This window comes from Ips typographus, linkage group LG15, assembly GCF_016097725.1.
Source record: "Ips typographus isolate SLU linkage group LG15, UJ_Ityp_2.0, whole genome shotgun sequence".
NCBI classification, from domain to species: domain Eukaryota; kingdom Metazoa; phylum Arthropoda; class Insecta; order Coleoptera; family Curculionidae; genus Ips; species Ips typographus.
In genome coordinates this window covers 8,137,689-8,281,867 of record NC_138436.1, presented here as the reverse complement: position 1 = coordinate 8,281,867, position 144,179 = coordinate 8,137,689, and the positions used below count along the sequence as shown (strand labels likewise).

Genomic DNA, 144,179 nt, shown 5'->3' with positions numbered 1-144,179 from the left:
AATTTTGATGTCTTGCAAAATTTTCGTAACTCTAACCGTTTCGGAGATATACGACTTTTTTAGTAGGTCACGTGACCGTTCTGATTCTGTTTTAAAATGAAAAAAAAAATTGACCGTAAAAAAAAAATTTTAATTTAATTTAAATTCACGTGACACAAAAACATGTCAATACCTTAAAGGCAGTCACGTGACATTAAAAAATTTCAGCCTAAACTTATAGAAACGGTCACGTGACAATTCAAATAATATTTTGACATTTAAAACGGTCACGTGATTTTCAGGATCCGTTTTGACGTTACTCGTCAGGGAGAAAAATGGTGTCAAAATTTGAACTGCCAGAAAGACAGTTTGAAAGGACAGTCCAAGATAAAATGTCCTGTAAAACCCACTTGGAGTAAGAAAATGACAGTTTTAAGCACATTTTTGAAATCCTCACTAAATTTCCTATCAAATGACATAAAAAACACTAAAAAATCAAGTACAGTCAGGGAGAAAAGTGGTGTCAAAGTTTGAACTGTCAGAAAGACAGTTTGAAAGGACAGTCAGATACAAAATCGCCTGTAAAACCTACCTGGAGTGAGGAAATGACTATTTTAAGCACATTTTTGGAATCCTCACTAAATTTGCTATCTAGTGACATAAAAAAATACCAGGAAATTGGGTACAGTCAGGGAGAAAAGTGATGTCAAAGTTTGAACTGTCAAAAAGACAGTTTGTAAAGACAGTCAGGAACAAAATCACTTGTAAAACCCACTTGGAGTGAGAAAATGACAGTTTTAGGCACATTTTTGGAATCCTCACTAAATTTCCTATCAAATGACATAAAAAACACTAAAAAAACAAGTACAGTCAGGGAGAAAAGTGGTGTCAAAGTTTAAATTGCCAGAAAAACAGCCAGAAAAGACAGTCAAGGACAAAATCGCTTGTAAAACCCACCTGGAGTGAGAAAATGACAGTTTTAAGCATATTTTTGGAATCCTCACTAAATTTCCTATCAAATGACATAAAAAACACTAGAAAATGAAGTACAGTCAGGGAGAAAAGTGGTGTCAAAGTTTAAATTGCCAGAAAAGACAGTCAAGGACAAAATCGCTTGTAAAACCCACTTGGAGTGAGAAAATGACAGTTTTAAGCACATTTTTGGAATCCTCACTAAATTTCCTATCAAATGACATAAAAAACACTAGAAAATGAAGTACAGTCAGGGAGAAAAGTGGTGTCAAAGTTTAAATTGCCAGAAAAACAGCCAGAAAAGACAGTCAAGGACAAAATCACTTGTAAAACCCACTTGGAGTGAGAAAATGACAGTTTTAGGCACATTTTTGGAATCCTCACTAAATTTCCTATCCAATGACATAAAAAACACTAAAAACTCAAGTACAGTCAGAGAGAAAACTGGTGTCAAAGTTTGAACTGTCAGAAAGACAGTTTGAAAAGACAGTCAAGGACAAAGCGCTTGTAAAACCCAGTTGGAGTGATAAAATGACTGTTTTAAGCACATTTTTGGAATCCTCACTAAATTTGCTATCTAGTGACATAAAAAAATACCAGGAAATTGGGTACAGTCAGGGAGAAAAGTGATGTCAAAGTTTGAACTGTCAAAAAGACAGTTTGTAAAGACAGTCAGGAACAAAATAGCTTGTAAAACCCACTTGGAGTGAGAAAATGACAGTTTTAAGCATATTTTTGGAATCCTCACTAAATTTCCTATCAAATGACATAAAAAAACACTAGAAAATTAAATACAGTCAGGGAGAAAAGTGGTGTCAAAGTTTAAATTGCCAGAAAAGACAGTCAAGGACAAAATCGCTTGTAAAACCCAGTTGGAGTGAGGAAGTGACTGTTTTAAGCACATTTTTGGAATCCTCACTAAATTTCCTATCAAATGACATAAAAAAACACTAAAAACTCAAGTACAGTCAGGGAGAAAAGTGGTGTCAAAATTTGAACTGTCAGAAAGACAGTTTGAAAAGACAGTCAGATACAAAATAGCTTGTAAAACCCACTTGGAGTGAGAAAATGACAGTTTTAAGCATATTTTTGGAATCCTCACTAAATTTCCTATCAAATGACATAAAAAAACACTAAAAAATTGAGTACAGTCAGGGAGAAAAGTGGTGTCAAAGTTTAAATTGCCAGAAAAGACAGTCAAGGACAAAATCGCTTGTAAAACCCAGTTGGAGTGAGGAAGTGACTGTTTTAAGCACATTTTTGGAATCCTCACTAAATTTCCTATCAAATGACATAAAAAAACACTAAAAAATTGAGTACAGTCAGGGAGAAAAGTGGTGTCAAAGTTTGAACTGTCAGAAAGACAGTTTAAAAGGACAGTCAGATACAAAATCGCTTGTAAAATCCACCTGGAGTGAGGAAACGACTGTTTTAAGCACATTTTTGAAATCCTCACTAAATTTCCTATCAAATGACATAAAAAAACACTAAAAACTCAAGTACAGTCAGGGAGAAAAGTGGTGTCAAAGTTTGAACTGTCAGAAAGACAGTTTGAAAAGACAGTCAGATACAAAATAGCTTGTAAAACCCACTTGGAGTGAGAAAATGACAGTTTTAAGCATATTTTTGGAATCCTCACTAAATTTCCTATCAAATGACATAAAAAAACACTAAAAAATTGAGTACAGTCAGGGAGAAAAGTGGTGTCAAAGTTTAAATTGCCAGAAAAGACAGTCAAGGACAAAATCGCTTGTAAAACCCACTTGGAGTGAGAAAATGACAGTTTTAAGCATATTTTTGGAATCCTCACTAAATTTCCTATCAAATGACATAAAAAAACACTAAAAAATTGAGTACAGTCAGGGAGAAAAGTGGTGTCAAAGTTTGAACTGTCAGAAAGACAGTTTAAAAGGACAGTCAGATACAAAATCGCTTGTAAAATCCACCTGGAGTGAGGAAACGACTGTTTTAAGCACATTTTTGAAATCCTCACTAAATTTCCTATCAAATGACATAAAAAAACACTAAAAACTCAAGTACAGTCAGGGAGAAAAGTGGTGTCAAAGTTTGAACTGTCAGAAAGACAGTTTGAAAAGACAGTCAGATACAAAATAGCTTGTAAAACCCACTTGGAGTGAGAAAATGACAGTTTTAAGCACATTTTTGGAATCCTCACTAAATTTCCTATCAAATGACATAAAAAAACACTAAAAAATTGAGTACAGTCAGGGAGAAAAGTGGTGTCAAAGTTTGAACTGTCAGAAAGACAGTTTGAAAAGACAGTCAGATACAAAATAGCTTGTAAAACCCACTTGGAGTGAGAAAATGACAGTTTTAAGCATATTTTTGGAATCCTCACTAAATTTCCTATCAAATGACATAAAAAAACACTAGAAAATTAAATACAGTCAGGGAGAAAAGTGGTGTCAAAGTTTAAATTGCCAGAAAAGACAGTCAAGGACAAAATCGCTTGTAAAACCCAGTTGGAGTGAGGAAGTGACTGTTTTAAGCACATTTTTGGAATCCTCACTAAATTTCCTATCAAATGACATAAAAAAACACTAAAAACTCAAGTACAGTCAGGGAGAAAAGTGGTGTCAAAATTTGAACTGTCAGAAAGACAGTTTGAAAAGACAGTCAGATACAAAATCGCTTGTAAAATCCACCTGGAGTGAGGAAACGACTGTTTTAAGCACATTTTTGAAATCCTCACTAAATTTCCTATCAAATGACATAAAAAAACACTAAAAACTCAAGTACAGTCAGGGAGAAAAGTGGTGTCAAAGTTTGAACTGTCAGAAAGACAGTTTGAAAAGACAGTCAGATACAAAATAGCTTGTAAAACCCACTTGGAGTGAGAAAATGACAGTTTTAAGCACATTTTTGGAATCCTCACTAAATTTGCTATCTAGTGACATAAAAAAATACCAGGAAATTGGGTACAGTCAGGGAGAAAAGTGGTGTCAAAGTTTGAACTGTCAGAAAGACAGTTTGAAAAGACAGTCAGATACAAAATAGCTTGTAAAACCCACTTGGAGTGAGAAAATGACAGTTTTAGGCACTTTTTTGGAATCCTCACTAAATTTCCTATCAAATGACATAAGAAACACTAAAAAAACAAGTACAGTCAGGGAGAAAAGTGGTGTCAAAGTTTAAATTGCCAGAAAAACAGCCAGAAAAGACAGTCAAGGACAAAATCGCTTGTAAAACTCACCTGGAGTGAGAAAATGACAGTTTTAGGCACATTTTTGGAATCCTCACTAAACTTCCTATCCAATGACATAAAAAACACTAAAAACTCAAGTACAGTCAGAGAGAAAAGTGGTGTCAAAGTTTGAACTGTCAGAAAGACAGTTTGAAAAGACAGTCAAGGACAAATCGCTTGTAAAACCCAGTTGGAGTGATAAAATGACTGTTTTAAGCACATTTTTGGAATCCTCACTAAATTTCCTATCAAATGACATAAAAAAACACTAAAAAATTTAGTACAGTCAGGGATAAAAATAGTGTTAAACTTTGAACTGTCAGAAAGACAGTCAAGGACAAAATCGCTTGTAAAACCCACTTGGAGTGGGAAAATGACAGTTTTAAGCACATTTTTGGAATCCTCACTAAATTTCCTATCCAATGACACTAAAAAACACTAAAAAGTCAAGTACAGTCAGGTAGAAAAGTGGTGTCAAAGTTTGAACTTGACTGCTTTGAAGTCACGTGACGGTTTTTACCTTAAAAGCAGTCACGTGACATTAGAAAAACTTCCGCTTAAACTGATGAAGAAATAACGGTCACGTGACAATTCGCAATTCCGTATTTTGACGTGAAAAACGCGTCACGTGACCCTTAAAAAAGGGTAAACAGCTCGGCGCCGGTCCCTTGAAAACCCCCAAAAAAAGGGTTAATCCTCCTAAGCAGGTGGTTAAGGGTTGACAGGTGACAGGGAAAGGGTGCAACGCACCCTTAAAGCGCATTTTTTTTGCGTTTTTTTTGCCAAATTTGTCGGTTAATTGGGCCGGTTTTCGAAAATCGTTTAGCGCACACAGGAAGCGGCACATGTGCCCTTTTTTGGGCGCGTCACGTGGCCCGAAACGTCATTTCGTCCTCGAAAAGCGTATGCGGATATGGTTTAAGGGCCCCCGGAAGCCCTTTAATTGCCCTCCGAGGACTACAAATTAACCACCGAAATCACAGTTTAGCCCTTAAAAATTTTTAAGCAGCTAAAAAGGGTAGTTTAAGGGAGTTACAGACCGAAACTCCAACGTGGAGGTTCAACGGAGCGTAGCTCCGTTATTTGAGGAGTTACGGCAAAAGTGTAAATAAGGAGAGTTGTAGGGAATTTTACGCTCTACAAGATTACTTCTTATCATTTTTGCCCTAAAGGGCCTTTTAAGGGAGTTACAGGCCGAAACCAGTCTGCGATGCACTCAAGTGCTTCAATCAATCCAAAATGGACGTTCGAAAGAGCGTAGCTCCGTTATTTAAGGAGTTACGGCAAAAGTGTAAATAAGTTAAGTTGTAGGGAATTTTACGCTCTACAAGATTACTTCTAAGAATTTTTTCGCTAAGAAGTCATTTAAGGGAGTTACAGGCCGAAAACTGTCTGCGATGCACTTAAATGCTTCAATATGAAATTTTAACACAGTCAGGGAGTTTTTCTCCCTGACTGTACCCGATTTCCTGGTGTTTTTTTATGTCACTAGATAGGAAATTTAGTGAGAATTCCAAAAATGTGCTTAAAACAATGATTTTCTCATTCCAAGTGGGTTTGACAAGCGATTTTGTCCTTGACTGTCTTTTCAAACAGTCTTTTTGGCTGTTCAAATTTTGACACAGTTTTTCTCCCTGACTGCACCAAATTTTAAAATGTTTTTTTATGTCACTAGATAGGAAATTTAGTGAGGATTCCAAAAATGTGCTTAAAACTGTCATTTTCTCACTCCAAGTGGGTTTTACAAGCTATTTTGTATCTGACTGTCTTTTCAAACTGTCTTTCTGACAGTTCAAACTTTGACACCACTTTTCTCCCTGACTGTGCTTGATATTTTAGTGTTTTTTTATGTCATTTGATAGGAAATTTAGTGAGGATTCCAAAAATGTGCTTAAAACAGTCATTTCCTCACTCCAAATGGGATTTACAAGCGATTTTGTCCTTGACTGTCCTTTCAAACTGTCTTTCTGACAGTTCAAACTTTGACACTACTTTTCTCCCTGACTGTACCCAATTTTAAAATGTTTTTTTACGTCATTAGATAGCAAATTTAGTGAGGATTCCAAAAATGTGCTTAAAACTGTAATTTTACAACTCCAAGTGGGTTTTACAGGCAATTTTGTACTTGACTGTCCTTTCAAACTGTCTTTTTGACAGTTCAAACTTTGACACTACTTTTCTCCCTGACTGTACCCAATTTTAAAATGTTTTTTTACGTCATTAGATAGCAAATTTAGTGAGGATTCCAAAAATGTGCTTAAAACTGTAATTTTCCCACTCCAAGTGGGTTTTATAAGCTATTTTGTCTCTGACTATCTTTTCAAACTGTCTTTTTAACAGTTCAAATTTTGACACAGTTTTTCTCCCTGACTGTACCAAATTTTAAAATGTTTTTTTACGTTATTGGATAGGAAATTTAGTGAGGATTCCAAAAATGTGCTTAAAACTGTAATTTTACAACTCCAAGTGGGTTTTACAGGCAATTTTGTCCTTGACTGTCCTTTCAAACTGTCTTTCTGGCAGTTTAAAGTTTAACACTATTTTTCTCCCTGACTGTACTCAATTTCCTGATGTTTTTTACGTCATTAGATAGGAAATTTAGTGAGGATTCCAAAAATGTGCTTAAAACTGTAATTTTACAACTCCAAGTGGGTTTTACAGGCAATTTTGTACTTGACTGTCCTTTCAAACTGTCTTTCTGGCAGTTTAAAGTTTAACACTATTTTTCTCCCTGACTGTACTCAATTTTTTTGTGTTTTTTTATGTCATTAGATAGGAAATTTAGTGAGGATTCCAAAAATGTGCTTAAAACTGTAATTTTCCCACTCCAAGTGGGTTTTATAAGCTATTTTGTCTCTGACTATCTTTTCAAACTGTCTTTTTAACAGTTCAAATTTTGACACAGTTTTTCTCCCTGACTGTACCAAATTTTAAAATGTTATTTTACGTTATTGGATAGGAAATTTAGTGAGGATTTCAAAAATGTACTTAAAATCGTAATTTTCTCACTCCAAGTGAATTTTACAAGCGATTTTGTCCTTGACTGTCCTTTCAAACAGTCTTTCTGACAGCTCAAACTTTGACACCACTTTTCGCCCTGACTGTACTTGATTTTTTAGTGTTTTTTTATGTCATTAGATAGGAAATTTAGTGAGGATTCCAAAAATGTGCTTAAAAACATGATTTGGTCACTCCAAGTGGGTTTTATAAGCGATTTTGTCCCTGACTGTCTTTTCAAACAGTCTTTCTGACACTTTAAACTTTGACACCACTTTTCTCCCTGACTGTACTCAATTTTTTAGTGTTTTTTTATGTCATTAGATAGGAAATTTAGTGAGGATTCCAAAAATGTGCTTAAAACTGTAATTTTCCCACTCCAAGTGGGTTTTACAAGCGATTTTGTCCCCGACTGTCTTTCTGACAAAGCAAGGATACTTTTGTAAGAAATTCCACGGTCTACAACACTGAATCCTCGAAAAGCGTACGCGCATATGCTTTAAGGGCCCCCGGAAGCCCTTTAATCCAAAACTACAAATTAACCCCCGAAATCACCAATTCAGCCCTTGTAAGGGCGAAAATTGTGCAAATTTTGGTCAAATTTTTGCATCTGCCCCTAATCAAACGGTTCCAGAAAGGTAACTAGATACCCCCGAGCATTAAACGAACCGAAGGGCGGTAAATCGTCTATTATTTGGTTTTTAAGGGCGAAAAAATGAAACGGGCGGAAATGGGCGGTAACCCAACAATTTCAGCCCGTTTGGGCACCAAAATTACCATCAATAAGTTTTATATCCCAAAAAAAAAAAATATAATATAACCCACTTGTCGCCCATTTTGAACCCTTTTCCACCCCGAAAAAGGGCTTAAAGTGGTCGTGTTTACACCGCAAAATCATTACCCGTAATACCCTTAAAAACGACCAACAAAGGGCATCGATCATATTTACAATGTAATTTGTCGTAAATCCTTTTGTTTGGGTAACAATAACCCTTTTCGGGATGGTTTACCCTTGTCAGCCCTTTGAGGGGGTCGACAGAGCCATCAGGTAGTGAAAGGGTGAATTAAAAATTCATTTTTCCAGTTACGGCCTTGATTTTTGCCTCTAGAGGGTAAATTAGGTGGGATTTTTTTAAAAAACTGCGTCTCTTTCAGTTTTGGAGATTTTCAGTCCAAACTACAAAGTGAAGCTTCAACGGAGCGTAGCTCCGTTATTGAAGGTGTTAGGGCAAAAGTGTACATAAGGAGATTTGTAGGGAATTTCATGGTCTACAAGATCGCTTCTTAGCATTTTTGCCCTAAAGGGCCTTAGAAGGGAGTTACAGGCCGAAAACTGTCTGCCATGCAGTCAAGTGCTTCTTAACTTTAAATTTTAACACCGTTTTTCTCCCTGACTGTACTCGATTTTTTAGTGTTTTTTTATGTCATTGGATAGGAAATTTGGTGAGGATTTCAAAAATGTGCTTAAAACTTTCATTTTCCCACTACAAGTGGGTTTTGCAAGCGATTTTGTCCCTGACTGTCCTTTCAAACTGTCTCTCTGGCAGTACAAATTTTGACGCCACTTTTTTCCCTGACTGTACTTGAGTTTTTAGTGTTTTTTTTATGTCATTAGATAGGAAATTTAGTGAGGATTCCAAAAATGTGCTTAAAACAGGAATTTTCTCACTCCAAGTGGGTTTTGCAAGCGATTTTGTCCCTGACTGTCTTTTCAAACTGTCTTTTTGGCAGTTGAAACTTTGACACCACTTTTCTCCCTGACTGTACCCAATTTTTTAGTGTTTTCTTATGTCATTAGATAGGAAATTTAGTGAGGATTCCAAAAATGTGCTTAAAACAGGAATTTTCTCACTCCAAGTGGGTTTTGCAAGCGATTTTGTCCCTGACTGTCTTTTCTAACTGTCTTTCTGGCAGTTTAAATTTTGACACCGTTTTTCTCCCTGACTGTACCCAATTTCCTGGTGTTTTTTTATGTCATTTGATAGGAAATTTAGTGAGGATTCCAAAAATGTGCTTAAAACAGGAATTTTCTCACTCCAAGTGGGTTTTGCAAGCGATTTTGTCCCTGACTGTCTTTTCAAACTGTCTTTCTGGCACTTTAAACTTTGACACCACTTTTATACCTGACTACTTGATTTTTTAGTGTTTTTTTATGTTATTGGATAGGAAATTTAGAGAGGATTTCAAAAATGTGCTTAAAACTGTCATTTTCCCACTCCAAGTGGGTTTTGCAAGCGATTTTGTCCCTGACTGTCTTTTAAAACTGTCTTTCTGACAGCTCAAACTTTGACACCACTTTTATACCTGACTGTACTTGATTTTTTAGTGTTTTTTTATGTTATTGGATAGGAAATTTAGTGAGGATTCCAAAAATGTGCTTAAAACTGTCATTTTCCCACTCCAAGTGGGTTTTGCAAGCGATTTTGTCCCTGACTGTCTTTTCAAACTGTCTTTCTGGCACTTTAAACTTTGACACCACTTTTTTCCCTGACTGTACTCGATTTTTTAGTGTTTTTTTATGTCATTAGATAGGAAATTTAGTGAGGATTCCAAAAATGTGCTTAAAACAGGAATTTTCTCACTCCAAGTGGGTTTTGCAAGCGATTTTGTCCCTGACTGTCTTTTCAAACTGTCTTTCTGTTAGTTCAAATTTTGACACCGCTTTTCTTCCTGACTGTACTCGATTTTTTAGTGTTTTTTCATGTCATTAGATAGGAAATTTAGTGAGGATTCCAAAAATGTGCTTAAAACTTTCATTTTCCCACTACAAGTGGGTTTTGCAAGCGATTTTGTCCCTGACTGTCTTTTCAAACTGTCTTTCTGGCACTTTAAACTTTGACACCACTTTTTTCCCTGACTGTACTTGATTTTTTAGTGTTTTTTCATGTCATTAGATAGGAAATTTAGTGAGGATTCCAAAAATGTGCTTAAAACTTTCATTTTCCCACTACAAGTGGGTTTTGCAAGCGATTTTGTCCCTGACTGTCTTTTCAAACTGTCTTTCTGGCAGTTCAAACTTTGACACCGCTTTTCTCCCTGACTGTACTCGATTTTTTAGTGTTTTTTTATGTCATTGGATAGGAAATTTAGTGAGGATTCCAAAAATGTGTTTAAAACTGTCATTTTCCCACTCCAAGTGGGTTTTGCAAGCGATTTTGTCCCTGACTGTCTTTTAAAACTGTCTTTCTGGCAGTTCAAACTTTGACACCGCTTTTCTCCCTGACTGTACTCGATTTTTTAGTGTTTTTTTATGTCATTGGATAGGAAATTTAGTGAGGATTCCAAAAATGTGCTTAAAACTTTCATTTTCCCACTACAAGTGGGTTTTGCAAGCGATTTTGTCCCTGACTGTCTTTTCAAACTGTCTTTCTGGCAGTTCAAACTTTGACACCGCTTTTCTCCCTGACTGTACTCGATTTTTTAGTGTTTTTTTATGTCATTGGATAGGAAATTTAGTGAGGATTCCAAAAATGTGTTTAAAACTGTCATTTTCCCACTCCAAGTGGGTTTTGCAAGCGATTTTGTCCCTGACTGTCTTTTAAAACTGTCTTTCTGACAGCTCAAACTTTGACACCACTTTTATACCTGACTGTACTTGATTTTTTAGTGTTTTTTTATGTTATTGGATAGGAAATTTAGTGAGGATTCCAAAAATGTGCTTAAAACTGTCATTTTCCCACTCCAAGTGGGTTTTGCAAGCGATTTTGTCCCTGACTGTCTTTTCAAACTGTCTTTCTGGCACTTTAAACTTTGACACCACTTTTCTCCCTGACTGTACCCAATTTTTTAGTGTTTTCTTATGTCATTAGATAGGAAATTTAGTGAGGATTCCAAAAATGTGCTTAAAACTGTCATTTTCCCACTCCAAGTGGGTTTTGCAAGCGATTTTGTCCCTGACTGTCTTTTCTAACTGTCTTTCTGGCAGTTTAAACTTTGACACCGCTTTTCTCCCTGACTGTACTCGATTTTTTAGTGTTTTTTTATGTCATTGGATAGGAAATTTAGTGAGGATTCCAAAAATGTGTTTAAAACTGTCATTTTCCCACTCCAAGTGGGTTTTGCAAGCGATTTTGTCCCTGACTGTCTTTTAAAACTGTCTTTCTGACAGCTCAAACTTTGACACCACTTTTCGCCCTGACTGTACTTGATTTTATAGTGTTTTCTTATGTCACTAGATAGGAAATTTAGTGAGGATTCCAAAAATGTGCTTAAAACTGTCATTTTCCCACTCCAAGTGGGTTTTACTAGCAATTTTGTCCCTGACTGTCTTTTCAATAATTTTGACAGTTCAAACTTTAACACCGCTTTTCTCCCTGACTGTACTTGAGTTTTTAGTGTTTTTTTATGTCATTGGATAGGAAATTTAGTGACGCTTCCAAAAATGTGCTTAAAACAGGAATTTTCCCACTCCAAGTGGGTTTTGCAAGCAATTTTGTACTTGACTGTACTTTCAAACTGTGTTTCTGACAGTTCAATTTTGACACTACTTTTCTACCTGACTGTACTAGATTTTTTAGCGTTTTTTTATGTCATTAGATAGGAAATTTAGTGAGGATTTCAAAAATGTGCTTAAAACTGTCACTTTCCCACTCCAAGTGGGTTTTACAAGCGATTTTGCCCCTGACTGTCATTTCAAACTGTCTTTTTGGCAGTTCAAACCGTGCAACCAATCAACCAATGTTTTCATATTTTTGGAAAGCCCGTTTTATTAGCTATCCATTGACGTATAAAAGTTTATACAAAGTGTCACCAGTAAGGGAGTTATTTACGTTTGAACGGTTTGGTGCACCAAAAAATGTGGTTCTTAACTTTGTTATTTGAGGTTAAAAGAGTGGGAATTGATGGTGCAACTTTGTCGCCCCCTAGCGACCAAACCAACCCATCAACCAACCAACATTTATACCTCAATGGAAAGCCCATTTCATTAGCTATCCATCGAGGTATAAAAGTTTGTACAAAGTGTCTTAAATAAGTGAGTAATTTAGGTTTGAACAGTTTGGTGCACTAAAAGTTGAGTCAAAAATGTATCTCAACTTTGACGCCCTCTAGCGGTCAAACCGTGCAACCAATCAACCAAAGTTTTCATATTTTTGGAAAGCCCGTTTTATTAGCTATCCATCGAGGTATAAAAGTTTATACAAAGTGTCTTAAATAAGTGAGTAATTTAGGTTTGAACAGTTTGGTGCACCAAAAGTTGAGTCAAAAATGTACTTCAACTTTGACGCCCTCTAGCGCCCAAACCGTGCAACCTATCAATGCAAATTATCATATTTTTGAAAAGCCCATTTCACTGGCTATCCATTGACGTATAAAAGTGTACACAAAATGTCATAAATAAGCGAGTTATTAAGGGTTGAAAGGGCGAAAAAATTAACCCTTAAAAAAGGGGTAAGTAAAGCCCTTAAGGGTGCGTAAACCAAACAAAAACCGATTTGTCGCGTTTATTAAATTACCATTTAGCGCAAACAAACCTAAATCGCATTGTGTGCCCTTTGGGCCCTTTAAAACCCCATCTGGGCAAAAACCAACCCTTTTGGTCGCGTGGCGCAGGTAAAAAAAGGGTTCCCCCCCCCTCCCAGCCCTTAAAGGGCACTAAAGACAAGTTTTCCCATTTTTTTATTAAGTTATTTGCAGGTTAACCGCTCGTTATCGTGTTTTTTAAGGGCGAGCCACGCGACCAGGTAGAAAATGGTTTTTTATGCCCGCCGGGCGGAAAAAGGGTTTTTTTTTTTCGACGGTTTAATTGCCACGCACCCGATAGATGCGGTAATTGAGGGCTTTGTGCGGTTTTGATAAGCGGACGCGTGCCTAAAACAACCCTTTTCCCATCCGGCACGCCCTTTGCACTTTGACAGCTCGTAACTCAATTGTTTTGACAGTTAACGCAAAACGGACGCCGGATTCGTGTTCTCCAGGCCGGAATTAGTTAAAATGGCCACCCTGACACTTGTAAATCCAATATGGCGACTGTCAGTATAGTAGGCCAAGTAAAACCAAATTTTTGGCCAAATTTCCGAGCACTTTTCCAAAAAATCATTCATAACTCGCTTATTTGAACCACCCTGTATAAAACCATCATAAAACAAAAGAAGGGTAATTAAACGGGCTATCACGTGACGTTGACCGGACCGAGCTAAGTTGTACCGTTCGGCCGCTAGAGGGCGTCAAAGTTGACGTCCACAAATGAGTCAAGAAAAGGACACGCCCTTTGTAATTTGACAGCTCGTAATTCGATTTTTTTGACAGTTATCGCAAAACGGACACCGGATTCGCGTTCTCCAGGCCGGAATTAGTTAAAATGGCCACCCTGACACTTGTAAATCCAATATGGCGACTGTCAGTTTAGTAGGCCAAGTAAAACCAAATTTTTAGCCAAATTTCCGTGCACTTTTCCAAAAAATCGTCCATAACTCGCTTATTTGAACCACCCTGTATAAAACCACTGAATAACAAAAGAAGGGGAATTAAACGGGCTATCACGTGACGTTGACCGGACCGAGCTAAGTTGTACCGTTCGACCGCTAGAGGGCGTCAAAGTTGACGTCCATAAATGAGTCAGGAAAGGGACACGCCCTTTGTACTTTGACAGCTCGTAATTCGATTGTTTTGACAGTTATCGCAAAATGGACACCGGATTCGTGTTCTCCAGGCCGGAATTAGTTAAAATGGCCACCCTGACACTTGTAAATCCAATATGGCGACGGTCAGTATAGTAGGCCAAGTAAAACCACATTTTTGGCCAAATTTCCGTGCATTTTTCCAAAAAATTGCTCATAACTCGCTTATTTGAACCACCCTGTATAAAACCACCGTATAACAAAAGAAAGCTAATAAACGGGGCTATCACGTGACGTTGACCGGACCGGGCTACCTTGTACCGTTCGGCCGCTAGAGGGCGTCAAAGTTGACGTCCATAAATAAGTCAGGAAAGTGACACGCCCTTTTGGACTTTGACAGCTCGTAATTCGATTGTTTTGACAGTTATCGCAAAATGGACGCCAAATTCGCGTTCTCCAGGCCGGAATTAGTTAAAATGGCCACCTTGACACTTGTAAATCCAATATGGCGACGGTCAGTATAGTAGGCCAAGTAAAACCACATTTTTGGCCAAATTTCCGTGCATTTTTCCAAAAAATTGCTCATAACTCGCTTATTTGAACCACCCTGTATAAAACCACCGTATAACAAAAGAAAGCTAATAAACGGGGCTATCACGTGACGTTGACCGGAACGGGCTAAGTTGTACCGTTCGGCCGCTAGAGGGCGTCAAAGTTGACGTCCATAAATGAGTCAGAAAAGGGACACGCCCTTTGTACTTTGACAGCTCGTAATTCGATTGTTTTGACAGTTATCGCAAAACGGACGCCGGATTCGTGTTCTCCAGGCCGGAATTAGTTAAAATGGCCACCTTGACACTTGTAAACCCAATATGGCGACTGTCAGTTTAGTAGGCCAAGTAAAACCAAATTTTTGGCCAAATTTCCGTGCATTTTTCCAAAAAATTGCTCATAACTCGCTTATTTGAACCACCCTGTATAAAACCACCGTATAACAAAAGAAAACTAATAAACAGGGCTATCACGTGACGTTGACCGGAACGGGCTACGTTGTACCGTTCGGCCGCTAGAGGGCGTCAAAGTTGACTGTCCATAAATGAGTCAGGAAAGTGACACGCCCTTTTGGACTTTGACAGCTCGTAATTCGATTGTTTTGACAGTTATCGCAAAACGGACACCGGATTCGCGTTCTCCAGGCCGGAATTAGTTAAATTGGCCACCTTGACACTTGTAAATCCAATATGGCGACTGTCAGTTTAGTAGGCCAAGTAAAACCACATTTTTGGCCAAATTTCCGTGCATTTTTCCAAAAAATTGCTCATAACTCGCTTATTTGAACCACCCTGTATAAAACCACCGTATAACAAAAGAAAGCTAATAAACGGGGCTATCACGTGACGTTGACCGGAACGGGCTAAGTTGTACCGTTTGGCCGCTAGAGGGCGTCAAAGTTGACGTCCATAAATGAGTCAGAAAAGTGACACGCCCTTTTCACTTTGACAGCTCGTAATTCGATTGTTTTGACAGTTATCGCAAAACGGACGCCGGATTCGCGTTCTCCAGGCCGGAATTAGTTAAAATGGCCACCTTGACACTTGTAAATCCAATATGGCGACTGTCAGTTTAGTAGGCCAAGTAAAACCACATTTTTGGCCAAATTTCCGTGCATTTTTCCAAAAAATTGCTCATAACTCGCTTATTTGAACCACCCTGTATAAAACCACCGTATAACAAAAGAAAGCTAATAAACGGGGCTATCACGTGACGTGGACCGGAACGGGCTACGTTGTACCGTTCGGCCGCTAGAGGGCGTCAAAGTTGACGTCCATAAATGAGTCAGAAAAGGGACACGCCCTTTGTACTTTGACAGCTCGTAATTCGATTGTTTTGACAGTTATCGCAAAACGGACGCCGGATTCGCGTTCTCCAGGCCGGAATTAGTTAAAATGGCCACCCTGACACTTGTAAATCCAATATGGCGACTGTCAGTTTAGTAGGCCAAGTAAAACCACATTTTTGGCCAAATTTCCGAGCACTTTTCCAAAAAATCATTCATAACTCGCTTATTTGAACCACCCTGTATAAAACCATCATAAAACAAAAGAAGGGTAATTAAACGGGCTATCACGTGACGTTGACCGGACCGGGCTAAGTTGTACCGTTCGACCGCTAGAGGGCGTCAAAGTTGACTGTCCATAAATGAGTCAGGAAAGTGACACGCCCTTTGTACTTTGACAGCTCGTAATTCGATTGTTTTGACAGTTATCGCAAAACGGACGCCGGATTCGCGTTCTCCAGGCCGGAATTAGTTAAATTGGACACCTTGACGTAAAAGCATATTTTTCAAAAAAATTTTTGAAACAGTTTTCAAAAAAAAATCAAAAAAGCTAAATATCCCAAAAACGGTTAGAGTTACGGAAATTTTACGAGAAAGCAAAAACAAAGAGCAGAAGAAGACACATTTTTTGAGTTTTTTCCGGTTGCTGAAATCCCAAAAAAAAACCGAGATACAGAATTTTGAAAATTGCAATGCAATTTTTCAAAAAAGTCAAATATCTCGGAAACGGTTAGAGTTACAGACATTTTTCAGGAGACCAAAAAGGTTTAGAATGCCTTGTTACACCTAAAAACAGTAAAAAAAACTGAGATTCAAAACTTAAAAAATTTTTGAAACAGTTTTCAAAAAAATATCAAAAAAGCTAATTATCTCAAAAACGGTTAGAGTTACGAACATTTTTCAAGAGACCAAAAATGTTTAGAATGTCTTTTTGCACTTAAAAGCAGCAAAAAATAACCGAGATATAAAAAATTTTGAAAATTTTTGAAATAATAAAAAAAAAAATTTAAAAAGTTAAAAATCTCAAAAACGGTTAGAGTTACGGAAATTTTACAAGAAAGCAAAAACAAAGAGAAGTCCAAGACAAATATTTTGAGTTTTTTCTGGTCGCTGTAATCGGAAAAATAACCGATATACAGAATTTTGAAAATTGCGATGCAATGAGTCAAAATTTCATGCACTTTTCCAAAAAATCGTTCATAACTCGCTTATTTGAACCACCCTGTATACAACCACCGTATAACAAAAGAAGGGTAATTAATGGGGCTATCACGTGACGTTGACCGGACCGGGCTAGGTTGTACCGTTCGGCCGCTAGGGGGCGTCAAACCAATTAGCGCAGTGGGTGGTGGCGCCGTTTCTGAGATATCGACAAAACGGTTAATTTCGGGCCGTTTTCGAAAAACCAAAGGGCTGAAAGGGACAAAAGGGCCGCGCAAAATATATTAAATAATTCCAGAAATATCTCTAATAAATGCTCTGTCACTAGTAAGTGATTAATGGGCCACAATCCATTGTCTATGGAAGGGTAGAAAAGCGCCCTTAAGGGGCCCATCCGAAGGACCAAAATGTACTTTCCACCCTCAACTGGCACGGCAAACTGTCACGCGTGACAGAGCTGTCACAATTGACAGCTGACAAGTAGCCTTTACAGTGTTGCCAGCTCGAAACTTTTTACAAACGTCTAAATTGGATTTAGCCAATGTTGACAGATCATAATCATAATCACGTGACTTTGACTTTGACAGGCGTCAAGGCAAGGCCTTTGCGGTGTTGCCAAATTTAAAAACTGCACAAAAGTCACGTGACGTGTATTTTTTTGCAATTTCAAAGTTTGCTAAACAGTCAGCAAATTTTGGTGCACTCGATCATTCATTTGTCAATAACTCCCTAATTTGTGACATTTTGTATAAACTTTTATACGTCAATGGATAGCTAATGAAAAGGGCTTTCCAACGATATGGCAACATTGGTCGATAAGTTGAACCGTTTGGCCGCTAGACGGCGTTAAAGTTAACCCAACTTTTTCTCGACATTTTTATGCATCTGTTCATTTAATCCTAAATAACTCACTTATTTGAGACACTTTGTATAAACTTTTATACGTCAATGGATAGCTAATGAAAAGGGCTTTCCAACGATATGGCAACATTGGTCTGTAGCTTTGACCATTTGACCGCTAGAGGGCGTTAAAGTTAACCCATTTTTTCCTCGACATTTTTATGCATCTGTTCATTTAATCCTAAATAACTCCCTTACTTGAGACACTTTGTATAGACTTTTATACGTCAATGGATAGCTAATGAAAAGGGCTTTCCAACGATATGGCAACATTGGTTTGTAGCTTTGACCGTTTGACCGCTAGAGGGCGTCAAAGTTGACCCAACAAAACAACTCTGTACAAACTGAAAATTGGGTGATAAATAACGAGAAACTTTCAAGTTGTCAACATCACGCCGCAACAATTGTACAGGGTGTGCACAAAAACACACTCTATATTGAGTCTTTTGTTATTTATTTTTTTTTTATCAACAATGGGGTAGTTTGTACGAGAGGGAGAGAGAGGGAAAAAGTGATGTACGATCATTTTTTTTGTCTCTCTCTTTGTCTGTTTTGGCTCTATTTCAAGGGGAGGGGGGAGAAAAAAGACAAAAACGTCCAAAAATCGCAAAATCAACCCTAAATTCAGTGGTGGCCACCCCTAAACAGAGGGTTGAAAGACTTTTCCAATAAAGATGTATTAAACGCACCCCTTTTTCGATTCCGAACTGGTCCAGGACCGTACTGGGTTAGAAAAAGTGATTTTTTGAGGTTAGGTTAGTCACTTTGTCAATAAGGGTATTTTTGGTATTTTTTTGGTCGCTGAAATCCAAAAAATAACCGAGATACAGAGTTTTAAAAATTTCCAAGCACTTTGTCAAAAAATGTCGCATATCTTCGGAACGGTTCGAGTTACGGAAAATTTGCAAGATAGCAAAATTAAAGAGCTTTTTAAAACAAGTATTTCGAGTTTTTTTTCTTCGCCCTAACCTAAAAAATAACCGAAATACGGAATTTTCAAAAATTGGTGGCAATTTTCGAAAAAGTCCAATATACCGGAAACGGTTAAAGTTAGAGAAATTTTACGAGAGACCGAAAATTTTTAAAATTCGTTTTTACCTCTGAAAGCAATAAAAAAACAACCAAAATGCAAAATTTTTATTTTTTTTTTTAAAAATTTTCAAAAAAATCAGAAAAGTTGAATATCTCAAGAACGGTTTGAGTTACGGAAATTTTAGTTGATAGCAAAAAGAAAGAGCGGTCAATCATAAATATTTTGAGATTTTTTTGGTTGCTGAAATCCCAAAAATAACCGAGATACAGAATTTTGAAAATTGCAAAGCAATTTTTCAAAAAAAATCGAATATCTCGGAAACGGTTAGAGTTACGGAAATTTTGCAAGAGACTAAAAATGTTTAGAATGCTTTTTTGCACCTAAAAATAATAAAAAAAGAACCAAAATAGAAAATTTTTTATGGAGTTTCAGAAGAAAATCAAAAAAACTAAATATCTCAAAAACGGTTAAAGTTACGGAAATTTTAGTTGATAGCAAAAAGAAAGAGCGGTCAATGATAAATATTTTGAGATTTTTTTGGTTGCTGAAATCCAAAAAATAACCGAGATACAGAATTTTGAAAATTGCAAAGCAATTTTCCAAAAAAAATCGAATATCTCGGAAACGGTTAGAGTTACGGAAATTTTGCAAGAGACTAAAAATGTTTAGAATGCTTTTTTGCAACTAAAAATAATAAAAAAGAACCAAAATAAAAAAAATTTTTAAAATTTTTAATGGAGTTTCAGAAGAAAATTAAAAAAGCTAAATATCTCAAAAACGGTTAAAGTTACGGAAATTTTGGAAGACAGCAAAAAGAAAGAGCGATCAAAGCTAAAAATTTTGAGTTTTTTTTGGTTGCTAAAATCCCAAAAATAACCGAGATACAGAATTTTGAAAATTGCAATGCAATTTTCCAAAAAAAATCGAATATCTCGGAAACGGTTAGAGTTACAGAAATTTTGCAAGAGACTAAAAATGTTTAAAATGCTTTTTTGCACCTAAAAATAATAAAAAAAGAACCAAAATAGAAAATGTTTTAAAATTTTTTATGGAGTTTCAGAGGAAAATAAAAAAAGCTAAATATCTCAAAAACGGTTAAAGTTACGGAAATTTTAGTTGATAGCAAATAGAAAGAGCGGTCAATGATAAATATTTTGAGGTTTTTTTGGTTGCTGAAATCCCAAAAATAACCGAGATACAGAATTTTGAAAATTGCAAAGCAATTTTCCAAAAAAAAATCGCATATCTCGGAAACGGTTAGAGTTACAGAAATTTTGCAAGAGACTAAAAATGTTTAGAATGCTTTTTTGCACCTGAAACCAATAAAAAACAACCAAAATTCAAATTTTTTTTTCGGGGCCTATTACGGCCCTGTAGGGCCCGGTAACGAAGGGCCGAAATTCCCTAAAATCACCCAAAAACGGTTAGAGGGTGAACCCGGAAGGGGAAATCGTCGTAGGTACAATCTGCCCTAATATTACGTCATAAGGGCCTTGAAAAGGGATGGACAACGTGGGAGTTTCAGGTTCGTCTCGTATTTCACTCGATTTTCAGATCAGTTTGAGAAAAATGCCCTTAAAAAGGCTTTTTAAAAGCCTTTTCAGTCATGTGACTGGTATGACAGAAAAGAGCACTGAAAAAGCTTTATTTTGAGTTTTTTGCGCATCCTGTAAGTCAAAAAATGGCGGAGTTATTCAATTTTGAAAATTCCAGTGTCAAAGTGGTTAGAAAAACAAGCAACCGGTTTTTATTAAATATCTCGTAAACGGTTAGAGATACGGAAATTTTGAAAGAGGGGAAAATTGTTCAGAATTAAACGTAGAATCTGGTTATGGAAGTTTAAATGGGCTCCAAGGCCCCTAAGGGGGGTCAGGGGCTGACAAACCAACACAACCCTGTAATTTGCCACACCCTGTATACATTTCACAAAAACTGGTCATGTGACTGGTATGACAGGAAAGAGCACTCAAAGAGCGTTATTTTGAGTGGTTTGCGCATCCTGTACGTCAAAAAATGGCGGAGTTATTCAATTTTGACAGTTTAAGTGTCAAAGTGGTCAAAATAACAAGCAACCGGTTTTTATTAAATATCTCGTAAACGGTTAGAGATACGGAAATTTTGAAAGAGAGCAAAATTGTTCAGAATTAAACGTAGAATCTGGTTATGGAAGTTTAAATGGGCTCCAAAGCCCCTAAGGGGGGTCAGGGGCCGATAAACCAACACAACCCTGTAAATTTCCACACCCTGTATACATTTCACAAAAACTGGTCATGTGACTGGTATGACAGGAAAGAGCACTGAAAAAGCTTTATTTTGAGTTTTTTGCGCATCCTGTAAGTCAAAAAATGGCGGAGTTATTCAATTTTGAAAATTCAGGGGTCCTTAATGGAAGTTTTGGTCAAAATAACAAGAAAGCGGTTTTTATTAAATATCTCGCAAACGGTTAGAGATACGGAAATTTTGAAAGAGAGCAAAATTGTTCAGAATTAAACGTAGAATCCGGATGTGGAAGTTTAAATGGGCTCCAAGGCTCCTAAGGGGGGTGAGGGGCTGACAAACCAACACAACCCTGTAATTTGCCACACCCTGTATACATTTCACAAAAACTGGTCAAGTGACTGGTATGACAGGAAAGAGCACTGAAAAAGCTTTATTTTGAGTGGTTTGCGCATCCTGTAGGTCAAAAAATGGCGGAGTTATTCAATTTTGAAAATTCCAGTGTCAAAGTGGTCAAAATAACAAGCAACCGGTTTTTATTAAATATCTCGCAAACGGTTAGAGATACGGAAATTTTGAAAGAGAGCAAAATTGTTCAGAATTAAACGTAGAATCTGGTTATGGAAGTTTAAAAGTGCTCCAGGGCCCCTAAAGGGGGTCAGGGGCGGACAAACCAACACAACCCTGTAAATTGCCACACCCTGTATACATTTCACAAAAACTGGTCATGTGACTGGTATGACAGGAAAGAGCACTCAAAGAGCTTGGTTTTGAGTGGTTTGCGCATCCTGTAAGTCAACAAATGGCGGAGTTATTCAATTTTGACAGTTTAAGTGTCAAAATGGTCAAAAAATCAAGCAAACGGTTTTTATTAAATATCTCGTAAACGGTTAGAGATACGGAAATTTTGAAAGGGAGCAAAATTGTTCAGAATTGTACGTAGAATCTGGTTATGGAAGTTTAAATGGGCTCCAGGGCCCCTAAGGGGGGTCAGGGGCTGACAAACCAACACAACCCTGTAATTTGCCACACCCTGTATACATTTCACAAAAACTGGTCATGTGACTGGTATGACAGGAAAGAGCACTCAAAGAGCGTTATTTTGAGTGGTTTGCGCATCCTGTAAGTCAAAAAATGGCGGAGTTATTCAATTTTGAAAATTCCAGTGTCCTTGATGAAAGTTTTGGTCAAAATAACAAGCAAGCGGTTGTCATTAAATATCTCGCAAACGGTTAGAGATACGGAAATTTTGAAAGAGAGCAAAATTGTTCAGAATTAAACGTAGAATCTGGTTATGGAAGTTTAAATGGGCTCCAAGGCCCCTAAGGGGGGTCAGGGGCCGATAAACCAACACAACCCTGTAAATTGCCACACCCTGTATACATTTCACAAAAACTGGTCATGTGACTGGTATGACAGGAAAGAGCACTGAAAAAGCGTTATTTTGAGTGGTTTGCGCATCCTGTACGTCAAAAAATGGCGGAGTTATTCAATTTTGACAGTTTAAGTGTCAAAATGGTCAAAATAACAAGCAACCGGTTTTTATTAAATATCTCGCAAACGGTTAGAGATACGGAAATTTTGAAAGAGAGCAAAATTGTTCAGAATTAAACGTAGAATCTGGTTATGGAAGTTTAAAAGTGCTCCAAAGCCCCTAAGGGGGGTCAGGGGCCGATAAACCAACACAACCCTGTAAATTGCCACACCCTGTATACATTTCACAAAAACTGGTCATGTGACTGGTATGACAGGAAAGAGCACTCAAAGAGCGTTATTTTGAGTGGTTTGCGCACCCGGTAAGTCAAAAAATGGCTGAGTTATTCAATTTTGAAAATTCCAGTGGTCCTTAATGGAAGTTTTGGTCAAAATAACAACCAACCGGTTGTCATTAAATATCTCGCAAACGGTTAGAGATACGGAAATTTTGAAAGAGAGCAAAATTGTTCAGAATTAAACGTAGAATCCGGATGTGGAAGTTTAAAGGAGCTCCAGGGCCGACAAAATCCATTTTTCACCGAAAAAGAAACTAATTTAAACTTTCCTTGAAAAAAATCGTAATAATCGAAAGTGAAATGCGATCTTTCCTGACCGCAACAATGCGGAAGCGAAAAAGGGCCTTTTGCTACCTAAAAATGGAAAAAAAACCTTTATTTGCACAAAAATCCTCCAGTCAGGTCGATCGGTACCATATGGGCGAGCGGAAAAAATACAAAATTCGATATCTTCTGTTAAGGAGCAACAAAGGGCCGAATTTCACGCGGAGCCCTTGAAAACCGCCCTTTGTTGGTCACCCGCTACTTGGAGTGGATGGGCGAAAGTGAAAAATGAGATTTCTGCTCCTAATTACCTCGATTCGACGAATTCGGGGCCCTTTTTTCGGCTTTCGCGACTTTCACTTTCGAACTGGCCCTTCGGTCCCTTTTTCTAGTTTTTCTCGCTTATTTGTACAATTATTTGATAATTTTTGCCCGAAAATCGACAGAGAATTCCAAAAGCTTTCGTTTGGTACCAGGCGCGTCCCTGTAGCTGTCAAAATAACCGCGCTACGAGCTGTCAAAGTTTGACGTTGACGCACAAATGTAATTTATAACTTTTTTGACTTTGACGCCCTCTAGCGGTCAAACGACTAAACCGATTAACTTAAGCGACCATATTTTCTGAAAGCTGACACTTTAAGCTACGTTTTTGCTTCAATGACATTTTGACGTCAACTGGCAAATAACCGAGTTATTTAAGGTCAAAGCCTAGAATGTCAAAATCAGTTTGACGTGTGAAAACTCTGTTGAGTTTGACGCCCTCTAGCGGTCAAACCACCAAAGTGATTAACTTAAGCGACCATATTTTCTGAAAGCTGACACTTTAAGCTACATTTTTGCTTCAATGACGTTTTGACGTCAACTGTCAAATAAGCGAGTTATTTAAGGTCAAAGCCTAGAATGTCAAAATCAGTTTGACGTGTGAAAACTCTGTTGAGTTTGACGCCCTCTAGCGGTCAAACGACCAAACCGATTAACTTAAGCGACAAATATTTTCTGAAAGCTGACACTTTAAGCTACATTTTTGCTTCAATGACGTTTTGATGTCAACTGTCAAATAAACGAGATATTTAAGGTCAAAGCCTGAAATGTCAAAATCAGTTTGACGTGTGAAAACTCTGTTGAGTTTGACGCCCTCTAGCGGTCAAACCACCAAAGTGATTAACTTAAGGGAACATATTTTCTGAAAGCTGACACTTTAAGCTACATTTTTGCTTCAATGACGTTTTGATGTCAACTGTCAAATAAACGAGATATTTAAGGTCAAAGCCTGAAATGTCAAAATCAGTTTGACGTGTGAAAACTCTGTTGAGTTTGACGCCCTCTAGCGGTCAAACCACCAAAGTGATTAACTTAAGCGACCATATTTTCTGAAAGCTGACACTTTAAGCTACATTTTTGCTTCAATGACGTTTTGACGTCAACTGTCAAATAACCGAGTTATTTAAGGTCAAAGCCTAGAATGTCAAAATCAGTTTGACGTGTGAAAACTCTGTTGAGTTTGACGCCCTCTAGCGGTCAAACGACCAAACCGATTAACTTAAGCGACCATATTTTCTGAAAGCTGACACTTTAAGCTACATTTTTGCTTCAATAACATTTTGACGTCAACTGTCAAATAACCGAGTTATTTAAGGTCAAAGCCTATAATGTCAAAATCAGTTTGTCAAGAAAGCTCTGTTGAGTTTGACGCCCTCTAGCGGTCAAACGACCAAACCGATTAACTTAAGCGAACATATTTTCTGAAAGCTGACACTTTAAGCTACATTTTTGCTTCAATGCCGTTTTGACGTCAACTGTCAAATAACCGAGTTATTCAAGGTCAAAGCCAACGATGTCAAAGTGGTTTGACATGAAAACTTTTTTGACCTTGCCGCCCTCTAGCGGCCAAACAGGGCAACCAATCAACCTCTAGAAGGTTCTAAAATGTTCGAAGAAGGTTCTAGACGAAAAACAGGGCCGTACTGGGTGAAATTTTCGTTTTTTTTTTTGAAATTTCTGCCAAATCTGTCAAAGTACGGTCCTGATGGCAATTTAAACGACAAAGTAGGTGTCGTCCGCCTAAATCACGCATAACACCAAATTGATTCATTTACCTGATGCACCTGGTAGAAAAAATGGGTTTTTTTTGTTAAAAATGGTGGCGAAATGGGCCAAAGCCCTTTAAGGGCAGATTACGTCACCAGAAAGGGCGCGATAATCAGAAAATCGTGATTTTTCGTCCGATTTCCGGATTTCAGCGATTATTTGCCAAATTTAGACGTCACTTTCGTCCCAAAATAGTGGGGCAGTTAGTCAGGGCAGTATTCAGCGAAAATTTAATAAAAAATACGGTCCTGGTATTTAGTCACTTTGACAGTTGATAACTCGCTTATTTGACACTTGACGTCAAAATGTCATAGAAAACAAAAGATAGAGCAGATTACAAGCTTTCCAAAAATATCCCCCCATGAGTTGGTTGATTATACCGTTTGGCCGCTAGAGGGCGGCAAAGTTTACCTAAGAAATTTAAAACATTCTTGGTGCACGCAGTCGTTCAAACCCAAATTACCCACTTATTTGAGACACTTTGTATACACTTTTATACGTCAATGGATAGCTAATGAAATGGGCTTTCCAACGATGTGACAACTTTGGTTGATAGGTGGAACGGTTTGGCCGCTAGAGGGCGTCAAAGTTGAGATACGTTTTTGACTCAACTTTTGGTGCACCAAACTGTTCAAACGTAAATAACTCCCTTCTTTGAGTCACTTTGTATAAACTTTTTTTTTACTGTGGATTGAGTACAGTCTAAGCTACCAGGTCACGCAAGAATCACCTCAATCGGACGTTTAGAATGTGAGTTATGACCCTTTTGCCGTTCGCGGACAGTAAGTTGTACGTTTTTGCTGTTTTTTTGAGTTTCCTGAGCTGCTACGTCCCTGGCTTAAGTCGGATGTTGTTTATTTTTTTACTGTGGTTTGAGTACAGTCTAAGCTACCATCTAACGCAAAAATCACCTCAATCGGACGTTTAGAATGTGAGTTATGGCGTTTTTGCCGGTCGCGGACAGTAAATTTCACGTTTTTGCTGTTTTCTTGGGTTTCCTGAGCTGCTACGTCCCTGGCTTAAGTCGGATGTTGTGGATTTTTTTACTGTGGTTTGAATACAGTCTAGGCTACCAGCTCACGCAAGAATTACTTCAATCGGACGTTTAGAATGTGAGTTATGGCGTTTTTGCCGTTCGCAAACACTAAATTTGACGTTTTTGCTGTTTTCTTGGGTTTCCTGAGCTGCTACGTCCCTGGCTTAAGTCGGATGTTGGTGATTTTTTTACTGTGGATTGAGTACAGTCTAAGCTACCAGGTCACGCAAGAATCACCTCAATCGGACGTTTAGAATGTGAGTTATGACCCTTTTGCCGGTCGCGGACAGTAAATTTCACGTTTTTGCTGTTTTCTTGGGTTTCCTGAGCTGCTACGTCCCTGGCTTAAGTCGGATGTGGTTGATTTTTTTACTGTGCATTGAGTACAGTCTAAGCTACCAGCTCACGCAAGAATCACCTCAATCGGACGTTTAGAATGTGAGTTATGACCCTTTTGCCGGTCGCGGACAGTAAATTTCACGTTTTTGCTGTTTTCTTGGGTTTCCTGAGCTGCTACGTCCCTGGCTTAAGTCGGATGTGGTTGATTTTTTTACTGTGCATTGAGTACAGTCTAAGCTACCAGCTCACGCAAGAATCACCTCAATCGGACGTTTAGAATGTGAGTTATGACCCTTTTGCCGTGCGCGGACAGTAAATTTCACGTTTTTGCTGTTTTCTTGGGTTTCCTGAGCTGCTACGTCCCTGGCTTAAGTCGGATTTTGTGGATTTTTTTACTGTGGTTTGAATACAGTCTAAGCTACCAGCTCACGCAAGAATCACCTCAATCGGACGTTTAGAATGTGAGTTATGACTCTTTTGCCGTTCGCGGACAGTAAATTTTACGTTTTTGTTGTTTTCTTGGGTTTCCTGAGCTGCTACGTCCCTGGCTTAAGTCGGATGTGGTTGATTTTTTTACTGTGGATTTAGTACAGTCTAAGCTACCAGCTCACGCAAGAATCACCTCAATCGGACGTTTAGAATGTGAGTTATGACCCTTTTGCCGGTCGCGGACAGTAAATTTCACGTTTTTGCTGTTTTCTTGGGTTTCCTGAGCTGCTACGTCCCTGGCTTAAGTCGGATGAGGTTGATTTTTTTACTGTGGATTGAGTACAGTCTAAGCTACCAGGTCACGCAAGAATCACCTCAATCGGACGTTTAGAATGTGAGTTATGGCGTTTTTGCCGGTCGCGGACAGTAAATTTCACGTTTTTGCTGTTTTCTTGGGTTTTCTGACCTGCTACGTCCCTGGCTTAAGTCGGATGTGGCTGATTTTTTTACTGTGGTTTGAGTACAGTCTAAGCTACCAGCTCACGCAAAAATCACCTCTATCGCACGTTTAGAATGTGACTTATGGGGTTTTTGCCGTTCCCGGACAGTAAATTCCCCATTTTTTTACCAAATTGTAGCTCAGAATGTCCTCTACAAACTGTCGAATGACAAGTTTGTCCGAAAAACGTCAACTAACCGAGTTACTGACAGTGAAATAGTGTTTTGACAATATTGACACTTGTCACTTTGACAGACTGTAACTCCGTTATTCTGGCACCTACAGGGCGGTTCAAAATAGCAATTTAAAGCCCCTTTAATCCTCTTTCCATCACTTTCTATAGGAATTTTACGAAAAATGTCAAATAACCGAGTTTTTGACGGTTGAAAAGTGATTAAACAGAATTATAAACTGATTAGTCTGAATACGACAGCTATCACTTTGACAGCTAGTAACTCGGTTATTTTGACAGTTAGCGAGTTGATTTTTTTACCAAATTGGAGCACAGAGTGTCGTCTACAAAATGTTAGATTACAAATTTGTGCGAAAAACGTCAACTAACCGAGTTATTGACAGTGAAATGGTGTTTTGACAATATTGACACTTGTCACTTTGACAGGCTGTTACTCCGTTATTCTGGCACCTACAGGGCGGTTCAAAAGAGCAGTTTAAAGCCCCTTTAATCCTCTTTCCATCACTTTCTATACGAATTTTACGAAAAATGTCAAATAACCGAGTTTTTGACGGTTGAAAAGTGATTAAACACAATTAAAAAAATTGTAAGATTTAATATGACAGCTAAAGTTGAGATATATTTTTTGCCTCAACTTTTGGTGCATCAAACCATTCAAACGCCAATAACTCCCTTATTAGTGACATTTTGTATAGACTTTTATACGTCAATGGATAGCCAATGAAATGAGCTTTCAATTGACGTATAAAAGTTTGTAGGTTAGTTGGACTGTTTGGCCGCTAGAGGGCGTCAAAGTTGAGATACGTTTTTGACTCAACTTTTGGTGCACCAAACTGTTCAAACGCCAATAACTCCCTTACTAGTGACAGTTTGTATAGACTTTTATACGTCAATGGATAGCTAATAAAAGGGGCTTTCCAAAAATATGACAACATTGCTTTGCAGCCTTAACCATTTGACCGCTAGAGGGCGTTAAAGTTGACGCATCTTTTTTTCGAAATTTCCGTGCACACTTCCATTCAATCCTAAATAACTCACTCAATTCCACAACTTTTTGGGGACTTTTATACCTCTATGGATAGCCAATAAAAAGGGCTTTCCAAAAATGTCCCCCCTCGAGTGAATTGGTTGGTGCGTTTGGCCGCCAGAGGGCGTCAAAGTCCAGAAATGTTTGAGTGACACTCGACTGTTCTGTGGGCCCTTAAGGGCCCAAATTTTTTCGTAAAAAATCTGGATTTTTCTGAAAATCATAGGGAATTAAGGAAATTCCTGGTGGAAGGTAAACATGCCCTTTAAGGGTGCCCTTTCTCCCAAAATCCGTTGAATTCAATGGCATAATTGTGTAACCCGAATACAAAAGTGTTTTTCAAGAATTTCTGTCGATAAATCGAAAATAATAAAAGGTTAGACTTGCAAATCTGTGCCCTTTCAGGTAAAACGTTCCCTTTTTGACCATCATCAGGTAAATTCGGTTGAAAACACGTGTGTTAGAGAGAGATGGGACTGTCCATCTGTCTCATTTCAATGTACGCATTTTGCGTGGGAATTTAAATTGTTTGGTTGTGTAACGCAATCCATTTCAAAAAGGGCGCCCGAAAAGTTGCATTTCCTGGAAGTTTTCGATAATTGATCGAGTAGCCCTTCGTGGGGCCAAAAAAAACCCAAATTTGGTACGGTTTTTGTTCCTCAAAATCAAATTATAGGTTAGATCGCTGACCATAAGCTTCTGAAGGGCCGAAAAAGCCCTTTTTCCTTGCTATTAATTAGGTGGGTTTTTGGGAAAAAATTGGGTACCGCACGGGCTTTCCATTGATGAGTAAAGTCAAACAAGTTTCAAAAGTAATCATTTTGACATTGCTAGGTTTGACCTTGAATAACTCGGTTATTTGACAGCTGACGGCAAAATGTCACTGAAGCAAAAAGATAGCCCAGAGTGTGGGCTTTCTGAAAATATCCCCCCACGAGTTGATTGGTTGCACCGTTTGGCCGCTAGAGGCCGTCAAAGTCACCATTGACAAAAGTGGACTTTTTTTGTCATGGATTGCTTTGACCTTAAATAACTCGCTTATTTGACAGCTGACGTCAAAATGTCATAGAAAACAAAAGATAGAGCAGATTACAAGCTTTCTAAAAATGTCCCTACACGAGTTGATTGGTTGCACCGTTTGGGCGGTAGAGGGCGGCAAAGTCAAACCAGTTTCACTTAAAAAGGGGTAAAAGTCAAAAAAGTTTTCAGATCATTTTGACATCGTTGGCTTTGACCTTGAATAACTCGGTTATTTGACGAGTGACGGCAAAATGTCATAGAAAACAAAAGATAGTGCAGACTCTGAGCTTTCCAAAAATGTCCCTACTTGGCTTGATTGGTTACACCGTTTGGACGCCAGAGGGCGGCAAAGTCAAAAAAGTTTTCAGATCATTTTGACATCGTTGGCTTTGACCTTGAATAACTCGGTTATTTGACAGCTGACGTCAAAATGTCATAGAAAACAAAAGATAGAGCAGACTACAAGCTTTCTAAAAATGTCCCTACACGAGTCGATTGGTTACACCGTTTGGCCGGTAGAGGGCGGCAAAGTCGAACAAGTTTGACTTAAAAAGGGGTAAAAGTCAAAAAAGTTTTCAGATCATTTTGACATCGTTTGATTTGATCTTGAATAACTCAGTTATTTGACAACTGACGTCAAAATGTCACTGAAGCAAAAAGATAGCCCAGAGTGTGGGCTTTCTGAAAATGTCCCCCCACGAGTTGATTGGTTGCACCGTTTGGCCGCTAGAGGCCGTCAAAGTCACCCCCTGACAAAACTGTCACTTTTTTGACACCGGTCGCTTTGACATAAATTTTTTTTTACATTTGACATTTCAACACTTTGTAGAATATTTTTTTACTTTCGGCATGTCAAACTTGACATTTCTGTCTTTGCGTCACTATTTTTTCGGATTTGTCACTTTTAAGTGCAACTTTTTACTTTTGACACTGCTCAGTGTCATTTTTTGACTTTTGACACTTTTTACTAAAATTTTTGACGTTTTACACTTTTCAGTGTTATTATTATCAACCTAACCAATCAAAATTGTCACTTTTTTGACACGGGTTGCTTTGACCTTAAATAACCCCGTTATTTGACGTTTGACGTCAAAATGTCACTGAAACAAAAAGATAGCCCAGAGTGTAAGCTTTCTGAAAATATCCCCCCACGAGTTGATTGGTTACACCGTTTGGCCGCTAGAGACCGTCAAAGTCACCCCCGTTACAAACTGGTCACTTTTGACACTCGTTGTTTTGACCTTGAATAACCCCGTTATTTGACAACTGACGTCAAAATGTCACTGAAGCAAAATGATAGCCCACAGTGTACCCTTTCTGAAAATGTCCCTACACGAGTTGATTGGTTACACCGTTTGGCCGCTAGAGGGCGTCAAAGTCCTGACAGCTTCAGTAACTTTTTGGACGAGTTTCAACGCAGGTAGTTAACAGTTTGAGGCTCAATACCTCCATCACTTGACGAGTTATGGCAAAACTGCTAAGAACTAAAGTTGTAGGGAATTTCATTCCCTACAAGACCTATTCCGATGACTTTTGCCCTAAAGGGCCGTTTAAGGGAGTTGCAGGCCAAAAACCCTTTTAAACGCATTTTTTTTACGTTTGACACTTTAAATAATACTTTTGACACCATGTGGAATAGTTTTTTTACTTACGGCATGTCAAACTTGACGTTTCCGTCTTTTCGGCGCTATTTTTCCGGATTTACCAGACTTTCTAGTGTTATTATTATCAACCTAACCAATCAAAATTGTCACTTTTTTGACAAGGGTTGCTTTGACCTTGAATAACTCTGTTATTTGACAACTGACGTCAAAATGTCACTGAAGCAAAAAGATAGTCCAGAGTGTAAGCTTTCTGAAAATGTGCCCTCATGAGTTAATTGGTTACACCGTTTGGCCGCTAGAGGCCGTCAAAGTCAACCCCTGACAAAACTGTCACTTTTTTGACACCGGTCGCTTTGACATTAATTTTTTTTTACATTTGACATTTCAACACTTTGTAGAATATTTTTTTACTTTTGGCATGTCAAACTTGACATTTCTGTCTTTGCGTCACTATTTTTTCGGATTTGTCACTTTTAAGTGCAACTTTTTACTTTTGACACTGGTCAGTGTCATTTTTGGACTTTTGACACTTTTTACTACAATTTTTGACGTTTTACACTTTTCAGTGTTATTAACATCAACCTAACCAATCAAAATTGTCACTTTTTTGACACGGGTTGCTTTGACCTTGAATAACCCCGTTATTTGACAACTGACGTCAAAATGTCACTGAAGCAAAAAGATAGCCCAGAGTGTGGGCTTTCTGAAAATATCCCCCCACGAGTTGATTGGTTACACCGTTTGGCCGCTAGAGACCGTCAAAGTCACCCCCGTTACAAACTGGTCACTTTTGACACTCGTTGTTTTGACCTTGAATAACCCCGTTATTTGACAACTGACGTCAAAATGTCACTGAAGCAAAATGATAGCCCACAGTGTACCCTTTCTGAAAATGTCCCTACACGAGTTGATTGGTTACACCGTTTGGCCGCTAGAGGGCGTCAAAGTCCTGACAGCTTCAGTAACTTTTTGGACGAGTTTCAACGCAGGTAGTTAACAGTTTGAGGCTCAATAACTCCATCACTTGAGGAGTTATCGCAAAAGTGCTAAGAACTAAAGTTGTAGGGAATTTCATTCCCTACAACACCTATTCCGATGACTTTTGCCCTAAAGGGCCGTTTAAGGGAGTTGCAGGCCAAAAACCCTTTTAAACGCATTTTTTTTACGTTTGACACTTTAAATAATACTTTTGACACCATGTGGAATTGTTTTTTTACGTTCGGCATGTCAAACTTGACATTTCCGTTTTTTCGGCGCTATTTTTCCGGATTTACCAGACTTTCCAGTGTTATTATTATCAACCTAACCAATCAAAATTGTCACTTTTTTGACAAGGGTTGCTTTGACCTTGAATAACTCCGTTATTTGACATTTGACGTCAAAATGTCACTGAAGCAAAAAGATAGTCCAGAGTATAAGCTTTCTGAAAATGTGCCCTCAGGAGTTGATTGGTTTCACCGTTTGGCCGCTAGAGGCCGTCAAAGTCACCCCCTGACAAAATTGTGTCATTTTTTTTTGACACGAGCTGCTTTGACCTTGAATAACTCCCGTATTTGACAACTGACGTCAAAATGTCACTGAAGCAAAAAGATAGAGCGGACTCTGAGCTTTCCAAAAATGTCCCTACTTGGGTTCATTGGTTACACCGTTTGGCCGGTAGAGGGCGGCAAAGTCAGAAAACATTTCGTGTCATACTACTTTGACATTGTGGGGTTTGACCTTGAATAACTCAGTTATTTGACAAGTGACGTCAAAATGTCATTGAAGCGAACAGATAGAGCAGACTCTAAGCTTTCCAAAAATATCCTTAAAAAAAACTATTTGAAACCTTCTAGGGCATTCTAAAACCATCTAGAACCTTCTCGAACATTTTAAAACGCTCTAGAACCTTCTAGAAGTTGCTGAAACAGTCTGGCACCTTCTGAGGCTTTCCAGAATCATCTAGAACCTCTGGAAACTGTCTGAAACCTTCTAGAGCATTCTAAATGTGTCCAAAACCTTCTAGAACCGTTGAAAACTGTTTAGAACCTTCTAGGGCATTCTAAAACCATCTAGAACCTTCTCGAACATTTTAAAACGCTCTAGAACCTTCTAGAAGTTGCTGAAACGGTCTGACACCTTCTAAAGCTTTTCAGAATCATCTAGAACCTTTGAAAACTGTCTGAAACCTTCTAGGCCATTCTAAAACCATCTAGAACCTTCTCGAACATTTTAAAACGTTCTAGGACATTCTAGAGCGTTTCAAAATGTTCGAGAAGGTTTTAGAATGCCCTAAAAGGTTTTAAACAGTTTTCAGATGTTCTAGATGATTCTAACAAGCCTTAGAAGGTGCCAAACTGTTTGACAAAAACTTTTTTGACTTTGCCGCCCTCTACCGGCCAAACGGTGTAACCAATCAATTTAAGTTGGGACATTTTTGGAAAGCTTACAGTCCGCTCTATCTTTTCGCTTCAATGACATTTTGACGTCACTTGTCAAATAACTGACTTATTCAAGGTCAAAGCTAACGATGTCAAAATGGTTTGACACGAAAACTTTTTTGACTTTGCCGCCCTCTACCGGCCAAACAAAGTAACCAATCAACTCATCGGGGGATATTTTTGGAAAGCTTACAGTCCGCTCTATCTTTTCGCTTCAATGACATTTTAACGTCACTTGTCAAATAACTGACTTATTCAAGGTCAAAGTCAACAATGTCAAAGTGGTTTGATCAGAAAACTTTTTTGACTTTGCCGCCCTCTAGCGCCCAAACTAGACCATTAACCCACCGACTTTTATACATCGATGGAAAGCCCGTTTAATTGGCCATCCATCGACGTATAAAAGTCTATACACAGTGGGGCAAATGAGTGAGTTATTCACGATTAAGTGAATTGGTGCACAGAAAATTACGAAAATTGTTGGAAAAAGGGCTGTTAATGGCGGCCATTTTGTTCACGCAACCCTTCCGCGCGCTAATTCGCGCCCTTCACGCTTCTGATTGGTCCCTTTCACCATTTTAATCAACCCTTTTTCCCAATTAATTCAATCCCTTGAATAAGACCTGTTTTGGGGTGACTAACCCTTTGGAAAGGGTGCTTTTCTACCTGCCATTGGCCCTTTTAACCCTTTCGCTTTCGGTGAAAGTGAATTTTAGACCTCCATTGGTCCCTTTTGTCGAGGGAAAAAAAACAGTATACGCACATACTATTTATAGCTCCATGGATCAATGTTTCAACTTGAAAACTGTCAAAATAACATCATAAAACTATAGTAGGCTTTAACCTTAAATAACTCGGTTATTTGACAGTTGACGTCAAAATGTCATTGAAGCAAAAATGTAGCTTAAAGTGTCAGCTTTCAGAAAATATGGTCGCTTAAGTTAATCGGTTTGGTCGTTTGACCGCTAGAGGGCGTTAAACTCAACAGAGTTTTCTTAACAAACTGATTTTGACATTGTTGGTTTTGACCTTAAATAACTCGGTTATTTGACAGTTGACGTCAAAATGTCATTGAAGCAAAAATGTAGCTTAAAGTGTCAGCTTTCAGAAAATATGGTCGCTTAAGTTAATCGGTTTGGTCGTTTGACCGCTAGAGGGCGTTAAACTCAACAGAGTTTTCACACGTCAAACTGATTTTGACATTATAGGCTTTGACTTTAAATAACTCGGTTATTTGACAGTTGACGTCAAAATGTCATTGAAGCAAAAATGTAGCTCAAAGTGTCAGCTTTCAGAAAATATGGTCGCTTAAGTTAATCGGTTTAGTCGTTTGGCCGCTAGAGGGCGTCAAAATCAACGCAGTTTTCACCTCAAACTAATTTTGACACTTTTCATTTTGGCCTTAAATAACTCGGTTATTTGACAGTTGACGTCAAAACGTCATTGAAGCAAAAATGTAGCTTAAAGTGTCAGCTTTCAGAAAATATGGCCGCTTAAGTTAATCGGTTTGGTCGTTTGGCCGCTAGAGGGCGTCAAACTCAACAGAGTTTTCTTAACAAACTGATTTTGACATTAATGGCTTTGACCTTGAATAACTCGGTTATTTGACAGTTGACGTCAAAATGTAATTGAAGCAAAAATGTAGCTCAAAGTGTCAGCTTTCAGAAAATATGGTCGCTTAAGTTAATCGGTTTGGTCGTTTGACCGTTAGAGGGCGTTAAACTCAACAGAGTTTTATTAACAAACTGATTTTGACATTGTTGGTTTTGACCTTAAATAACTCGGTTATTTGACAGTTGACGTCAAAATGTCATTGAAGCAAAAATGTAGCTTAAAGTGTCAGCTTTCAGAAAATATGGTCGCTTAAGTTAATCAGTTTGGTCGTTTGAGCGCTAGAGGGCGTTAAACTCCACAGAGTTTTCACACGTCAAACTGATTTTGACATTATAGGCTTTGACCTTGAATAACTCGCTTATTTGACAGTTGACGTCAAAAAGTCATTGAAGCAAAAATGTAGCTTAAAGTGTCAGCTTTCAGAAAATATGGTCACTTAAGTTAATCGGTTTGGTCGTTTGACCGCTAGAGGGCGTCAAACTCAACAGAGTTTTTACGTCAAACTGATTTTGACATTCTAGGCTTTAACCTTAAATAACTCGGTTATTTGACAGTTGACGTCAAAATGTCATTGATGCAAAAATGTAGCTCAAAGTGTCAGCTTTCAGAAAATATGGTCACTTAAGTTAATCGGTTTAGTCGTTTGGCCGCTAGAGGGCGTCAAAATCAACGCAGTTTTCACCTCAAACTAATTTTGACACTTTTCATTTTGGCCTTAAATAACTCGGTTATTTGACAGTTGACGTCAAAACGTCATTGAAGCAAAAATGTAGCTTAAAGTGTCAGCTTTCAGAAAATATGGCCGCTTAAGTTAATCGGTTTGGTCGTTTGGCCGCTAGAGGGCGTCAAACTCAACAGAGTTTTCTTAACAAACTGATTTTGACATTAATGGCTTTGACCTTGAATAACTCGGTTATTTGACAGTTGACGTCAAAATGTAATTGAAGCAAAAATGTAGCTCAAAGTGTCAGCTTTCAGAAAATATGGTCGCTTAAGTTAATCGGTTTGGTCGTTTGACCGCTAGAGGGCGTCAAACTCCACAGAGTTTTCACACGTCAAACTGATTTTGACATTCTAGGCTTTAACCTTAAATAACTCGGTTATTTGACAGTTGACGTCAAAATATCATTGAAGCAAAAATGTAGCTCAAAGTGTCAGCTTTCAGAAAATATGGTCGCTTAAGTTAATCGGTTTGGTCGTTTGACCGCTAGAGGGCGTTAAACTCCACAGAGTTTTCACACGTCAAACTGATTTTGACATTCTAGGCTTTAACCTTAAATAACTCGGTTATTTGACAGTTGACGTCAAAATATCATTGAAGCAAAAATGTAGCTCAAAGTGTCAGCTTTCAGAAAATATGGTCGCTTAAGTTAATCGGTTTGGTCGTTTGACCGCTAGAGGGCGTTAAACTCCACAGAGTTTTCACACGTCAAACTGATTTTGACATTCTAGGCTTTGACCTTAAATAACTCGGTTATTTGACAGGTGACGTCAAAATGTCATTGAAGTAAAAATGTAGCTTAAAGTGTCAGCTTTCAGAAAATATGGTCGTTTAAGTTAATCGGTTTGGTCGTTTGACCGCTAGAGGGCGTCAAACTCCACAGAGTTTTCACACGTCAAACTGATTTTGACATTCTAGGCTTTGACCTTAAATAACTCGGTTATTTGACAGGTGACGTCAAAATGTCATTGAAGTAAAAATGTAGCTTAAAGTGTCAGCTTTCAGAAAATATGGTCGTTTAAGTTAATCGGTTTGGTCGTTTGACCGCTAGAGGGCGTTAAACTCCATAGAGTTTTCTTAACAAACTGATTTTGACATTCTAGGCTTTAACCTTAAATAACTCGGTTATTTGACAGTTGACGTCAAAATGTCATTGAAGCAAAAATGTAGCTTAAAGTGTCAGCTTTCAGAAAATATGGTCGCTTAAGTTAATCGGTTTGGTCGTTTGACCGCTAGAGGGCGTCAAACTCCACAGAGTTTTCTTAACAAACTGATTTTGACATTGTTGGTTTTGACCTTAAATAACTCGGTTATTTGACAGTTGACGTCAAAATGTTATTAAAGCAAAAATGTAGCTCAAAGTGTCAGCTTTCAGAAAATATGGCCGCTTAAGTTAATCGGTTTGGTCGTTTTACCGCTAGAGGGCGTTAAACTCAACAGAGTTTTCTTAACAAACTGATTTTGACATTGTTGGTTTTGACCTTAAATAACTCGGTTATTTGACAGTTGACGTCAAAACATCATTGAAGCAAAAATTGTAGCTCAAAGTGTCAGCTTTCAGAAAATATGGCCGCTTAAGTTAATCGGTTTGGTCGTTTGACCGCTAGAGGGCGTCAAACTCAACAGAGTTTTTACGTCAAACTGATTTTGACATTCTAGGCTTTAACCTTAAATAACTCGGTTATTTGACAGTTGACGTCAAAATGTCATTGAAGCAAAAAGATAGAGCAGACTCTAGGCTTTCCAAAAATGTCCCTACAAAGGTTGATTGGTTACACCGTTTGGCCGGTAGAGGGCGGCAAAGCCAAAAAACATTTCGTGTCAAACTAGTTTGACATCGTTGGCTTTGACGTTGAATAACTCGCTTGTTTGACAAGTGACGTCAAAATGTCATTGAAGCGAAAAGATAGACCAGACTCTAAGCTTTCCGAAAATATCCCTTTTCTCGTATTTTCGGCCCTTTTTGCCTGCTTTATTCACACGTGCACCGAAGGGCATCCGACTTCCTTTTACGGCCCTTTTCTATGGGCAAAGGGCCGAAAAATGCATATGGGAATCCCTTTTTCGCATATTTGTGTATTTATTGCGTGGGAAGGGATTTTTGCGTCAGGTTAGATGCAGATGATTCAAAAAGGGCCCAAAGGGCCCTGTCGTGAGAAATTGACCCTTTTTACATTTTGAGGCCATTTAATGGCTTAGAAACGAATTTAAATTAAACCAGGACCGTACTCGGGCAAAAAAAAAAAATTACATAAATGACAGTTGACAGACAGGACAGAAATCCAAATTTGAAATTTTTTTTTTGAAAATTCATATCTTTTAAACTACCTGAAGTACGGTCCTGATTTTTCGATCGGAACAAGCCTCCAGGTCAGGACAGTACCCAGAAAAATTACGGTTCAAATCACTTAATATTCAGGGACGTACTTCAACAAATTTGCAACAAAACAATTTTTAAAATTTCTCCAATTTGACGGAGCGTAGCTCCGTTATTTAAGGAGCTACAGCAAAAGTGTAAAGAATAAAAGTTGTAGGGAATGTCATTCTCTACAGGATTGTATTCAAGTGTTTTGGCCCTTAAGGGCCTCCTTACGGAGTTACAAAGCCAAAAAGTGACTGGATGCACCAAACTGTTTTCTTTTCAAATAACTCCATTTTGATTGAGCGTAGCTCCGTTATTTAAGGAGCTACAAAAAATGTTAAAGAATGAAAGTTGTAGAGAATTTCATTCTCTACAGGATTGTATTAAGGTGTTTTTGCCCTTAAGGGCCTCCTTAAGAAGTTACAGGGCCAAAACTAAAAGTTGATATTTTGAACCTTTTCCGGCCCTTTCATCACTTTGCGTGCCCTTAAAGGGCCCAAAGGGTCGTCGTGAGAAATTCTGCATATATCGTCCATCAATATTTACACCTTGCTGGTACCAAAAAGGGTCATGGGAACCTGACCGAAATTTGACCGCATTTTGACAGTTTTGTTACGTGGTTTTACCGAAAATTCACCCTTTATTTGCCACGCCCATTGAGTGTGTTTACGCGGGATTATTGAAGGGACTTTAAAGGGCTACAATTGAGCAAAAAATTCGACTCGCCAACTGTCAAAATAACCGAGTTACGAGCTGTCAAACGAGACACTGACAAATTTCATCTGTCAGTGAATAACTCAGTTATTTGACATTTTTGCCACTGGAGCTGTAGAAAGTGATTTTTAGCCCATTTTGCGGGCTACAATTTGGTAAAAAAATCAACTCGATACCTGTCAAAATAACCGAGTTACGAGCTGTCAAAGTTTTGGTTTGACTGTAATTTCACTCTTGACATTTCCAGTCAAAATAAATGACTTATTTGACATTTTTGCTACTGGAGCTATAGAAAGTGATTTATAGGCCATTTTGCGAGCTACAATCTGTCAAAAAAATCAACTCGATACCTGTCAAAATAACTGAGTTAGGCGCTGTCAAAATGACAAAAATGGAAAACTCAACCTTCCGGTACAACTCGCTTGTTTTCATCCAATAACTCGGTTAATTGACATTTGACGTAAAAACACGTCACGTGACAGTTTGTAAAGGACACTGTGGGCTACAATCTGTCAAAAAAATCAACTCGATACCTGTCAAAATAACCGAGTTATTGACATTAGAAGAAGCAACTGTCAATTCCATACTTTCAACTCAAATGGTCCAGTTTGACAGCTCGCTTATTCTGTCAAATTTGACAGTTACGTCAGTCCAGTTTTTATCAAATTATAGTTTGTCAAATTGTCCAACCAGTAACTGTCAAAATAACCGACTTACAAACTTGTCAAAGTGACAACTGTCAAATCACTTTTTAACTGTCAATAACTCGGTTAATTGACATTTGACGTAAAAACACGTCACGTGACAGTTTGTAGATTACACTCTGAGCTACAATCTGTCAAAAAAATCAACTCGAAACCTGTCAAAATAACCGAGTTACAAGCTGTCAAAATGACTAGAATCCAAAACGTGACCTTTCAGTGCAACTCGCTTGTTTTCGTCCAATAACTCGGTTAGTTGACATTTGACGTAAAAACCTGTCACGTGACAGTTTGTAGATTACACTCTGAGCTACAATCTGCCAAAAAAATCAACTCGATATCTGTCAAAATAACCGAGTTACAAGCTGTCAAAGTGACTAGAGAGCAAATCGTGACTTTCCAGTGCAACTCGCTTGTTTTCATCCAATAACTTGGTTAATTGACATTTTTCGTACAAATCGTATAGAAAGTGATCGAAAGAGAATTTCGCGGGCTACAAACTGGTATATCGAACCACCCGGTAACTGTCAAACTAACAGAGTTACGAGCTGTCAAAGTTGGACATTGATAGGAAATGGTATTTTCCCAGCCAATCGACGTACGAATGAGTCACCGGAACAAATCAAAATGGCCGTTAATTAAACCGGCCCTTATCGTGGACGGATTTGAATAACAAAAACCGTCCAATTGGTTCGACTTTCCTGCACAAAAGCGATCAATTTGATCCAGACTCCCCTATTTCGATGGTAAAGTGACCATTACGTGCACATGGCTTTTTTCAGTTAAATATTCCGATTTTGCGACCCTTTTTCCACCCTTATGGGGCCCGCATATGCATTTTTATACGTGCAATGGTCAAAAAATGCCCTTCACCCTCTCAAATACCACCCTTACGACCAATGGGGTTGCATTAAGGGTTGGGCCCCATTAATCGATAGCCCTTGCTTGATTAATGACGTTTTTTTTGGGGTTTTTCTCAAAAAAATCCACTGCAACGTCCACTCTATTAATCGTTGGTCGCAAAACCAGGGAAATTGATGATTTTTCTAGGGATTTCCATGGTTTTTCGCCACTAATTTGACCCCCTTTCTGGGTAGGGGTCCGCAGGACCGTAACTCACATTCTAAACGTCCGATTGGGGTGATTTTTGCGTGAGCTGGTAGCTTAGACTGTATTAAAACCACAGTAAAAAAATCAACAACATCCGACTTAAGCCAGGGACGTAGCAGCTCAGGAAACCCAAGAAAACAGAAAAAACGTGAAATTTACTGTCCGCGAACGGCAAAAGAGTAATTTCTCACATTCTAAACGTCCAATTGGGGTGATTCTTGCGTGAGCTGGTAGCTTAGACTGTACTCAAACCACAGTAAAAAAATCAACCACATCCGACTTAAGCCAGGGACGTAGCAGCTCAAGAAACCCAAGAAAACTGCAAAACGTGAAATTTACTGTCCGCGACCGGCAAAAACGCCATAACTCACATTCTAAACGTCCGATTGAGGTGGTTCTTGCGTTAGATGGTAGCTTAGACTGTACTCAATCCACAGTAAAAAAATCAACCACATCCGACTTAAGCCAGGGACGTAGCAGCCCAAGAAACCTGAGAAAACAGCAAAAACGTGAAATCCACTGTCCTCGAACGGCAAAAGGGTCATAACTCATATTCTAAACGTCCGATTGGGGTGATTCTTGCGTGAGCTGGTAGCTTAGACTGTACTCAATCCACTGTAAAAAAATCAACAAAATCCGACTTAAGCCAGGGGCGTAGCAGCTCAAAAAACCTGAGAAAACAGCAAAAAGGTTAAATTTAATGTCCGCGAACGGCAAAAACGCTATAATTCACATTCTAAACGTCCGATTAGGGTGATTCTTGCGTGAGCTGGTAGCTTAGACTGTATTCAATCCACAGTAAAAAAATCAACAAAATCCTACTTAAGCCAGGGACGTAGCAGCCCAAGAAACCTGAGAAAACAGCAAAAACGTGAAATTTACTGTCCGCGACCGGCAAAAACGCCATAACTCACATTCTAAACGTCCGATTGAGGTGATTCTTGCGTTAGATGGTAGCTTAGACTGTACTCAAACCACAGTAAAAAAATCAACCACATCAGAGTTAAGCCAGGGACGTAGCAGCTCAGGAAACCCAAGAAAACTGCAAAAACGTGAAATTTACTGTCCGCGACCGGCAAAAGGGTCATAACTCACATTCTAAACGTCCGATTGAGGTGATTCTTGCGTGAGCTGGTAGCTTAGAATGTACTCAATCCACAGTAAAAAAATCCACAACATCCGACTTAAGCCAGGGACGTAGCAGCTCAGGAAACCCAAGAAAACAGAAAAAACGTGAAATTTACTGTCCGCGACCGGCAAAAGAGTCATAACTCACATTCTAAACGTCCAATTGGGGTGATTCTTGCGTGAGCTGGTAGCTTAGACTGTACTCAATCCACAGTAAAAAAATCCACAACATCCGACTTAAGCCAGGGACGTAGCAGCCCAAGAAACCCAAGAAAACAGCAAAAAGGTGAAATTTAATGTCCGCGAACGGCAAAAACGCTATAATTCACATTCTAAACGTCCGATTAGGGTGATTCTTGCGTGAGCTGGTAGCTTAGAATGTACTCAATCCACAGTAAAAAAATCAATAACATCCAACTTAAGCCAGGGACGTTGCAGCCCAAGAAACCTGAGAAAACAGCAAAAACGTGAAATTTACTGTCCGCAACCGGCAAAAAGGTTATAACTCACATTCTAAACGTCCGATTGAGGTGATTCTTGCGTTAGATGGTAGCTTAGACTGTACTCAATCCACAGTAAAAAAATCAACCACATCCGACTTAAGCCAGGGACGTAGCAGCTCAGGAAACCCAAGAAAACAGCAAAAACGTGAAATTTACTGTCCGCGAACAGCAAAAACGCCATAACTCACAGTCTAAACGTCCGATTGGGGTGATTCTTGCGTGAGCTGGTAGCTTAGACTGTACTCAATCCACTGTAAAAAAATCAACAAAATCCGACTTAAGCCAGGGGCGTAGCAGCTCAAAAAACCTGAGAAAACAGCAAAAAGGTGAAATTTAATGTCCGCGAACGGCAAAAATGCTATAATTCACATTCTAAACGTCCGATTGAGGTGATTCTTGCGTGAGCTGGTAGCATAGACTGTACTCAATCCACAGTAAAAAAATCCACAACATCCGACTTAAGCCAGGGACGTAGCAGCCCAAGAAACCCAAGAAAACAGCAAAAATGTGAAACTGACTGTCTGCGAACGGCAAAAGGGTCATAACTCACATTCTAAACGTCCGATTGGGGTGATTCTTGCGTGAGCTGGTAGCTTAGACTGTACTCAAACCACAGTAAAAAAATCAACCAAATCCGACTTAAGCCAGGGACGTAGCAGCTAAGAAAACAGCAAAAACGTGAAATTTACTGTCCGCAAACGGAAAAAACGCCATAACTCACATTCTAAACGTCCGATTGGGGTGATTCATGCGTGAGCTGGTAGCTTAGACTGTACTCAATCCACAGTAAAAAAATCAACAACATCCAACTTAAGCCAGGGACGTAGCAGCTCAAGAAACCCAAGAAAACTGCAAAAACGTCAAATTTACTGTCCGCGAACGGCAAAAGGGTCATAACTCACATTCTAAACGTCCGATTGAGGTGATTCTTGCGTGAGCTGGTAGCTTAGAATGTACTCAATCCACAGTAAAAAAATCAATAACATCCAACTTAAGCCAGGGACGTAGCAGCTCTAAACAGCACTAAACAGCAAAAACGTGAAATTTACTGTCCGCGAACGGCAAAAACGCTATAACTCACATTCTAAACGTCCGATTGGGGTGATTCTTGCGTGAGCTGGTAGCTTAGAATGTACTCAATCCACAGTAAAAAAATCAATAACATCCAACTTAAGCCAGGGACGTAGCAGCTCAGGAAACCCAAGAAAACAGTAAAAACGTGAAAATGACTGTCTGCGAACGGCAAAAGGGTCATAACTCACATTCTAAACGTCCGATTGGGGTGATTCTTGCGTGAGCTGGTAGCTTAGACTGTACTCAATCCTCAGAGAAAAAAAACAGCCCATTCGGATTTAGTTCAGGGGCGTAGCAGCATAAGAAACGAGAAAAAACAGCAAAAAAGCTGTCAAATCCGCCATTTTGAAGTTACGACATTGATTTTTTGGTTCAAATTAACCGTGACTTTGACAGCCGTTTCTGAGCTACAATTTGGTAAAAAAATCAACTCGCTAACTGTCAAAGTAACCGAGTTACTGGCTGTCAAAGTGATGGCTGTCATATTCAGAACTAATCAGTTTTTTAATTCTGGCTAATCACTTTTCAACTGTCAAAAATTCCGGTTATTTGACAGTTTTTGGAAAATTCCTATAGAAAGTGATGGAAAGAGGATTAAAGGGGCTTTAAATTGCTATTTTCAACCACCCTGTAGGTGGTAGAATAACGGAGTTACAGGCTGTCAAAGTGTCAAGCAACTAGTGTCAAAAAAGACGTTGGCATTTTATGGTGAAGGAACTTCAACGCCCTCTAGCGGCCAAACGGCATGACCAATCAACTCGTGGGGGGATATTTTTGGAAAGCCCGAAATCTGCTCTATCTTTTGTTTTCTATGACATTTTGACGTCACTTGTCAAATAAGGGAGTAATTTAGGCTCAAAGCAACAAGTGTCAAAAAATACGTTATTTTTGGGTGAAGAAACTTTAACGCCCTCTAGCGGCCAAACCATATAACCAATCAGCTCATGGGGGGATATTTTTGGAAAGCCCGAAATCTGCTCTATCTTTTCTTTTCTATGACATTTTGCCGTAACTTGTCAAATAAGGGAGTAATTCAGGGTCAAAGCCACGAAGGGCTTCAAAAAAAAGGTCCCTTTCTACCTGACCTGGGTCAATCCCTTCGAGCTTGAATCTTCACGTATGCAAACACGTGTTGCCCTTCCGGGCGGCCCTTTTCCCTATTCCACCATGACCTGCAAGAATATTCGATTTTCGAAGCCCTTTCTAAGGGTTTTGCAACCCTTCAGCCATAAAAATATCAAGAAACTACCGGTTTGTGCAATTTCGCCAATAAAAACCCTAAAAAGGGATTTTTAGCGAATATTCGCTCTAGTTGGGTGAAAAAGGGCCACTTTTTGGGCCCTTTGACGTTGTCCGACCTTTGTTTTGGTGCAAAAAAACCGTTTTTTTTTTTTCCGGTTTTTTTTCCAGGAAAACAACGGAAAATAGTGAAACTGACACTATTCAAGCCCTTAAAGGCCCTTTTCCCTAAATACAAGGGAAAACAGAAGATATTTCCGTAAATTCGGGTAATCCGATCGTTTTCGATGGTTGTAGGGGAGGGGGTGGCACGACATGTGTGCCGGAGGGTTGTTTTCTGGCAACAAACGCCAGGACCGGCTTTTATTACAATTGTCACTTGACCACCCTGTAACTCGGTTGCACTTCCACTTACAGGGTGATTCAATATATCAGCTTGTAGCCCTTGAAATTCTCTTTCAATCACCTTATCTAGCTTTTTCACCAAAAACGTCAACTAACCGAGTTATTGACAGTTAAAGGGTGACTTGACAAAAATGACACTTGTCACTTTGACAGCCTGTAACTCCGTTATTATACCACCTACGGGGTGGTTCAAAATAGCAATTTAAAGCCCCTTTAATCCTCTTTCCATCACTTTCTATAGGAATTTTCCAAAAACTGTCAAATAACCGGAGTTTTTGACAGTTGAAAAGTGATTAGCCAGAATTAAAAAATTGTTAGTCTGAATATGACAGCTATCACTTTGACAGCTAGTAACTCGGTTATTTTGACAGATAGCATGTTGATTTTTTTACCAAATTGTAGCCCAGAGTGTCCTCTACAAACTGTCAAATGACAAGTTTGTCCGAAAAACGTCAACTAACCGAGTTATTTACAGTGAAATGGTGTTTTGACGAAACTGACACTTGTCATTTTGACAGCCTGTAACTCCGTTATTATACCACCTACAGGGTGGTTCAAAATAGCAATTTAAAGCCCCTTTAATCCTCTTTCCATCACTTTCTATAGGAATTTTCCAAAAACTGTCAAATAACCGGAGTTTTTGACAGTTGAAAAGTGATTAAGCAGAATTAAAAACTGATTAGTCTGAATGTGACAGCCATCACTTTGACAGCCAGTAACTCGGTTATTTTGACAGTTGGCGAGTTGATTTTTTTACCAAATTGTAGCTCAGAAACGGCTGTCAAAGTCACGGTTAATTTGAACCAAAAAATCAATGTCGTAACTTCAAAATGGCGGATTTGACAGCTTTTTTGCTGTTTTTTCGGGTTTCTTATGCTGCTACGCCCCTGAACTAAATCCGAATGGGCTGTTTTTACTGGTGTTTGAGTACAGTCTAAGCTACCAGCTCACGCAAGAATCACCTCAATCGGACGTTTAGAATGTGAGTTATGGCGTTTTTGCCGTTTGCGGACATTAAATTTCACGTTTTTTCTGTTTTCTTCGGTTTCTTGAGCTGCTACGCCCCTGGCTTAAGTCGGATCTTGTTGATTTTTTTACTGTGGATTGAGTACAGTCTAAGCTACCAGCTCACGCAAGAATCACCCTAATCGGACGTTTAGAATGTGAATTATAGCATTTTTGCCGTTCGCGAACATTAAATTTCACCTTTTTGCTGTTTTCTCAGGTTTTTTGAGCTGCTACGCCCCTGGCTTAAGTCGGATGTTGTGGATTTTTTTACTGTGGATTGAGTACAGTCTAAGCTACCAGCTCACGTAAGAATCACCTCAATCGGACGTTTAGAATGTGAGTTATGACCCTTTTTCCGTTTGCGGTCAGTAAATTCCACGTTTTTGCAGTTTTCTTGCGTTTCCTGAGCTGCTACGTCCCTGGCTTAAGTCGGATTTTGTTGATTTTTTTACTGTGGATTGAGTACAGTCTAAGCTACCAGCTCACGCAAGAATCACCTCAATCGGATGTTTAGAATGTGAGTTATGACCCTTTTGCTGTTCGCGGACAGTAAATTTCACGTTTTTGCTGTTTTCTCAGGTTTCCTGAGCTGCTACGTCCCTGGCTTGAGTCGGATTTTGTTGATTTTTTTACTGTGGATTGAGTGCAGTCTAAGCTACCAGCTCACGCAAGAATCACCTCAATCGGACGTTTAGAATGTGAGTTATGACCCTTTTGCCATTCGCGGACAGTAAATTTGACGTTTTTGCTGTTTCCTCGGGTTTCCTGGGCTGCTACGTCCCTGGCTTAAGTCGGATTTTGTTGATTTTTTTACTGTGGATTGAGTACAGTCTAAGCTACCAGCTTACGCAAGAATCACCTCAATCGGACGTTTAGAATGTGAGTTATGACCCTTTTGCCGTTCGCGGACAGTAAATTTCACGTTTTTGCTGTTTCCTCGGGTTTCCTGGGCTGCTACGTCCCTGGCTTGAGTCGGATTTTGTTGATTTTTTTACTGTGGATTGAGTACAGTCTAAGCTACCAGCTCACGCAAGAATCACCTCAATCGGACGTTTAGAATGTGAGTTATAGCGTTTTTGCCGTTCGCGGACAGTGAATTTCACGTTTTTGCTGTTTTCTTGGATTTTATGAGCTGCTACGTCCCTGGCTTGAGTCGGATTTTGTTGATTTTTTTACTGTGGATTGAGTACAGTCTAAGCTACCAGCTCACGCAAGAATCACCTCAATCGGACGTTTAGAATGTGAGTTATGGCGATTTTGTCGGTCGCGGACAGTAAATTTCACGTTTTTGCTATTTTCTTGCGTTTCCTGAGCTGCTACGTCCCTGGCTTAAGTCGGATGTTGTTGATTTTTTTACTGGTGTTTGAGTACAGTCTAAGCTACCAGCTCACGCAAGAATCACCCCAATCGGACGTTTATAATGTGAGTTATGGCGTTTTTGCCGTTTGCGGACATTAAATTTCACGTTTTTTCTGTTTTCTTGGGTTTCTTGAGCTGCTACGTCCCTGGCTTAAGTCGGATGTTGTTGATTTTTTTACTGTGGATTGAGTACACTCTAAGCTACCAGCTCACGCAAGAATCACCTCAATCGGACGTTTAGAATGTGAATTATGGCGTTTTTGCCGTTCGCGGACAGTAAATTTGACGTTTTTGCTGTTTCCTCGGGTTTCCTGGGCTGCTACGTCCCTGGCTTAAGTCTGAAGCTGTTGATTTTTTTACTGTGGATTGAGTACAGTCTAAGCTACCAGCTCACGCAAGAATCACCTCAATCGGACGTTTAGAATGTGAGTTATGACCCTTTTTCCGTTTGCGGTCAGTAAATTTCACGTTTTTGCTGTTTTCTCAGGTTTCCTGAGCTGCTACGTCCCTGGCTTAAGTCGGATCTTGTTGATTTTTTTACTGTGGATTGAGTACAGTCTAAGCTACCAGCTCACGCAAGAATCACCTCAATCGGACGTTTAGAATGTGAGTTATGACCCTTTTTCCGTTTGCGGTCAGTAAATTCCACGTTTTTGCAGTTTTCTTGCGTTTCCTGAGCTGCTACGTCCCTGGCTTAAGTCGGATTTTGTTGATTTTTTTAATGTGGATTGAGTACAGTCTAAGCTACCAGCTCACGCAAGAATCACCTCAATCGGACGTTTAGAATGTGAGTTATGGCGTTTTTGCCGTTCGCGGACAGTAAATTTCACGTTTTTGCTGTTTTCTTGGGTTTCTTGAGCTGCTACGTCCCTGGCTTAAGTCTGATGTTGATGATTTTTTTACTGTGGATTGAGTACAGTCTAAGCTACCAGCTCACGCGATAATCACCTCAATCGGACGTTTAGAATGTGAGTTAAGGGGTTTTTTGCCGTTCGCGGACAGTAAATGCCTAATTTTTTTACCAAATTGTAGCTCAGAATGTCCTCTACAAACTGTCAAATGACAAGTTTGTCCGAAAAACGTCAACTAACCAAGTTATTGACAGTGAAATGGTGTTTTGACAAAAGTGACACATGTCACTTTGACAGCCCGTAACTCCGTTATTCTACCACCTACAGGGTGGTTCAAAATAGCATTTTAAAGCCCCTTTAATCCTCTTTCGATTACTTTCTATAGTAATTTTACGAAAAACGTTAAATAACCGAGTTTTTGACAGTTGAAAAGTGATTAACCAGAATAAAGAAATTGTTAGTCTGAATATGACAGCGATCACTTTGACAGCCAGTAACTCGGCTATTTTGACAGTTAGCGAGTTGATTTTTCTACCAAATTGTAGCTTAGAATATAAGCTTTCCATTGACATATAAAAGTTGATTTCTTTGTGTCACTGTTTAGCTACCAGAGGGCGCCAAACGAGGTCAAAATTGACATAAATAACAAGGTTTGTAGTTTTACAGCTTCATGGAGTGGTATTTCACAGTTTTACCCTACTTTACTCGCTTATTTGACAAGTTACGTCAAAATGTCATAGAAAACAAAAGATAGAGCAGATTTCAAGCTTTCCAAAAATACCCCCCCACGAGTTGATTGATCATACCGTTTGACCGCTAGAGGGCGTTAAAGTTGCTTCACCATAAAATGACATAATTTTTTACACTTGTTGCTTTGACCCTACTTTACTCGCTTATTTGACAAGTTACGTCAAAATGTCATAGAAAACAAAAGATAGAGCAGATTGCAAGCTTTCCAAAAATATCCCCCCACGAGTTGATTGATCATACCGTTTGGCCGCTAGAGGGCGTCAAAGTTCCTTCACCATAAAATGACATATTCACGTTGCTTTGACCCGAATTTACGGCACAACCCTTTTCATTTTCCACCCCTTTAACGCACGCCCCTAAAATGGCCGTTTACACCCTTTCCACCATCGGACCATTGAAACAACGAACCTGTACATGGAAAGGTAACGGGAAATTGACATAATCCCATACAGGGTGATCAATCTAGAATAGATAACCGATCTAGGGTCGTTTGGCGAGGGCACGTTCCCGTTATTTGGTGTTTTTTTTCGGTTTATTGGGCCACCTGTATCGTTTTATCGACGATTTGCAGGTGATTTTTACCTAAAATGCCCAAAAAAAGCGATTTTTCTGACCGAAATCGATTACAGTTTCCTGGGTGCGACAGCTGCGCCCCCTTAACGCGACCACGTGCTGTTTATAGCTCCATGGAGCCAAATTTGACAGTTTTGACGTTAGGGAATCTGTCGGTACACTCCTTGCATCACGTGACAGCTGTCACAACTGTCAAAATCCACTCACCAAGGCCGAGAAAGTATAAAATGTCTTCTCTACAAACTTTTTCTCTGTGAATGACAGTTGTCACTTTGACAGGCTGTAACTCCGTTATTTTGACAGTTGGCGTGTTGATTTTTTTGACAGATTGTAGCCCAGAGTGTCCTCTACAAATTGTCAGATGACAAGTTTGTTCAGAAAACGTCAACTAACCGAGTTATTGACAGTTAAAGGGTGACTTGATAAAATTGACAGTTGCCACTTTGCCAGGCTGTAACTCGCTATTCCAAAGGCATCCATGGAGCCAAATTTGACAGTTTTGACGTCAGGGAATCTGTCAGTACACTCATGACAACACGTGACAGCTGTCACAACTGTCAAAAAAGTATAAAATGTTAAATAGATGTGTTTCATTGAGGAACTCGCCTGTGTCACGCTGTCAAGTGTCATAACTGTCATTCAACGTGACAACTGTCAAATTAAACTGCGCAGAGTAAACGACTAACACTTGATTAGTTAGTTTGACGCATTTCGTGCGTCATTCTGATCAATATGGCGGCTGTTGGCAACAAAATGGAGGTAAAAAAAGAGTTTAAGAAATTTTTATGGTGATGGAACTTTGACGCCCTCTAGCGGCCAAACGGTATGACCAATCAACTCGTGGGGGGATATTTTTGGAAAGCTTGAAATCTGCTCTATCTTTTGTTTTCTATGACATTTTGCCGTCACTTGTCAAATAAGGGAGTAAATTAGGTTCAAAACAAAAATACAAAAAAAAAAAAAAAAAATTGTCAATTGTCAAAAATTATTCAAATATGGCGTCGATTTTTTTTTTTTTTAATGGGGCCGGCTGCAGCCCTTTTGGTCAAAAGGGCGAAAGGTCCGAGCAATAAATTATCGGCCCGAAAAGGGGCGAGTGGACACCCTTAAAGGGCTCCGAAGAAGGGTGGGATAATATGCAACCGTCTGGACGTTCCCCTGACGACCGGTGACGTCATCTTTGCAATTTTTACTATTAAATAAACCTAAAAAGCAGGGACGTACCCAGAAATATTCAGAAAAAATTGAAAATTTAGTTAAACGACTGTAATCAGGAAGAAATTGAGTGAAAACATGTTTAAGTAACTTGGAACAGAATTTTTGAAGTAATTTGGGTATTTGGGCTGCTACGGACCTGAAATTTTCACTAAAAGTAGTGAATTGAACCTAAAAACCAGGGACGTACCCAGAAATATTCAGAAAAAATTCAAAATTCAGTTAAACGACAGTAATCAGGAAGAAAATGAGTGAAAACATGCTTAACTAACTTGGAACACAATTTTTGTGGTAATTTGGGTATTTGGGCTGCTACGGACCTGGAATTTTCACTAAAAGTAGTGAATTTAACCTAAAAACCAGGGACGTACCCAAAAATATTCAGAAAAAATTCAAAATTTAGTAAAACGACAGTAATCAGGAAGAAAGTGAGTGAAAACATGTTTAACTAACTTGGAACAGAATTTTTGAGGTAATTTGGGTATTTGGGCAGTTACGGACCTGGAATTTTCACTAAAAGTAGTGAATTTAACCTAAAAACCAGGGACGTACCCAAAAATATTCAGAAAAAATTCAAAATTTAGTTAAACGACAGTAATCAGGAAGAAATTGAGTGAAAACATGCCTAACTAACTTGGAACACAATTTTTGAAGTAATTTGGGTATTTGGGCTGCTACGGACCTGAAATTTTCACTAAAACTAGTGAATTTAACCTAAAAATCAGGGACGTACCCAAAAATATTCAGAAAAAATTCAAAATTTATTAAAACGACTGTAAACAGGAAGAAAGTGAGTGAAAATATGTTTAACTAACTTGGAACACAATTTTTGAGATAATTTGGGTATTTGGGCTGTTACGGACCTGGAATTTTCACTAAAAGTAGTGAATTTAACCTAAAAACCAGGGACGTACCCAAAAATATTCAGAAAAAATTCAAAATTTAGTAAAACGACAGTAATCAGGAAGAAAGTGAGTGAAAACATGTTTAACTAACTTGGAACAGAATTTTTGAGGTAATTTGGGTATTTGGGCAGTTACGGACCTGGAATTTTCACTAAAAGTAGTGAATTTAACCTAAAAACCAGGGACGTACCCAAAAATATTCAGAAAAAATTCAAAATTTAGTTAAACGACTGTAAACAGGAAGAAATTGAGTGAAAACATGCTTAACTAACTTGGAACACAATTTTTGAGGTAATTTGGGTATTTGGGCTGTTACGGACCTGAAATTTTCACTGAAAGTAGTGAATTTAACCTAAAAACCAGGGACGTACCCAAAAATATTCAGAAAAAATTCAAAATTCAGTTAAACGACAGTAATCAGGAAGAAATTGAGTGAAAACATGCTTAACTAACTTGGAACAGAATTTTTTAGGTAATTTGGGTATTTGGGCTGATACGGACCTGGAATTTTCACTGAAACTAGTGAATTTAACCTAAAAACCAGGGACGTACCCAAAAATATTCAGAAAAAATTCAAAATTTAGTTAAACGACAGTAATCAGGAAGAAAGTGAGTGAAAACATGCTTAACTAACTTGGAACAGAATTTTTGAGGTAATTTGGGTATTTGGGCTGCTACGGACCTGAAATTTTCACTGAGACAAGTGAATTTAACCTAAAAACCAGGGACGTACCCAGAAATATTCAGAAAAAATTCAAAATTTAGTTAAACGACAGTAATCAGGAAGAAAATGAGTGAAAACATGCTTAACTAACTTGGAACACAATTTTTGTGGTAATTTGGGTATTTGGGCAGTTACGGACCTGAAATTTTCACTAAAAGTAGTGAATTTAACCTAAAAACCAGGGACGTACCCAAAAATATTCAGAAAAAATTCAAAATTTAGTAAAACGACAGTAATCAGGAAGAAAGTGAGTGAAAACATGTTTAACTAACTTGGAACAGAATTTTTGAGGTAATTTGGGTATTTGGGCAGTTACGGACCTGGAATTTTCACTAAAAGTAGTGAATTTAACCTAAAAACCAGGGACGTACCCAAAAATATTCAGAAAAAATTCAAAATTTAGTTAAACGACAGTAATCAGGAAGAAATTGAGTGAAAACATGCCTAACTAACTTGGAACACAATTTTTGAAGTAATTTGGGTATTTGGGCTGCTACGGACCTGAAATTTTCACTAAAACTAGTGAATTTAACCTAAAAATCAGGGACGTACCCAAAAATATTCAGAAAAAATTCAAAATTTATTAAAACGACTGTAAACAGGAAGAAAGTGAGTGAAAATATGTTTAACTAACTTGGAACACAATTTTTGAGATAATTTGGGTATTTGGGCTGTTACGGACCTGGAATTTTCACTAAAAGTAGTGAATTTAACCTAAAAACCAGGGACGTACCCAAAAATATTCAGAAAAAATTCAAAATTTAGTAAAACGACAGTAATCAGGAAGAAAGTGAGTGAAAACATGTTTAACTAACTTGGAACAGAATTTTTGAGGTAATTTGGGTATTTGGGCAGTTACGGACCTGGAATTTTCACTAAAAGTAGTGAATTTAACCTAAAAACCAGGGACGTACCCAAAAATATTCAGAAAAAATTCAAAATTTAGTTAAACGACTGTAAACAGGAAGAAATTGAGTGAAAACATGCTTAACTAACTTGGAACACAATTTTTGAGGTAATTTGGGTATTTGGGCTGTTACGGACCTGAAATTTTCACTGAAAGTAGTGAATTTAACCTAAAAACCAGGGACGTACCCAAAAATATTCAGAAAAAATTCAAAATTCAGTTAAACGACAGTAATCAGGAAGAAATTGAGTGAAAACATGCTTAACTAACTTGGAACAGAATTTTTTAGGTAATTTGGGTATTTGGGCTGATACGGACCTGGAATTTTCACTGAAACTAGTGAATTTAACCTAAAAACCAGGGACGTACCCAAAAATATTCAGAAAAAATTCAAAATTTAGTTAAACGACAGTAATCAGGAAGAAAGTGAGTGAAAACATGCTTAACTAACTTGGAACAGAATTTTTGAGGTAATTTGGGTATTTGGGCTGCTACGGACCTGAAATTTTCACTGAGACAAGTGAATTTAACCTAAAAACCAGGGACGTACCCAGAAATATTCAGAAAAAATTCAAAATTTAGTTAAACGACAGTAATCAGGAAGAAAATGAGTGAAAACATGCTTAACTAACTTGGAACACAATTTTTGTGGTAATTTGGGTATTTGGGCAGTTACGGACCTGAAATTTTCACTAAAACTAGTGAATTTAACCTAAAAACCAGGGACGTACCCAGAAATATTCAGAAAAAATTCAAAATTCAGTTAAACGACAGTAATCAGGAAGAAATTGAGTGAAAACACGTTTAAGTAACTTGGAACAGAATTTTTGAGGTAATTTGGGTATTTGGGCTGCTACGGACCTGGAATTTTTACTGAAAGTAGTGAATTTAACCTAAAAACCAGGGACGTACCCAAAAATATTCAGAAAAAATTCAAAATTTAGTTAAACTACAGTAATCAGGAAGAAAGTTACTGAAAACATGTTTAACTAACTTGGAACACAATTTTTGAGGTAATTTGGGTATTTGGGCTGTTACGGACCTGAAATTTTCACTGAAAGTAGTGAATTTAACCTAAAAACCAGGGACGTACCCAAAAATATTCAGAAAAAATTCAAAATTTAGTAAAACGACTGTAAACAGGAAGAAAGTGAGTGAAAACACGTTTAAGTAACTTGGAACAGAATTTTTGAGGTAATTTGGGTATTTGGGCTGCTACGGACCTGCAATTTTCACTCAGACAAGTGAATTGAACCTAAAAACCAGGGACGTACCCAGAAATATTCAGAAAAAATTCAAAATTTAGTAAAACGACAGTAATCAGGAAGAAAGTTACTGAAAACACGTTTAGTTCACTTGGAACACAATTTTTGAAGTAATTTGGGTATTTGGGCTGCTACGGACCTGAAATTTTCACTAAAACTAGTGAATTTAACCTAAAAACCAGGGACGTACCCAGAAATATTCAGAAAAAATTCAAAATTCAGTTAAACGACAGTAATCAGGAAGAAATTGAGTGAAAACACGTTTAACTAACTTGGAACACAATTTTTGAAGTAATTTGGGTATTTGGGCTGTTACGGACCTGGAATTTTCACTAAAAGTAGTGAATTTAACCTAAAAACCAGGGACGTACCCAAAAATATTCAGAAAAAATTCAAAATTTAGTTAAACGACAGTAATCAGGAAGAAAGTGAGTGAAAACACGTTTAACTAACTTGGAACAGAATTTTTGAGGTAATTTGGGTATTTGGGCTGCTACGGACCTGAAATTTTCACTGAAAGTAGTGAATTTAACCTAAAAACCAGGGACGTACCCAAAAATATTCAGAAAAAATTCAAAATTTAGTTAAACGACAGTAATCAGGAAGAAAGTTACTGAAAACATGTTTAACTAACTTGGAACACAATTTTTGAGGTAATTTGGGTATTTGGGCTGCTACGGACCTGAAATTTTCACTAAAACTAGTGAATTTAACCTAAAAACCAGGGACGTACCCAAAAATATTCAGAAAAAATTCAAAATTTAGTTAAACGACAGTAATCAGGAAGAAATTGAGTGAAAACATGCTTAACTAACTTGGAACAGAATTTTTGAGGTAATTTGGGTATTTGGGCTGATACGGACCTGAAATTTTCACTGAGACAAGTGAATTTAACCTAAAAACCAGGGACGTACCCAAAAATATTCAGAAAAAATTCAAAATTTAGTAAAACGACAGTAATCAGGAAGAAAGTTACTGAAAACACGTTTAGTTCACTTGGAACACAATTTTTGAAGTAATTTGGGTATTTGGGCTGATACGGACCTGGAATTTTCACTAAAACTAGTGAATTTAACCTAAAAACCAGGGACGTACCCAGAAATATTCAGAAAAAATTCAAAATTTAGTAAAACGACAGTAATCAGGAAGAAATTGAGTGAAAACACGTTTAAGTAACTTGGAACACAATTTTTGAAGTAATTTGGGTATTTCGGCTGATACGGACCTGCAATTTTCACTAAAACTAGTGAATTTAACCTAAAAACCAGGGACGTACCCAGAAATATTCAGAAAAAATTCAAAATTTAGTAAAACGACTGTAATCAGGAAGAAATTGAGTGAAAACATGTTTAACTAACTTGGAACACAATTTTTGAGGTAATTTGGGTATTTGGGCTGTTACGGACCTGGAATTTTCACTAAAAGTAGTGAATTTAACCTAAAAACCAGGGACGTACCCAAAAATATTCAGAAAAAATTCAAAATTTAGTAAAACGACAGTAATCAGGAAGAAATTGATTGAAAACATGTTTAACTAACTTGGAACACAATTTTTGAGGTAATTTGGGTATTTGGGCTGTTACGGACCTGGAATTTTCACTAAAACTAGTGAATTTAACCTAAAAACCAGGGACGTACCCAGAAATATTCAGAAAAAATTCAAAATTCAGTTAAACGACAGTAATCAGGAAGAAATTGAGTGAAAACACGTTTAACTAACTTGGAACACAATTTTTGAAGTAATTTGGGTATTTGGGCTGTTACGGACCTGGAATTTTCACTAAAAGTAGTGAATTTAACCTAAAAACCAGGGACGTACCCAAAAATATTCAGAAAAAATTCAAAATTTAGTTAAACGACAGTAATCAGGAAGAAAGTGAGTGAAAACACGTTTAACTAACTTGGAACAGAATTTTTGAGATAATTTGGGTATTTGGGCTGCTACGGACCTGAAATTTTCACTGAGACAAGTGAATTTAACCTAAAAACCAGGGACGTACCCAAAAATATTCAGAAAAAATTCAAAATTTAGTTAAACGACAGTAATCAGGAAGAAAGTGATTGAAAACACGTTTAAGTAACTTGGAACACAATTTTTGAAGTAATTTGGGTATTTGGGCTGTTACGGACCTGGAATTTTCACTAAAACTAGTGAATTTAACCTAAAAATCAGGGACGTACCCAAAAATATTCAGAAAAAATTCAAAATTTATTAAAACGACTGTAAACAGGAAGAAAGTGAGTGAAAATATGTTTAAGTAACTTGGAACAGAATTTTTGAAGTAATTTGGGTATTTGGGCTGCTACGGACCTGAAATTTTCACTGAAAGTAGTGAATTTAACCTAAAAACCAGGGACGTACCCAAAAATATTCAGAAAAAATTCAAAATTTAGTTAAAAGACAATAATCAGGAAGAAATTGAGTGAAAACACGTTTAACTAACTTGGAACATAATTTTTGAAGTAATTTGGGTATTTGGGCAGTTACGGACCTGAAATTTTCACTAAAAGTAGTGAATTGAACCTAAAAACCAGGGACGTACCCAAAAATATTCAGAAAAAATTCAAAATTTAGTTAAACGACAGTAAACAGGAAGAAAGTTACTGAAAACACGTTTAGTTCACTTGGAACACAATTTTTGAGGTAATTTGGGTATTTGGGCAGTTACGGACCTGAAATTTTCACTAAAACTAGTGAATTTAACCTAAAAACCAGGGACGTACCCAAAAATATTCAGAAAAAATTCAAAATTCAGTTAAACGACAGTAATCAGGAAGAAATTGAGTGAAAACATGCTTAACTAACTTGGAACACAATTTTTGAAATAATTTGGGTATTTGGGCTGCTACGGACCTGGAATTTTCACTAAAACTAGTGAATTTAACCTAAAAACCAGGGACGTACCCAAAAATATTCAGAAAAAATTCAAAATTTAGTTAAACGACAGTAATCAGGAAGAAAGTGATTGAAAACACGTTTAAGTAACTTGGAACACAATTTTTGAAGTAATTTGGGTATTTGGGCTGCTACGGACCTGGAATTTTCACTAAAACTAGTGAATTTAACCTAAAAACCAGGGACGTACCCAAAAATATTCAGAAAAAATTCAAAATTTAGTTAAACGACAGTAATCAGGAAGAAAGTGATTGAAAACACGTTTAAGTAACTTGGAACACAATTTTTGAAGTAATTTGGGTATTTGGGCTGTTACGGACCTGGAATTTTCACTAAAACTAGTGAATTTAACCTAAAAATCAGGGACGTACCCAAAAATATTCAGAAAAAATTCAAAATTTATTAAAACGACTGTAAACAGGAAGAAAGTGAGTGAAAATATGTTTAAGTAACTTGGAATAATAATAATACGTTTATTTAGCAAATTTGCTATAAGGAATACAGAGATAAGTAAATATGTAAATAAGCAAAAATGTAAAAAAGTACAGTGTAAAATCAATTAAAAGCTAAAACTAAACACTTAAATATCTAAAATTTAAATAAAGTCACGACCTAACAAATACAAAACTCAACAAAACCAGACAAACTGCCAAAAATCTATCATTAATTGCTGTAAAAATATCACAAATTTAGTCCACCTTCAAAAAGTTTCGCATTAATATTTTAAAAGTGTCAAGTTTTTTAGTATTTTTGATATGAGTCGGTAGTCCATTAAAATCGTGCAAACCCTTAAACAATACTGTATTCAACATTTGACTGCTATTGCACTTTTCGAGTAGTATGAAATCATTACAGTGTCTAGTTTGATAGTTATGTACATCACCAAAAAACTTGACCCTATCGCATATGTAGGATGGCAACAGTTTGTTTTTAATCTTAAACACAAATACGTAAACATTAAACAGAATCTTCTGCCTCACGGTCAACATATCCAGAACTCTAAGCATAGTCGCAATATGCGCGTACCTGTCATATTTTAAAATGGTTCTCATGGCTCTATTCTGAATTACTTGCAGTTGTTCAATTTTATAAGCCGGTAGACTATAAAGCAGTGTGGCACAGAACTGAAGGTGTGGCTCCGCTATACTATTATACAAAAGTTTTTTTGTGTAAAACGACAAGTGCTTGCCAACTCTCGCTATAAAATTTACTTTCCTGGAGAACTTCCTAGTTATATAATCAGCATGGGCATGGAAATTGAGTTCCGAGTCCAAAATGACTCCCAAATATTTTATTTGAACTTCATGTTTAATTCTTTGATTATCAATGTTAATATTAATGCTGTTCACATCGACACCACTGAGTCTGCCCCTCCTCCCAAAAAGACAAAATCCTGACTTTGATGCATTCAAGGAGAGTTTGTTGTTGCACAACCAGTCAAACAAGTTATTCAGATCTCTATTGACAATCTCCTGCATCCGGATTATGTCCCTTCCCACAAAGTAGATCATAGTGTCGTCAGCAAACAGTTCGACCTTACACATTTTCACTACCTTAACCATGTCATTTATGTATAGGAGGAAAAGCAGGGGACCAAGAACAGTTCCCTGCGGCACTCCGTGTTGCACCCGCAAAGATTCTGATACACAGTCTTTGTATTTAACTCTCTGTCGTCGATCGTGCAAGTACGACTGAAACCACCTCAAAACATTACCCCCAATGCCCATGCTGCTCAGACGCCTCAATAATATGCCCCTATCAACTGTCTCGAATGCCCTCTTAAGGTCCAAAAACACCGCCAACACAAAACCACCCTCATCCATCGACTTCACAAACTCACTACAAATACTGACAACAACAGACTCACACGAGTGGTGACTCCGAAAACCTGACTGATTCGCAATCAAAATATTATTTTCTGTACAATGCTTATGCAATTGTTCTTTTACAGCCAGTTCCAAAACCTTTTCGTAGACTTCAACGGTATTTATTGGTCTAAATTCGTTAAAAAGCTTTGTACCTTGCACTTTAGGGACAGGAATCACCATGGACTCCTTCCATGAATCCGGAAAGACACCACTCGCAAGAGACGCATTTACAACATCTAACAAACGGTTAGCAGCCACACCACAGACGTCACACAAAATCTTCTTAGATATGCCATTCACTCCTCCACCCACATCATTCATATCCTTCAATATTCGTTTCAAATCATTCATGGAAATTTTATCAAACTTGGAGAATGTAGACTTAAGTTCGTGAAAATAAGACAAGGTTTGATCCCCGACATTACACTCAGGAACACCACTGATTATATCTTCTATGCTTCTTATAAAGTACCTATTGAATTCCTCCGCTATAAGCGAGTCGTCGTTAGTTTTAGCAGATTCAAAGATTATTTCGTCCGGATCTGAAGAGTTCTTTTTCGGTAATAAAGTTTTTAATTGTTTCCACATTTCACGTGGGTTGTATTTATTGTCATCAATAATGTTCCTAAAATGTCCATCCTTTTCCGATCTAATTTGACTTACAATGAAATTACGCATTATCTTAAATTCCCGCCATGCATCTTCGTTATTCTCTCGAACCGCTCTAATGTACAATTCATCCCTCACTCGTATATTTTGTTTAATGTCAGGTGTTATCCACGCTTTGTTCAAATATTTATCCTTAAACACAAATTTTTGTTTTGGACACATAACATTCAAAACATCACAAATGCTATCTACAAAAATATTTGCCAACACATTTACGTCTCCACTATCATTTGTCCATTCAGCATCCAAAAGATAATTCCGCCATTGATCAGCATCATAACCCTTCATTGATCTACGATAAACAATTAAATCTTTGCATTCATTTGATGCCCGGTGTCCAAGCTGGACGGACAAGATACTATGATCACCGATTCTGGGTGTATGATGTACTGATACCGCTAGATTCTTATCATTTGTTACCACATAATCAATTAGCGTTTTACTTACGTTAGTAATGCGCGTCGGACTATCTACAACCTGTGAAAATCCATTTGAATATATATATGACAGAATTTTGTCTCCATAAAATGAAGGTTTTGATATATCAAAATTAAAATCCCCCACTATGACATTAATACCAGAAAACTCATTAACGCTATCAAGATATTCGTTAAAGAAATCGACAAACTGAGCATTGCAATTTTGGGGTGGATGATACAAAACGGTACAAGATATTTAATTCGCGATACAGAAAACTCTACTGACAGCAACCACACATAATTACCAACACACTCAACTGTACTGACTTTATATTTGATGTCCCTTCTGATTAGAGCCATGACTCCCCCCGTCCTCTTGTTATCAGATACACACTGCTCAATACCATAGCCATCCACCTTCAATTCTACCAACTCTACGTCATCCGTCACATGAGTCTCAGATAAAAATATCATCAATGGCCTAGAATCATTTATCAGTAACATTAAGTCATCTTTATTATTTAAATATCCCTGACAATTCAAATACAAAATGCTCGAATTTAGATCTATATTTTTATTTAATTGCTATTGCAAAAATTTATTTCTTCGAATTTTTTCTATTCGTTTATAAGTTTCGCAATTTGCATAGTCCCAAGCGGGATGATTAATATCAAGGTTCATTTTAAATTTATCATTTGAATCAATACAGTTTACACATTTACAATTATCTGAATCGTCCATGCATTGCTTTGTATCATGATCGCCAGAACACTTAGCGCACATTATTTTATTTTTACAATCCTTCTGAAGATGTCCATATTTATTGCAGTTATAGCAACGTACTATACCATAATCGTTAAAAACCCTACATCGACTCCAACCAATATTTATTATTTCTTTATTAATAAGCAAGTTATAAGAACTAGAGTCTACCTCGAAAATTATATTAAATCTTTTATTTAAAACGTTTGATTTCCGCAATATTTTTAACTTAAAGTCTTTAATGTTTTCTTGTAATTCGTTTTGTTTAATCACACTCATAATAAGGTCTTCCTCATACTCACTCTCATGCACTCCAACTACCTTAATCCTATGGTCATGCTTTTTCGGTTGATCAACCTCATAGTTCTCCCCAAGTTTCTTCTGTATTTCAGATCGGACAGTTGATATTTCCTTTTCATTACCACAACTGATTATAAGCCCACCATTTTTGGTCGGCCGCCCCATTGAAACACCAAGGCCAAGTTCAGCTGGTTTAATCTTCTCCTGGAGGTCTTTCTTGATTTGCTTAATGTCTTTTTGCGAACCCTTCTGTTTTACGACTAATACCTTAGTGTTATTTGGTGGATTTGAGGCAGCAGTTGCATAAGAGATGTTCGGTACCGTCTGGCTTTGAGAATCGTTTACCGTTGGCTGGCTCTTCAAGGAGGCAATTTCCATCTTCAACATTTTATTTTCTTCCAATAACTTGTCAACTTTTTCATTTAAATCATTTGTTGTCTTCACTAATATAGATAAGGTGTAATTTATTCCGTCAACCACACTCTGATCTTCAAGGTCTTCGATTCTACTTCTTTTTCTTGGTCTATTTGGACCATCAGACTTTCCATCGCCATGAGTATCGAAGCACTGTTTACATCTCCAAGATGCTCTCCTCAAGTGGAAGCCGCGAAAATCTACATTTTCGCATCTTCCATGAAAATCATTTTTGCATAGCATACACTGTACTGTGGTTTTTATATCATCCAAAAAGGCCTTACATTTAAAGCAACTATTATTGAATGATCCTCCAGGATCATCAATTCCATCCATTACTATGAACTCGTTGGTCACTTCAAGCAGCACAGTTTATTTATATTGTGTTATCAATGTTTACACAGAAGAAATCTATTTGAGATCTTATTGTTCAAATTGAATGTTTAATTTACCATGAGAGTAGTTATCGAAAACTCTTAGTTTAAACACAGATCGACCGATCAGACTCAGATTTACCACTGGCAAAAAAAATCACAATTTTCCAGCCAGTTTTACAGCGAAAAACTCGGAAAAAAAGCGGAGCCCAATTACACCGATCAAGTCACCACACCTTTTCACTTATTTCACCGAACGTTTATTTCGGAACAGAATTTTTGAAGTAATTTGGGTATTTGGGCTGCTACGGACCTGAAATTTTCACTGAAAGTAGTGAATTTAACCTAAAAACCAGGGACGTACCCAAAAATATTCAGAAAAAATTCAAAATTTAGTTAAAAGACAATAATCAGGAAGAAATTGAGTGAAAACACGTTTAACTAACTTGGAACATAATTTTTGAAGTAATTTGGGTATTTGGGCAGTTACGGACCTGAAATTTTCACTAAAAGTAGTGAATTGAACCTAAAAACCAGGGACGTACCCAAAAATATTCAGAAAAAATTCAAAATTTAGCAAAACGATGGTAACCAAGAAGAAATTGAGTGAAAATATGCTTAACTAACTTGGAACACAATTTTTGAGGTAATTTGGGTATTTGGGCTGATACGGACCTGGAATTTTCACTAAAACTAGTGAATTTAACCTAAAAACCAGGGACGTACCCAGAAATATTCAGAAAAAATTCAAAATTTAGCAAAACGATGGTAACCAAGAAGAAATTGAGTGAAAATATGCTTAACTAACTTGGAACACAATTTTTGAAGTAATTTGGGTATTTGGGCAGTTACGGACCTGAAATTTTCACTAAAAGTAGTGAATTGAACCTAAAAACCAGGGACGTACCCAAAAATATTCAGAAAAAATTCAAAATTTAGTAAAACGACAGTAAACAGGAAGAAAGTTACTGAAAACACGTTTAGTTCACTTGGAACACAATTTTTGAGGTAATTTGGGTATTTGGGCTGTTACGGACCTGAAATTTTCACTAAAAGTAGTGAATTTAACCTAAAAACCAGGGACGTACCCAAAAATATTCAGAAAAAATTCAAAATTTAGTAAAACGACAGTAAACAGGAAGAAAGTGAGTGAAAACACGTTTAACTAACTTGGAACAGAATTTTTGAGGTAATTTGGGTATTTGGGCTGCTACGGACCTGAAATTTTCACTAAAACTAGTGAATTTAACCTAAAAACCAGGGACGTACCCAAAAATATTCAGAAAAAATTCAAAATTTAGTTAAACGACAGTAAACAGGAAGAAATTGAGTGAAAACATGCTTAACTAACTTGGAACAGAATTTTTGAGGTAATTTGGGTATTTGGGCTGCTACGGACCTGAAATTTTCACTGAAACTAGTGAATTTAACCTAAAAACCAGGGACGTACCCAAAAACATTCAGAAAAAATTCAAAATTCAGTTAAACGACAGTAATCAGGAAGAAATTGAGTGAAAACATGCTTAACTAACTTGGAACAGAATTTTTGAGGTAATTTGGGTATTTGGGCTGTTACGGACCTGAAATTTTCACTAAAAGTAGTGAATTGAACCTAAAAACCAGGGACGTACCCAAAAATATTCAGAAAAAATTCAAAATTTAGCAAAACGATGGTAACCAAGAAGAAATTGAGTGAAAATATGCTTAACTAACTTGGAACACAATTTTTGAGGTAATTTGGGTATTTGGGCTGATACGGACCTGGAATTTTCACTAAAACTAGTGAATTTAACCTAAAAACCAGGGACGTACCCAGAAATATTCAGAAAAAATTCAAAATTTAGCAAAACGATGGTAACCAAGAAGAAATTGAGTGAAAATATGCTTAACTAACTTGGAACACAATTTTTGAAGTAATTTGGGTATTTGGGCAGTTACGGACCTGAAATTTTCACTAAAAGTAGTGAATTGAACCTAAAAACCAGGGACGTACCCAAAAATATTCAGAAAAAATTCAAAATTTAGTAAAACGACAGTAAACAGGAAGAAAGTTACTGAAAACACGTTTAGTTCACTTGGAACACAATTTTTGAGGTAATTTGGGTATTTGGGCTGTTACGGACCTGAAATTTTCACTAAAAGTAGTGAATTTAACCTAAAAACCAGGGACGTACCCAAAAATATTCAGAAAAAATTCAAAATTTAGTAAAACGACAGTAAACAGGAAGAAAGTGAGTGAAAACACGTTTAACTAACTTGGAACAGAATTTTTGAGGTAATTTGGGTATTTGGGCTGCTACGGACCTGAAATTTTCACTAAAACTAGTGAATTTAACCTAAAAACCAGGGACGTACCCAAAAATATTCAGAAAAAATTCAAAATTTAGTTAAACGACAGTAAACAGGAAGAAATTGAGTGAAAACATGCTTAACTAACTTGGAACAGAATTTTTGAGGTAATTTGGGTATTTGGGCTGCTACGGACCTGAAATTTTCACTGAAACTAGTGAATTTAACCTAAAAACCAGGGACGTACCCAAAAACATTCAGAAAAAATTCAAAATTCAGTTAAACGACAGTAATCAGGAAGAAATTGAGTGAAAACATGCTTAACTAACTTGGAACAGAATTTTTGAGGTAATTTGGGTATTTGGGCTGTTACGGACCTGAAATTTTCACTGAAACTAGTGAATTTAACCTAAAAACCAGGGACGTACCCAAAAATATTCAGAAAAAATTCAAAATTTAGTTAAACGACAGTAAACAGGAAGAAATTGAGTGAAAACATGCTTAACTAACTTGGAACAGAATTTTTGAGGTAATTTGGGTATTTGGGCTGCTACGGACCTGGAATTTTCACTAAAAGTAGTGAATTTAACCTAAAAACCAGGGACGTACCCAAAAATATTCAGAAAAAATTCAGAATTTAGTTAAACGACAGTAATCAGGAAGAAAGTGAGTGAAAACACGTTTAACTAACTTGAAACAGAATTTTTGAAGTAATTTGGGTATTTGGGCAGTTACGGACCTGAAATTTTCACTGAAACTAGTGAATTTAACCTAAAAACCAGGGACGTACCCAAAAATTTCATTTCATCTTCATTTCATTCAGAAAAAATTCAAAAACCAGCAAACCCAATTTCAGCCGCCAGATCAATGAAACCATCGCGTCCAACTGGAGTGGATACGCCTGGAACGGGAACCAATGAACCTGTACTCTTGTACTGTTGTACATAGACGGGATACGTGTGTTGGGTCGTGTTTGGCTTGCTTTAGGTGCGATAGGGTGTAAACCCTTTTCTTCAAAGGGCGTGACAGTTTGAAGGGAAACAAGACAACGCTTTAACGGCTTCCAACAATGAAACAAGGAATTTCCGAGCGTATAATACATCGGTAGGGTATAATGGACAAATAGGGAATAAAGGGCAAGATTACGACCGACTGTGCAACATTTATTCGCTTGACTTGAGGGCAAAAAGCCCTTTTTTGGGTAAAGGAACCGCTCTGGGGTATTCAAAGGATTATTTAGGGCTCGTTTTCGGTTTTTTTTTGGTCAATGGAACCCTTTCAAGGGAATTTTCCGGTCCGGCCCTTAAGGTGGCGGTTTCGCTGTTTTTGGTGGCCCATTTTCACTTTTTCAATTTTTTTTTGAAATTTTATGGTGAAGAAACTTTAACGCCCTCTAGCGACCAAATGGCGTAACCAATCAACTCATGGGGGGATATTTTTGGAAAGCTCGAAATCTGGTCTATCTTTTGTTTTCTCTGACATTTTGACGTTACTTGTCAAATAAGCGAGTAATTTACAGTCAAAAGAAGGAGTGTCAAAATTTTTGTCATTTTATGGTGAAGAAACTTTAACGCCCTCTAGCGGCCAAACGGTGTGACCAATCAACTCATGGGGGGATATTTTTGGAAAGCTTGAAATCTGCTCTATCTTTTGTTTTTTATGACATTTTGACGTCATTTGTCAAATAAGCGAGTAATTTACAATCAAAGGAAGGAGTGTCAAAGAATATGTCATTTTGTGGGAGAGGAACTTTGACGCCCTCTAGCGGCCAAACCGTATGACTAATCAACTCGTGTGGGGATATTTTTGGAAAGCTTGAAATCTGCTCTATCTTTTGTTTTCTATGCCATTTTGACGTAACTTGTCAGATAAGCGAGTAATTTACAATCAAAGGAAGGAGTGTCAAAAAATATGTCATTTTGTGGGAGAGGAACTTTGACGCCCTCTAGCGGCCAAACCGTATGACTAATCAACTCGTGTGGGGATATTTTTGGAAAGCTTGAAATCTGCTCTATCTTTTGTTTTTTATGACATTTTGACGTAACTTGTCAAATAAGCGAGTAATTTACAGTCAAAGGAAGAAGTGTCAAAAACTGTAATTTTTTAGTGAAGGAATTTTAACGCCCTCTAGCGGCCAAACGGTATAATCAATCAACTCATGGGGGGATACTTTTGGAAAGCCCGAAATCCGGTCTATCTTTTGTTTTCTATGACATTTTGACGTCACTTGTCAAATAATGTAGTAATTTAGAGTCAAAGCAACGAGTGTCAAAAACTGTCATTTTTTGGTTAAATAACTTTGACGCCCTCTAGCGGCCAAACGGTATAACCAATCAACTCATAGGGGGGTACTTTTGGAAAGCTTGAAATCTGCTCTATCTTTTGTTTTCTATGACATTTTGACGTCACTTGTCAAATAACGAAAGAAATTAGTGTCAAAGCAACGAGTGTCAACAAGTTTGTGATGAAGGAACTTTGACGCCCTCTAACGGCCAAACGGTATGATCAATCAACTCATGGGGGGGTACTTTTGGAAAGCTTGAAATCTGCTCTTTCATTTGTTTTCTATGACATTTTTACGTCAGTTGTCAAATAACAGAGTAATTTAGGGTCAAAGCAACGAGTGTCAAAAAACTGTCATTTTATGGTTAAGGAAATTTGACGCCCTCTAGCGGCCAAACGGTATAATCAATCAACTCATGGGGGGATATTTTTGGAAAGCTTGAAATCTGCTCTATCTTTTGTTTTCCATGTCATTTTGCCCTAACTTGTCAAATAAGTGAGTAAATTAGGGTAAAACCAACGAGTTAGTAGTGAAGGAACTTTAACGCCCTCTAGCGGCCAAACGACAAAATAATCCAACTAAATTTCACTTTTTTTGAAATCCCCATCGTCGAATTAGTCTAAAACGAGTTACGACTCAATTTTTTTTTTTTGGTGTGCCGGGGCCCCATTTTGCTAGCCATTTTCACTCTTTCACTCACAACTCGGAAACGCCTCCTCCGATTCGAGTGGGGTTTTCACCAAATTACTCGCACTGTCATTGGCTTTGTTATGGCGTAATTCCCAAAAAAAAATGTTCAAAACCAAACCGAAATTAAGACACTTTGTGGGAGAGTGTTTTGGAGTGAAACTTTTACATTAAGTTTTCATATTAGGATGCGAAAGCTTTCCGAACTTTGCCAGTAAAAAGGGCCCTTAATAAGGGCTCGGGGATGATCGAAATAAATAAATAATTTAGCGGGGAAAAACATTTTTTTTTTGTTTTAAGGGCTGGAAAAGCATTGAGGGTTGCCTGTAATTTGTGCACCCTTAAAGGGAGGGGCCCGAATGTCCGAAAGCCCTTCGAGACCATCGGCCATGCACAATTTTGCTTTATTCACACATTTTGGGGTTGTAACTCCACACTTTCACCCTTCCCACCCTTAAAGGGAGAAATCCAGGACAAAAAATACAAATTTCAACGAGTTTAGGGTGATGGAACTTTGACGCCCTCTAGCGGCCAAACGGCGTGACCAATCTACTCGTGGGGGGATATTTTTGGAAAGCTTGCAATCTGCTCTATCTTTTGTTTTCTATGACATTTTGACGTAACTTGTCAAATAAGAGAGTAATTTACGGTCAAAGCAACGAGTGTCAAAAAACTGTCATTTTTTTGGTTAAATAGTTTTGACGCCCTCTAGCGGCCAAACGGTATGACCAATCAACTCGTGGGGGGATATTTTTGGAAAGCTTGAAATCTGCTCTATCTTTTGTTTTCTATGACATTTTGACGTCACTTGTCAACTAAGGGAGTAAATTAGGGTCAAAGCAACGAGTGTCAAAAAAAATATGGGTGGGAATAATTTAAAGTCAAAACAAGTGTGACGTTTCAGATTAGACGTTTAGATTTTTTTCAACATTTTTAGATCTTCTGGAACATTTCTAAACGTTTTTCAACATTTTTAGACCTTCTGGAACATTTCTAAACGTTTTTCAACATTTTTAGAACTTCTGCAACATTTCTAAACATTTTTCAACATTTCTATGCCTTCTGAAACATTTTTACACGTTTTCCAACATTTTTAGATCTTCTGGAACATTTCTAAACGTTTTTCAAAATTTCTAAGCCTTCTGCAACATTTTTAGTCCTTCTGGAACATTTTTACACGTTTTCCAACATTTTTAGATCTTCTGGAACATTTCTAAACGTTTTTCAAAGTTTCTAAGCCTTCTGCAACATTTTTAGTCCTTCTGGAACATTTTTACACGTTTTCCAACATTTTTAGATCTTCTGGAACATTTCTAAACGTTTTTCAAAATTTCTAAGCCTTCTGCAACATTTTTAGACCTTCTGCAACATTTCTAGACATTTCACAAGACGTTTAGATTTTTTTCAACATTTTTAGACCTTCTGGAACATTTCTAAACGTTTTTGAAAATTTTTTTTTTTTGAACTTTTTGACATACCGTAGCTCGGTTATTTTGACAGTTACAGAGACGGGGTTTTCACCAGTCGATAGCCTGTCAAATTAGCTTTAAAACCATATGAAACAACCCTGAAAAAGTTTCAGGGAAACTGGGGAAAACAAGCAAAAACCTGTCAAAATACAAGAACAAAAAATGCATTTAAACCTGTCACTTTTTGACAGACCGTAACTCGGTCAGTTTGACAGTTAGAGGGACGGGGTTTTCACCGGTCGATAGCCTGTCAAATTAGCTTTAAAACCACATTAAACAACCCTAAGAAAGTTTCAGGGAAACTGGGGAAAACAAGCAAAAACCTGTCAAAATACAAGAACAAAAAATGCATTTCAACCTGTCACTTTTTGACATACCGTACCTCGGTTAGTTTGACAGTTAGAGGGACGGGGTTTTCACCAGTCGATAGCCTGTCAAATTAGCTTTAAAACCACATTAAACAACCCTAAGAAAGTTTCAGGGAAACTGGGGAAAACAAGGAAAAACCTGTCAAAATACAATAACAAAAAATGCATTTAAACCTGTCACTTTTTGACATACCGTAACTCGGTTATTTTGACAGTTACAGGGACGGGGTTTTCACTAGTGGATAACCCGTCAAATTAGCTTTAAAAACATATTAAACAACCCTGGAAAAGTTTCAGGGAAACTGGGGAAAACAAGGAAAAACCTGTCAAAATACAGGAACAAAAAATGCATTTAAACCTGTCACTTTTGACAGACCGTAACTTGGTTAGTTTGACAGTTAGAGGGACGGGGTTTTCACCAGTCGATAGCCTGTCAAATTAGCTTTAAAACCACATTAAACAACCCTAAAAAAGTTTCAGGGAAAATGGGGAAAATAAGCAAAAACCTGTCAAAATACAAGAAAAAAAAATCCATTTAAACCTGTCACTTTTTGACAGACCCTAACTCGGTTAGTTTGACAGTTAGAGGGACGGGGTTTTCACCAGTCGATAGCCTGTCAAATTAGCTTTAAAACCACATTAAACAACCCTGAAAAAGTTTCAGGGAAACTGGGGAAAACAAGCAAAAACCTGTCAAAATACAGGAACAAAAAATGCATTTAAATCTGTCACTTTTTGACAGACCCTAACTCGGTTAGTTTGACAGTTAGAGGGACGGGGTTTTCACCAGTCGATAGCCTGTCAAATTAGCTTTAAAACCATATCAAACAACCCTGAAAAAGTTTCAGGGAAACTAGGGAAAATAAGCAAAAACCTGTCAAAATACAAGAACAAAAAATGCATTTAAATCTGTCACTTTTTGACATACCGTAACTCGGTTAGTTTGACAGTTACAGAGACGGGGTTTTCACCAGTCGATAGTCTGTCAAATTAGCTTTAAAACCACATTAAACAACCCTAAAAAAGTTTCAGGGAAACTGACCCTTAACCGCACTATTTTGATTTTATAGTGAAGGAACTTTGACGCCCTCTAGCGGCCGAATGGCGTAACCAATCAACTCATGGGGGGATATTTTTGGAAAGCTTAAAATCTGCTCTATCTTTTGTTTTCTATGACATTTTGACGTAACTTGTCAAATAAGCGAGTAATTTACAGTCAAAGGAAGGAGTGTCAAAAAATATGTCATTTTATGGTGATGGAACTTTGACGACCTCTAGCGGCCAAACCGTATGACCAATTAACTCATGCGGGGATACTTTTGGAAAGCTTGAAATCTGCTCTATCTTTTGTTTTCCATGACATTTCACTGTCACTTGTCAAATAAGGGAGTAATTTAGAGTCAAAAGAACGAGTGTAAAAAACTGTAATTTTTTGGTAGTGAGTAACTTTAACGCCCTCTAGCGGCCAAACGGTATAACCAATCAACCAATGGGGGGATATTTTTGGAAAGCTTAGAATCTGCTCTATCTTTTGTTTTCTATGACATTTTACTGTCACTTGTCAAATAAGGGAGTAATTTAGAGTCAAAGCAACGAGTGTAAAAAACTGTAATTTTTTGGTAGTGAGTAACTTTGACGCCCTCTAGCGGCCAAACGGTATAAGCAATCAACCAATGGGGGGATATTTTTGGAAAGCTTACAATCTGCTCTATCTTTTGTTTTCTATGACATTTCACTGTCACTTGTCAAATAAGGGAGTAATTCAGGCGCAAACCTAAAACACAAAGTTTCGGGACGTTTCGAGGGGGCGCGGTCGAATCGCAGCTGCCCAAGAAAGGGCTCCAAGAAACCCTTCCATCCCCGGAGTGACAGAATCTAATAAATTCTCGATTTTAAGAGGAAAAAAGGGCCATGTGCAACCCGACCCATTAAAATCCAACAATGGGGTTAGATAATTCATTGCAAAACCCCAAGAAAACGATAATTTATTACTTTCCGAATACATTGTCCGGCTTCTGGGTTGCCCTTTGGCTACTTTCTGTCCCTTAACAAGTCCACACGTGATTGGCAACGTTGCCACGTCCTCGCGAGTCAATTTGGCAACGCTGGACAACTTGAAAATCAAGTAGCAGCAATCTTGTTAATGATGTTTGCCCTTTTCAGCCCTTTTTCACGGTTATTAATCATTTTGCTTGCATTTACCGGAATATCGCCCTTTTCAGCCCTTTTTTTCAATTATTCTGGCTTTTTTTTAATTTCCCTTGAAGCACGTGATCAATGATTCCAAGATGGCCGTCACCCTAAAATTAATTATTTATCCCTTCTTTCCACCCCCTTTTTTCCCCCAGTCCCTTTTCCGCCCTTATTTTTCCATAAAAGAAGGTTTTTCCCAATTTAAAAGGACAAAGTGGAGTGATTATACCGGAAAAAGTGAGTTGACAACTTTGACGCCCTCTAGCGGCCAAACCGTATAAGCAACCTGTCATTTTTTGTACGTCAATGGAAAGCCCACTCTTTTAGCTATCCATTGATGTATAAAAGTCTAGAAAAAAAGTTTTTAGGAAAGGAGTTATTTGAGGTTAAGTGAATTAGTACACTGAACTTATTTGACAAAAAAGTTGGTGGGGAGTAAGTTTGACGCCCTCTAGCGGTCAAACTTTCTAAGGAACCTGTCAAGTTTTATACGTCAATGGAAAGCCCACTCTTTTAGCTATCCATTGACGTATAAAACTCAAAAAAAAAGTTTCTAAGAAAAGAGTTATTTGAGGTTAAGTGAATGGGTACACTGAACTTATTTGAGAAAAAAGTTGGTAGGGAGTAACTTTGACGCCCCCTAGCGGCCAAACGGTATGGGCAACCTGTCAAGTTTTATACGTCAATGGAAAGCCCACTCTTTTAGCTATCCATTGAGGTATAAAAGTCTAAAAAAAAAGTTTCTAGGAAAAGAGTTATTTGAGGTTAAGTGAATTGGTACACTGAACTTGTTTGAGAAAAAAAGTTGGTGGGGAGTAACTTTGACGCCCCCTAGCGGCCAAACTGTATGGGCAACCTGTCAAGTTTTATACGTCAATGGAAAGCCCACTCTTTTAGCTATCCATTGAGGTATAAAAGTCTAAAAAAAAAGTTTCTAGGAAAGGAGTTATTTGAGGTTAAGTGAATGGGTACACTGAACTTATTTGAGAAAAAAGTTGGTAGGGAGTAACTTTGACGCCCCCTAGCGGCCAAACGGTATGGGCAACCTGTCAAGTTTTATACGTCAATGGAAAGCCCACTCTTTTAGCTATCCATTGAGGTATAAAAGTCTAAAAAAAAAGTTTCTAGGAAAGGAGTTATTTGAGGTTAAGTGAATTGGTACACTGAACTTATTTGAGAAAAAAGTTGGTAGGGAGTAACTTTGACGCCCCCTAGCGGCCAAACGGTATGGGCAACCTGTCAAGTTTTATACGTCAATGGAAAGCCCACTCTTTTAGCTATCCATTGAGGTATAAAACTCTACAAAAAAAGTTTGAAGGAAAGGAGTTATTTGAGGTTAAGAGAATTGGTACACTGAAAGTTATTTGAGAGAAAAGTTGGTAGGGAGTAACTTTAACGCCCCCTAGCGGTCAAACTGTATGAGCAACCTGTCAAGTTTTATATGTCAATGGAAAGCCCACTCTTTTAGCTATCCATTGAGGTATAAAAGTCTAAAAAAAAAGTTTCTAGGAAAAGAGTTATTTGAGGTTAAGTGAATTGGTACACTGAACTTATTTGAGAGAATAGTTGGTAGGGAGTAACTTTGACGCCCTCTAGCGGTCAAACTTTCTAAGGAACCTGTCATGTTTTATACGTCATTGGAAAGCCCACTCTTTTAGCTATCCATTGAGGTATAATACTCTAAAAAAAAGGTTTCTAAGAAAAGAGTTATTTGAGGTTAAGTGAATGGGTACACTGAACTTATTTGAGAAAAAAGTTGGTAGGGAGTAACTTTGACGCCCCCTAGCGGCCAAACGGTATGGGCAACCTGTCAAGTTTTATACGTCAATGGAAAGCCCACTCTTTTAGCTATCCATTGAGGTATAAAAGTCTAAAAAAAAAGTTTCTAGGAAAAGAGTTATTTGAGGTTAAGTGAATTGGTACACTGAACTTGTTTGAGAAAAAAGTTGGTAGGGAGTAACTTTGACGCCCCCTAGCGGCCAAACTGTATAAGCAACCTGTCAAGTTTTATACGTCAATGGAAAGCTTATTTCATTGGCTATTCATAGACGTAAAAAAGTGTATACACAGTGTTGCAAATAAACGAGTTATTTGAGGTTAAGTGGTGCCCCCTCTGAAATTTTTATGGTGAATGGTACTTTATGAAAAACAGAACACTGTAATTTGGTTACGCGTAATACTGTCGCTAGTCGACAGATGGCGACAACCACTTACCTGCAGTAAGTAGCAACTTTGAGCGATAGCGAACAGATGGCGCTACGCGCGGTAAACCCGAAAGTCGCATTCGCCAATTGTCAAGAAAATCTTACTGTTTGACATTCGTTGCTTTGACTCTAAATTACTCCCTTATTTGACAAGTTACGGCAAAATGTCATAGAAAACAAAAGATAGAGAAGATTTCAAGCTTTCCAAAGATATCCCCCCATGAGTTGATTGGTCATACCGTTTGGCCGCTAGAGGGCGTCAAATTTATTTAACCAAAAAAATGACAGTTTTTGACACTCGTTGCTTTGACTCTAAATTACTCCCTTATTTGACAAGTTACGTCAAAATGTCATAGAAAACAAAAGATAGAACAGATTTCAAGCTTTCCAAAAGTATCCCCGCATGAGTTGATTGGTCATACCGTTTGGCCGCTAGAGGGCGTCAAATTTATTTAACCAAAAAATGACAGTTTTTGACACTCGTTGCTTTGACTCTAAATTACTACCTTATTTGACAAGTGACGTCAAAATGTCATAGAAAACAAAAGATAGAGCGGATTTCGGGCTTTCCAAAAATTAAAGATTTTCTTGACAAGGCGCATTCGCAAATTGTCAAGAAAATAATACAAATTTACAAAAAAAAAAATTAAAAAAAAAATTTCTTCACAAGACGCAATCGCCAATTGTCAAGAAAATCATACAATTTTGTCAAAAAAAATTAAAAGATTTCAAAAAGAAACAACATTTCTTGACAAGGCGCAATCGACAATTGTCAAGAAAACCTTACAATTTTGCCAAAAAAAAAAATAAAAAAAAAATAAAAATTCTTGACAATGCGCAATAGCCAATTGTCAAGAAAATCATACAATTTTGCCAAAAAAATTAAAAGATTTCAAAAAGAAACAAAATTTCCTGACAAGGCGCATTCGCCAATTGTCAAGAAAATCATACAATTTTGAAAAAAAAAAAAATAATTCAGAAAGAAACCAAATTTATTCAATTGCCAGAAGCCTCTGGAGGCCATTTTGAGTTGCCAGATGCCTCTGGAGGCCATTTTGAGTTGCCAGAAGCCTCTGGAGGCCATTTTTAGTTGCCAGAAGCCTCTGAAGGCCATCTTGAGTTGCCAGAAGCCTCTAAGAGTCAACTAATACAGCTAAATACAGATATTTTTTAGGAAATCTAGGGCTACTATGCCCTGCCAACTATAAAACAGTCTAAGAAGAGTCCAGAGGCTTCTGGCAACTAAAAATGGCTGCCAGAGGCCTCTGGCGCATTAAAAATAGTCTTGACGAGCTTAAGAAGGTTTCCGAGGCTTTTGGCAACTAAAGATGGCCTGCAGAGGCCTCTGGCAGGTTTAAAACAGTCCTTAACTAATTCAGAGGCCTCTGGCAACTCAAGATGGCCTCCAGAGGCATCTGGCAGCCTTTAAACAGTCTCAGAAGAGTCCAGAGGCTTCTGGCAAAGTTAAAATGGCTTCTAGAGGCCTCTGGCAACTACACAGCCTGTCCGATTTACCTTTAGGAAGTGGGGTGTTTCCATCCATCCATTTTGTGGGTGAATCCATACGATTCGAGGAGGATTTACTCTAAAATAAACTAAATTTCCTATTTTTATTGTTGTTTTCTTTGAATTTGAGGTTATACTTCCGTAAATGACGCACCCGTTTGACGGATGACAGCCCGCGCTGACGTTACTGACAGATGACAAGTGATTAGAGTGTTGCCGTCTCTTTCTAGCTTGGACAACATTTTTTAGTGAGGTTAGGTGGTTGTTTTAAGGGTAATCAAGCTTAAATGGGTCATTTTAGGGTGTTCCAGGGCTGAAATTCACGGTGAAACCCTGAAAAATGTTTACCAGACGCTGTTGCATACCGTAAGTACCCGTTTTCCTGTCAAATTACACTTTTTTTGGCCAAGCTTGATAACCCATCGACTGTGGCTGTTTGGAAGGCATTTTCCTGTCCCCAAACCACTGAAATTGCCCCTTTTCCGGCTGTTTTACAGTGATTTAAGGTCACTAACCTAAGCGTACTCTAAAATACACTAAAATTAGCTGACTAGAGGCTTCTGGCAATTCAAAATGGCCTCCCGAGGCTTCTGGCAGGTTTAAAACAGTCTCTGAAGAGTCCAGAGGCTTCTGGCAACTTAAGATGGCTTCTAGAAGCATCTGGCAGGTTTAAAACAGTCTTAAACTAATTCAGAGGCCTCTGGCAACTCAAGATGGCCTCCAGAGGCATCTGGCAACTCGAAATGGCCTCCCGAGGCTTCTGGCAATTGAAAATGGCCTCCAGGGGCTTCTGGCAACTAAAAATGGCTGCCAGAGGCCTCTGGCACATTAAAAACAGTCTTGAGGAGCTTAAGAAGGTTTCAGAGGCTTCTGGCAACTAAAAATGGCTGCCAGAGGCCTCTGGCAGGTTTAAAACAGTCTTAAACCAATTCAGAGGCTTCTGGCAACTCAAAATGGCCTCCAGAGGCCTCTGGCAACTCGAAAGAATCGTCAATTTGGCAACACTGCCCATAATGGTTGATATGAGAGAGAAAAAGGTCAATCAATGACGTCACATTTTGATTTCCAGACGCTGGTGGAGACACGAGCCTTGGTTATCAACGTTTCGAGATCAGAAGGTCATCATCAAGGCCACCCCACACAGATCGTACGCAACGAAAAAACAAGAAACCGGTAAGTGATATATAAATAACATAACATATACAGGGTGGTTCAATTTGCTGTCACTTGTCAACATTTTGACAGTTGCGCGCGCAAGAGACAAAATGGCGTCACAGTTTTTTTTTTGAGTCAACGGTGGCCGTGTTTACTGTACCCATTTTTTACGATTTTTTACTTAAAATATAGGAATTTTGGCCGTAACTCAGTTAGTTTAGGTGATATCAAAAAACCGACTTCACCAGTGTATTTTCTGGTAAAAATTAGCATAGAATGAATTTGAGATGACGTTTCTAGCTTTAGAAATAAAGAAGTTGGGTTTCCGGGCTCAGCTGCTCGCGCAGCTGATAACTTTCTTAGTTTTTCACTTAGACCCCCGAAGTTGCACCTCGTTTTCGACTAATTTGGGGTCGCTGATTTCGAATCCGCGCACAAAATTCACCTACTTCCCTTTTTTGTCCCATTTTTTTCAATTTTTTACTTAAAATCAAGCAATTTTGGTCGTAACTCAGTTAGTTTAGGTGATATCAAAAAACCGACTTTACTAGTGTATTTTCTGGTAAAAATTAGCATAGAATGAATTTGAGATGACGTTTCTAGCTTTAGAAATAAAGAAGTTGGGTTTCCGGGCTCAGCTGCTCGCGCAGCTGATAACTTTCTTAGTTTTTCACTTAGACCCCCGAAGTTGCACCTCGTTTTCGACTAATTTGGGGTCGCTGATTTCGAATCCGCGCACAAAATTCACCTACTTCCCTTTTTTGTCCCATTTTTTTCAATTTTTTACTTAAAATCAAGCAATTTTGGTCGTAACTCAGTTAGTTTAGGTGATATCAAAAAACCGACTTTACTAGTGTATTTTCTGGTAAAAATTAGCATAGAATGAATTTGAGTTGACGTTTCTAGCTTTAGAAATAAAGAAGTTGGGTTTCCGGGCTCAGCTGCTCGCGCAGCTGATAACTTTCTTAGTTTTTCACTTAGACCCCCGAAGTTGCACCTCGTTTTCGACTAATTTGGGGTCGCTGATTCCGAATCCGCACACCAAATTCACCTACCTCCTTCTCCTGTCTAATTTTTTACAATTTTTTACCTAAAATTAGCCAATTTTTGGCTGTAACTCAGTTAGTTTAGGTGATATCAAAAAACCGACTTTACTAGTGTATTTTCTGGTAAAAATTAGCATAGAATGAATTTGAGATGACGTTTCTAGCTTTAGAAATAAAGAAGTTGGGTTTCCGGGCTCAGCTGCTCGCGCAGCTGATAACTTTCTTAGTTTTTCACTTAGACCCCCGAAGTTGCACCTCGTTTTCGACTAATTTGGGGTCGCTGATTCCGAATCCGCACACCAAATTCACCTACCTCCTTCTCCTGTCTAATTTTTTACAATTTTTTACCTAAAATCAGCCAATTTTGGCTGTAACTCAGTTAGTTTAGGTGATATCAAAAAACCGACTTTACTAGTGTATTTTCTGGTAAAAATTAGCATAGAATGAATTTGAGATGAAGTTTCTAGGTTTAGAAGTAACGAAGTTGGGTTTCCGGGCCCAGCTGCTCGCGCAGCTGATAACTTTCTTAGTTTTTCACTTAGACCCCCGAAGTTGCACCTCGTTTTCGACTAATTTGGGGTCGCTGATTCCGAATCCGCACACCAAATTCACCTACTTCCTTCTCTTGTCTAATTTTTTACGATTTTTTACTTAAAATATAGCAATTTTGGTCGTAACTCAGTTAGTTTAGGTGATATCAAAAAACCGACTTTACCAGTGTATTTTCTGGTAAAAATTAGCATAGAATGAATTTGAGATGACGTTTCTAGCTTTAGAAATAAAGAAGTTGGGTTTCCGGGCCCAGCTGCTTGCGCAGCTGGTAACTTTCTTAGTTTTTCACTTAGACCCATGAAGTTGCACCTCGTTTTCGACTAATTTGGGGTCGCTGATTCCGAATCCGCACACCAAATTCACCTACTTCCTTCTCTTGTCTAATTTTTTACGATTTTTTACTTAAAATATAGCAATTTTGGTCGTAACTCAGTTAGTTTAGGTGATATCAAAAAACCGACTTTACCAGTGTATTTTCTGGTAAAAATTAGCATAGAATGAATTTGAGATGACGTTTCTAGCTTTAGAAATAAGGAAGTTGGGTTTCCGGGCCCAGCTGCTTGCGCAGCTGGTAACTTTCTTAGTTTTTCACTTAGACCCCCGAAGTTGCACCTCGTTTTCGACTAATTTGGGGTCGCTGATTCCGAATCCGCACACCAAATTCACCTACCTCCTTCTCCTGTCTAATTTTTTACAATTTTTTACCTAAAATCAAGCAATTTTGGTCGTAACTCAGTTAGTTTAGGTGATATCAAAAAACTAACTTTACTAGTGTATTTTCTGGTAAAAAGTAGCATAGAATGAATTTGAGATGACGTTTCTAGCTTTAGAAATAAAGAAGTTGGGTTTCCGGGCTCAGCTGCTCGCGCAGCTGATAACTTTCTTAGTTTTTCACTTAGACCCCCGAAGTTACACCTCGTTTTCGACTAATTTGGGGTCGCTGATTTCGAATCCGCGCACAAAATTCACCTACTTCCTTTTTTTGTCCCATTTTTTACAATTTTTTACTTAAAATCAAGCAATTTTGGTCGTAACTCAGTTAGTTTAGGTGATATCAAAAAACCGACTTTACCAGTGTATTTTCTGGTAAAAATTAGCATAGAATGAATTTGAGATGACGTTTCTAGCTTTAGAAATAACGAAGTTGGGTTTCCGGGCCCAGCTGCTCGCGCAGCTGATAACTTTCTGAGTTTTTCACTTAGACCCCCGAAGTTACACCTCGTTTTCGACTAATTTGGGGTCGCTGATTCCGAATCCGCACACCAAATTCACCTACCTCCTTCTCCTGTCTAATTTTTTACAATTTTTTACCTAAAATCAAGCAATTTTGGTCGTAACTCAGTTAGTTTAGGTGATATCAAAAAACTAACTTTACTAGTGTATTTTCTGGTAAAAAGTAGCATAGAATGAATTTGAGATGACGTTTCTAGCTTTAGAAATAAAGAAGTTGGGTTTCCGGGCTCAGCTGCTCGCGCAGCTGATAACTTTCTTAGTTTTTCACTTAGACCCCCGAAGTTACACCTCGTTTTCGACTAATTTGGGGTCGCTGATTTCGAATCCGCGCACAAAATTCACCTACTTCCTTTTTTTGTCCCATTTTTTACAATTTTTTACTTAAAATCAAGCAATTTTGGTCGTAACTCAGTTAGTTTAGGTGATATCAAAAAACCGACTTTACCAGTGTATTTTCTGGTAAAAATTAGCATAGAATGAATTTGAGATGACGTTTCTAGCTTTAGAAATAACGAAGTTGGGTTTCCGGGCCCAGCTGCTCGCGCAGCTGATAACTTTCTGAGTTTTTCACTTAGACCCCCGAAGTTACACCTCGTTTTCGACTAATTTGGGGTCGCTGATTCCGAATCCGCACACCAAATTCACCTACCTCCTTCTCCTGTCTAATTTTTTACAATTTTTTACCTAAAATCAAGCAATTTTGGTCGTAACTCAGTTAGTTTAGGTGATATCAAAAAACTAACTTTACTAGTGTATTTTCTGGTAAAAAGTAGCATAGAATGAATTTGAGATGACGTTTCTAGCTTTAGAAATAAAGAAGTTGGGTTTCCGGGCTCAGCTGCTCGCGCAGCTGGTAACTTTCTTAGTTTTTCACTTAGACCCCCGAAGTTACACCTCGTTTTCGACTAATTTGGGGTCGCTGATTTCGAATCCGCGCACAAAATTCACCTACTTCCTTTTTTTGTCCCATTTTTTACAATTTTTTACTTAAAATCAAGCAATTTTGGTCGTAACTCAGTTAGTTTAGGTGATATCAAAAAACCGACTTTACCAGTGTATTTTCTGGTAAAAATTAGCATAGAATGAATTTGAGATGACGTTTCTAGCTTTAGAAATAAAGAAGTTGGGTTTCCGGGCTCAGCTGCTCGCGCAGCTGGTAACTTTCTTAGTTTTTCACTTAGACCCCCGAAGTTGCACCTCGTTTTCGACTAATTTGGGGTCGCTGATTCCGAATCCGCACACCAAATTCACCTACCTCCTTTTCTTGTCAAATTTTTTAGGTTTTTTTTCTCAAAAAAACTTACAGATTGGTTCAATTTGGTGTCCCGCGACATTTTGAGACAAAATGGCGTCACGGTCGGTTTTCCCCGTACAAAAACAAGTTTCGGATGTAAATTTGAGGTTATCAGCATCGAAAGCTTAATTGAGAGGTCGCGAACCTCCTAATCGCAATAAAAACTCGTCGAAACCGCGATTTCGCTTCAGTTCGATGCCAGTGCACGCAAAATGGACGCCAAATCCGATTTCGGTCAAGATTTCTTCTACATTCAGTTCGTTTTTCTTCTGGAAGGTTTGCTTGCGCCGTTTTGGGCGGAAAATCCACTAAATCCGGACAATTTTTTCAGTTTGGCAACAATGGCAGGGAATTGTCAAGGGATTCGTACCGTTGGGCATTTGTTTGATTGCCGTGATGCAGTGGCGCTCCTATCGGCGCAAAATGGCGGAAGGCGCGCTGGCCAATCGGTGGGAGATCAGCGTGTACTGTTGCCTGCCGCTGCGCAGTTTGAGCCGTTTCTGGGGCTATTTGGCCGGTAAGTCACCTGTCAAATTACTGTCTAATGTCAAGGTTACAATCTGTCAAAAAAATCAACTCGATACCTGTCAAAATAACCGAGTTACGAGCTGTCAAAGTGACTAGAATACAAATCGTGACCTCCGAATGCAACTCGCTTGTTTTCGTCCAATAACTCGGTTAATTGACATTTGTCGTAAAAACCTGTCACGTGACAGTTTGTAGATGACACTCCAGGCTACAATCTGTCAAAAAAATCAACTTGATACCTGTCAAAGTAACCGAGTTACGAGCTGTCAAAGTGACTAGAATCCAAATTGTGACCTTCCAGCGCAACTCGCTTGTTTTCCTTCAATAACTCGGTTAATTGACATTTGTCGTAAAAACACGTCACGTGACAGTTTGTAGATGACACTGTGGGCTACAATCTGTCAAAAAAATCAACGCGATACCTGTCAAAATAACCGAGTTACGAGCTGTCAAAGTGACTAGAATCCAAATCGTGACCTTCCAGCGCAACTCGCTTGTTTTCCTCCAATAACTCGGTTAATTGACATTTGTCGTAAAAACCTGTCACGTGACAGTTTGTGGATGACACTCTGGGCTACAATCTGTCAAAAAAATCAACTCGATACCTGTCAAAGTAACCGAGTTAGCGGCTGTCAAAGTGACTAGAATCCAAATCGTGACCTCCGAATGCAACTCGCTTGTTTTCGTCCAATAACTCGGTTAATTGACATTTGTCGTAAAAACCTGTCACGTGACAGTTTGTAGATGACACTCCAGGCTACAATCTGTCAAAAAAATCAACTCGATACCTGTCAAAATAACCGAGTTAGGGGCTGTCAAAGTGACTAGAATCCAAATTGTGACCTTCCAGCGCAACTCGCTTGTTTTCGTCCAATAACTCGGTTAGTTGACATTTGACGTAAAAACACGTCACGTGACAGTTTGTAGATGACACTCTGGGCTACAATCTGTCAAAAAAATCAACTTGATACCTGTCAAAATAACCGAGTTACGAGCTGTCAAAGTGACTAGAATCCAAATCGTGACCTTCCAGCGCAACTCGCTTGTTTTCCTCCAATAACTCGGTTAATTAACATTTGTCGTAAAAACCTGTCACGTGACAGTTTGTAGATGACACTCTGGGCTACAATCTGTCAAAAAAATCAACTCGATACCTGTCAAAGTAACCGAGTTATTGACATTAGAAGAAGCAACTGTCAATTCCATACTTTCAATTCAAATGGTCCAGTTTGACAGCTCGCATATTCTGTCAAATTTGACAGTTACGTCGGTCCAGTTTTCATCAAATTATATTTCTTCAAATTGTCCAACCAGTAACTGTCAAAATAACCGACTTACAAACTTGTCAAAGTGACAACTGTCAAATCACTTTTTAACTGTCAATAACTCGGTTAATTGACATTTGTCGTAAAAACACGTCACGTGACATTTTGTAGATGACACTCTGGGCTACAATCTGTCAAAAAAATCAACTCGATACCTGTCAAAATAACCGAGTTACAAGCTGTCAAAGTGACTAGAAAACAAATCGTGACCTTCCAGCGCAACTCGCTTGTTTTCCTCCAATAACTCGGTTAGTTGACATTTGTCGTAAAAACCTGTCACGTGACAGTTTGTGGATGACACTCTGGGCTACAATCTGTCAAAAAAATCAACTCGATACCTGTCAAAATAACCGAGTTACAAGCTGTCAAAGTGACTAGAAAACAAATCGTGACCTTCCAGCGCAACTCGCTTGTTTTCCTCCAATAACTCGGTTAGTTGACATTTGTCGTAAAAACCTGTCACGTGACAGTTTGTAGATGACACTCTGGGCTACATTTTGGTAAAAAAATCAACTCGATACCTGCCAAAGTAACCGAGTTATTGACATTAGAAGAAGCAACTGTCAATTCCATACTTTCAACTCAAATGGTCCAGTTTGACAGCTCGCATATTCTGTCAAATTTGACAGTTACGTCGGTCCAGTTTTCATCAAATTATAGTTCTTCAAATTGTCCAACCAGTAACTGTCAAAATAACCGACTTACAAACTTGTCAAAGTGACAACTGTCAAATCACTTTTTAACTGTCAATAACTCGGTTAGTTGACATTTGACGTAAAAACACGTCACGTGACAGTTTGTAGATGATACTCTGGGCTACAATCTGTCAAAAAAATCAACTCGATACCTGTCAAAGTAACCGAGTTAGCGACTGTCAAAGTGACTAGAATCCAAATCGTGACCTTCCAGTGCAACTCGCTTGTTTTCCTTCAATAACTCGGTTAGTTGACATTTGACGTAAAAACACGTCACGTGACAGTTTGTAGATGACACTCTGAGCTACAATCTGTCAAAAAAATCAACTCGATACCTGTAAAAATAACCGAGTTAGGGGCTGTCAAAGTGACTAGAATCCAAATCGTGACCTTCCAGTGCAACTCGCTTGTTTTCCTCCAATAACTCGGTTAGTTGACGTTTGACGTAAAAACCTGTCACGTGACAGTTTGTAGATGACACTCCAGGCTACAATCTGTCAAAAAAATCAACTTGATACCTGTCAAAATAACCGAGTTACGAGCTGTCAAAGTGACTAGAATCCAAATTGTGACCTTCCAGCGCAACTCGCTTGTTTTCCTCCAATAACTCGGTTAATTGACGTTTGACGTAAAAACCTGTCACGTGACAGTTTGTAGACGACACTGTGGGCTACAATCTGTCAAAAAAATCAACGCGATACCTGTCAAAATAACCGAGTTACACGCTGTCAAAGTGACTAGAAAACAAATCGTGACCTTCCAGCGCAACTCGCTTGTTTTCCTTCAATAACTCGGTTAATTGACATTTGTCGTAAAAACCTGTCACGTGACAGTTTGTAGATGACACTCTGGGCTACAATCTGTCAAAAAAATCAACTCGATACCTGTCAAAGTAACCGAGTTATTGACATTAGAAGAAGCAACTGTCAATTCCATACTTTCAACTCAAATGGTCCAGTTTGACAGCTCGCATATTCTGTCAAATTTGACAGTTACGTCGGTCCAGTTTTCATCAAATTATAGTTCTTCAAATTGTCCAACCAGTAACTGTCAAAATAACCGACTTACAAACTTGTCAAAGTGACAACTGTCAAATCACTTTTTAACTGTCAATAACTCGGTTAGTTGACATTTGTCGTAAAAACACGTTACGTGACAGTTTGTAAAGGACATTGTGGGCTACAATCTGTCAAAAAAATCAACTTGATACCTGTCAAAATAACCGAGTTACGAGCTGTCAAAGTGACTAGAATCCAAATCGTGACCTTCCAGCGCAACTCGCTTGTTTTCCTCCAATAACTCGGTTAATTGACATTTGTCGTAAAAACCTGTCACGTGACAGTTTGTAGACGACACTCTGGGCTACAATCTGTCAAAAAAATCAACGCGATACCTGTCAAAATAACCGAGTTACGAGCTGTCAAAGTCTGTCATAGAATCTAAATCGTCCCAAAACAATTGACATTCTCTGTCATCTGTCATAATAATTTTGACAATCGACAGATAAGACGTTGCCGGAGTGTGCGCGACCGATCGTGTACGAAACGTACGCAAAAACGTTCGGCGTCAATTTGGCCGAGGCGGAACATGCCGATCTCACCCGATACCCGAGTTTGGCCGAGTTCTTTGCCCGCCGGCTACGAGAGGGCGCTCGCGTCGTCGACCGTGACAGTTGCCTGGTGGCGCCGTGCGACGGCACCGTTCTGAGCGTCGGAACTGTCGACAATGGCCGCGTGGAACAGGTTAGGTTCGGTTAACTAGCTCAGAAGCGTTCAAACGGTCTTCTGAGCCCGAAAAAACGCACTCAGAAGACCATTGCAACTATTTAGACAGTTTAAAAGTTTTTCTAAATTCGTATTGCAGCTCAGAAGACTTTTTTAGTTATTTTCACTGCTCAGAAGTCTTTTTAGAAGCTATAGACAGTTTAGAAGGTTTTCTGAGTTGGTTTTTACAGCTCAGAAGGTCTTTTGAGTGCTTTTTACAGCTCAGAATGCTTATTAGTGATTTCCACTGCTCAGAAGTCTTTTTATAAGTTATAGATAGTTTAGAAGGTTTTCTGAGTTGGTTTTTACAGCTCAGAAGGTCTTTTGAGTGCTTTTTACAGCTCAGAATGATTTTTAGTGATTTCTACTGCTCAGAAGGCTGTAGACAGTTCAGAATGTTTTCTGAGTCGGTTTATACAGGTCAGAATGTCTTTTAAGTACTTTCTACAGTTCAGAATACTTTTTATTGCTCAGAAGTCTTTTTAGAAGCTATAGACAGTTTAGAAGGTTTTCTGAGTTGGTTTTTACAGCTCAGAAGGTCTTTTGAGTGCTTTTTACAGCTCAGAATGCTTTTTAGTGATTTCTACTGCTCAGAAGGCTGTAGACAGTTCAGAATGTTTTCTGAGTCGGTTTATACAGGTCAGAAGGTCTTTTAAGTACTTTCTACAGTTCAGAATACTTTTTATTTATTTTTATTGCTCAGAACGCTTTTTAGAAGCTTTAGACAGTTTAGAAGGTTTTCTGAGTTGGTTTTTACAGCTCAGAAGGTCTTTTGAGTGCTTTTTACAGCTCAGAATGCTTTTTAGTGATTTCTACTGCTCAGAAGGCTGTAGACAGTTCAGAATGTTTTCTGAGTCGGTTTATACAGGTCAGAAGGTCTTTTAAGTACTTTCTACAGTTCAGAATACTTTTTAGTTATTTTTATTGCTCAGAACGCTTTTTAGAAGCTTTAGACAGTTTAGAAGGTTTTCTGAGTTGGTTTTTACAGCTCAGAAGGTCCTTTGAGTGTTTTTACAGCTCAGAATGATTTTTAGTGATTTCTACTGCTCAGAAGGCTGTAGACAGTTCAGAATGTTTTCTGAGTCGGTTTATACAGGTCAGAAGGTCTTTTAAGTACTTTCTACAGTTCAGAATACTTTTTAGTTATTTTTATTGCTCAGAACGCTTTTTAGAAGCTTTAGACAGTTTAGAAGGTTTTCTGAGTTGGTTTATACAGATCAGAAGGTCTTTTGAGTACTTTCTACAGTTCAGGATACTTTTTAGTGATTTTCACTGCTCAGAGGGCTGTAAACAGTTCAGAAGGTTTTCTGAGGTAGTTTATACTGTCAGGAGGTCTTTTGAGTGCTTTTTACTGCTCAGAATACTTTTTAGTTATTTTTATTGCTCAGAAGTCTTTTTAGAAGCTTTAGACAGTTTAGAAGGTTTTCTGAGTTGGTTTATACAGATCAGAAGGTCTTTTGAGTACTTTCTACAGCTCAGAATACTTTTTAGTTATTTTCATTGCTCAGAAGTATTTTTAGAAGCTGAAGACAGTTCAGAAGGTTTTCTGAGTTAGTTTATATAAGTCAGAAGGTTTTTTCAGTGCTTCTGCAGTTCAGAATACTTTTTAATAATTTTCACTGCTCAGAAAGCTTTTTAGAAGCTTTAGACAGTTCAGAAGGTTTTCTGAGTTGGTTTATAGAGGTCAGAAGGTTTTTTGAGTGCTTTTTACCGCTCAGAATGCTTTTTAGTGATTTCTACTGCTCAGAAGGCTGTAGACAGTTCAGAATGTTTTCTGAGTCGGTTTATACAAGTCAGAAGGTCTTTTAAGTACTTTCTACAGTTCGGAATACTTTTTAGTAATTTTTACTGCTCAGAAAGCTTTTTGGAAGCTTTAGACACTTCAGGAGGTTATCTGAGTTGGTTTTTACAGCTCAGAATACTTTTTAGTGATTTCCACTGCTCAGAAGTTTTTTTAGAAGCTGTAGACAGTTCAGAACGTTTTCTGAGTTGGTTTATAGAGGTCAGAAGGTTTTTTGAGTTCTTTCTACAGCTCAGAATATTTTTTAGTTATTTTTATTGCTCAGAAGGTTTTTTAGAAGCTGTAGACGGTTCAGAAGGTTTTCTGAGTTAGTTTATATAAGTCAGAAGGTTTTTTCAGTGTTTCTACAGTTCAGAATACTTTTTTGGTTGTTTTCACTGCTCAGAAGGTTTTTTAGAAGCTGTAGACAGCTCAGAAGGTTTTCTGAGTTGGTTTCCACAGATCAATCGGTTGGGTAGGGTTCAGAAGGTTTTTCTTCAGCTCTGTACGGTTGACTGTTTTGAAAACCTTTCTGAGCTCTTTCTCCGGTCGCTCAGAATGGTTTTCTGATACTCTGGACGGTTTCTGCGCGCAGGTCAAGGGCGTGACGTATTACGTGCAAGACTTTCTGGGCGAGAACATTGCAAATGGCCGCCATATTGCCACCGACCAATCGTCGCACGCGCATTTGCTGCACAATCCGCTAGAGGGCCACACCCTCTACCAGTGCGTCATCTATTTAGCTCCCGGCGACTATCATCGGTAAGATTTACTGTCAAAATTTGACGTTTCAGTGACGTTGACGTATTTTACTGTCAAAATTTGACATTGATGATTTTTACTGTCAAAAGTTGACGTTTCAGTGACGTTGATGTATTTTACTGTCAAAATTTGACGTTTCAGTGACATTGATGTATTTTACTGTCAAATTTAGCCATTTGAGCGACGTTGACGTAGTTTACTGTCAAATTTAGACGTTTCAGTGACGTTGATGTATTTTACTGTCAAAATTTGACATTGATGATTTTTACTGTCAAATTTAGACGTTTCAGTGACGTTGATGTATTTTACTGTCAAAATTTGACGTTTCAGTGACGACGATGTATTTTACTGTCAAATTTAGACATTTGAGCGACGTTGACGTAGTTTACTGTCAAATTTAGACGTTTCAGTGACGTTGATGTATTTTACTGTCAAAATTTGACATTGATGATTTTTACTGTCAAATTTAGACGTTTCAGTGACGTTGATGTATTTTACTGTCAAAATTTGACGTTTCAGTGACGACGATGTATTTTACTGTCAAATTTAGCCATTTGAGCGACGTTGACGTAGTTTACTGTCAAAATTTGACGTTTCAGTGACGTTGACGTATTTTACTGTCAAAATTTGACATTGATGATTTTTACTGTCAAATTTTGACGTTTCAGTGACGTTGATGTATTTTACTGTCAAAATTTGACGTTTGAGTGACATTGATGTATTTTACTGTCAAATTTAGCCATTTGAGCGACGTTGACGTAGTTTACTGTCAAAATTTGACGTTTCAGTGACGTTGACGTATTTTACTGTCAAAAATTGACGTTGATGATTTTTACTGTCAAATTTTGACGTTTCAGTGACGACGATGTATTTTACTGTCAAATTTAGACATTTGAGCGACGTTGACGTAGTTTACTGTCAAAATTTGACGTTTGAGTGACGTTGACGTATTTTACTGTCAAATTTAGCCATTTGAGCGACGTTGACGTAGTTTACTGTCAAATTTAGACGTTTCAGTGACGTTGATGTATTTTACTGTCAAAATTTGACATTGATGATTTTTACTGTCAAATTTAGACGTTTCAGTGACGTTGATGTATTTTACTGTCAAAATTTGACGTTTCAGTGACGACGATGTATTTTACTGTCAAATTTAGACATTTGAGCGACGTTGACGTAGTTTACTGTCAAATTTAGACGTTTCAGTGACGTTGATGTATTTTACTGTCAAAATTTGACATTGATGATTTTTACTGTCAAATTTAGACGTTTCAGTGACGTTGATGTATTTTACTGTCAAAATTTGACGTTTCAGTGACGACGATGTATTTTACTGTCAAATTTAGCCATTTGAGCGACGTTGACGTAGTTTACTGTCAAAATTTGACGTTTCAGTGACGTTGACGTATTTTACTGTCAAAATTTGACATTGATGATTTTTACTGTCAAATTTTGACGTTTCAGTGACGTTGATGTATTTTACTGTCAAAATTTGACGTTTGAGTGACATTGATGTATTTTACTGTCAAATTTAGCCATTTGAGCGACGTTGACGTAGTTTACTGTCAAAATTTGACGTTTCAGTGACGTTGACGTATTTTACTGTCAAAAATTGACGTTGATGATTTTTACTGTCAAATTTTGACGTTTCAGTGACGACGATGTATTTTACTGTCAAATTTAGACATTTGAGCGACGTTGACGTAGTTTACTGTCAAAATTTGACGTTTGAGTGACGTTGACGTATTTCACTGTCAAATTTAGACGTTTGGGTGACGTTGACGTATTTTACTGTCAAAATTTGACGTTTCAGTGACGTTGACGTATTTTACTGTCAAAAATTGACGTTGATGATTTTTACTGTCAAATTTTGACGTTTCAGTGACGTTGATGTATTTTACTGTCAAATTTTGACGTTTCAGTGACGACGATGTATTTTACTGTCAAATTTAGACATTTGAGCGACGTTGACGTAGTTTACTGTCAAAATTTGACGTTTGAGTGACGTTGACGTATTTCACTGTCAAATTTAGACGTTTGGGTGACGTTGACGTATTTTACTGTCAAAATTTGACATTGATGATTTTTACTGTCAAATTTTGACGTTTCAGTGAGGTTGACGTATTTCACTGTCAAAATTTGACGTTTCAGTGACTTTGACGTATTTGAGCTGTCAAAAATTTGACGTTTGAGTGACTTGAGCTGATTTTTTGTGTGGTTAGGTTTCATTCGCCGGCCGATTGGACGCCGACGCATCGACGTCACTTTCCCGGCGAATTGCTGTCGGTGAATCCGCGCATCGCAAAATGGCTGCCCGGCCTGTTCGTGTTAAACGAGCGGGCCGTGTATTTGGGCGCGTGGCAACACGGCTTTTTCTCCTACAGCGCCGTCGGTACGTCATTCTTCTGACAGCTGTCAAAAACTCTGTGACAGCTGTCAAAAACGAAAAACTCTGTCAAACTTGTGTCAAACGTATTTTAGGCGCCACCAACGTGGGTTCGATTCGCGTCTACTTTGACAGGTCGCTGCAGACCAATCGGAAGCGAGGGAAATTCAAGGAGGCGTGCCTGGGCAACGCCCACAAACTGGCCAAGGGCGATTTGGTGGGCGAATTCCGGATGGGCAGCACGATCGTGCTGATTTTCGAGGCGCCCATCGACTTTGAGTTTGGCGTGGCGCATGGGCAACGCGTCCTGATGGGTGAGCGGTTGGGGATGGTGCGCGGCAAAGGCGCGAAACGCGGCGAAATGCGTCAGATCCAAGCGGGACGCTAAGCGCGCGCGCGCGCACGCCAAACTGTCCGGGAGTATTAACGGAACGAATGTGATAATTTTTTTACGTAATTTAAGTTAGTAAATTTTGTAAATAAATTAAACGAAGAAAAATAAAAAAGTTGTCAAGAATTTGATTTTTTTTTTTTTTGCAAAATTTAAATTGACAAATTCGCGCATTCGCCAATTGTCATTTCAAAGAAAACAAAAGAAAGTTAAGATCCTGTCAAACATTTTGACGTTTAAACGACTCGCCTAACTGTCATAGTAACCGAGTTAGGGGCTGTCAAAGTTTGACAGCAGTCAAAACCTTCCAGGGCCGGTATCTCAGTTATTTGGGAATTTTTCAAAAAATTTCTAAGAAAACAAAAGAAAGTTAAGGTTCTGTCAAACATTTTGACGTTTAAACGACCCGCGTAACTGTCACAGTAGCCGAGTTAGGGGCTGTCAAAGTTTGACAGCAGTCAAAACCTTCCAGGGCCGGTATCTCGGTTATTTGGGAATTTTTCAAAAAATTTCAAAGAAAACAAAAGAAAGTTAAGGTTCTGTCAAACATTTTGACGTTTAAACAACCCGCCTAACTGTTATAGTAACCGAGTTATGATCTGTCAAAGTTTGACAGCAGTCAAAACCTTCCAGGGCCGGTATCTCGGTTATTTGGGAATTTTTCAAAAAATTTCAAAGAAAACAAAAGAAAGTTAAGATCCTGTCAAACATTTTGACGTTTAAACGACTCGCCTAACTGTCATAATAACCGAGTTATGATCTGTCAAAGTTTGACAGCAGTCAAAACCTTCCAGGGCCGGTATCTCGGTTATTTGGGAATTTTTCAAAAAATTTCAAAGAAAACAAAAGAAAGTTAAGGTTCTGTCAAACATTTTGACGTTTAAACAACCCGCCTAACTGTTATAGTAACCGAGTTATGATCTGTCAAAGTTTGACAGCAGTCAAAACCTTCCAGGGCCGGTATCTCAGTTATTTAGGAATTTTTGAAAAAAGTTTTTAAGAAAACGAAAGAAAGTTAAGATCCTGTCAAACATTTTGACGTTTCAACGACTCGCCTAATTGTCATAGTAACCGAGTTATGATCTGTCAAAGTTTGACAGCAGTCAAAACTTTCCAGGGCCGGTATCTCGGTTATTTGGGAATTTTTCAAAAAATTGACAAAGCGCATTCGCCAATTGTCAAGAAAATTTTGCCAAAAAAAAATTTAAACAGATTTCTATACAAAGCGCATTCGCCAATTGTCAAAAAATCTTACAATTTTGCCAAAAAAAAAAATCAGAAAAATAAGCGGTAGAATGCGCCTTGTCTAGAAATTTGTTTTTTAAATTTATTTATTTTTCTGATTTTTTTTTTTTGGCAAAATTTTAAGATTTTTTGACAATTGGCGAATGCGCTTTGTCAATTTTTTGAAAATTTTCTAAATAACCGAGATACCGGCCCTGGAAGGTTTTGAGCCCATCCCTATTGGCGTGCGTTGCAAAGCCCAGCCCTAGCGGCCGTTCAGCTGTCAACGCTGTCATTTATCAATCAGTGCCTGACGTTTAGTGGGAGAGGGCGCGCGTTTGTAAAACCTCCTCCGCAATTTCACTCAAAAAAGCGGGTAAAAGTGCGATTTGAGGGGCGCAAAGTACCTCAAAATGTTCGTTAGACCGTCCCGGTTGTATGAGTGTAAGTGGTTTAGTGCCCCGGCCCCGATTACCCCCCAAAAACGGGGTGGATAAGGTGAAGGAGTCGGTAAACGCGCGCAAACACCCAAAAGGTGAGTCTAAAGTCAATTTTTGCTGCTTTTCTCGCTGAAAATCGCTGGAAAACTGGAAAGTGCGGTTATTGCGCGCATTTTCCGGGCTTTTCCGAAGCGTTTTAGCCCCAAAGAGCGCTGGGGGCCGGTTTTCCTCCGGTGTGATTCAAAATGGCCGCCACCCTGTGAATTACCGGGCACGCCGTTGCCGATTATTCATTTATTTAAGTCAGCCAGTGTTGCCAAATGGCTTACTGTTCAAAGTGAGCAGATTTAGGGAGTTTCTCCCTGGATTTCCTAAAAAATATCTGTATTTGGCTGTATTAGTTGACTCTTAGAGGCTTCTGGCAACTCAAGATGGCTTCTAGAGGCCTCTGGCAAGTTTAAAACAATCTTTACAAGGTTTAGAGACCTTCTGGCAATTTAAGATGGCTTCCAGAGGCATCTGGCAACTCAAAATGGCCTCCAGAGGCTTCTGGTAATTCAAGATGGCTTCTAGAGGCATCTGGCACTTTTAAAACAGTCTAAGAAGAGTCCAGAGGCTTCTGGCAACTCAAAATGGCTTCCAGAGGCATCTGGCAACTAAACCGTCATGTGACAATTGTCAAAAATCTCAAAAACACGTCTTGTTTTGAAAATTGCGTTAAATTGTAATTCTGGCAAATTCTAAACAAATTCTGACAGTTTTGACGTGTAAGTGACAGTAGCCACGTGACTTTAAAACACTATAACTTTGACAGTTCAGAACTCGGTTATTATGACAGTTAGGCGGGTCGTTCAAACGTCAAAATGTTCGACAGAACCTTAACTTTCTTTTGTTTTCTTAGAAATTTTTTGGAAAATTTCCAAATAACCGAGATACCGGCCCTGGAAGGTTTTGACTGCTGTCAAACTTTGACAGCCCCTAACTCGGTTACTATGACAGTTAGGCGGGTCGTTCAAACGTTAAAATGTTCGACAGGATCTTGGCTTTCTTTTGTTTTCTTAGAAATTTTTTGAAAAATTCTCAAATAACTGAGATACCGGCACTGGAAGGTTTTGACTGCTGTCAAATTTTAACAGCTCATAACTCGGCTATTGTGACAGTTACGCGGGTCGTTTAAACGTCAAAATGTTTGACAGAACCTTAACTTTCTTTTGTTTTCTAAGAAATTTTTTGAAAAATTCTCAAATAACCGAGATACCGGTCCTGGAAGGTTTTGACTACTGTCAAACTTTGACAGATCATAACTCGGTTACTGTGACAGTTAGGCGGGTCGTTGAAACGTCAAAATGTTTGACAGAACCTTAACTTTTTTTTTGTTTTCTTAGACATTTTTTCAAAAATTCCCAAATAACTGAGATACCGGCCCTGCAAGGTTTTGACTGCTGTCAAACTTTGACAGCCCCTAACTCGGTTACTATGACAGTTAGGCGAGTCGTTCAAACGTCAAAGTGTTTGACAGAACCTTAACTTTCTTTTGTTTTCTTAGAAATTTTTTGAAAAATTCCCAAATAATTGAGATACCGGCCCTGGAAGGTTTTGACTGCTGTCAAACTTTGACAGATCATAACTCGGTTATTATGACAGTTAGGCGGGTCGTTTAAACGTCAAAATATAGCCCATCAAATGGGCTTTCCATTGACATATAAAAGTTTCCACAAAGTGTTCCAAATAAGTGGGTAATTTAGACCCAGACAACCTTCCTCTCACCCAGATTTCCAATAGTGCACCCCACTGTTCAACCCTTAATAACTCCCTTATTTGGCAATTTAGGGTGAAAGTGTCAAGAATGGAAAAGATAGAGCGGAAAAAGGGCTTTCAGAAAATACCATAAAATATGTCAGTTAGTTGCACGGTTTGGCCGCTAGAGGGCGTCGAAAATTCAATCGTAAATATCTGCAAAACTAGACGAGTTGGAGGGTTGAAATTTTTAGGGTTGGTTAGAGGGTTAGAAGGGCTTGAAATTTGTATTCCTGTCATTTTGACGTAAATCGCTTAGTTCAAAACCTAGACAACCTTCCTTTAACCCATGTTGCCAAATTTCAATCAAATTTGGAGTGCAAATAACTGAGAAAAGTCAAAAAAACTCGAAAAAGTGACAGTTTTGGATTTGATCTCAAATAAGTCACTTATTTGACACTTGACGTCAAAATGTCACCGAAGCAAAAAAACAACTCACATTCTTGAGTACTCTGTTTTGTTTATAGCCTCCAGAGGGCGTCAAAGTCAGAAACTGTCTGATTTCTGACACTGGTCGCTTTGACTTTGAATAACTCGTCAATTTGACAAGTTACGTCAAAATGTCACATGACCTATTTTGTAGCCCGCAGTTTAAGCTTTCCAAAAATATCCCCCCACGAATCAATTCGTTACACCGTTTGGCCGCTAGAGGGCGTTAAATGTTGTTGTTAACTTGCAACCCATGTTTTTTCTCTGACACTCTTACAGTCAATCCTCAATAACTCACTTATCTGACAAGTTACGTCAAAATGTCATAGAAGCAAAAAGATAGAGCATAGTTTAAGCTTTCAAAAAATATCCCCCCATGAGTTGGTTGATTACGCCGTTTGGCCGCTAGAGGTCGTCAAAGTTGCCCCTAACAAAATTGACACTTTTTTGACACCAGTCGCTTTGACCTTAATTTTTTTTTATGTTTGACATTTCAAATTGTACTTTTGACACTTTGTAGAATATTTTTTTACTTTCGGCATGTCAAATTTGACATTTCTGTATTTTCGGCACTATTTTTTCAGATTTGTCACTTTTTTGACACGGGTTGCTTTGACCTTGAATAACTCCTTTATTTGACAACTGACGTCAAAATGTCATAGAAGCAGAAAGATAGTCCGGAATGTAAGCTTTCTGAAAATATTCCCTCATGAGTTGATTGGTTACACCGTTTGGCCACTAGAGGCCGTCAAAGTTACCCCTAACAAAATTGTCACTTTTTTTGACACTCTTTCGTTCAATCCTCGATAACTCGCTTATTTGACAACTGACGTCAAAATGTCATAGAAGCGAAAAGATAGTCCAAAGTGTAAGCTTTCCGAAAATGTCCGAAAATCATTGGTTACCCCCTTTAGGGCTCCCGAGGGCGTTAAATGTTGTTAACTAGCAACCCATTTCTGTTTGTTTTTTCCCTGACACTCTTACAGTCAATCCTGGCCAGATCTAGTCAAATTTTGACGTTAGTGACAGGTGTCACGTGATTTTAAAACACTATTTAGCTAGAGGGTCACGTGACGTTACCAAAAAAACCGGGTAAACGCGGTAAAAGAAAAAAAAAATGAAAAAATAAATAAAAAGTAAAAAAGAGGGAAAAAAAAATGAAAAAATAAATTAAAAGTAAAAAAACTTAAAAAAAAGAGGGAAAAAAACAAAAAAAAAATGAAAAAATAAATAAAAAGCAAAAAAAGAGGGAAAAAAAAAGAAAAAATTAAAAGTAAAAAAAAAAAAAAAAAAAAATTAAAAAAAAAACGCGTCTCGTTGTGAAAATTGTGTTTTTTGACAGTTTTGACCGAGGTTTTGACGTTAGAAAATAGTCACGTGATTTTGACAGCTCTTGCACAAATTTCAATTTTTTTTTGACAGTTTCCATTGAAATAAACTGTTATTTTTATTATTTTCTGTCAGTTTCGTCTATTTTGACAGTTTGGTTAAGTTTTTTTTTGACAGTCGGGTTAGATTCGTTTTTTTGACAGTCAGGTTAGGTTAAACCCTCTTTTTTTAGTTTTTTTTGACAGTTTTGACAACTTTGACAGTTAGGTTAGGTTAAACCCTATTTTTTTAATTTTTTGACAGTTTTGACAACTTTGACAGTTAGGTTAGGTTAAACCCTCTTTTTTTAGTTTTTTTTGACAACTTTGACAGTTAGGTTAGGTTAAACCCTCTTTTTTGACAACTTTGACAGTTAGGTTAGGTTAAACCCTATTTTTTTAATTTTTTGACAGTTGACAACTTTGACAGTTAGGTTAGGTTAAACCATCTTTTTTTAGTTTTTTTTGACAGTTTTGACAACTTTGACAGTTAGGTTAGGTTAAATACTCTTTTTTTAATTTTTTGACAGTTAGGTTAAACACTCTTTTTTTAATTTTTTGACAGTTTTGACAACTTTGACAGGTTAGGTTAAACCCTCTTTTTTTAGTTTTTTTTTTGACAGTTTTGACGTGTAAGTGACAGTTGTCACGTGACTTGATCTTGTGATCTTTTTTTTTTTTTTTAACTTTTTGTTTTTTAATTTTTTTTTATTTCTTATTTATTTTTTTTTTGTTTTTTTTTACTTTCTATTTATTTTTTCATTATTTTTAAAATAACTAATAAATACGTTTTATTAAAATCGTCAGCCCTACCGTTTGAACGGCGGACGTGGCAACGTTGCGTTCGGAACACCCGGGGAGCGTGCGGAGCAGCCCGAATCGATGTGCGCGCACCGCTCCACTCGGCAAAACCGGCGTAAATCCAGTCAAATAAAGATATAAAGGAACAAACGCGATTAATTGCTGGTATTATTCAATTTAAACGTAAACAATGCCATATCACGCATGGAAATGACGCAATTTAGCGATTTCTCGTCAAGTCAGCTAGGAAAGTGACCCCGAAACGAGAAAAAAAACAAAAATTACACGAGCAAACATGGTAAAAGTGATACCCAAACCCCCCTCCACCACCAAAAAATGGTAGAAAAAACCCGCAACAATCCGGCAACGTCGCTTCAATCGGGTACCAGTTCAATTTTGGTTCGTTTGTGAAGGACAGTTTGGCGTTGTGGCTGCGGGCGGAAAGTGCATTTTCCTCTCTCGCGCAAATCGTAATGGCGGATCATGCGATCGAGCACGTCGCGGTGCGCGTAAACGAACGCGACCTGGAAAGTGGCGCCTCCAAAATATTGCAGATAATACGGCCGCACTGGCAACTAGCCAGCATTCGATTCAAGGTAAACAAAGTCACGTGCGGACAACTGTCACTTGCGTCAAAAGTCAAAACTGTCAGAATTGCAGTTTTCGCAACGAGACGCTTTTCTGAGATTATGCGACAGTTTGTTTGACGGCAGTCACGTGACCGTCTGGCTAAATGACCGTTTTACAGTCACGTGACAACTGTCACTTGCACACGTCAATACTGTCAAAATTACAGTTTTTTCAACGAGACGCGTTTCTGAGATTTAATTTTTTTTTAGATTTTTTTTTATATATTTTTTTTATTTTTTTTTTTTTAGATTTTTTTTTTATTTGTTTATTTATTTTTTTTTTTTTTCTAACCTAACCTAACCTAACTGTCAAAATTACAGTTTTTTCAACGAGACGCGTTTCTGAGATTTAATTTTTTTTTAGATTTTTTTTTATATATTTTTTTTATTTTTTTTTTTTAGATTTTTTTTTTATTTGTTTATTTATTTTTTTTTTTTTTCTAACCTAACCTAACCTAACTGTCAAAATTACAGTTTTTTCAACGAGACGCGTTTCTGAGATTTATTTTTTTTTTAGATTTTTTTTTTTATATTTTTTTTATTTATTTTTTTTTAGATTTTTTTTTTATTTGTTTATTTATTTTTTTTTTTTTTCTAACCTAACCTAACCTAACTGTCAAAATTACAGTTTTTTCAACGAGACGCGTTTCTGAGATTTATTTTTTTTTAGATTTTTTTTTAATTTTTTTTTTTATTTATTTTTTTTAGATTTTTTTTATTTGTTTATTTATTTATTTATTTTTTCTAACCTAACCTAACCTAACTGTCAAAGTTGTCAAAAAACCTTAAAAAGAGGGTTTAACCTAACCTAACTGTCAAAATTACAGTTTTTACAACGAGACCCGTTTCTGAGATTTATTATTTTTTTTATTTTTTTTTTAAATTTATTTATTTATTTTTTTTTCTAATCTAACCTAACCTAACTGTCAAAGCTGTCAAAACTGTCAAAAAATTCAAAAAAGAGGGTTTAACCTAACCTGACTGTCAAAACTGTCAAAAAAACGAATCTAACCCGACTGTCAAAAAAAACTTAACAAAAACTGTCAAAATACACGAAACTGACAGAAAAAAAAAACAAAAAAAAAAACAGTTTATTTCAATGGAAACTGTCAAAAAAAAAATCGTAATTTGTGCAAGAGCTGTCAAAATTTGCCAATTTTGTCAAAAAAACACAATTTTCACAACGAGACGCGTTTCTGAGATTATGACAGTTCGTTTTGACAGCAGTCACGTGACAACTGTCACTCACGTCAAAACTGTCAAATTTGTTTCGAATTTCAAAAAAGAAGGTTTAACCTAACCTAACTGTCAAAGTTGTCAAAAAAAAAGAATCTGACTGTCAAAAAAATTTAAAAAGTAAAAAAAAAATAATTAAAAAAAAATAAATAAAAAATAGAAGTAAAATAAAAAAATAAATAAAAAATAAAATAAAAAAGAAATTAAAATAAAATTAAAATTAAATAAATAAGGAATAAAAAATAAAAATAAAAAAAAAATATAAATATCTCAAAAAAAACTTAACCAAACTGTCAAAATACAGGTATATCGGTTATTTGGGAATTTTTCAAAAAATTTCAAAGAAAATAAAAGAAAGTTAAGGTTCTGTCAACATTTTGACGTTTTAAACGACTCGCCTAACTGTCATAGTAACCGACTTATGAGCTGTCAAAGTTTGACAGCAGTCAAAACCTTCCAGGGCCGGTATCTCGGTTATTTGGGAATTTTTCAAAAAAATTCAAAGAAAACAAAAGAAAGTTAAGGTTCTGTCAGACATTTTGACGTTTAAACGACTCGCCTAACTGTCATAGTAACCGAGTTAGGGGCTGTCAAAGTTTGACACCTTTCATACAGCCAGTTTAGTTGCAGCGGGCCCTTCCAGGGCCGGTATCTCAGTTATTTGGGAATTATTCAAAAAAATTTTAAGAAAACAAAAGAAAGCCAAGATCCTGTCAAACATTTTGACGTTTGAACGACCCGCGTAACTGTCATAATAACCGAGTTATGAGCTGTCAAAGTTTGACACCTTTCATACAGTCCGTTTGGTTGCTTTTTTTGACAGTTATTTTGACAATTGTCACGTGACAGTCTAGCTAAAAAGTGTTGTTGTTTTCTCTAGCTGTTGACAGATGGCATCACCAACAAACTGATCAGCTGTTTGCCGGACGACGTGCCCGAAACCGAGACGGTCCTGGTGCGCGTCTACGGCAACAAAACCGATCTGCTCATCGATCGTAAAGCGGAAACCAGGTGGGTATTTGAAAATTTTCCGAGACCACCCTGTATGCCTGTTATAGAGCACATTCTAAGCTTTCCAAAAATTCTAATCGCGATTTGATCGGTTGCGCCTTTTGGCCGCTAGAGGCCGTCAAAGTCGTACTAGACAAAAATGTCGTTTTTTTTGACACGGCTTGCTTTGACCTCGAATAACTTTGTTATTTGACAGCTGACGTCAAAATGTCACTGAAGCAAAAAGATAGAGCAGATTACAAGCTTTCTAAAAATGTCCCTACACGAGTTGATTGGTTGCACTGTTTGGCCGCTAGAGGGCGTCAAAGTCAACCTTGACAAAAATGTCGTTTTTTTTTGACACGGCTTGCTTTGAGCTTAAATAACTTTGTTTTTTGACAGCTGACGTCAAAATGTCATAGAAGAGAAAAGATAGATCACATTCTAAGCTTTCTAAAAATGTCCCTACACGAGTTGATTGGTTGCACCGTTTGGCCGCTAGAGGCCGTCAAAGTCATCCTAGACAAAAATGTCGTTTTTTTTTTGACACGGCTTGCTTTGACCTCAAATAACTTTGTTATTTGACAACTGACGTCAAAGTGTCATAGAAAACAAAAGATAGAGCAGATTACAAGCTTTCTAAAATGTCCCTCCACGAGTTGATTGGTTGCACCGTTTGGCCGCCAGAGGCCGCCAAATATGTTATATGTACAAAATGAGCGTGTGTGGGTCTTTTAATCAGATTTAATGGACGTCATCCTCGTCGTTCGTATCATTTGGTTCTGATTGAACGTTTCCGTTTTGTTATTCATACAGGGTGTACCAAGAAAAGTGATTTTTTTCTTTTTTGCGGACAAAAATGGCCGTCAGAGGCGTTTGACGTTAACTGTCACTGGAAGGGAGAAAATCCAAGATGGCGGTCAAAATTTAAAAAAATCGAGTTTATACTCGTTTTCGACTAATTTGGGGTCGCTAATTTCAGTTCTGAAATCAGAATTCACGTACCACTCACCCAGTTCGAGTAACTGACAAATTAATCGTTAACATGTAAATTTTTATCTCTAACTCGGTTAGTTTTCGAGATATCAAAAAAACCGACTTAACCAGCGTGTTTTCCAGGAAATTTTAACATAAAATGACGGTAAGACGCACGCTCTAGCGTAAAAAATAAAAAGTTACGTTTTCTGCACGAGAAACACTTTCCGCACGCAACTTTTTTGTTTTTCAACTTGGACCCCCGAAGTGACCACTCGTTTTCGACTAATTCGGGGTCGCCGCTTTCAATTCTAAAGTCAGATTTCACCCATCTGTCACCCAGTTCGAGAAACTGACAAATTGATGATTAAAATGTGAATATTTAGCTCTAACTCGGTTAGTTTTCGAGATATCAAAAAACCGACTCAACCAGCGTGTTTTCCAGGAAATTTTAGCATAAAATGACGGTTAGATGAACGCTCTAGCGTAAAAAATAAGAAAGTTGGTTTTTAGTGCGAGAAAGACACTTTCCGCACGTAACTTTTTGTTTTCCAACTTGGACCCTCCGAGTTTGTACTCGTTTTCGACTATTTGGGGTCAGGAAATCCATTGCACATGTCAGTTTTACTCTAACTGTCACTGGAAAGGAGAAAATTCAAGATGGCGGCCAAAATTTAAAAAATCAAGATTATACTCGTTTTCGACTAATTTGGGGTCAGGGAATCCATTGCAACTGTCAGTTTTACTCCAATTGTCACTGTAGGGGAGAAAATCCAAGATGGCGGCCCAAATTTTTAAAAACCAAGTTTATACTCATTTTTGACTAATTTGGGGTGGGGGAATTCATTGCAACTGTCATTTTGACGTTTTTTTTGTTGTTTTTCCAGGAACATTGCGTTGCTGAGCAAACGCGGACTGGCGCCCGCGCTCTACGCCACCTTCGAGAACGGTCTGGCGTACAAGTACCAGCCGGGGCGCACGCTCGACCAAGCGTCGGTGCGCAACGCGAAATTTTCAGTTTGGTCGCTCGGAAAATGGCCAAGTTGCACCGCGTCACCGTAGAGGGCGCCAGCGACGCCCCGAAACCTTCATATGGAAAAAGTGTCGCGATTTCCTCAATTTGGTTCCCGAACAATTTTCCTCGGCGACGGCGCAGAAAAGGTGGGAATTTTAGTTTTTTTTAGGTTAAGTTGGTTTACTGGAAGGAAGTGGTGGGTGGGGGTTTGCGCAGGTACAAACAGCTCGGCCTGCCCACGCAAAGCGAACTGAACGAGGAAATAATCGAGCTACAGCGCCGACTCGAACAAATGACAGTGCCGATCGTCTTTTGTCACAACGATTTGCTGCTAGGCAACGTGATTTACACGCCCAGCGAGGGTGACGTCACCTTCATCGATTACGAGTATGCCGCGTTCAATTATCAACCGTTCGACATTGCCAATCATTTTGCCGAGTTTGTGGGTAAATGTCACACTGTCATAAATGTCATAAAATATCATAAATGTCATAAAATGTCATAAACGTCATAAAATGTCATAAACGTCATAAAATGTCAAAAAATGTCATAAAATGTCATAAACGTCATAAATGTCATAAAATGTCAAAAACGTCATAAAATGTCATAAACGTCATAAAATGTCATAAAATGTCAAAAATGTCATAAACGTCATAAAATGTCATAAAATGTCATAAACGTCATAAAATGTCATAAATGTCATAAAATGTCATAAAATGTCAAAACGCGTAGGAATCGAGCCTGCGCAAATGGATTACGATCGTTATCCGAGCGAAACGTTCCAAAAAGAGTGGATTCGCATTTACCTGGAGGAGTACGAGGGAGGTGCGCCCCAGGAGGTGCGCGTGCACCAACTGTACGTGGGCGTGTGCAAGTTCGTGCTCGTTGCGCATTTGTTTTGGGGCGTGTGGGCCCTGATCCAGGCCGAGCACTCTGACATTGATTTTGACTATTTGAGGTGAGTTGTCAAAAAAAAAAAAAAAAAATTTTTTGACAACAGTTTGTTTTGCGCAGGTTTGCCAAGGTGCGTCTGGACGAGTACTTTGCCAAAAGTCCACTTTTCTCAGCCTAGAATGTTAATTTTTTTTTAATGTTATTTTTATTAACAAAAACTCTAAAATAATAAAATAAAACATTTCGAGTACAAAAAAACAAAAATCTAGTGTTTTTCCAGTGCTCTGGCTAGTAAATCGTTCATTGACGTGAGCAGTAGACGCGGATCGTCCACCAAACCCGCACCCACCATGGAATTGGCGAATAACTAGTAAAATTAAGGTTTTTTTTAAAAAAAAAACTGATTTCCAGAAAAGTTACGCGGAAATAAAGGTTACCATTGAATTGCTCGTCCTCGAATTAGTCGAAAACGAGTATAATCTTGGTTTTTTTGATTTTGGCCACCATCTTGGATTTTCTGCCTTCCGGTGACAGTTGGAGCGAAACTGACAGTTCCACTGGATTCCCCGACCCCAAATTAGTCGAAAACGAGTATAATCTTGATTTTTTTTATTTTGGCCGCCATCTTGGATTTTGAAATTCAAAATGGCGGCCAAAATTTAAAAAATCAAGATTATACTCGTTTTCGACTAATTTGGGGTCGGGGAATCCAATGGAACTGTCAGTTTCACTCCAACTGTCACCGGAAGGCAGAAAATCCAAGATGGCGGCCAAAATCAAAAAAACCAAGACTATACTCGTTTTTGGCTAATTTGGGGTGGGGGAGTTGACTGAAACTGTCACTTTCACTCCAACTGTCACTGGAAGGCAGAAAATCCAAGATGGCGGCCAAAAATTAAAAAAAAAGTTTATTATGACAGTTGGGTGGATTTGTACAGACAATTTGAGTTTCTTTAAATTCCTTGACGTGAATTTAGTAGAAAATGTGCCCAAACGCGATTTTTTTGGTGAAATTCAAAATGGCGGTTGTAGGCGCCATTTGCATTTTCTACCATTTTGAGTGGAGATAAAGGGGTCGTGTTTGTACTCGTTTTCGACTGATTCGAGGATGCCGAATCGATCTGCACAGTCAGAATTCACGTACTTTTCACTCGGATCGAGTTTTCACAACATTCAAGGTTGAAAAATTGATTTTTTTGGTTAAACTCGGTTAGTTTTGGAGATATCGTAAAACCGAGTGCACCGGTGGCTTTTCTGGAAAATTTTAGCATAAAATGACGGTTAGACGGGCGCTCTACGTTAAAAAGCAAGAAAGTTGGTTTTTAGTGTGCGAAAAACACTTTCCGCACGCAACTTTTTTGTTTTTCAACTTGGACCCCCCGAGTGACCAGTCGTTTTCGACTAATTTGGGGTCACCAATTTCAATTCCGCACTCAGAATTTATGTATCTCAGAATCTGGTCGAGTTTCCGGTAAAAAAGTCAGATTTTAGGTGTAACTCGCTCGGTTTGGAAGATATCAAAAAACCGATTTCACCGGTGTGTTTTCTGGAAAATTTTAACATAAAATGACGGTCGGTAAGGCGTTCTAGCTCGATTAGCAAAAAAGTTGGTTTTTAGTATGCGAAAGACACTTTCCGCACAACACTTTAATATCGATCCACTTGCACCCCTCGAGTTATACTCGTTTTCGACTAATTTGGGGTCAGGGAATTCATTAGAACTGTCAGTTTTACTGTAACTGTCACTGGAAGGGAAAAAATCCAAGATGGCGGCCAAAATTAAAAAAATCGAGTTTATACTCGTTTTCGACTAATTCGGGGACGAGAAATCCATTTTTCACCAAAAAATCCACAAAAAAACATCAACTAACCTGATTGGCCAACAGTTCGGCCAGGTCCGGATCGCTACTTTTCAGCTTGTGCATCTTCTTGATGATCGGGTGTCTGCGATTGGAAAAAAAAAACAATTGAAAAACACTTTGAAAAAGCACGCAGAATCGTAGCCACCTGGGATTGATTTCGAATTGCGGCTGCAAGATGGCGTAGCGTCGATCGTCGGGCAGGCCGTGACTTTGGGTGCGCACAAAATGGCGCGCGGCCGCCATTTCCTCGACCGTGACGACGCACGGATGATTCTCCAATCGGGTGGTTGCGTTCACGCTCGTCACTTTACCCGTCAATTTGGATTTCAACCAATCGCAGAGCTCGTTGATTTCGCTACGCTTCAAACTGTCGCCACCTGTCAAATTATGACATAACTCGCTTATTTGACAGCTGACGTCAAAATGTCATAGAAAGCAAAAGATAGAGCACATTCTAAGCTTTCTAAAATGTCCCTACACGAGTTGATTGGTTGCACCGTTTGGCCGCTAGAAGCCGTCAAAGTTATCCAAGACAAAAATGTGTTTTTTTTTGACATGGGTTGCTTTGATCCTTAATAACTCGCTTATTTGACAGCTGACGTCAAAATGTCATAGAAAACAAAAGATAGAGCAGATTACAAGCTTTCTAAAAATGTCCCTACAAAAGTGGATTGGTTGCACTGTTTTGCCGCCAGAGGCCGTAAAAGTCACCCTTGACAAAATTGACGTTTTTTTTTGACATGGCTGGCTTTGACTACTAGTAAAATTAAGGTTTTTAAAAAAAAAAACAGGTTTCCAGAAAAGTTAAGCGGAAATAAACGTCACCATTGAATTGCTCGTCCTCGAATTAGTCGAAAACGAGTATAATATTGTTTTTTTTTGGTTTTGGCCGCCATCTTGGATTTTCTGCCTTCCGGTGACAGTTAGAGTGAAACTGACAGTTGCAATGAATTCACCGATCCCAAATTAGTCGAAAACGAGTATAAACTCGATTTTTTTGATTTTGGCCGCCATCTTGAATTTTGGAATTCAAGATGGCGGCCAAAATTTAAAAATTCGAGTTTATACTCGTTTTCGACTATATTGGGGTCGGAAAATCCAGTGGAACTGTCAGTTTGACGTTAACTGTCACTGGAAGGGTAAAAATCCAAGATGGCGGCCAAAATTAAAAAAATCGAGTTTATACTCGTTTTCGGCTAATTTGGGGTGGGGGAGTTGACTGAAACTGTCAGTTTGACGTTAACTGTCACCGGAAGGGTAAAAATCCAAAATGGCGGCCAAAATAAAAAAAATCGTCAATGTCGTTTTTTTTTTACATGGATTGCTTTGACCTTGAATAACTCGCTTATTTGACAGCTGACATCAAAATGTCATAGAAAACAAAAGATAGAGCACATTTTAAGCTTTCTAAAAATGTCCCTCCAAAGATGGATTGGTTGCACCGTTTGGCCGCTAGAGGCCGTCAAAGTCACCCTTCACAAAAATTACGTTTTTTTGACATGGGTTGCTTTGATCTTGAATAACTCGCTTATTTGACAGCTGACGTCAAATGTCATAGAAAACAAAAGATAGAGCACATTCTAAGCTTTCTAAAAATATCCCTACAAAGGTGGATTGGTTGCACCGTTTGGCCGCTAGAGGCCGTCAAAGTCGTCCAAGACAAAAATGTCGTTTTTTTTGTCACGGGTTGCTTTGACTTTAAATAACTCGCTTATTTGACAGCTGACGTCAAAATGTCACAGAAAACAAAAGATAGAGCAGATTACAAGCATTCTGAAAATGTCCCTACAAAAGTGGATTGGTTGCACTGTTTTGCCGCCAGAGGCCGTAAAAGTCACCCTTGACAAAAATGACGTTTTTTTTGACATGGCTGGCTTTGACTACTAGTAAAATTAAGGTTTTTAAAAAAAAAAACAGGTTTCCAGAAAAGTTAAGCGGAAATAAACGTCACCATTGAATTGCTCGTCCTCTAATTAGTCGAAAACGAGTATAATATTGTTTTTTTTGGTTTTGGCCGCCATCTTGGATTTTCTGCCTTCCGGTGACAGTTAGAGTGAAATTGACAGTTGCAACGAATTCCCCGACCCCAAATTAGCCGAAAACGAGTATAAACTCGATTTTTTTTATTTTGGCCGCCATCTTGGATTTTGGAATTCAAGATGGCGGCCAAAATTTAAAAATTCGAGTTTATACTCGTTTTCGACTATATTGGGGTCGGAAAATCCAGTGGAACTGTCAGTTTGACGTTAACTGTCACTGGAAGGGTAAAAATCCAAGATGGCGGCCAAAATTAAAAAAATCGAGTTTATACTCGTTTTCGGCTAATTTGGGGTGGGGGAGTTGACTGAAACTGTCAGTTTGACGTTAACTGTCACCGGAAGGGAGGAAATCCAAAATGGCGGCCAAAATAAAAAAAATCGTCAATGTCGTTTTTTTTTTACATGGATTGCTTTGACCTTGAATAACTCGCTTATTTGACAGCTGACGTCAAAATGTCATAGAAAACAAAAGATAGATCACATTCTAAGCTTTCTAAAAATGTCCCTACACGAGTTGATTGGTTGCACCGTTTGGCCGCTAGAGGCCGTCAAAGTTATTCTAGACAAAAATGTCGTTTTTTTTGTCACGGGTTGCTTTGATTTTAAATAACTTTGTTATTTGACAGCTGACGTCAAAATGTCATAGAAAACAAAAGATAGAGCACATTCTAAGCTTTCTAAAAATGTCCCTACAAAGATGGATTGGTTGCACCGTTTGGCCGCTAGAGGCCATCAAAGTCGTACGTACCTAAATCAGTCAAATCGTTGGCGGCCTTGTCGTCGCGCATGTCTTTCTCGACGGAAATCAGTCGGCGGCCCTCAAACTGTTGCAGTTGCATCAGAACCAGCTCGTCGTACGGCTCGTAGCAGAACAGCACCTCCTGGTGCCTCTTCTTCAGCGGCTCGTAGTACGGCGACGCTTCGGCCAGCGCGCGACCTAAAAGTGGAGCAAGCGCGTGAGCTCTCGCGTCATGTGACCGCCGCGATCACGTGACTCACCTGGGGGCGGCCAAATAGAAAATCGTGCGTTCTTCCCGCGCCCGCGCCACGTAATCGTGCAAAGTGACTTTCGTGCCCGGCTCCAGGTGAGAGGATTCGAACAGGAGCAGTTTGGCCGCGTCCTCCTGAGACGAAGAAAATTTTGACATTTTTGACAGTTCGTTTGACAATTGTCACATGACAACTGTCAAATTTGATTAGAATGAAAATGACACTTAAAATGACAGATTATGACACTTTGCTACATACATTTTGACGTTTAACATTAAAAATGACAGTTTCAATTAAAAACGACAGTTTTATTAATTTTCCAACTTTTACTTGAAACTTGGACACTGTCAGCCAAAGAATGACAGTTTTGACAGTTAAAATGACACTATGCTACAACTTTTTAGGTAGAAACGTCATTTTTGCTTTGACTTAATCAGAAAACTGTCAAAAATGACATATCCAAAATCACCCACTTCTGTCAAGTCCTTCAACGATTTTCACAGGATTGAAATGACAGAAAATTCGAAATTAATGAAAACACATGTCAATGGAAAAATATTCAATATCTCTGAAACTAAAAAAGGTAGAAACGTCATTTTTGCTTTGACTTAATCAGGAAACTGTCAGAAATGACATATCCAAAAATCACGCAATTCTGTCAAGTCTTTCAATAGTTTTCACGCGATTGAAATGACAGAAAATTAGAAATTTACGAAAAACGTCACTTAAACGGGAATGATTCAATATCTCCGGAACTAAAAAAGGTAGAAACGTCATTTTTGCTTTGACTTAATCAGAAAACTGTCAAAAATGACATATCCAAAATCACGCAATTCTGTCAAGTCCTTCAATGATTTTCACAGGATTGAAATGACAGAAAATTCGAAATTAATGAAAAACACATGTCAACTAAAAATATTCAATATCTCCGGAACTAAAAGAGGTAGAAACGTCATTATTGCTTTGACTTAATCAGAAAACTGTCAGAAATGATATATCCAAAAATCACCCACTTCTGTCAAGTCCTTCAATAATTTTCACGGGATTGAAATGACAGAAAATTAGAAATTTACAAAAAAGTCACTTAAACAGAAAACATCAATATCTCGGAAAGTAAAAGAGGTAGAAACGTCATTTTTGCTTTGACCTAATCAGAAAACTGTCAGAAATGACATATCCAAAATCACCCACTTCTGTCAAGTCCTTCAATGATTTTTCACAGGATTGAAACGACACAAAATTAGAAATTTACGAAAAACGTCACTTAAACGGGAATGATTCAATATCTCCGGAACTAAAAAGGTAGAAACGTCATTTTTGCTTTGACTTAATCAGGAAACTGTCAGAAATGACATATCCAAAAATCACGCAATTCTGTCAAGTCCTTCAATGATTTTCACAGGATTGAAATGACAGAAAATTCGAAATTAATGAAATACACATGTCAATTAAAAATATTCAATATCTCCGGAACTAAAAGAGGTAGAAACGTCATTTTTGCTTTGACTTAATCAGAAAACTGTCAAAAATGACATATCCAGAAATCACCCACTTCTGTCAAGTCCTTCAACGATTTTCACAGGATTGAAATGACAGAAAACTCGAAATTAATTAAAAACACATGTCAATGAAAAACATTCAATATCTCCGAAACTAAAAGAAGTAGAAACGTCAATTTTGCTTTGACTTAATCAGAAAACTGTCAAAAATGATATATCCAAAAATCATGCGATTCTGTCATCTCCTTCAATGATTTTCACAGGATTGAAATGACAGAAAATTCGAAATTAATGAAAAACACATGTCAATTAAAAATATTCAATATCTCCGGAACTAAAAGAGGTAGAAACGTCATTTTTGCTTTGACCTAATCAGAAAACTGTCAAAAATGACATATCCAAAAATCACCCACTTCTGTCAAGTCCTTCAATAATTTTCACGGGATTGAAATGACAGAAAATTAGAAATTTACAAAAAAGTCACTTAAACAGAAAAACATCAATATCTTGGAAAATAAAAGAGGTAGAAACGTCATTTTTGCTTTGACCTAATCAGAAAACTGTCACAAATGACATATCCAAAAATCACGCAATTCTGTCAAGTCCTTCCATGATTTTCACAGGATTGAAATGACAGAAAACTCGAAATTAATGAAAAACACATGTCAATGAAAAACATTCAATATCTCCGAAACTAAAAGAAGTAGAAACGTCATTTTTGCTTTGACTTAATCAGAAAACTGTCAAAAATGACATATCCAAAAATCATGCGATTCTGTCATCTCCTTCAATGATTTTCATAGGATTGAAATGACAGAAAACTCGAAATTAATGAAAAACACATGTCAATGAAAAACATTCAATATCTCCGAAACTAAAAAAGGTAGAAAACGTCATTTTTGCTTTGACTTAATCAAAAAACTGTCAAAAATGACATATCCAAAAATCATGCGATTCTGTCATCTCCTTCAATGATTTTCACAGGATTGAAATGACAGAAAATTCGAAATTAATGAAAAACACATGTCAATTAAAAATATTCAATATCTCCGGAACTAAAAGAGGTAGAAACGTCATTTTTGCTTTGACTTAATCAGAAAACTGTCAAAAATGACATATCCAAAAATCACCCACTTCTGTCAAGTCTTTCAATAATTTTCACGGGATTGAAATGACACAAAATTAGAAATTTACAAAAAACGTCATTTTTGCTTTGACTTAATCAGGAAACTGTCAGAAATGACATATCCAAAAATCACGCAATTCTGTCATCTCCTTCAATGATTTTCACAGGATTGAAATGACAGAAAATTCGAAATTAATGAAAAACACATGTCAATTAAAAATATTCAATATCTCCGGAACTAAAAGAGGTAGAAACGTCATTATTGCTTTGACTTAATCAGAAAACTGTCAAAAATGACATATCCAAAAATCACGCAATTCTGTCAAGTCCTTCCATGATTTTCACAGGATTGAAATTACACAAAATTAGAAATTTACAAAAAACGTCACTTAAACAGGAATAATTCAATATCTCCGGAACTAAAAAAGGTAGAAACGTCATTTTTGCTTTGATTTAATCAGAAAACTGTCAAAAATGACATATCCCAAAATCACGCAATTCTGTCAAGTCCTTCAATAATTTTCACAGGATTGAAATGACACAAAATTAGAAATTTACGAAAAACGTCACTTAAACAGGAATAATTCAATATCTCCGGAACTAAAAAAGGTAGAAACGTCATTTTTGCTTTGACCTAATCAGAAAACTGTCAGAAATGACATATCCAAAAATCACGCAATTCTGTCAAGTCCTTCAATAATTTTCACAGGATTGAAATTACACAAAATTAGAAATTTACAAAAAACGTCACTTAAACAGGAATAATTCAATATCTCCGGAACTAAAAAAGGTAGAAACGTCATTTTTGCTTTGATTTAATCAGAAAACTGTCAAAAATGACATATCCCAAAATCACGCAATTCTGTCAAGTCCTTCAATAATTTTCACAGGATTGAAATGACACAAAATTAGAAATTTACGAAAAACGTCACTTAAACAGGAATAATTCAATATCTCCGGAACTAAAAAAGGTAGAAGAAACGTCATTTTTGCTTTGACCTAATCAGAAAACTGTCAGAAATGACATATCCAAAAATCACCCACTTCTGTCAAGTCCTTCAATAATTTTCACGGGATTGAAATGACAGAAAATTAGAAATTTACGAAAAACGTCACTTAAACAGGAATAATTCAATATCTCCGGAACTAAAAAAGGTAGAAACGTCATTTTTGCTTTGACTTAATCAGAAAACTGTCACAAATGACATATCCAAAAATCACCCACTTCTGTCAAGTCCTTCCATGATTTTCACAGGATTGAAACGACACAAAATTAGAAATTTACGAAAAACGTCACTTAAACGGGAATAAATCAATATCTCGGGAACTAAAAGAGGTAGAAACGTCGTTTTTGCTTTGACTTAATCAGAAAACTGTCAAAAATGACATATCCAAAAATCATGCGATTCTGTCATCTCCTTCAATGATTTTCACAGGATTGAAATGACAGAAAATTCGAAATTAATGAAAAACACATGTCAATTAAAAATATTCAATATCTCCGGAACTAAAAGAGGTAGAAACGTCATTTTTGCTTTGACTTAATCAGAAAACTGTCAAAAATGACATATCCAAAAATCATGCGATTCTGTCATCTCCTTCAATAATTTTCACGGGATTGAAATGACACAAAATTAGAAATTTACGAAAAACGTCACTTAAACGGGAATGATTCAATATCTCCGGAACTAAAAAGGTAGAAACGTAATTTTTGCTTTGACTTAATCAGGAAACTGTCAGAAATGACATATCCAAAAATCACGCAATTCTGTCAAGTCCTTCAATTATTTTCACAGGATTGTATTGACAGAAAATTAGAAATTTACGAAAAACGTCACTTAAACAGGAATAATTCAATATCTCCGGAACTAAAAAAGGTAGAAACGTCATTTTTGCTTTGACCTAATCAGAAAACTGTCAGAAATGACATATCCAAAAATCACCCACTTCTGTCAAGTCCTTCAATAATTTTCACGGGATTGAAATGACAGAAAATTAGAAATTTACAAAAAAGTCACTTAAACAGAAAAACATCAATATCTCGGAAAGTAAAAGAGGTAGAAAGGTCATTTTTGCTTTGACTTAATCAGAAAACTGTCAGAAATGACATATCAAAAAATCACCCACTTCTGTCAAGTCCTTCAATAATTTTCACGGGATTGAAAGGACAGAAAATTAGAAATTTACAAAAAAGTCACTTAAACAGAAAAACATCAATATCTCGGAAAGTAAAAGAGGTAGAAACGTCATTTTTGCTTTGACCTAATCAGAAAACTGTCAGAAATGACATATCCAAAAATCACCCACTTCTGTCAAGTCCTTCAATGATTTTCACAGGATTGTATTGACAGAAAATTCGAAATTAATGAAAAACATTCAATATCTCCGAAACTAAAAGAAGTAGAAACGTCATTTTTGCTTTGACCTAATCAGAAAACTGTCAGAAATGACATATCCAAAAATCACGCAATTCTGTCAAGTCCTTCCATGATTTTCACAGGATTGAAATGACACAAAACTAGAAATTTACAAAAAAGTCACTTAAACAGAAAAACATCAATATCTCGGAAAGTAAAAGAGGTAGAAACGTCATTTTTGCTTTGACTTAATTAGAAAACTGTCAAAAAATTATAAATTTACAAAAAATGTTATTTACCTTCTCCGTTTGGTTGTGATTGGTGATGATGCCTTCTTTGATAAAAATCCCATAGTCTCTATAAAACTTTTCGTACTCCTTTTGGTCCTTTTTCACCTGATCCAACAGGAATTTCGTGATTCGACCGGTCAGAACGTCTCTCAATTTGCTGAAATTGAACGGTTTTTAATCAAGTTTTTTTTCCCGAAAAAACCCGAAAATTACCGAATCAAGTTGCTGTTTTGCAACAGCTCCCTACTCAAATTTAAGGGAATATCCTCGGAATCGACCACGCCCTTAACGAATCGCAGCCATTTTGGCAGAATGTTGTCAGTTTTGTTTTTGATTAGCACTTTTTTCGTGTACAAAGCCACCCCCGATTCCATTTCCCTCGACATTTCAAATAATCCTGCAAAACAGCGCGTTTTAGAGCGTAAATTTAAAAAAAAATAAAATAAAAAAAAAATTAAAAAAAAAAAAATAAAAATAAAATTAAAAAAAAAAAATAAATAAAAAAAAAAAAATTAAATTAATAGTTAAATTGATTTTTTAAACAGAGCATTTTAGAGGGTATATAAAAAAAAATAAATAAAAAAAAATTAAATAAAAAAAATTAAAAAAATAATAATAATAAAATTTAAAAAAAAAAAAAAATAAAAAAAAAATAAACTAAAATAAAAATAAAATTAAATTAATAATTAAATTAATTTTTTAAACAGAGCATTTTAGAAGGTAAATTTAAAAAAAAAAAAAAAATAAAAAAAAAAACTAAAAAAAAAATAATAAAAATTAATTTAAAAAAAAACAAAATTAAATAAAAAATTAAAAAAAAATTAATTTAATTATTAATTTTTTTTTTATTTTTTTTTTAATTTACCCTCTAAAATGCTCTGTTATTAAATTAATAATTTAATTACTTTTTTTATTAATTAATTAATTTATTTAATTAATTTATTTTTTTATTTTATTTTTTTATTTAATTAATTAATTTATTTTTATTTTATTATTTTTTTTAAATTAATTTTATTACATTTTTTTTATTTATTTTTTTAAAATTTTTTTTTTTTTTAATTTACCCTCTAAAATGCTCTGTTGTTAAATTAATAATTAAATTAATTTTTTTTTTTTTATTAATTAATTATTTTTTTTTTTTTTTTATTTAATTAATTAATTTATTTTTATACAATTTTTTTTTTTATTATTTTATCAAAATTTTTTTTTTTTGTCATTTTCAACGCTAGAGCGGCAAACAAACCGGGTTTCCCTTCGGGAAAGTACAGCAAAGCGGCAATAGAGAGCGGCACGTCCGTTTTGTAGTGGAGCACGTAACGGGGCGCATCGTAGTTGGCGCTGATCAGCTTGTAGAAGTCGACGTATTGCTGGTTGCCGACCGTTTTCGGTTCGGCCAACCACAGCGGCCGAATCGGATTCGTTTTTGTTCCGTTCAGCCAGATGGCGCTACCCACGAACTGGCTGTACTTCGTGATGACGTTTTCGATTGTTTTTTCGTCCGAAAATTCCCGACACTCGCCTTTCAGGTGTAACGTGATTTTGGTGCCGCGAGTGACGTTGTCGGCCGGTTGGATCTCGTATGCGCCTGTCCTGGTTGGCGGTGGAAAAAAAATTTGATTAATTGAATTGTCAAGAAAAATCCAATTTTTGCAGAAAAATTGAGAATTTTATTAAGAAACGAGAAAGAAATACATGGAATTTCATATAATTGTCAAGAAAAATCCAATTTTTGCAGAAAAATTGAAAATTGTATTAGGAAATAAGAAATACATGGAATTTCATAAAATTGTCAAGAAAAATCCAATTTTTGCAGAAAAATTGAGATTTGTAGTAAGAGAGCAGAAGGACATGGAAATTCATATAATTGTCAAGAAAAATCCAATTTTCGCAGAAAAATTGAAAATTGTATTAGGAAACAAAAAATACATGGAATTTAATAAAATTGTCAAGAAAAATCCAATTTTTGCAGAAAAATTTAAAATGGTATTAGGAAACGAGAAATACATAGAATTTCATGATATTGTCAAGAAAAATCTAATTTTTGGCAAAAAAATTGAGAATTGTATTAGAAAATGAGAAATACATGGAATTTAATAAAATTGTCAAGAAAAATCCAATTTTTGCAGAAAAATTTAAAATGGTATTAGGAAAGGAGAAATACATGGAATTTCATGAAATTGTCAAGAAAAATCCAATTTTTACAGAAAAATTGAAAATTGCATTAAGAGAGCAGGAAGCATGAATTTTCACAAATTTCTGGATTTTTCTTGACAATTTTGTGAAATTTCAGGTTTCCTGCTCTCTTAAATACAATTTTCAATTTTTCGGTAAAAATTGGATTTCAGACATTTTTCTTGACAAATTTGTGAAATTTCATATTTTTTGCTCTCTTAAATGCAATTCTTAATTTTTCTGCAAAAATTGGATTTTTTTACATTTTTCTTGACAAATTTGTGAAATTTCATGTTTTCTGCTCTCTTAATACAATTTTCAATTTTTTTATAAAAATTGGATTGTTTTGCATTTTTCTGCTCTTTTAATTGAATTTTCAATTTTTCCGTGAAAATTGGATTTTTTAAATTTTTCTTGACAAATTTGTGAAATTTCATGTATTTCTGGTTTCTTAATATTTTACAATTTTTATGAAAAAAATTGATTTTTCTTGACAGTTTTGTAAAATTCCACGAGTTTCTGGTTTCCTAATATAATTCTCAATTTTTCTGAAAAAATTGGATTTTTCTTGACAATTTTGTGAAATTTCACATTTCCTGCTCTCTTAATAAAATTCTTAATTTTTCTGCAAAAATTGGATTTTTTACATTTTTCTTGACAAATTTGTAAAATTTTATGTTTTCTGCTCTCCTAATACAATTTTCAATTTTTCCGTAAAAATTGGACTTTTTACATTTTTCTTGACAAATTTGTGAAATTTAATGTATTTCTGGTTTCTTAATATTTTACAATTTTTATGAAAAAAATTGATTTTTCTTGACAGTTTTGTAAAATTCCATGAGTTTCTGGTTTCCTAATAAAATTCTTAATTTTTCTGCAAAAATTGGATTTTTTTACATTTTTCTTGACAAATTTGTGAAATTTCATGTTTTCTGCTCTCTTACTACAAATTTAAATTTTTTTGTAAAAATTGGATTTTTTACATTTTTCTTGACAAATTTGTGAAATTTCATACTTTTTGCTCTCTTAAATGCAATTCTTAATTTTTCTGTAAAAATTGGATTTTTTACATTTTTCTTGACAAATTTGTGAAATTTCATATTTTTTGCTCTCTTAAATGCAATTCTTAATTTTTCTGCAAAAATTGGATTTTTTACATTTTTCTTGACAAATTTGTGAAATTTCATGTTTTCTGCTCTCTTACTACAAATTTAAATTTTTTTGTAAAAATTAGAATTTTTACACTTTTCTTGACAAATTTGTGAAATTTCATGTATTTCTGGTTTCTTAATATATTTTTCAATTTTTATGAAAAAAATTGATTTTTCTTGACAGTTCCATGAGTTTCTGGTTTCCTAATATAATTCTCAATTTTTCCGTGAAAATTGGGTTTTGTACATTTTTTTTGACAATTTTTTGTGAAATTCCATGTGTTTCTGGTTTTCTAATATAATTCTCAATTTTTCTGAAAAAATTGGATTTTTCTTGACAATTTTGTGAAATTTCACATTTCCTGCTCTCTTAATAAAATTCTTAATTTTTCTGCAAAAATTGGATTTTTTACATTTTTCTTGACAAATTTGTGAAATTTCATGTTTTCTGCTCTTTTAATACCAATTTTAATTTTTCCGTAAAAATTAGAATTTTTACACTTTTCTTGACAAATTTGTGAATTTCCATGTCTTTCTGCTCTTTTAATACAATTTTCAATTTTTCCGTAAAAATTGGAATTTTTACACATTTCTTGACAAATTTGTGAAATTTTATGTTTTCTGCTCTCCTTACAATTTTCAATTTTTCCGTAAAAATTGGATTCATTACATTTTTCTTGACAATTTTATGAAATTTCATGTATTTCTGGTTTCTTAATATATTTTTAAATTTTTATGAAAAAAATTGATTTTTCTTGACAGTTTTGTAAAATTCCATGAGTTTCTGGTTTCCTAATATAATTCTCAATTTTTCCGTGAAAATTGGGTTTTGTACATTTTTTTTGACAATTTTTTGTGAAATTCCATGTGTTTCTGGTTTTCTAATATAATTCTCAATTTTTCTGAAAAAATTGGATTTTTCTTGACAATTTTGTGAAATTTCACATTTCCTGCTCTCTTAATAAAATTCTTAATTTTTCTGCAAAAATTGGATTTTTTACATTTTTCTTGACAAATTTGTTCCCGTTTCCTAATATATATTTTGCACTTGCAACACTGTAAAGACCAGATGACGTTGTCAAAAAAAGTCACGTGACCCTTCAAAACGCACTGTTCCGGAATATTCCGGAATTCTCGGGTTTTTTTCTTTGTCAAGATCAGCGCGATGACACAGTGTGAACCAAACTGTCAAGAAAAAATTTAAAAAATACAATTTTTACGGAAAAATTCCGGAATATTCCAGGGTGCGTATTCTTGAAGAGAAAGACCTATAGAATGTGACAGGAAGCCCGTTATTGTCAGCTTCTTCTAAGTCACATTCTATCAGGACACTTCTCCTGACATTTCCCCGTTTCCTGCTATCAAGTACGTTTGACGTTTAGACTGTCAAAATGGTTTTTTACCTGTCATTTGACGTTTAGACTGTCAAAAATGTCAAAATGGTTTTTTTCCTGTCATTTTGACGTTCAAGCTGTCAAAATTGGTTTTTACCTATCTCTCTCAGTTGGCAACTGTCAAAACTGCATTTGACGTTTAGACTGTCAAAAATGTCAAAATGGTTTTTTTTTCCTGTCATTTTGACGTTCAAGCTGTCAAAATTGTTTTCATCCAATAATTTTCAGTTGGCAACTGTCAAAATTGTTTGGAACTGTCAAAAATGTTGCAAATGTCATTTTGACGTTTAGACTGTCAAAAATTGTCTCCAACTGTCATTCTGACGTTGGAGCTGTCAAAACAGTCATTTTTGTAATCGAATCTGTCAAAATTATGTACAACTGTCATTTTGACGTTTAAGCTGTCAAAATTGGTCTTTACCTGTCTCTCTCAGTTGGCAACTGTCAAAACTGTCATTTTGACGTTCAAGCTGTCAAAATCGTTTTTATCCATTAATTTTTTCAGTTGGCAACTGTCAAATTGTTTGGAACTGTCAAAAAAGTTGCAATCGTTATTTTGACGTTTAGACGTATTAGGCCCCAGAATCAATTTTTTAAAGTGTGAAGGTCACGTGACAGCGTCAGCTGTCAAAAATGACAGAAAGAAACGTCATACCCGTCAGACGTCCACTTCCAACCGTGCGCGTCATCGTGATGACGCGTGTACACCTCCACCTTGTCGGCAACCATAAATACGCTGTAGAAACCGACGCCAATTGACCGATTATGTCGGCGCCTGCGCCCCCATTTCTTGCTGTTTCTTCACCTGCTCGATGAACGTTTTGGAACCGGATTTGGCAATCACGCCCAAATTGTTCAGCAAATCCGTCTTTGTCATGCCTATTCCATTGTCCTGCAATAAAGAGAAACGTCATATTTGACACGTCACACGACTGTCTTGCGCGTTGCCTACCTAAATTTGTCAAGAAAAATGTAAAAAATCCAATTTTTACGGAAAAATTTAAATTGGTAGTAAGAGAGCAGAAAACAATGAATTTCTCAAAATTGTCAAGAAAAATGTAAAAAATCCAATTTTTATAAAAAAATTGAAAATTGTAGTAAGAGAGCAGAAAACATGAAATTCCACAAATTTGTCAAGAAAAATGTAAAACAATCAAATTTTTACGAAAAAAATTTAAATTGTAGTAAGAGAGCAGAAAACATGAAATTTCAAAAATTTGACAAGAAAAATCCAATTTTTCAGAAAAAATTAGAATTATATTAGAAAACCAGAAACACATGGAACTTCATAAAATTGTCAAGAAAAATGTAAAAAATCCAATTTTACGGAAAATATTAAGAGAGCAGAAAACTGAAATTTCATAAAATTGTCATGAAAAATGCAGAAAATCAAATTTTTTCAGAAAAATTGAGAATTGTATTAGGAAACCAGAAACACATGGAATTTTATAAAATTGTCAAGAAAAATGTAAAAAGGTCCAATTTTTACGGAAAAATTGAAATTGTATTAAGAGAGCAGGAAAATATGAAAGTCCACAAATTTGTCAAGAAAAAATGTAAAAAATCCAATTTTCCACGGAAAAATTGAAATTGTATTAAAAGAGCAGAAAACTGAAATTCACAAATTTGTCAAGAAAAATTAAAAAATCCAATTTTTACAGAAAAATTTAAAATTGTATTAGGAGAGCAGAAAACATCAAATGTCACAAAGTTGTCAAGAAAAAGTGAAAAAAATCCAATTTTTACAAAAAAATGAGATTTGTATTAAAGAGCAGAAACATGAAATTTACAAATTTGTCAAGAAAAATGTTAAAAATCCAATTTTCACGGAAAAATTTAAAATTGTATTAAAAGAGCAGAAAACATCAAATTTCACAAATTTGTCAAGAAAAGTGAAAAAAATCCAATTTTTACAAAAAAATGAGATTGTATTAAAAGAGCAGAAAACATGAAATTTACAAATTTGTCAAGAAAATGTTAAAAATCCAATTTTCACGGAAAAATTTAAAATTGTATTAAAAGAGCAGAAAACATCAAATTTCACAAATTTGTCAAGAAAAGTGAAAAAAAATCCAATTTTTACAAAAAAATGAGATTTGTATTAAAAGAGCAGAAAACTGAAATTTACAAATTTGTCAAGAAAAATTGTTAAAAATCCAATTTTCACGGAAAAATTTAAAATTGTATTAAAAGAGCAGAAAACATGAATTTCACAAATTTGTCAAGAAAAAATGTAAAACAATCCAATTTTTGCAGAAAAATTAAGAATTTTATTAAGAGAGCAGGAAATGTGAAATTTCACAAAATTGTCAAGAAAAATCCAATTTTTTAGAAAAACTGAGAATTATATTAGAAAACCAGAACACATGGAATTTCACAAAAAATTGTCAAGAAAAAATGTAAAAAAATCCAATTTTTACAAAAAAATTAAATTTGTTGTAAGAGAGCAGAAAACCAATTTTTACAGAAAAATTGAAATCACAATTTCACAAATTTGTCAAGAAAAGTGTAAAAATTACAATTTTTATAAAAAAATTGAAATTTTAGTAAGAGAGCAGAAAACATTGAATTTCTCAAAATTGTCAAGAAAAATGTAAAAATTCCAATTTTACGAAAAAAATTGAAAAATTGTATTACTGGAGCAGAAAACATAAAATTTTACCAAATTTGTCAAGAAAAATGTAAAAAATCCAATTTTTATAAAAAATTGAAATTTGTATTAAAAGAGCAGAAAACATGAAATTTCACAAATTTGTCAAGAAAAGTGAAAAAAATCCAATTTTTACAAAAAAAATTGAAATTTGTATTAAAAGAGCAGAAAACATGAAATTTCACAAATTTGTCAAGAAAAATGTAAAAAATCCAATTTTTACAAAAAAATTTGAATTTGTGGTAAGAGAGCAGAAAACATGAAATTTCACAAATTTGTCAAGAAAAATGTAAAAAATCCAATTTTTATAAAAAAAATGAGATTGTATTAAAAGAGCAGAAAACATGAAATTTACAAATTTGTCAAGAAAAATGTTAAAATCCAATTTTCACGGAAAAATTTAAAATTGTATTAAAAGAGCAGAAAACATGAAATTTCACAAATTTGTCAAGAAAATGTAAAAAAATCGAATTTTTATAAAAAAAATTAAAAATTGTATTACGAGAGCAGAAAACATGGAATTTCACAAATTTGTCAAGAAAAATCCAAAACAATCCAATTTTTACCCAAAAATTTAAATTTGTAGTAAGAGAGCAGAAAACATTGAATTCCACAAATTTGTCAAGAAAAATGTAAAAATCCAATTTTTACGAAAAAATTAAAATTTGTAGTAAGAGAGCAGAAAACATGAAATTTCACAATTTGTCAAGAAAAATGTCTGAAATCCAATTTTTACGGAAAAATTGAGAATTGTAGTAAGAGAGCAGAAAACATGAAATTTCACAAATTTGTCAAGAAAAATGTAAAAAATCCAATTTTTATAAAAAAATTGAAAATTGTAGTAAGAGAGCAGAAAACATGAAATTCCACAAATTTGTCAAGAAAAATGTAAAACAATCAAATTTTTACGAAAAAATTTAAATTGGTAGTAAGAGAGCAGAAAACATGAAATTTCAAAAATTTGACAAGAAAAATCCAATTTTTCAGAAAAAATTAGAATTATATTAGAAAACCAGAAACACATGGAACTTCATAAAATTGTCAAGAAAAATGTAAAAAATCCAATTTTTACGGAAAAATATTAAGAGAGCAGAAAACATGAAATTTCATAAAATTGTCATGAAAAATGCAGAAAATCAAATTTTTTCAGAAAAATTGAGAATTGTATTAGGAAACCAGAAACACATGGAATTTTATAAAATTGTCAAGAAAAATGTAAAAAGTCCAATTTTTACGGAAAAATTGAAAATTGTATTAAGAGAGCAGAAAATATGAAATTCCACAAATTTGTCAAGAAAAATGTAAAAAATCCAATTTTCACGGAAAAATTGAAAATTGTATTAAAAGAGCAGAAAACATGAAATTTCACAAATTTGTCAAGAAAAATTAAAAAATCCAATTTTTACAGAAAAATTTAAAATTGTATTAGGAGAGCAGAAAACATCAAATTTCACAAATTTGTCAAGAAAAGTGAAAAAAATCCAATTTTTACAAAAAAAATGAGATTTGTATTAAAAGAGCAGAAAACATGAAATTTACAAATTTGTCAAGAAAAATGTTAAAAATCCAATTTTCACGGAAAAATTTAAAATTGTATTAAAAGAGCAGAAAACATCAAATTTCACAAATTTGTCAAGAAAGTGAAAAAAATCCAATTTTTACAAAAAAATGAGATTTGTATTAAAAGAGCAGAAAACATGAAATTTACAAATTTGTCAAGAAAATGTTAAAAATCCAATTTTCACGGAAAAATTTAAAATTGTATTAAAAGAGCAGAAAACATCAAATTTCACAATTTGTCAAGAAAAGTGAAAAAAATCCAATTTTTACAAAAAAATGAGATTTGTATTAAAAGAGCAGAAAACATGAAATTTACAAATTTGTCAAGAAAAATGTTAAAAATCCAATTTTCACGGAAAAATTTAAAATTGTATTAAAAGAGCAGAAAACATGAAATTTCACAAATTTGTCAAGAAAAATGTAAAACAATCCAATTTTTGCAGAAAAATTAAGAATTTTATTAAGAGAGCAGGAAATGTGAAATTTCACAAAATTGTCAAGAAAAATCCAATTTTTTAGAAAAACTGAGAATTATATTAGAAAACCAGAAACACATGGAATTTCACAAAAAATTGTCAAGAAAAATGTAAAAAATCCAATTTTTACAAAAAAATTAAAATTTGTTGTAAGAGAGCAGAAAACCAATTTTTACAGAAAAATTGAAAATTCACAATTTCACAAATTTGTCAAGAAAAGTGTAAAAATTACAATTTTTATAAAAAAATTGAAATTTTTAGTAAGAGAGCAGAAAACATTGAATTTCTCAAAATTGTCAAGAAAAATGTAAAAATTCCAATTTTTACGAAAAAATTGAAAATTGTATTAACTGAGCAGAAAACATAAAATTTTACAAATTTGTCAAGAAAAATGTAAAAAATCCAATTTTTATAAAAAAATTGAAATTTGTATTAAAAGAGCAGAAAACATGAAATTTCACAAATTTGTCAAGAAAAGTGAAAAAAATCCAATTTTTACAAAAAAATTGAAATTTGTATTAAAAGAGCAGAAAACATGAAATTTCACAAATTTGTCAAGAAAAATGTAAAAAATCCAATTTTTACAAAAAAATTTGAATTTGTGGTAAGAGAGCAGAAAACATGAAATTTCACAAATTTGTCAAGAAAAATGTAAAAAATCCAATTTTTATAAAAAAAATGAGATTTGTATTAAAAGAGCAGAAAACATGAAATTTACAAATTTGTCAAGAAAAATGTTAAAAATCCAATTTTCACGGAAAAATTTAAAATTGTATTAAAAGAGCAGAAAACATGAAATTTCACAAATTTGTCAAGAAAAATGTAAAAAATCGAATTTTTATAAAAAAATTAAAAATTGTATTACGAGAGCAGAAAACATGGAATTTCACAAATTTGTCAAGAAAAATCCAAAACAATCCAATTTTTACCCAAAAATTTAAATTTGTAGTAAGAGAGCAGAAAACATTGAATTCCACAAATTTGTCAAGAAAAATGTAAAAATCCAATTTTTACGAAAAAATTAAAATTTGTAGTAAGAGAGCAGAAAACATGAAATTTCACAAATTTGTCAAGAAAAATGTCTGAAATCCAATTTTTACGGAAAAATTGAGAATTGTAGTAAGAGAGCAGAAAACATGAAATTTCACAAATTTGTCAAGAAAATGTCTGAAATCCAATTTTTACGGAAAAATTGAGAATTGTAGTAAGAGAGCAGAAAACATGAAATTTCACAAATTTGTCAAGAAAAATGTCTGAAATCCAATTTTTACGGAAAAATTGAGAATTGTAGTAAGAGAGCAGAAAACATGAAATTTCACAAATTTGTCAAGAAAATGTCTGAAATCCAATTTTTACGGAAAAATTGAGAATTGTAGTAAGAGAGCAGAAAACATGAAATTTCACAAATTTGTCAAGAAAAATGTCTGAAATCCAATTTTTACGGAAAAATTGAGAATTGTAGTAAGAGAGCAGAAAACATGAAATTTCACAAATTTGTCAAGAAAAATGTCTGAAATCCAATTTTTACGGAAAAATTGAGAATTGTAGTAAGAGAGCAGAAAACATGAAATTTCACAAATTTGTCAAGAAAAATGTCTGAAATCCAATTTTTACGGAAAAATTGAGAATTGTAGTAAGAGAGGAGGAAAACATGAAATTTCACAAATTTGTCAAGAAAAATGTCTGAAATCCAATTTTTACGGAAAAATTGAGAATTGTAGTAAGAGAGCAGAAAACATGAAATTTCACAAATTTGTCAAGAAAAATGTCTGAAATCCAATTTTTACGGAAAAATTGAGAATTGTATTTAAGAAAGCAGGAAATGTGAAATTTCACAAATTTGTCAAGAAAAAATCCAATTTCTCAGAAAAATTTAGGATTATATTAGAAAACCAGAAACACATGGAATTTCATAAAATTGCCAAGAAAAATGTAAAACAATCCAATTTTTGCAGAAAAATTAAGAATTTTATTAAGAGAGCAGGAAATGTGAAATTTCACAAAATTGTCAAGAAAAATCCAATTTTTTAGAAAATTGAGAATTATATTAGAAAACCAGAAACACATGGAATTTCACAAAAAATTGTCAAGAAAAATGTAAAAAATCCAATTTTTACAAAAAAATTAAAATTTGTTGTAAGAGAGCAGACAAAAAATGTAAAAAATCCAATTTTTACAAAAAAAATTGAATTTGTAGTAAGAGAGCAGAAAACATGAAATTTCACAAATTTGCCAAGAAAAATGTAAAAAATCCAATTTTTATAAAAAAAATGAGATTTGTATTAAAAGAGCAGAAAACATGAAATTTGTCAAGAAAATGTTAAAAATCCAATTTTCACGGAAAAATTTAAAATTGTATTAAAAGAGCAGAAAACATGGAATTTACAAATTTGTCAAAAAAAATGTTAAAAATCCAATTTTTACAAAAAAATTTGAATTTGTAGTAAAAGAGCAGAAAACATGGAATTTCACAAATTTGTCAAGAAAAGTGAAAAAATTACAATTTTTACAAAAAAATTGAAATTTGTAGTAAGAGAGCAGAAAACATAAAATTTCACAAATTTGTCAAGAAAAATGTAAAAAATCCAATTTTTACAAAAAAATTTGAATTTGTAGTAAAAGAGCAGAAAACATGGAATTTCACAAATTTGTCAAGAAAAATGTAAAAAATCCAATTTTTACAAAAAAATTTGAATTTGTAGTAAAAGAGCAGAAAACATGGAATTTCACAAATTTGTCAAGAAAAGTGAAAAAATTACAATTTTTACAAAAAAATTGAAATTTGTAGTAAGAGAGCAGAAAACATAAAATTTCACAAATTTGTCAAGAAAAATGTAAAAAATCCAATTTTTACAAAAAAATTTGAATTTGTAGTAAAAGAGCAGAAAACATGAAATTTGTCAAGAAAAATGTTAAAAATCCAATTTTCACGGAAAAATTTAAAATTGTATTAAAAAAGCAGAAAACATGAAATTTGTCAAGAAAAATGTTAAAAATCCAATTTTCACGGAAAAATTTAAAATTGTATTAAAAGAGCAGAAAACATGAAATTTCACAAATTTGTCAAGAAAAATGTAAAAAATCCAATTTTTACAAAAAAAATTGAATTTGTAGTAAAAGAGCAGAAAACATGGAATTTCACAAATTTGTCAAGAAAAATGTAAAAAATCCAATTTTTACAAAAAAATTTGAATTTGTAGTAAAAGAGCAGAAAACATGGAATTTACAAATTTGTCAAGAAAAATGTTAAAAATCCAATTTTTACAAAAAAATTTGAATTTGTAGTAAAAGAGCAGAAAACATGGAATTTCACAAATTTGTCAAGAAAAGTGAAAAAATTACAATTTTTACAAAAAAATTGAAATTTGTAGTAAGAGAGCAGAAAACATAAAATTTCACAAATTTGTCAAGAAAAATGTAAAAAATCCAATTTTTACAAAAAAATTTGAATTTGTAGTAAAAGAGCAGAAAACATGGAATTTCACAAATTTGTCAAGAAAAATGTAAAAAATCCAATTTTTACAAAAAAATTTGAATTTGTAGTAAGAGAGCAGAAAACATGAAATTTCACAAATTTGCCAAGAAAAATGTAAAAAATCCAATTTTTATAAAAAATTGAAATTTGTAGTAAAAGAGCAGAAAACATGGAATTTCACAAATTTGTCAAGAAAAGTGAAAAAATTACAATTTTTACAAAAAAATTGAAATTTGTAGTAAGAGAGCACAAAAACATAAAATTTCACAAATTTGTCAAGAAAAGTGAAAAAATTCCAATTTTTACAAAAAAATTGAGAATTGTATTAAAAGAACAGAAAACATGAAATTTCACAAATTTGTCAAGAAAAATTTAAAAAATCCAATATTTATAAAAAAATTGAAAATTATATTAAAAAAGCAGAAAACATGAAATTTCACAAATTTGTCAAGAAAAGTGTAAAAAATCCAATTTTTGCAGAAAAATTGAGAATTGTAGTAAGAGAACAGAAAACATGAAATTTCACAAATTTGTCAAGAAAAATTGAATTTTTCAGAAAAATTGAGAATTACATTAGAAAACCGTAAACACATGGAATTTCATAAAATTGTCAAGAAAAATGCAAAAAATCAAATTTTTGCAGAAAAATTAAGAATTGTATTTAAGAGAGCAGGAAATGTGAAATTTCACAAATTTGTCAAGAAAAATCCAATTTTTCAGAAAAATTAAGACACACGTCATTTGACGTCACACAACTGTCTTGCGCATTGCCTACCTGGATGGTGAAAGTTCTAGCATTTTTATCCGTAAAAATGCGAATTTCCCGCGACGTTTCGGCCGTTGCGTCCCCCATCGTCAGGTACCGCAACTTCTCCAAAGCGTCGCTGGCGTTCGATATCAATTCCCTGACAAACACCTCCTTGTCCGAGTACAAGCTGCGCGCCACAATGTCCAGCAAAGTGCGCGTTTCCGCTTGGAATTCGTGTCTGGTGCTTTCCCCTAAAATTCCCACCATAAAACACCCCAAAATACCCCGTTTCCTGTCTACTTTACCGACTGGTTTCTCTTTGTTTTCCATGGTCGAGCGGTTGGCGTCTGGTTCGGTGTGTGCAAGCCTGATCAGGTTCAAACCGGCTGAAAGGGGTCGAACTGGTAAAACATGCAAAACAACCCTAAAAACTGAAACTAAACTGACCAGTTTTGGGTGGATTCGGGGGGCGAAATGGGGCGATCGCCCCCCGGCATTTCGCCAGCTTCCGGGCGGGCACGAATCGTGCAATTCGGGCCACCGACGACATTTTCACAGAGACAATCGCACGGGGCACGCCTGAAAATAGTGAAAATTGCTGCAATTTCTGCCGGGAAATTCCGTGGAAAACCACCGACAAACAACAATCTAACCTAGAAACAATAATAAATGATTGACGTTTGTGACGTTAATGAAGGCAAAGTGACAGCTGACAGAAATATATAGCGGCGTCCTTGTCTAGCGCATAGCTGCCGGTGAGGGCAATGAATTGGCGCGTCAGACTGGAGGGGCCATGCCATTTTTTGGGCCACAAACCAAATGGCATTTATGTTTTTAATTGCATTTACACATTTTTCTCTCTCTCTCTCTCTCTAGTTTACACTTCTATTCGTCTCAATTTGACACTTTTAAGACTTTTTCAGGCATTCTTACGTCATTTGACAATATGACGACACCAAAAACGCCTTTCTGTCTAAATTTGACACTTTTAAGTCATTTGACAATTCCAAGACACCAAAAACACATTACTGTCTCAATTTGACACTATTAGATAATTTTAAGTCATTCTGACGTCATTTGACAATTCCAAGACACCAAAAACACGTTTCTGTCTCGATTTGACACTTTTAAGACATTTTCAGTCATTATGACGTTATTTGACAATTCCAAGACACCAAAAACACCTTTCTCTCTCAATTTGACACTTTTAGGTCATTTTGACGTCATTTGACAATTAAAAGACACCAAAAACGCATTTCTGTCTCAATTTGACACTTTTATGTCATTTTGACGTAATTTGACAATTGAAAGACACTAAAAACACATTTCTGTCTCAATTTGACACTTTTAAGTTATTTTGACGTCATTTGACAGTTGAAGCCCCCAAGACACATTTCTGTCTCAGTTTGACACTTTTAAGTCATTTTGACGTCATTTGACATTTCCAAGACAACAAAAACGCATTTTTGTCTCAATTTGACACTTTTAAGTCATTTTGACGTCATTTGACAATTCCAAGACACCAAAAACACATTTTTTTCTCAATTTGACATTTTTAAGTCATTTTGACAATTGAAAGACATTAAAAACTCATTTCTGTCTCAATTTGACACTTTCAAGTAATTTTCAGTCATTTTGACGTTATTTGACAATTTCAAGACACCAAAAAGACATCTTTGTCTTGATTTGACACATTTAAGACATTTTCAGTCTTTCTGACGTCATTTGACGATTCCAAAACACCAAAAACACATTTCAGTCTCAATTTGACACTTTAAAGTTATTTTGACAATTGAAAGACACTAAAAACATATTTCTGTCTCAATTTGACACTTTTAAGAAATTTTCAGTCATTCTGACGTCATTTTTGACAATTCAATAGTTCAGCTGTCTATGATGTAATTTTTTTCCCAATGAGGTGGGTAAGAGGTCACTTGTAAAGAGATTACTTCTGAGCCCCCCACTCCATTACCTTCTGAGCGATCAGAACCAAATTCTTACCAGAGGTAGCCAGATAGTGTAGCTACATTTGAGCGTTCGAACCACCTTAATATCTCAAGTAGTTTAGAAGCAGGAATTTTTTGAATTTTCGTGTTTCAGAGAATAGAGTTTGTACTCACTTGTAAAGGGGTTACTTCTGAACCCCCCACTCCATTACCTTCTGAGAGATCAGAACCAAATTCTTACCAGAGGTAGCCAGATAGTGTAGCTACATTTGAGCGTTCGAACCACCTTAATATCTCAAGTAGTTTCGAAGCAGGAATTTTTTGAATTTTTTTTTTTCCCTCCAACCAAAGTCAGCCGCGTTGCCAAACTGCTCCTCTTTTTTGGGAGAAAACAGCGTTTTAGAGCAAAAACCCTAAGAAGCTATCTGGTAGAGCGTGAAATTCCCTACAACTTTCCTTATGTTCACTTTTGCGATAACTCCTCAAATAGCGACACTTTTAACTCATTTTGACGTCATTTGACAATTCCAACACATCAAAAACACATTTCTGTCTTAATTTGACACTTTTAAGTAATTTTCAGTCATTTTGACGTCATTTAACAATTCCAAGAAACCAAAAACACATTTATCTCTCAATTTGACACTTTTAACGTCATTTTGACATCATTTGACAATTGAAAGACACTAAAAACACATTTCTGTTTCAATTTGACACTTTTAAGTCATTTTGATGTCATTTGACAATTCCAACACACCAAAAACACATTTCTGTCTCAATTTGACGTCATTAGACAATTTCAAGACACTAAAAACGCATTTCTCTCTCAATTGACACTTTTAAGTCATTTTGACAGTTTCAAGATACCAAAAACGCATTTTTGTCTCAATTTGACACTTTTAAGTCATTTTGACGACATTTGACAATTCCAACACATCAAAAACACATTTCTGTCTTAATTTGACACTTTTAAGTCATTTTGACATTTTCAAGATACCAAAAACGCATTTTTGTCTCAATTTGACACTTTTAAGTCATTTTGACGACATTTGACAATTCCAACACATCAAAAACACATTTCTGTCTTAATTTGACACTTTTAAGTCATTTTGACGTCATTTAACAATTCCAAGAAACCAAAAACACATTTATCTCTCAATTTGACACTTTTAACGTCATTTTGACATCATTTGACAATTGAAAGACACTAAAAACACATTTCTGTTTCAATTTGACACTTTTAAGTCATTTTGATGTCATTTGACAATTCCAACACACCAAAAACACATTTCTGTCTCAATTTGACGTCATTAGACAATTTCAAGACACTAAAAACGCATTTCTCTCTCAATTGACACTTTTAAGTCATTTTGACAGTTTCAAGATACCAAAAACGCATTTTTGTCTCAATTTGACACTTTTAAGTCATTTTGACGACATTTGACAATTCCAACACATCAAAAACACATTTCTGTCTTAATTTGACACTTTTAAGTCATTTTGACAGTTTCAAGATACCAAAAACGCATTTTTGTCTCAATTTGACACTTTTAAGTCATTTTGACGACATTTGACAATTCCAACACATCAAAAACACATTTCTGTCTTAATTTGACACTTTTAAGTCATTTTGACATTTTCAAGATACCAAAAACGCATTTTTGTCTCAATTTGACACTTTTAAGTCATTTTGACGACATTTGACAATTCCAACACATCAAAAACACATTTCTGTCTCAATTTGACACTTTTAAGTCATTTTGACGTCATTTAACAATTCCAAGAAACCAAAAACACATTTATCTCTCAATTTGACACTTTTAACGTCATTTTGACATCATTTGACAATTGAAAGACACTAAAAACACATTTCTGTTTCAATTTGACACTTTTAAGTCATTTTGATGTCATTTGACAATTCCAACACACCAAAAACACATTTCTGTCTCAATTTGACGTCATTAGACAATTTCAAGACACTAAAAACGCATTTCTCTCTCAATTGACACTTTTAAGTCATTTTGACAGTTTCAAGATACCAAAAACGCATTTTTGTCTCAATTTGACACTTTTAAGTCATTTTGACGACATTTGACAATTCCAACACATCAAAAACACATTTCTGTCTTAATTTGACACTTTTAAGTCATTTTGACATTTTCAAGATACCAAAAACGCATTTTTGTCTCAATTCGACACTTTTAAGTTATTTTGACAATTGAAAGACATTAAAAACACCTTTTTGTCTCAATTTGACACTTGTAAGTCATTCTGACGTCATTTGACAATTCCAACACATTTTTGTCTCAATTTGACACTTGTAAGTCATTCTGACGTCATTTGACAGTTTCAAGAAACTAAAAACGTATTTCTCTCTCAATTTGACGTTTTTAAGCAATTTTCAGTCATTTTGACTTCATTTGACAATATGACGACACCAAAAACGCCTTTCTGTTTAAATTTGACACTTTTAACACTTTTTCAGTCATTCTCTATTACAGGCAGCGTGTTTTCGGCCTGTAACTCCCTTATAAGGCCCGTTAGGGCAAAAACCCTAAGAAACTATCTGGTAGAGCGTGAAATTCCCTACAACTCTCCTTATGTTCACTTTTGCGATAACTCCTCAAATAGCGGAGCTACGCTCCGCTATGGAGTTACCGGAGCACTTTAGTGCACTGTAGGCAGTTTTCGGCCTGTAACTTCCTTATAAGGCCCGTTAGGGCAAAAAGCCTAAGAAACAATCTGGTAGAGCGTGAAATTCCCTACAACTCTCCTTATTAACACTTTTGCTCCAACTGCTCCTCTAACACCAGAAAAGGAGGAAACAAAAAACGCAAGATTCAAAACAGAAATTATGTAATGGAATGTACACAAATTTATTTCGTTTCTCCTTTCGAAACATACGAACGAATGAATTTCTCTCTCTCTCTCTCTGGGAAACTTAATCGAGTCGGCTGCGCGGGTGGGTGGGGAGAGAGTGACGTTTCGAGTGACGTGTGGCGCGTCAAAAGTGACAGCCACACGTCACATTTTGACAGCGAAAACAAAACAAGCTAAAAACCACGAACAATTCTATATAAACGGACATTTCTGTTTGGTAATAGCGCCCCCTTAGTTTATTTACAACAACAATTTGTTTTTAATGTTTTCATATATTAATTGGGGTGATAGGGAGGGGCAACTAGGGATGGGGGGGGCTAGGGAATTTAATACTGAAACGCCAAATTCCTGCGGGGGAAAAAACCTGGGGAAACTCCCTAACTATCATACATTTGAGGTGCCTTTACATAACCTCAATTAACGTTATTTACACGTAAAATGTGTTTTATACTACTGGGACAGGAGTGGGGGGGGGGGGGAGGATGACGTAAAACAAGATGGTGGACGAAAACAGGCGGTGGGGGAAGGAGGGGGGGAAATTAATTTTTGGTGTAAAGGAAAATGGCGACGATCAGCCCGTAGAGACCCAACACTTCGGCGAAAATCAAAATCAGAATCATTCCGACAAAGAGGCGGGGCTGTTGGGCGGTACCGCGCACGCCCGCGTCTCCCACGATGCCGATGGCGAAGCCTGCCGCCAATCCGGAGAAGCCCACCGCCAGGCCGGCGCCCAAATGCAAAAATCCCCTGCAACACGATAAACGAAAGCTGTCAGCTGTCTTTTGTCAATTTTTTGTTTTGACAGACGACGCGCGCCGTCAAATTTTGACGCGTAAGTGACAGTTGACACGTGACTGCTGTCAAACGAACTGTCATAATCCTCAGAAACGCGTCTAGTTGTGAAAATTGTGTTAAACTGTAATTCTGGCAAATTTTGACGTGTAAGTGACAATTGTCAAAATAACTGTCATAAATCTTGTGATTTCACAGTTTGGTTAAGTTTTTTTTTTTTTCACTTTTTTTAATCCTTATTTATTTTTTTAAGTTTTCTTTTACTTTTTATTTATTTTTTTATTTATCTTTTTTTTTAGTTTTTTTTTGACAGTCGGGTTAGATTCGTTTTTTTGACAGTTAGGTTAAGGTTTTTTGAGATATTTATTTTTTTTTTCATTTTTTTTTTTCACTTTTTTTTATTCCTTTTTTATTTATTTTTTTTTAGTTTTCTTTTATTTTTTAGTTTTTTTTTTTTGACAGTCGGATTAGATTCGTCTTTTTGACAACTTTGACAGTTAGGTTAGGTTAAACCCTCTTTTCTTAAGTTTTTTTGACAGTTTTGACATTAATGACAGTTGTCACGTGATTGTAGGACACTGTTTAGCTAGACCGTCACGTGACTGCTGTCAAACAAACTGTCATAATCCTCAGAATCGCGTCTCGTTGTAAAAATTGTGTTAAACTGTAATTCTGGCAAATTTTTACAGTTTCGACGTGTAAGTGACAGTTGTCAAAATAACTGTCATAAATCTTGTGATTTTGACACCTCCCACATAAATTTCAATTTTTTTTTTGACAGTTTTGTGTATTTTGACAATTTGGTTAGGTTTTTTTTTGAGATATTTATTTTTTAATTTTTTTTTTCTTTACTTATTTTATTAATTTTTTTTTTGTTTTCTTTTACTTTTTACTTATTTTTTTATTATTTTTTATTTATTTACCTTTTTTTTACTTTTTTAGTTTTTTTTTTGACAGTCGGGTTAGATTCGTTTTTTTGACAGTTTTGACAGTTAGGTTAAGGTTTTTTGAGATTTTTTTTTTTTTTTCATTTTTTTATTTTCTTTTTTACTTTTTTATTCCTTATTTATTTCTTTTATTTTTTTAAATTATTTTTTAGATTTTTTTTGACAGTCGGATTAGATTCGTCTTTTTGACAATTTTGACAGTTAGGTTAAACCCTCTTTTTTTAAGTTTTTTTTGACAGTTTTGACATTAATGACAGTTGTCACGTGATTGTAGGACACTGTTTAGCTAGACCGTCACGTGACTGCTGTCAAACAAACTGTCATAATCCTCAGAAACGCGTCTCGTTGTAAAAAAATTGTGTTAAACTGTAATTCTGGCAAATTTTGACAGTTTCGACGTGTAAGTGACAGTTGTCAAAATAACTGTCATAAATCTTGTGATTTTGACAGCTCCCACATAAATTTCAATTTTTTTTTTGACAGTTTCGTGTATTTTGACAGTTTGGTTAAGTTTTTTTTTGAGATATTTTTTTTTTCACTTTTTTTTATTCCTTATTTTTTTTTTGTTTTCTTTTTACTTATTTTTTTATTATTTGTTATTTATTTATCTTTTTTTTACTTTTTTAATTTTTTTTTGACAGTCGAGTTAGATCCGTTTTTTTGAGATATTTATCTTTTTTTTTATTTTTAATTTTTTCATTTTCTTTTTCACTTTTTTTATTCCTTATTTATTTATTTTTTTTAAGTTTTCTTTTATTTTTTATTTATTTCTTAGTTTTTTTTTTGACAGTCGGATTAGATTCGTCTTTTTAACAATTTTGACAACTTTGACAGTTTGGTTAGGTTAAACCCTCTTTTTTTAAAGTTTTTTTTGAGCTATTTATCTTTTTTATTTTTTTCACTTTTTTTTATTTTTAATTTTTATTTTTTATTTATTTAATTTTTTTAACTTTTTTAGTTTTTTTTTGACAGTTTTGACAGTTAGGTTAAGTTAAACCCTCTTTATTTAACTTTTTTTTTAGATATTTATCTTTTTTTTTATTTTTTTTTGTTTTTTTTTTCACTTTTTTTTATTTATTTTTATTTATTAATTTTTTATTTTATTTCTATTTTTTATTTATTTATTTTTTCGACAGTAAGGTTAGATTCGTCTTTTTGACAGTTTTGACAACTTTTGACAGGTTGGTTAGGTTAAACCCTCTTTTTTTGACAATTTTGACAAGTTTGACAGTCAGTTTAGTTTAAACCCTCTTTTTTAAGGTTTATTGACAGTTTTGACAACTTTGACAGTTCGGTTAGGTTAAACCCTCTTTTTTGAAGATTTTTTGACAGTTTTGACAACTTTGACAGTCAGATTAGGTTAAACCCTCTTTTATAAGTTTTTTCTGACAATTTTGACAACTTTGACACTTAGGTTAGGTTAAACACTCTTTTTTGAAGTTTTCTTGACAGTTTTGACAACTTTGACAGTCGGGTTAAGTAAAACCCTCTTTTTTCGAGTTTTTTTGACAGTTTTGACAACTTTGACAGTCAGATTAGGTTAAACCCTCTTTTTTAAGTTTTTTCTGACAATTTTGACAACTTTGACACTTAGGTTAGGTTAAACACTCTTTTTCGAGTTTTTTTGACAGTTTTGACAACTTTAAAAAAAAAAACACAAAAAAAACCAACTTACTTGTAAAGCGTATAAGAGGTGGGGGCGGCAATGTTGCCGGCAATCAGGATGGCTATGACCAGGCCGTAAATGGCGATAATACCCGCCATGACGACGGGAATAATACATTTCATAATCAGTTCCGGTCGCATTACGGACATGGCGGCGATTCCGGTTCCGGATTTGGCCGTTCCGTAGGCGGCGCCCAACGCTGAAAAAAAATTAGTGATTTTATGGTGAAGGAACTTTGACGCCCTCTAGCGGCCAAACGGTGCGACCAATCAACTCGAGGGGGGATATTTTTGGAAAGCTTGAAATCTGCTCATTCATTTGTTTTCTATGACATTTTGACGTAACTTGTCAAATAAGGGAGTAAATTAGGGTTAAAGCAACAAGTGTCAAAAAATATGCGATTTTATGGTGAAGAAACTTTGACGCCCTCTAGCGGCCAAACGGTATAACCAATCAACTCGTGGGGGGATATTTTTGGAAAGCTTGAAATCTGCTCTTTCATTTGTTTTCTATGACATTTTGACGTAACTTGTCAAATAAGGGAGTAAATTAGGGTTAAAGCAACAAGTGTCAAAAAATATGCGATTTTATGGTGAAGAAACTTTGACGCCCTCTAGCGGCCAAACGGTATAATCAATCAACTCATGGGGGGATATTTTTGGAAAGCTTGAAATCTGCTCTTTCATTTGTTTTCTATGACATTTTGACGTAACTTGTCAAATAAGGGAGTAAATTAGGGTCAAAGCAACGAGTGTCAAAAAATATGTGATTTTATGGTGAAGGAACTTTAACGCCTTCTAGCGGCCAAACGGTATAACCAATCAACTCGTGGGGGGATATTTTTGGAAAGCTTGAAATCTGCTCTATCTTTTGTTTTCTATGACATTTTGACGTAACCTGTCAAATAACCGAGTAAATTAGGGTCAAAGCAATGTGTGTTAAAAAATTAGTAATTTTATGGTAAACTAACTTTAACGCCCTCTAGCGGCCAAACGGTATAACCAATTAACTCATGGGGGGACATTTTTGGAAAGCTTGAAATCTGCTCTATCTTTTGTTTTCTATGACATTTTGACGTAACTTGTCAAATAAGGGAGTAAATTTCAAGTTAAGTATGGTTTTGAGTGGTTTGGCAACACTGCTCCAATTTTTCCTTCAACCCCTTCAAACTTTGCTAAACTGACACATAAAAATAATTTTCACAGTGTTGCCACTATTACTCTGAAATTCAAGTGATACTTTCAGTAATGTGGCAACACTGCCCACAAAAAAAAAATTCTAAAAACAACCTGACAAGCATTTAAGTATTTCCAGAGTTGCCACTGCCACTTTTAATAATTCAAGTGCCACAATTTGGCAACACTGTCCCACAAGTCTAAGCACCATGGAAAAAATCAAAACAATGTTGCCAAACTGCTAAAAAAACACAAACACCAACTTTTCTGACATTAGTTGTTTTGACACTGAATAACTCGCTCAGTTGACACTTGACGTCAAAATGTCACAGAACAGAAAATATAGTCCAGACCGAGAGGTTTTTGAAAATGTACTTTTTTTGTCAATACCTTGCACCGTTTGGCCGCTAGGGGGCGTGAAAGTTGCTAAAAGAAAACTTTTCTGACATTAGTTGTTTGACACTGAATAACTCGCTTAGTTGACACTTGACGTCAAAATGTCACTAAAGCAAAAATGTAGCCCAAAGTGTCAGCTTTGAGAAAATACCATCGAACCACGTGATTGGTTGGACGGTTTGGCCGCTAGAGGACGTCAAAGTCACTATAGACGACAAAAACAGTGTTTTTCTTGACACTCGTCTCTTTGTCACTGAATAACTCGCTTAGTTGACACTCGACGTCAAAATGTCACAGAACAAAAAACATAGTCCAGACCGAGAGGTTTCTGAAAATGTACTTTTTTTTGTCAATACCCTGCCCCGTTTGGCCGCTAGAGGGCGTTAAAGTGATGCACGAAAACAAATTTGAAAACCACTGGGCGCACGTGAGCCAACACCTCGCTCCAATCAGCCAAAGTCACATGACCTCAACTCTCACGTGATTGCACTGGAAAAATTAGGTTATTAAAACCTTATTTAAGCTGATTTAATCCAGTTTCCAGGTTAAGTAAACTGTAGGATAACACAACTCGAAAAATCAAGTGACACTCGAAATTAACCAACAATCACACTTCACCAAAAATCAAGTGGGCTGGGTGCGAGATTGTCTATTTACACAGGTCACGTGACCCCCAGTCATGGGTTGCTTGATTGTGCTTGCAGGTCATGTGACCCCACCCCTTCAAGTCATGGGTTGCTTGTTTTACACTTAAAAGTTTGAGTAGGCTTTGTTTTTCTTGGAGTGGCACTCTTGATGAGAGGTTTCCTTGCGGGGGGGGGCTCTTCAATACACTTTGTGGCCCCCTTTACAAAAAAAAGGGGCCCTCCCTGTACAGGGAGGTTGGTTAGGACACAGTAAGGGGGGCCAGAAAAGCGTATTAAAAGCACTGCGGGGAGGGCGAAAAGTAGATCGGGGGCACTGCAATAAGCTTGCATTGTGGTGACCTACGCCCCCGTATAGGGGGCCCCCTTATAAAGAAGGGGGCCCTCCCTAGACAGGGGGGTTGGTTAGGACAGTTAGGGGGGCGAGAAAAGCGTTTTAAAAGCACTGCGGGGAGGGCGAAAAGTAGATCCAAAAAAATCAATACGTACCGCTGAATATGATGGCCGATGCGGCTCCCATTACGCCGAAAAATGGTCCGTAGACGGGATTTTCTTCACCCAATTCGGACATTGTGCTTCTGGCCTACTAACACTGGTAAAATAGAGTGAGTTTGGGTGGTATTTACAGCGTGAAACACTCTGTAACAGAAGGAAAGCGACTGTGACAAATATGGCCTACGCACGACTGCCACCAAGCGGGTACAAGACTGGGTCATGTGACCGAGCGGCTGCGCTGATTGGTCCGGATCGGAGCGGCCGCGCTGATTGGTCTGAAAGGGTGCGACGACGCTGATCAGTGATGATGTCACGGCAACCATTACGACCTGAATTCACGTGAATTTGATTACGATTCGGACACGGGATTGTTTGGTAAATTGTCACTCGAATTACCGTTAATGCGGTTGCGTAATTCACGCCCTGAATCGGTAGAAAAGGGGCGGAAAACACCCGCCTGACTGTTATCATATGACAGCCTTGCCCGGTCCGTTTCCGGCTGTCAGACGTGGCGGCCCTTTCAAAATGTCTACACTTAAACTTTGACAGCCCGTAACTCGGTTGTTTTGACAGTTGGCGAGCTGGTTTTTTCACCATCGTGTAGGCCGGGAAATTCTCTATAAATCACTTTCTATAGCTCAAGTAGCAAAGTTGTGAAATAAGCGAGTTATTTTGACTTTAAATGTCAAGAGTAGAAAATTTAGTTAAACCTAACCCAACCTAAAGTTTGACAGCTTGTAACTCGGTTCTTTTGACAGTTAGCGAGTTGATTTTTTCACCGTCGTGTAGGCCGGGAAATTCTCTATAAATCACTTTCTATAGTTCGAGTAGCAAAGTTGTCAAATAAGCGAGTCATTTTGAGTATTGGCAACACTGTCAGTATACTGAACTTTGACGCCCTCTAGCGGCCAAACGGTATGACCAATCAACTCGAGGGGGGATATTTTTGGAAACCTTGAAATCTTCTCTATCTTTTGTTTTCTATGACATTTTGACGTAACTTGTCAAATAAGGCAGTAAATTAAGGTTAAAGTAACGAGTGTCAAAAAATATGTGATTTTATGGTGAAGGAACTTTGACGCCCTCTAGCGGCCAAACGGTATGACCAATCAACTCATGGGGAGACATTTTTGGAAAGCTTGAAATCTGCTCTATCTTTTGTTTTCTATGACATTTTGACGTAACTTGTCAAATAAGTGAGTAATTCAGGATCAAAGCAATGAGTGTCACCGAGTTTATAGTGAAGGAACTTTAACGCCCTCTAGCGGCCAAACGGTATAACCAATCAACTCATGGAGGGACATTTTTGGAAAGCTTGAAATCTGCTCTATCTTTTGTTTTCTATGACATTTTGACGTAACTTGTCAAATAAGGCAGTAAATTAAGGTTAAAGCAACGAGTGTCAAAAAATATGTGATTTTATGGTGAAGAAACTTTGACGCCCTCTAGCGGCTAAACGGCCTAATCAATCAACTCAAGGGGTGACATTTTTGAAAAGCTTGAAATTTGCTCTTTTATTTGTTTTCTATGACATTTTGACGTAACTTGTCAAATAACCGAGTAAATTAGGGTTAAAGCAACGAGTGTCACAAAATATGCGATTTTATGGTGAAGGAACTTTGACGCCCTCTAGCGGCCAAACGGTATAACCAATCAACTCATGTGGAGACATTTTTGGAAAGCTTGAAATCTGTTCTATATTCTGTTTTCTATGACATTTTGACGTAACTTGTCAAATAAGTGAGTAATTCAGGATCAAATCAATGAGTGTCACCGAGTTTATGGTGAAGGAACTTTGACGCCCTCTAGCGGCCAAACAGTATAACCAATCAACTCATGAGGGGACATTTTTGGAAAGCTTGAAATCTTCTCTATCTTTTGTTTTCTATGACATTTTGACGTAACTTGTCAAATAAGGCAGTAAATTAAGGTTAAAGCAACGAGTGTCAAAAAATATGTGATTTTATGGTGAAGGAACTTTGACGCCCTCTAGCGGCCAAACGGTATGACCAATCAACTCGAGGGGGGATATTTTTGGAAAGCTTGAAATCTGCTCTTTCATTTGTTTTCTATGACATTTTGACGTAACTTGTCAAATAAGGGAGTAAATTTCAAGTTAAGTATGGTTTTGAGTGGTTTGGCAACACTGCTCCAATTGTTTTTTCAAAGGCTTCAAACTTTGCTAAACTGACACATAAAAATAATTTTCACAGTGTTGCCACTATTACTCTTAAATTCAAGTGATACTTTCAGTAATTTGGCAACACTGCCTACAAATAAAAATTTCTAAGTACAACCTAAAGTTTGACAGCCCGTAACTCGGTTATTTTGACAGTTAGCCAGTTGTTTTTTTTACCATCGTGTAGGCCCGGAAATTCTCTATAAATCACTTTCTATAACTCAAGTAGCCAAGTTGTCAAATAAGCGAGTCATTTTGACTTCAAATGTCAAGAGTAAAAAATTCGGTCAAACATGTGTTACGTCAACTTTGACAGCCCGTAACTCGGTTATTTTGACAGCTAGCGAGTTGGTTCTTTCACCATCGCGTAGGCCGTGAAATTCTCTATAAATCACGTGACAAAATCGGGAAAACCTTCGAAAACACTCGACGACCCCGTAAATAACATTAAAACGATAATTAGCGCGTGCCAAGCACCTTCACGCGCATTTTCAGCCGATTAGTTAATAATTTCAAGGTTTACAAATTTTTATATAACAACACAATGACGTCACGGTGCGTTTAAATAAACAATACGGGCGCATTCACCATAATGTCGTTGTTTTACCAAACTTTCCCCCAGGCCAACTAGTGACGTCACAACGAGGCCCAAACACGGCCAACTAGACGGCCGGGGGGTATATGAACGGCTCTATACGGTATACGTCACCGTCTGTGACGTATACACGTTTTTGACATTTGACGGCGCAAGTCAAATTGAGGTTAGGAGTGTTTGTTGTTTTTTGTAGGACTTTTAGGGGGCGCAGAATGACCGAAAGGGGGGCGAAGCCCCAAAGAATCACCGTCAAATTGAAACGTCCCAATCCTTTGTTCGAAAAATGGCTGACGGAGTGGCGCGACGACGCTATTAAGAACAGTAAGTTATTTTAACCCCCACCACTGTTTGACCCTAATTTACTCGCTTATTTGACAAGTTACGTCAAAATGTCATGGAAAACAAATGAAAGAGCAGATTTCAAGCTTTCCAAAAATATCCCCCCATGAGATGATTGATTAGGCCGTTTGGCCGCTAGAGGGCGTCAAAGTTTCTTCACCATAAAATCGCATATTTTTTGACACTTGTTGCTTTAACCCTAATTTACTGCCTTATTTGACAAGTTACGTCAAAATGTCATGGAAAACAAATGAAAGAGCAGATTTCAAGCTTTCCAAAAATATCCCCCCATGAGTTGATTGATTATACCGTTTGGCCGCTAGAGGGCGTCAAAGTTCCTTCACCATAAAATCACTAATTTTTTTTTTTACATTTTCAGAAAGCCCTCGGTCTGGACTATCTTTTCTTTTCTATGACATTTTGACGTCAAGTGTCAACTAAGCGAGTTATTCAGTGTCAAACAACAAATGTCAGAAAAGTTTTCTTTTAGCAACTTTGATGCCCTCTAGCGGCCAAACGGTGCAACATATTGACAAAAAAAAGTACATTTTCAGAAACCTCTCGGTCTGGACTATCTTTTCTGTTCTATGACATTTTGACGTCAAGTGTCAAATAAGCGAGTTATTCAGTGTCAAACAACAAATGTCAGAAAAGTTTTCTTCTAGTAAATTTAACGCCCTCTAGCGGCCAAACGGTGCAAGGTATTGACAAAAAAAAGTACATTTTCAGAAACCTCTCGGTCTGGACTATCTTTTCTGTTCTATGACATTTTGACGTCAAGTGTCAACTAAGCGAGTTATTCAGTGACAAAGAGACAAGTGTCAAGAAAAACACTGTTTTTGTCGTCTAGCAACTTTAACGCCCTCTAGTGGCCAAACGGTGCAAGGTATTGACAAAAAAAAGTACATTTTCAGAAACCTCTCGGTCTGGACTATCTTTTCTGATCTGTGACATTTTGACGTCAAGTGTCAACTGAGCGAGTTATTCAGTGTCAAACAACAAAAGTCAGACAAGTTTTCTTTTAGTAACTTTAACGCCCCCTAGCGGCCAAACGGTGCAAGGTATTGACAAAAAAAAGTACATTTTCAGAAACCTCTCGGTCTGGACTGTCTTTTTTGTTCAGTGACATTTTGACGTCAAGTGTCAACTAAGCGAGTTATTCAGTGTCAAAACAACAAATGTCAGAAAAGTTTTCTTCTAATAACTTTAACGCCCTCTAGCGGCCAAACGGTGCAAGGTATTGACAAAAAAAAGTACATTTTCAGAAACCTCTCGGTCTGGACTATCTTTTCTGTTCTATGACATTTTGACGTCAAGTGTCAAATAAGCGAGTTATTCAGTGTCAAAACAACAAATGTCAGAAAAGTTTTCTTCTAATAACTTTAACGCCCTCTAGCGGCCAAACGGTGCAAGGTATTGACAAAAAAAAGTACATTTTCAGAAACCTCTCGGTCTGGACTATCTTTTCTGTTCTATGACATTTTGACGTCAAGTGTCAACTAAGCGAGTTATTCAGTGACAAAGAGACAAGTGTCAAGAAAAACACTGTTTTTGTCGTCTAGCAACTTTAACGCCCTCTATTGGCCAAACGGTGCAGGGTATTGACAAAAAAAAGTACATTTTCAGAAACCTCTCGGTTTGGACTATCTTTTCTGTTCTATGACATTTTGACGTCAAGTGTCAAATAAGCGAGTTATTCAGTGTCAAACAACAAAAGTCAGACAAGTTTTCTTTTAGTAACTTTAACGCCCCCTAGCGGCCAAACGGTGCAAGGTATTGACAAAAAAAGTACATTTTCAGAAACCTCTCGGTCTGGACTGTCTTTTTTGTTCAGTGACATTTTGACGTCAAGTGTCAACTAAGCGAGTTATTCAGTGTCAAAACAACAAATGTCAGAAAAGTTGGTGTTTGTGTTCTTTTAGCAGTTTGGCAACATTGTTTTGATTTTTTCCATGGTGGTTAGACTTGTGGGACAGTGTTGCCAAATTGTGGCACTTGAATTATTAAAAGTGGCAGTGGCAACTCTGAAAATACTTAAATGCTTGTCAGGTTGTTTTTAGAATTTTTTTTTTGTGGGCAGTGTTGCCAAATTACTGAAAGTATCACTTGAATTTAAGAGTAATAGTGGCAACACTGTGAAAATTACTTTTATGTGTCAGTTTAGCAAAGTTTTGAAGCGTTTGAAGGAAAAATTGGAGCAGTGTTGCCAAACCACTCAAAACCATACTTAACTTGAAATTTAACCCCTTATTTGACAACTGACGTCAAAATGTCATAGAAAACAAAAGAAAGAGCAGATTTCAAGCTTTCCAAAAATGTCCCCCCATGAGCTGATTGATTATACCGTTTGGCCGCTAGAGGGCGTCAAAGTTTGTTTCACCATAAAATCGCATATTTTGACACTCGTTGCTTTGACTCTAAATTACTCCCTTATTTGACAACTGACGTCAAAATGTCATAGAAAACAAAAGAAAGAGCAGATTCTAAGCTTTCCAAAAATATCTCCACACAAGTTGATTGGTCATACCGTTTGGCCGCTAGAGGACGTCAAAGTTCCTTCACCATAAAATCACTAATTTTTTAACACGCATTGCTTTGACCCTAATTTACTCGGTTATTTGACAACTGACGTCAAAATGTCATAGAAAACAAACGAAAGAGCAGATTTCAAGCTTTAAAATGACGTAACAATATACAGGGTGTCCCATTTAAGTAAATCGACTTTTGTAGACTTAAAGTCGCGGTACACGTACGGGAACGCCTTGGAATCGTTGAAAAAGTACCCGTTACCGCTCGAAACCGGCAAGGACTGTCGCATTCTCAAGGGATTCGGGGCCAAATTGTGCCAAATGTTGGACCAGAAACTCAAAAATCCTCAAAATGTCCCAAAAACCGTCAATTTTGAGGAAGAAATCCTCCTCAAACCGAACAGTTTCGATATTGTTCTGTGCGTGGACAACAACGAAACGTCAGGGTAAATGTCAACAAAAATTTGACATCTGACAGTGACAGATAAACTGTCATAATTGCGCAGGTCTGCCAACTGTCATCGGGACGAGATTTTGACGAAACTGACCGAATCGGGGGTACAATTTGAGGTTAGATCGCTGAAAATTGGCGATTTCGTGTGGATTTGCCGTTCACGTGACCACGAACTGATCCTGCCCTACGTCATCGAGCGCAAACGAATGGACGATTTGGCGTGCAGCATCAAAGATGGCCGGTTCGATCTGTCAAATTGGTTTGTCAATTGTTTTTTTGATTTTTGACAGAAATAGGTACCGCGAACAAAAGTTTCGACTGAAAAAGTGCGGAATCGACCACAAAATCTATTTGATCGAACATCACGTGACTTATGGTTTGCCGCTGTCAAATTTACGTCAAGCGGCCACCAACACGGCCGTGCAAGACAATTTCCACGTCAAATTCACCGAGAACGGCTCGGATACCGTCCGATACCTGACCGAACTGACCCGAACGCTGCACGAACTGTTTCAGGTTGGTTGACGTCGTCTGTCATTTTCGCGTCACGTGTCACTGTCAAATTTGCAGTCGAAAACGTTGATTGGCTGTCGGGAGCGACCGGAAGTGATCGATTTCGATCGGGAACGCGTTGCCCTGATGACGTTTGCCGAGTTCAATCGAGCCTCAGTGAAAAATAAGGTTAGTATTAACGTGCGTTGCTTTGACCCTAAATTACTCCCTTATTTGACAAGTGACGTCAAAATGTCATAGAAAACAAATGAAAGAGGAGGTTTCAGGCTTTCCAAAAATATTATCACACGAGTTGATTGGTCACACCGTTTGGCCGCTAGAGGGCGTTAAAGTTACTTAACCAAAAAATGACAGTTTTTTGACACTCGTTGCTTTGACTCTAAATTACTCCCTTATTTGACAAGTGACAGTAAAATGTCATAGAAAACAAATGAAAGAGGAGGTTTCAGGCTTTCCAAAAATATCCCCCCACAAGTTGATTGGTTATACCGTTTGGCCGCTAGAGGGCGTTAAAGTTACTCAACCAAAAAATGACAATTTTTTGACACTCGTTGCTTTGACTCTAAATTACTACCTTATTTGACAACTGACGTCAAAATGTCATAGAAAACAAATGAAAGAGGAGGTTTCAGGCTTTCCAAAAATATCCCCCCACAAGTTGATTGGTTATACCGTTTGGCCGCTAGAGGGCGTTAAAGTTACTCAACCAAAAAATGACAATTTTTTGACACTCGTTGCTTTGACTCTAAATTACT

The 144,179-nt window shown here is 36.6% G+C and overlaps 6 protein-coding genes and 1 long non-coding RNA gene across 10 annotated transcripts in view; 4 read left to right on the top strand and 3 right to left on the bottom strand.

Moving 5' to 3' along the window:
• Window positions 1–58,262: 58,262 nt before the first annotated feature.
• Window positions 58,263–62,341, bottom strand: LOC145738134 (uncharacterized). The gene is made up of 3 exons (XM_081993000.1): window positions 61,521–62,341; window positions 60,857–61,010; window positions 58,263–60,587 (listed from the first exon to the last, which is right to left on the bottom strand). The coding sequence occupies exons 1-3, from the start codon at window positions 62,339–62,341 to the stop codon at window positions 58,263–58,265; spliced, it is 3,300 nt and encodes a 1,099-aa protein (XP_081849126.1).
• A 13,167-nt stretch (window positions 62,342–75,508) lies between these two features.
• Pisd (phosphatidylserine decarboxylase) lies at window positions 75,509–90,415 on the top strand. 4 transcript variants are annotated; one of them, XM_081992914.1, is made up of 8 exons: window positions 75,509–75,627; window positions 75,681–75,745; window positions 76,449–76,552; window positions 80,991–81,176; window positions 84,711–84,949; window positions 87,346–87,512; window positions 89,735–89,904; window positions 89,994–90,415. In XM_081992914.1, exons 2-8 carry the CDS (start codon window positions 75,720–75,722, stop codon window positions 90,284–90,286), a joined length of 1,185 nt encoding a protein of 394 aa, XP_081849040.1. In that variant the 5' UTR covers window positions 75,509–75,627; window positions 75,681–75,719; the 3' UTR covers window positions 90,287–90,415. The 4 variants fall into 4 exon arrangements, with proteins under 4 accessions (XP_081849040.1, XP_081849041.1, XP_081849039.1 ...); XM_081992915.1 differs by having other exon boundaries at window positions 75,540–75,632; XM_081992913.1 differs by having other exon boundaries at window positions 75,587–75,745.
• A 1,209-nt stretch (window positions 90,416–91,624) lies between these two features.
• Window positions 91,625–96,491, top strand: LOC145738073 (uncharacterized). Its single transcript, XR_014180569.1, has 2 exons — window positions 91,625–92,048; window positions 96,354–96,491. It is a non-coding gene; the product is annotated as an uncharacterized LOC145738073 (long non-coding RNA).
• A 163-nt stretch (window positions 96,492–96,654) lies between these two features.
• eas (ethanolamine kinase 1) lies at window positions 96,655–102,350 on the top strand. Its single transcript, XM_081992920.1, is given in 8 exon segments — window positions 96,655–96,943; window positions 99,093–99,223; window positions 101,065–101,177; window positions 101,180–101,263; window positions 101,266–101,338; window positions 101,409–101,638; window positions 101,925–102,150; window positions 102,207–102,350. Coding segments are annotated over 8 exon segments (1,038 nt in total). The 5' UTR covers window positions 96,655–96,820; the 3' UTR covers window positions 102,265–102,350.
• Window positions 102,251–126,555, bottom strand: Trap1 (TNF receptor associated protein 1). The gene is given in 12 exon segments (XM_081992907.1): window positions 102,251–102,453; window positions 103,958–104,030; window positions 104,094–104,325; window positions 106,736–107,111; window positions 112,259–112,406; window positions 112,463–112,646; window positions 113,493–113,839; window positions 117,622–117,726; window positions 117,728–117,858; window positions 125,903–126,126; window positions 126,181–126,261; window positions 126,323–126,555. Coding segments are annotated over 12 exon segments (2,106 nt in total). The 5' UTR covers window positions 126,426–126,555; the 3' UTR covers window positions 102,251–102,351.
• Window positions 126,556–130,660: 4,105 nt separating this feature from the next.
• On the bottom strand, window positions 130,661–137,014 carry Vha16-1 (Vacuolar H[+] ATPase 16kD subunit 1). The gene is made up of 3 exons (XM_081992927.1): window positions 136,811–137,014; window positions 134,116–134,305; window positions 130,661–131,448 (listed from the first exon to the last, which is right to left on the bottom strand). Exons 1-3 carry the CDS (start codon window positions 136,890–136,892, stop codon window positions 131,241–131,243), a joined length of 480 nt encoding a protein of 159 aa, XP_081849053.1. The 5' UTR covers window positions 136,893–137,014; the 3' UTR covers window positions 130,661–131,240.
• Window positions 137,015–139,728: 2,714 nt separating this feature from the next.
• The window catches only part of mus81 (mus81 structure-specific endonuclease subunit), a 6,263-nt gene continuing 1,812 nt past the window's right edge, over window positions 139,729–144,179 (top strand). Inside the window, exons 1-5 of the mRNA XM_081992918.1 lie at window positions 139,729–139,911; window positions 142,660–142,903; window positions 142,964–143,152; window positions 143,208–143,427; window positions 143,482–143,592. Of these exons, the coding sequence (XP_081849044.1) occupies window positions 139,803–139,911; window positions 142,660–142,903; window positions 142,964–143,152; window positions 143,208–143,427; window positions 143,482–143,592 (873 nt within the window). The 5' untranslated portion in view covers window positions 139,729–139,802. The remainder of the gene's footprint in view (window positions 139,912–142,659; window positions 142,904–142,963; window positions 143,153–143,207; window positions 143,428–143,481; window positions 143,593–144,179) is intronic.

Coding starts and splice junctions, on each gene's coding strand:
- LOC145738134 (XM_081993000.1), bottom strand. CDS start 62,341: ATGGATGGAATTGATGATCCTGGAGGATCATTCAATAATAGTTGCTTT. Junction 61,011..61,520: donor GAAAACATTAAAGACTTTAA/GTTAAAAATATT, acceptor AAATGATTCTAG/GCCATTGATGATATTTTTAT. Junction 60,588..60,856: donor GAAGGGACATCAAATATAAA/GTCAGTACAGTT, acceptor GGATTTTCACAG/GTTGTAGATAGTCCGACGCG.
- Pisd (XM_081992914.1), top strand. CDS start 75,720: ATGTTTACCAGACGCTGTTGCATACC. Junction 75,746..76,448: donor ACCAGACGCTGTTGCATACC/GTAAGTACCCGT, acceptor TTTGATTTCCAG/ACGCTGGTGGAGACACGAGC. Junction 87,513..89,734: donor GCTCCCGGCGACTATCATCG/GTAAGATTTACT, acceptor TTGTGTGGTTAG/GTTTCATTCGCCGGCCGATT.
- Vha16-1 (XM_081992927.1), bottom strand. CDS start 136,892: ATGTCCGAATTGGGTGAAGAAAATCCCGTCTACGGACCATTTTTCGGC. Junction 134,306..136,810: donor ATCGGCCATCATATTCAGCG/GTACGTATTGAT, acceptor ATTTTTTTTCAG/CGTTGGGCGCCGCCTACGGA. Junction 131,449..134,115: donor ACCTCTTATACGCTTTACAA/GTAAGTTGGTTT, acceptor ATCGTGTTGCAG/GGGATTTTTGCATTTGGGCG.